This window comes from Diadema setosum, chromosome 10 (genome assembly GCF_964275005.1).
Source record: "Diadema setosum chromosome 10, eeDiaSeto1, whole genome shotgun sequence".
NCBI classification, from domain to species: domain Eukaryota; kingdom Metazoa; phylum Echinodermata; class Echinoidea; order Diadematoida; family Diadematidae; genus Diadema; species Diadema setosum.
The window spans coordinates 9,060,875-9,170,746 of record NC_092694.1 but is presented as its reverse complement, the minus strand read 5'-3'; the positions used below and the strand labels follow the sequence as shown (position 1 = coordinate 9,170,746).

At 39.4% G+C, this 109,872-nt stretch overlaps 5 protein-coding genes across 5 annotated transcripts; 4 read left to right on the top strand and 1 right to left on the bottom strand.

The window, feature by feature from the left end:
* The first annotated feature begins 1,984 nt into the window (after positions 1–1,984).
* Positions 1,985–15,227, top strand: LOC140233723 (sister chromatid cohesion protein DCC1-like). Its single transcript, XM_072313824.1, has 11 exons — positions 1,985–2,127; positions 2,775–2,945; positions 4,113–4,275; positions 5,394–5,619; positions 6,498–6,636; positions 8,154–8,200; positions 10,438–10,520; positions 11,861–11,938; positions 12,324–12,409; positions 13,120–13,182; positions 14,238–15,227. The coding sequence occupies exons 1-11, from the start codon at positions 1,985–1,987 to the stop codon at positions 14,347–14,349; spliced, it is 1,311 nt and encodes a 436-aa protein (XP_072169925.1). The 3' UTR covers positions 14,350–15,227.
* Positions 15,228–26,474: 11,247 nt separating this feature from the next.
* On the bottom strand, positions 26,475–49,171 carry LOC140233701 (peptidyl-prolyl cis-trans isomerase FKBP1A-like). Its single transcript, XM_072313800.1, has 5 exons — positions 48,991–49,171; positions 34,534–34,581; positions 32,877–32,989; positions 30,554–30,627; positions 26,475–27,304 (listed from the first exon to the last, which is right to left on the bottom strand). The coding sequence occupies exons 1-5, from the start codon at positions 49,025–49,027 to the stop codon at positions 27,247–27,249; spliced, it is 330 nt and encodes a 109-aa protein (XP_072169901.1). The 5' UTR covers positions 49,028–49,171; the 3' UTR covers positions 26,475–27,246.
* A 4,424-nt stretch (positions 49,172–53,595) lies between these two features.
* Positions 53,596–61,457, top strand: LOC140233722 (pancreatic lipase-related protein 2-like). Its single transcript, XM_072313823.1, has 7 exons — positions 53,596–53,643; positions 54,221–54,238; positions 57,014–57,322; positions 58,679–58,916; positions 59,759–59,901; positions 61,151–61,197; positions 61,230–61,457. The coding sequence occupies exons 1-7, from the start codon at positions 53,596–53,598 to the stop codon at positions 61,453–61,455; spliced, it is 1,029 nt and encodes a 342-aa protein (XP_072169924.1). The 3' UTR covers positions 61,456–61,457.
* A 15,233-nt stretch (positions 61,458–76,690) lies between these two features.
* On the top strand, positions 76,691–79,995 carry LOC140233721 (inactive pancreatic lipase-related protein 1-like). Its single transcript, XM_072313822.1, has 5 exons — positions 76,691–76,838; positions 77,140–77,444; positions 78,065–78,299; positions 78,936–79,072; positions 79,648–79,995. Exons 1-5 carry the CDS (start codon positions 76,691–76,693, stop codon positions 79,993–79,995), a joined length of 1,173 nt encoding a protein of 390 aa, XP_072169923.1.
* Positions 79,996–85,453: 5,458 nt separating this feature from the next.
* On the top strand, positions 85,454–105,333 carry LOC140234366 (uncharacterized). Its single transcript, XM_072314422.1, has 5 exons — positions 85,454–85,691; positions 93,840–93,860; positions 100,468–100,515; positions 101,848–102,012; positions 104,012–105,333. The coding sequence occupies exons 1-5, from the start codon at positions 85,454–85,456 to the stop codon at positions 105,331–105,333; spliced, it is 1,794 nt and encodes a 597-aa protein (XP_072170523.1).
* The last annotated feature ends 4,539 nt before the right edge of the window (positions 105,334–109,872 follow it).

The following is a 109,872-nucleotide window of genomic DNA, read 5'->3' as shown; positions in this document are numbered from 1 at the left end:
TGGTTTCATGCACTGAACTCAAGTGGTTTCATGTCACTGGTGGTGTGTCTGTAAGTCACTTCCAGTGTCACTCCATCTCCACGGAGGAGTCGTAGTACGCTTTCAGTCCGTCGTTGCAATTGACTCACCAAGACATCATTGAAAATGGGGGATTTGGAGAGTGAAAGGTAAACTCTTTTTGTATTGTATCGTTGTGTATGTGTTTGTTTATTTTTAAGCTGTCTTGCAATCATTGAAACAACAGATGAATAATATTAATATTATCCACAATGTTCAACTAGCTAGGCTAAGTCTAGAATTTCAATTAAGTGAGTAACAATTGTCTAACGTTTTTATAGTGTTTACGTAAAGCAAATTTTGTTGAAAATACAGAACTAGTATAGCACTCACAGTTACTAGATTCTAGTTAGCATGGTTAATACATAAACTTATAAGTTTACGGTTACTGCACTGGTTAGGTTAGTCATAAAAATCTAGAGTTTTATGTTTATGTGCATTAGCCATTAGTATTGTGATGAGGTGCATATTTGGAAGGGAGTTTGGCAATTGTGCTCAATTGCCAGTAATTTATGTCGATGCCCTCACCGTGCAAAAAACAAACAAACAAACAAATGTCTGGACTCATCTGTGTTAATAGATACAAATAGTGAATGGTCACGAGTGCAATGGTACAAGATTTGAAAGGTAGAGGCGCTCTATTCAACGAGGCAAAAAGCCGAGTTGAATAGTGCGCCTCATCTTTCACCGAGTGCGATATCTGGTTCCATCGCACGAGTAAAGACCATACACTATTTGTTTTATACAACACCTCGAACGTTAACAGATCAAGTACTTACAGATTCTTGAATGTAGCACAGAAATGGCAATCATTTTCCGTGAAAGACGAATGAGTAGCCTCACGGTCGCAGTCACTGTATAACACTACATGTGTATGTACATGCGAAACGAAGTTATTTACAGAAATGAGTGACAATACGCTATACGCGCTTGCAAGCGCGCTTGTAATTGTTGAGTGCACGCGGCACATGTTTGTTTATTGTGACATTAGAGCGTGTGCAATAGAACATTTTGGTCGAACCAAAATTGCACGGCTGAGACAGCCAGAGCGTGCAATGGAACGTTTCTCTAAATGTCACGTGAAGGGCAATCGACCAATCGAATAGATATATTCTAAATAGGTGTTGTATAAAATAGAATAGTGTTATGGAAAAAAAAAAACACCTTGGCAATAATACATTAATGACATGTTTGCATTTTCCTGCTCATCTCATTGCAATCAGGCGCAGGTGCAGGCTTTGTTATGGAACGTGTCAACATTGATGAATAGTATGATACTTTCCCGTGGATTGATATTAATACTCATGATTGAAATCATGTAGTAGTACCTTGTATGTATAGGTATGCCAAATATTTTTCAGCTCAAATAATTTTTCACTTGTCATGCAGTTTGAGGTGGAAAATGCTCGAAGAATGGCAAAGCACTTCTTTTGTTGTTTTGGCTTTGCATAATCAGCTTGTTGATTGTTGGCACTAACAGAATGATAATGCAAGACAATTGTCAAAGGACACCTAACTGCACCCAGCAACACCAGCACGTACATTACAGTGCCCGTGGTTCTTAGGACACCAAGAAAATATACATATCCATTTATATTACATCAACGTATATCTTATCATTTGGAATTGTGAGAGAAAATTTTTGCTTCTTATTATTCAGTCATAAACTATGCGTCTGTGGCCAGGCATTGTGGCATGCACCTGCAATCCAGCTATACTTTGGAGGCAGGGGCAGTGATGTGGCTCAGCTCAGTCAGTAGCGGGTCTGCCTTCAGCTTCAAGGATACCGGGTTCAATTCCGAGTCTCACTGAGCAACATTTTATGTTTATCATTCCTACCATTCCCTCATGTAAGAGGCAAAAACACTCTGTCCCTTGGATGGGACATAAAATGGAGGTCCCGTGTGTGAGTTTGCACACTGTGCCCATGACTCACTCAGCTCATGTTAAAGATCCCACTTCATTCATTCATCGCAAAGAGCAGGGTGCCAACCCAGTGAAGTGTTCCCCCAACTCACCCACACAAGACAAGAAAATGAGCAAATGCTCACCCCTTGTTGTTCACCCCAGGTAACTAGCAACTGAAGTCCGCAAATGGTATCAATCAGGCACATTGTGCCATATGCCAGAAGAAAAAGTCATAAACTTTAGCCACTTGAATAATTAACCCGTTGAGGACGAGTCCCGAGTATATTCAGGCAAGTGTCTATGGGAAATGTGTGTTGTAGCAAAATCAGCCCATCCTCCATGGTTTCTCTTCAGAACCATGCATCCAGTAAAAACTGATGGATGATTGTTTTAGCCAGTAAGCGTCTCGTACTGAGTGCACGAACGCTTGCTTAGTGCGTGAACCTTTGTTACAAGTGCGCGTACTCTTGCTACAAGTGCGCAATAACATGTTTACCACCGTGACTCAGCGTGCGGCCAGTACAAATCAACACATAGCTCTCGACCAAAGAGATCGCAGGGTTCTTGCTACCCATTCTATAATTTATAGTGATCAATGGTATAATCATTTTTTTTTTTACTACCAGTTGTAATACCTTTTCCCAGTAGCATCATTGTTAAACAATACCAAGTATTCTTTGTTATATTTGATATGCAATGTATGACAAATCATCTTAATATGCCTGTACCATTAGATTATTTGACTTGGTGTATTGTTTTACCGGTGATGTATTACCACTCACAACTACATTTTTGTGTACTTTTTACAGCACTAGAACTCTTGAGGAAGTCCATAAAATTGCAGAAAATGCCAAACTGAACCTCACTGACCTGGCAGGGCAGCCCCAGTGCCTCTACTTTGGCCATGAATTGAACCCAGCCTCGATGAGGTTACTTGAGGTTGATGACACAATATTGAGTTGTGTGGAAGAAGGTCAAAGGTGAGTGTACCAGGGTATGGTATTACATATACGCCTACTGGTTTTTAGTAGTTTCATTGAATGGGAAATTGTTAAATCAGAAAATATTGCATGACCAAATGGAGAGAGATTTGTGGATGTAAGGAGGGAAATTTTCATGAATCTCACGAAATACATCTATCCACTATCATGGATTTTTATTGATGAAATTCTCCACCATTCAGTGATGTAAATTGTAAGTTTCTGCTTATTTATAAAGTAAAGAAAGTGGTATCCTCTGTAGGCATGGACCAGCATCTTTTAAGTCATACAATTCATCTGCTTATATAGTTTACACATTATTCTGTGGGTATCCACACATTTTTGCAGTATACCTACATCCTGTTATTTACAAGGATATTGCTGGCAATAGAATTATTTCTTGAGAACATTTGCGAAACTTTCCATAACTTTCTTATATGTGGTCCAATGTTGATCCTTTCTGCCATTCTGTGGGTTTGAATTCATGCCATAACATTAAGTCATACTGGTATTGAATTATGGTCAGGAATCGTGCCATTAGAGAATTTTAGAGCCACAATACCTTTAAAGGACAACTTCACCTTCATATACATGTGAATTGAGGGAATGCAGTGCTCAATATTTATAATAGAATACATCAGTGACAGGTTGATGAAAATTGGCTAATCTGTTAATCAAAAGTTATGAATTTTTGAAGTTCCAGTGACACCATCACTGGAAGAGAAGACTACTATAGCTTGTGATGTCACATGTGTAGAACGATTTAAAGTAAATGTAACATATTTTCACTTTTCTCACATGATAAAGAGCACCTGACTTGCCTCTTTCAGAAGACAAGGAGAATGATATTACCCTTAACATACATCAGTGATGAGTTGTGGGAATGTGTAATTTATTCAAAAAATTAAATTTTGGGAATTTCTCGATATAATTTCCTTGTCATTCTATGCATGTGACATCGTATGTTGTAGTAGTCTTCTCATCCAGCAGTGATTGCACAGAGACTTTAAAAATTCATATTTTTTGAACGGATTGTCTGATTTTCCTCAAAGTTTTACTAAATGTGTTCTGCTAATATTGCTGCATTCACTCATTCCACATGTACAAAATTTGTATGAGAATGTGAACTTGTCCTTTAATGAGTACATTCTCTTCCCCACGCTACAGACTGGTGATCAGAGGAAATAAGACTGACCATGCTGTCCTGTGCACAGAAGGCAAGACGTATGATCTCAAGGTTGCAGAGACCTCCAACACTCTTCTCCTCTTGGAGGATTGTTTCACCAAAGATGGTCTCCCTGAAGGAGAGAATAGGCTGCATCAAAAGCTGGTATGCCCCACAAAATGGATGGAAATTCTCTACTTTACCTGTTGAGGATGGGCTGATTTTGCTACAACACGTATTTCCCATAGATCCTTACCTGAGTATACTCGGGACTCGTGCTCAACGGGTTAAAGGAGATGGTTTTAGTCTTGTCTTAGGAAGTCAGGGGCTGCTGAACATTTTCAGAGTGGGGGTGGGGGGACTGTGGGACCAGGGGGTCAGGGTCAATGATACCCCCTGCTTAGATGGGAAGAATGTAAGGATGGAACTTTTGGAAATTCAATCATGTTGCAAATTTCCCCCCCCCCCCCCCATTTTCCCCCCATGTTATATTTGTTATGAGCCAAAATGTGAGGTGGTTGTAGCCCTCTGCCCCCCCTCCCCCCCCCCCCCCCCCCCCCCGCCCTGTTCTGTGATTCCTGCAAATTTCTCCCATGATTCTGTCAAATTTCATGCATTCACTATTGTGTCTACTATGGTATGGTAGATTTCAGGATGGCGAGGTGGCTCAGTTGGTAGTGTATCTGCCTTGCTGTCAAATGACTGGGGTTCGGGTGCCGGTTCGAATCCAAGGAAATCTTACCGAGCAATGCTGTGTGTTTTCATGCCGTCCCTTCTAGTGCAAACAAAACACTGTCCCTCAGATAGGACATAAAATGGGGTCCCATGTATGACAGTCACATTTAATCCATGCACGTAAAAGGTCCCGCTTCATGCATTCATTGCAAAGAGTAAGATGCATATGAAGCCCATTGAAGGGGTCTGCCCCAAGATAGGTGCCTACATACCCATGGTACTCACAACTGGGCCCAATGAAAGACCAGATAGTGCAGCTGACTATGGACTATCCAGTCATCTTGTCAGATAGAAAATGAAGACAAAACAAACATTTGCAGATTTCTCCCTACTGTCTGCACTTTCCTATAAACCTGTGTCATGACATGGGAAAATATATCTGTAAATGCCACGTGTTTTGTTTTGTTTTTATTCTGGTCTCTCTTTTTTTTTCCTGTTACCGGTAATTTTCAGAGATGACAATACAGATGGAAAAGATTTTCTGTATGGATGTTTTGTTCTTTTTATTCATCTGTTTATTTTGTTCTTGATTTTTGTTCCCTTGTCAGGTGACCGGTGTGATGCACTCCTATCTGGAAGTGCGCCCTCTCAGGCCCCGCCTGAAGAAATTACAAACGCTGCTGCAAGAGAATCCATTCGCCGGAAACCTGTACGAGGACACGCCCGAGCACTCAGGCCGGAGGTTTACCATGGCGATGCTCCTGGATATTGTGCAGGCCAGTGAGAGAGAAATACTAGAGGAACTGCAGGCTCTAAAAGCTTGTCTGATTAAAGGTAAGATGCAATCTGCAAGATAGTAATGGTATGTGGATATCAAGCAAATAGCCTTGCAAGTAACAGTGTTGAAAAAAATAAACACAGTGATACTGCCAGTCTTTCCAATTTCTGATTGAATTCTCTCAACCCTTGTTTTTCAATCGAACATTATTTAAGATTCCTTTGTGATTTTTTTTTTTTTTAAAACAATGGACAAGAAGGAGGCAGTGTGCCGTCAATTTAGAGGTTGAGTTGTATTGGTGCAGCAGTCATGTGCAATTAATAGGTTTGTTTATTTATTTTTTTTTTTTTGAGGGGGGGGGGGAGGGGCTTTTGGGGCCATGGTGGTGCTAGTTCACATTAGTTTGGGTTTGAAATATGTGCTACCGTGGAGAAGCAAATAAATCTTTCCTTCCCACCGCCCAGTTTTGTACTTGAAGTCACCTTCAAATAGAGGTGGTCTTGAATTCTAAAATATTATATTTTAAGCATCTTGTGAGCGGAGAAGATATTCTTTAAGTGTATTCTTAAAGTGTGTTTGTCCTCCACTTTCAGGCCCTTTACTAGAATTTTTATGGGGGGGGGGGGTTCAGAATTAGAAAAAGTGGACCTCTTCCGGGTTTAATCAGCTGACAAGCCAAAAAAAAAAAAAAAAAAAAAAAGGCTTCCCCCTTTCGGGTTTCATTGGCTGACAATTTTTTTTCCTTTTTATTTTATTTTATTTATTTATTTTTTTGGCTGCTGGCAAACGGGGATGGGGTTTCCTGAACCCCCCTAGTAACTGACCAGACTTTACCCCCAACCCCCCCCCCCCAAAAAAAAAGGCAGCATCAGATGAGTTTATGTGTTTGAGAGAATTGTGTATGATATCGTGTTTTGTCTGTCACTATTTATAGGCTGTTGGAGAGTCCTGGACTTTGACTACGAGTCCCAGGCAATGACCCACATCCTGTCCCTGGTCCAGGAGAATTCCTGGTCCTATGACGAGGTACCTGTAGAGGAGACCTTGGCCACCCTAGAGAGCCTGGAACCAAGGTGTGGATCAATATCCTGATAGCCATGGTCACACGGGTAACAGATCCCAAAGTTTAAGATCGCAATCTTTAAGATCTCAAAGTTTTGCCAGTATGACCACAAACTTCTTGTGAAACTTCTCACGAAACTTCCCGATAAACTTCCCGTAAAATCCCCCACTCAAACTAGGGAAAATTCCCAGACCCCAGCCAATCTTCTCTCTCTTTTGCCAGTGTGAACGCTAGCAACTGAAACTTTACGAAGTTTGTCATGTGACCAGTCCACCATCTGTTTTGCGGGCAGTGCCTCCGAAGCACATAGTCATTGTGATGTATGTGTGTGCATTGTTATGTCACAAATCACTAGTTGTCAGATGGCCCACACTTTATTCTTTCATATGCATGCAAACTTTACGAAGTTTGTCATATGACCAGTCCACCATCTGTTTTGCGGGCAGTGCCTCCGAAGCACATAGTCATTGTGATGTATGTGTGTGCATTCTTATGTCACAAATCACTAGTTGTCAGATGGCCCACACTTTATTCTTTCATATGCATGCATACCAGTGACTTAAACTTTGAGACTTAAAGCTTGAGAAGTTTGGCTGCCAGCAAACTTTGTGAAGACTTTGCAATCTTAAACTTCGCAGTCTTTTGCTGATGTGACCGCGGCTACAGTTTCCTTTAAGTGCCTTAACCCTTTGTAGTCCGCTGCCAGAAAATGCTTTTGGCAGTGTGCACGATGTTGGTCCTGTTGGCCATATTGAGGTTAAAATAGTAAAATCCCTGTTTGTGCTTTGGTTGAATGAAATAATTGGGAGTAAAATCAAACAAATTTCCAGTCAGACAAGAAATAAGAAAATTTTTAGGTAAAGAATAAAAATATGATAGAAAGTTGAAAAAATATATATATTTTCTAGAAAAAGGGACATTTGTTACAATTTCAGGGCTACCAACAATTGAGATTTTGTGATATTTGAGTGGTTTCTTTTCAACATGATAATACGAAAATATGTTTTTGACCTTCAAAAAGTTATTTTTCTTTCTAAAACATTATTAAGCATGCTTTGAGTAGCATGTTTTGGTCTAAAACAGGATCTTTTTTTGATCTGCAGTTTTGCCGTCCAGGAAATATGATATGCCAAACATTTGAAAGAGGAGTCTATTCTCGTACTAATCTCGTGTAGGCTTGTGCACAAATTTGTCATAAAAGTTTGTTTTCTGTTTTTTTAATCAAATTGATTTTAACATGAAATATTCTTCATGTCAAATTGTTTCTGTAAGACTGAAGCTTTTTTTTTTTTCACCTCACATGTTAACAAGCTCTTTATTCTAAATCTTGGTACGGATATAGCAAAACGCAAAGAGTGAAACTGAAATTTCTCATTCCCAAGTTACATTAATGCACTGTCTTTTTGTGTGTCTTTTCATATTCCTATTTTTTATCAGGGTTTGAACAGTTTAGTCAATGTATTTTATGAGTGGTATCTGACAAAGAAAAAGCTGTAAATCTTTATTTCCTTCATTTCTACTTGTCAGATGTATCATTTCCCATTGCTTGAAGTGTTATGGAGAGGAGAAACAAGGTAAGAAGTGTGAACTGCAATATATACACAGCCAAGTTTCATTCATTTGTTTCATCGTTTTGTAGATGTGTTCATTTGTTTCCATGCATGTCAAAAAAAAAAAATTATTATTTGAACATGTAAACTATGGTCTGTTTATTTGTTTATGTTGTATTTTTTTCCTTTGTGCATATTATTCACCTATGTATTTTGAATCATGTCAATCAGTGTCAATCCACAGTATTATGTCCCATTATTGGTCTCTTTTTATTTCTACTTTATATATGCAATTCCTGACTGCCAATTTAGAGCCTGAACAATATGCAAGTGACGGTAGAGGGATTAATATGTATATAATTACTTTCCTCATACCGTATAAGGGGGTTACACATACATACGTATCTGATATAACCTGTCCTTTGTGTTGTGAAAGGCACCCTATTACCCACACTTTTATACATTGTATGTGTATACACACGCAGACAAATTTAATGTGAAAATATACGTAATTTGATCAAGAGTCCATAATCGAGTGCAACTCTAATATCAGCCATTGTAGGTATGACACTTTCTGCGGATTTATTTTTGTTTTTGATTTTTCAATGTCATCTGAATTGTGCTCTGTAACCAAGAGGATGCGGCTACAGTGTCAATTTAGTTTCTATGATCAATTATAGTTGCAAATTACCATTATGTAAAGTCACATGCCTGTTTTTGAAACAGGGATTGGCTTTGATTGACCGTTTAAGCTCCCCAGCATTTCACATCACTTAAAATTTACTTTTGAAAGTATGTAGTATCATGGCAAGCTGTACAGAGCCAGAAGGTAGATGACAGAAGTTTGCCTAAAATTTTCAAGCTTTTCCTATGCTGCCTACGCCAACTGACCGGGAAAATAGATTGTTTTGGCCGGACCATTTGAGGAGTTAGAAAGTCACCCTGATTTTGCTGGAGGCTTCCTGAAAGCTTAAATACCTCTTCATGTTCTTGATAATAAAGTACCGGTAAATATGTTAAAATATATAACGTCGCTGGGGTGACGAGACCTTGCTTGTATCTGAGATTTTGGTGAAAATGACTTTTTTGCATTAATGGTCAAATAATGGATTAAGTGATGTCCTGTCCAAATCCCAACTGTCTTACTCCAAAAATAAAGCCACCAAGGCATGTCAAAGGAAAGACTATCCCATTCGCTATAGTACTTTGGCCGCCATGTTTTTTGGCTCTCCTGAACATTTGACATTTTGTAGATACGAGGTCCTGTCGCCGCAGCAACGATGAATAATCTCCCCAATTTGGGACTTTATTACTTTTGTAATACCTATTCAATAAGGCTTTTGAAATGCATGAATCATGCAAGTATTTCCCTGATTGTACCTCATTACCTCCCTGATTTGTATGAGTGAATGTTGGCAGCCCTGCAATTTTTAACCTGAAACTCTCCTTTACAAATTGTCAAGATTATCAGAAAAGTACATTTAATGTGTATTCACAGTTCGATACCTATTCTGCTCTCACCATTCACAATTATGTTTCTTTTCTGGCAAAATATAGTACCTGTAGCTTTTACATGTATTTTAATTCATGAGTCATACATCAAGCAGTTTTTATTTTAGGTGACTGAAAAATTGCTCCTATTGATGTAAATGAGCCCCAATCGAGTAAAAGTAATAGCCGTGGTAACTAATTTGAATAAATATGCAGCACCTGAGCCATCATGACTATCGGGGCGGAAGCTTGGTAGTCTCATGGATGTAATGCCTGATTTGATAGCAATAGCAGATCCTGGGTTCGAATCACGGATCTCTAAAGGAGATATCTGGATGTCTTCTAGGGCAATCACTTTGAAGCCACTGCGGTGCCATCTTTCCACCCACATCACCCATACAGCTGTAGGCCTACTGTGTATGGAACTCACAACATAGGCCTACTGTGATCTTGGTGACAGTCTCTGTTGGAAAATAATTTATGTGCAAATCCCCACAGAGTGTGCCTGGTAAGATGGCGGTGTGGGGGCTTCACTTGTATGTACAGTGTGACTGCAGTAGGGCCAATGAGATATCCAGATATACACTGTACCTCCTGTAGCAATCAGTGGTTTCGATCCTACCCGAGTGTGTAGGTCCTATACATATATATATGCCCATGATTTTCATCATGGCCATATTCTAAACACTGAATGATCGGAGCTTACATGTATTTACATTGATATAAGGGTAATTTACCAATCAGTTGCCATGTCATCTTGTTGAATACAGGTCCCAAGGGAGCCCTCTGTAGCTTGGATACAGACAAGATATGTCAGCTTTTTGCAGAAATGCTCTTGAGACCTGCAGATAAGGTAACCTTGGTCCCTTAGCTACGAAATGATGTTTTGTACAACTTGTTGCCAGGTCTGTCCCTAGCTTTGAGAGAATTTGATATAAATTGTAGTAAATGTAGCTCATGCAGTCAATTTCATACCAGAGTTTGATTTAAAGGACAAGTTCACCTTCTCATAAACATAAGGATTGAGAGAATGCAGCAATATTAGTAGAACACATTTTATAGTGAAAGTATGAGGAAAATTGGACAATCAATGCAAAAGTTATGAATTTTAAAAACTTTTGTGTTGGAACTGCTGGATGAGGAGACTACTAAGGCTCGTGATGTCATATAAGTACAACAGTATAAAGAAAATGTAAAGAAAATTCAACATATTTTCACTTTTTCTCGCATAATAAAAGAGTACTTGACTTGCCTTTTCCAAAAGGCAATGGGAATAATATTACCCATAACATATGTCAGTAACAAGTCAAGGGAATGTGTACTTTTTTCAAAAGATGAAATTTTGTGAAATTCTCTTTATATTTTCCTTATATTGTTGTACGCATGTGACATCATACACTGCAGTAGTCTTCTCATCCAGCGGTGACTGCACAAAAACTTCAAAAATTCATAACTTTTGAACGGATTGTGCGATTTTCCTCAAACTTTCAATGATGTGTTCTACAAGTATTGCTACATTCTCTCAATCCTTATGTTAATGAAGGTGAACTTGTCCTTTAAAGTGCAGTTTAATCTCAGTAGTCCTTACATTTAGTAAAAGTGCATTGAGAAGCATCAAAAAAGCCTATGACCTTCACAAAAAGCTACATGTATTTCTTGAATATGAAGAATGAATGAATTGATGAATACGTGAATACGTGAATGAGTGAATGAATGAATGAATGAATGAATGAATGAATGAATGTGAATGAATGAATGAATGAATGAATGAATGAATGAATGAATGAAGGAAGGAAGGAAGGAAGTATGCATTATGACATCAGTGAGTGTGCAGTTATACTTCTCTGGTATTATGTGTCAGAGGACAATGCACCATACTATTATGCTTTTTCATTGTACAATTTGTGCACAGCTGTGCGTGTTAAGCAAATAAAGAGTGCGCATTTAACTTCAGTTCAGCACTTCGGATTGGCTACATTCTTGAACCCGTTGTGATATGGAACCTTAACATTTGGATGATTACCGAGACTGATATTACCAGAAATTAAAGGGGGAGAAAAAAAATGGATGCTATTCTCCAAAGCTTGACTAAAAACTGTTAATTAACAATGCAATGCACGTATCGAAAAAATCACTGTTAACTTCACGTTTAAATATGATCGTTGTACATTCTTCCCTTTTCTTCCAAAATAGTTCAACTTGTCAGAATTCTTGGAAGTGTGGCAGCAAAGTGTGCCAGAGGGCATGGTTACCACAGAACAGCAGTTGAAGGTGAGATAATCTAGCTTGACATAGTTTTACTCTTCTTCTTGGAGTGACTGGCCATTTCCAGCAACTAAAGTGTGAGCTACACGTACAAAGGAAGCTCTCTCCCCCTCCCCCGCCCCTTCTCCCATCACACCCATTTACATGATTTCTTTTATGATTTTTAACCCGTTGAGGACGAGTCCTGAGTATACTCGGGCAAGTGTCTTTGGGAAATGCATGTTGTAGCAAAAATGGAAAAAATTAAGGATAAAAAAGTTTGAATAATGGATATAAGAAAACAAGACATGTCCAGCAAAAGATAGCAGCCCAAAAGTGCACCTGTAGCTCTATTTTTCACTGTATTGAAATGTGTGTTTCATTCCTTGTCATTTTTTTTTTTTTCATGCAGGGGTTGGCTTTGATTGACCGGTCAAGCTCACCAGCAGTGACGTGGTACTATCCCGTGTCTGCTCTCCCTGAGGATGAGAAGGAGAGGTCAGTGCTTGACCCTTTGAATTCCATTGTACTGGCTTGACAGGTTGTGATTTAAAGGGGAATTCCAGACTACTTCGAAGTTATTCTGATAGAAAGAGTAAAATCTTACAAATATATTGTAGAACACTGAAAATTTGATAAAAATCAGATAGAAATTAGGGAAGTTATAAAATTGTGAAGTTGAGCTAATTTCTGCAGAACAGTTCTCACTCAGTTGATATGAATATGCAAATGAGTGAGCTGATGATGTCATCATCTAACAAATTTCCATTGACTGTAAAACAACAACAAAATGCTGAAAATGTTATTTTAAGAGTAAAAAATGTCATCATGGTTGAATAACTTCAAAATAATGATCAGTCAGATATGTGGCCTATCAGGATTTGAGACAGGGCATAATTTCCATATGAATGAAAAACTGGAAATTTTAAATTTTATGTACAAACTATATGGCACATTGTGAGGGGATAATATCAACACTTCGCTATTTGCATATTCATGTTAACTGCTACCAGGTTCCCGTATATATCAGTTGACGCTATGGGAACCTGGTATAACAGGTTCCTGTAAGGAATGGGTTAATAGAGACTTTGTGCTTCTTGTACTATACTGCTCCTCGTACTTAAATAAAAGTACCTTGTTAGATTTCCTGAAATTGAGAAATTTGTCTAGTCTTTTACTTTGTTTTGCTGGTCATACAAATATCGTAGATTCAACATGCTATTCAAGACGAAGGAGAAATGGACTCTGGATGAGATTACTCCATACATTGAGTGAGTCTTTCTCAATTCATTTCATATTTTTGTTTTGTAATGCTTTGTTTGGTTGTTTTTTTGTTTTGTTTTGTTTTGTTTTGTTTTGTTTTGGATGTTCTGTGTTGTTATTAAAATCACAGTGTAAGTGCTAGACAAGCAGGCCTTGTATGGCGAAAATGTGATACGTGTAGTATGAGGTTCTTTGTGTCATCATTGACTTTCTGTACTTTTTTTTTCAAATTCCTGGTTCAAACAAATGATTGAAGTACAATAATAGGTAAAAAGAAACTAATGGTAATGATATATATGTTTCAAGTTACAATGTATGTTGTGTATGAAATGTTTTATTTGGCGACTACTTCTTAGGGTAAAACAATGTAGAAGTTAGTGTAGTGGTTATTTGTACTTGTAATCAAATACTCCTTTCAGCAGCTACTGTACATAAACATTTCAAAATTGTTTGAAAACAGGTTGGTCTTGTGTTACTTTAGATCTGATAGTTATATTGTTTCATTAGTTACGAACAGAAGGAACTTTTCCCAGTGAATGTGATTGATATATTACCATGGCAACTTACTTTCTGTATCATTGTCTTTGAGGTACCTGAAGAAGGATGTTTTGTGATGTTGCCCCGGAAACATACTCACATTTCAATAAGCCTGTTTATGTTTGCCCTATCACATCCTGTACCTGGGAAAAAGCATACAGTATCTAATGCTACAGAACAAGCAGCACATATCATATCTTAAGCAGATACAGGTACTGTAAAGGTGGACATTTTCATGGTGTGGAAATTTTCACGCATTTCACGCAACCAGAAGCTGTTGCCAAAATAAAAGCACGCGAATATTTTTGCATGTCATATGTTCCAGTAGTTAATGTCCTGATTCTGCAGAATTAAAAAACACACTAAATTCAGTAAGTACTCCCAAGCGCGAAAAATTACTCAAGCACATCCACTTTTACAGTAGATTGTTGTTCTTTGCGAGGTCATATTTGACCTTTTACATTTGCTCTCGTCATGGTTTTCTGGGGTTACCCTAGTGTGCGTGTATTTTGCCTGTCACTTGCAGGGGCCTGGCTACGGAGAAACTATCTGTTGGGGTTCTTCTGCAAAGAAACTGTCGGACATCGGTCAACGCAGGCGGTGTGAGGATGTACAACTCAAAGAGGCCTGTCAAATGATCATGAGAGCCTCACGCTCTGGAATCTTGGATGGTTTTTCTTTCTTCTACTTTTATTATTGTGAATACATTTATCAAAGCTAGTCACTGTAAAGAGTGGCTGATTAACACAGCTTTCACCATATGATATACTACAGTACTTACTGTAAAACGAGGAATGTTCGCATGCATTTTCATTTTGCGAATTTCGCGAGAGCCAAGATCCACGAAATTAAAATGCACGTGAAAGTTCTTACCTACACTATATGCATTGAATGCCAGTGGCAATTTGTAAAAATTTCATGCCGTGAAAAAGGCTGTCGGCTCCAATTCACAAAAATTTCATGCCATGAATATATCGTGTTAGTATACGGCGCATACCAGTACCATAGTGTCTCTTTGCGCTTTAAGGGAGAGGGTTGAAAATAGAAAAAGGAAATGTACTGTATGTACCATAGCTGTTGGAGTTTCCAAAACCAAAACTCATTCATAATACTTTTTAAACAGAAATGTGGTGAGAAGAGTTTTGAACTTTAACACTGTGGAAGTGGGGAGGGGGGGGGGGGGTTTGAATCAACCTCCCTTCGACATTTTCCGCGACCATTCTGCCACACTAAATTTTTTGACCGCACAGCTCGCTGACTTTTTACTTTCAAGTCTCGCACATCTTATGACACCATTTTTGCAAAAATCGGACATACCGTTACAAGGCTGCACGACCTTTTATACATGCTTGTCAAAAAGAAAATGGCTCAAAAACGTGATTTTAGAGTACAAAGTCTATACAAATAGAGTTTTCTCACCTTCTTCAAAAAGATATGACTATTTTCACTTTCAATGGCTGAAATCAATTAATTTTAGCATAATTATGCTTAAAATGGGTTCTGTTACAAATTTTGTAGAAAAAAAAAAGAAAAAAAAACCAAGTCAAAAAACAAAGAAATACATAAGAAATTTATGAAACAATAGAATTCATAAGAAATTAACTTTGATACCAGATTTTTTTTTCAAGTACATTGTTAGGAATGCTACAAGGAACAATGTCACCCCAAATTAGGATGCCATTAGCTTTATTTTCTGATTAGAGCAAAATTTCATGCATATTTATAATTAATATAAAATATAAAAAAGGAAAAATTCAATTCTTTCTTTTATAGTTTGGTAGATTATGTGACATGTAATGTATGTGCCAATTTTCAGGGCGATTGCGCGATCGACGGCCGAGATCTTGGAGGGTGGGGGGGAGGGCACAGAACAGGCCAAAAGCCCGGCCTGGTTTAATAGGGTTAAAGAAAAGAAACTACTTGGATGTAAAACCGGATATTTTAGTTGCATTTTAATTTTGCAGAATATGAATAACAAAATTATAAAACAAATACACCGAAGGTAATGGTCTACGACAGGAAGTGGAACAAGATTTTGCATTGTTTGAATGATGAAATTTTGGTCGTTGGACAGCATCTTGCCGTCTACCTCATGCAAGCTCTTGCAATGTCAGTCTTCGCATTGTAACCTTTAAAAATTCGTGTATAGAAAAAATATTGTATTACATGTGTACAGTGTACATTGTATGTACAGTGACACCCCGTTATAGCGAGTTCGCTTATAACGAGGAACCGCTTTTAACGAGGTAATCACGTCGGTCTCATTTTCTTTGAGTGTAAACCTATGGTAAAACGGATCGATTGCAACGAGTTCGGTTATAATGAGATTCCGGTTATAACGAGGACATCTTCGGTGCGTCATGATAAAGAAACACATAAGCAATTTGATCGGATACAACGAGGTTCCATATCTTGACCTGCCGCTTTCAAACACGCGACAGACGAAACATTGAAAACCAAATTCACGCTATCCTTCTGTTCTCTTTCTCGTTCTGCAGAGTCATTCTGACCACATAGCGCGCGCGTGTATCACGATTTTATATGTGCATAAACACGTGAGCTTTATTGTAGCGATCCTCATGCCGTCTCTCTATCACTGAATGATCTGAGGCGGGAAGAGGAAACAAATGTGCTAGGCTCAGTCGTCCCGCCGTTATCCCTCTTTTATCCTCCTTTACCAGTGACAAATGCTGAGTACCGTTCTTTGCATGTTTTCTTATAAACCATGCGATAAGACACACGGATACCGCCCGATGTTCTTCAGTCTTTGAACATAATTATTTGATTTTTTTTTTTGAGATACGCGTAGGCGGCCTACTTGATACTAGCTCAAACCAGTCCGTAATGTGGAAAAAAGAAAAATACTCATTCAAAAATGTTTCATTCAGTGAAACAAACTGGTGACAGAACATGGAGAAATATGTTTTTGGAATGCATGTGCAGCTTATCATAATCCTTTCCATATCAGTTCCGACTTCCAGTTGTTTTGCTGGTTGGGAAAAATTGATGTGTACACTACGTAAGAGATTACAGGAGAAATAATTGATGAAATCTTTGTGATGTTCATTATTATTTCACACTGTATTTTTAACAAATGAATAATTTCATTCTTTCAGAATGGTCCGTCATAATGAGGAAGAGATAGGCGTAAAAAGGATCACGAATTCAACCATGTCATGTACCTTTCAAGAAGGCATGTACAAAATGCAAAGAGATTTGGGGGAGAAAAATACAAAACGCATTTTCAACCCCTGCTGGTGCAAACATCATGGAATACAGCCTAAATAATTAATGTAATCATCGCGATCCCGCTGGGCGCACACAGGGTGAAATAAGCTGAATAATGCAGGTTACTCTGCTTGCACCCATGTTCAGAAAAAAAAGTAACAAACGTTTTTAATACAATGTGATTTTGTTTATTAAAATTTTATACTGTGTTTCACAAACGATATTTTTATTCTTTTAGAATGGTTCAATACTCGAGGAAGATATAGGTCTAGAAAGGATTACAAATTCAACCCTGCCGTGCACTTTTCAAGAACGCATGCACAACACTCGCGAAGAGATTTTTCGGAAGAAAACAAAGAGCGCGTTTTCAACCCCTTCTTTTTTTATTCTTTTGGTATCAACTCACAAATGATTCCTTTTTATTCTTTCTCAATAATAATGATCCATTAACTTGGGTAATAACAACGCAAAGACTGCTCATAAGTTTGATTGATTGCTATGTGCTTCCATGCTTATGTTTTTCTTTGTTTTTAGTGCGTACGATTATAACGAGGAACCGGTTATAACGAGACAATATCGGCGGTCTCACGGACCTCGTTATAACGGGGTTTCACTGTATCATTGTTTGTTGGTTTATTTTCTCAAATGATAGATGGCAGTACACATCTTGGGTGCATCATTGAGCACAATCCTTAAGCATTCTTCGAGCACACCCAGTTGTGGGCAGGTTTGATGGTCCAACAGAATACATTTGCATTATAAATGGGTTAGTCAAATACTGGTTAGTGATTGGCTAAACACAGTCACGTGATGGAGGAACATTCCTTATGGTCCCCCATGGGAATGTTTTCCCATGGGAAAACATTTTCATGTAACAAATGACAGAAGACCTAGGACCGCGAGCGCACAGTGAATTTGGCTCTGTAGCTCTGCAACACGCGAGCAAGCGATCGAGTGCGTTGTGCTGGTGGTTGACGTTGACGTATTTGACTAAATCCATATAATATAACAGATGATGTCTTTTGTTGTCTGGAACATGTACCAAGCGTTCCACCCTCAGGGTTTAAAATGCTATTTCAGGAGGCTACAAGTCCCTCGTCTTCGTCTCGGGAGGCTACAAGTCCCTCAACTTCGTCTCCGGAGGCTACAAGTCCCTCGACTTACTGTCTCGGGTCTTATAACCTCCCTCAATAGCATTTCAAACCCTTCGGGTGGAACATTCGGTATGTTCCCTCCCCCGCCAGTCATCATCTATATAATGTGTTTATGAAGCTCTTTGGGCTCAAATTACAGTGTACATACATTTGAGATTACTTATGTACATACTTATACATTTGTATACTGTACTGGAAAAACCCCCGTCTCATATAAAATCGCATTCCAGATGCCATTATGTCATATCGTCACTGGGGTGATAGACCTTGTATCTGCAATTTTGGTGAAAATGAGTTTTTTTGATTAATGGTCAAATAATGGGTTAAGTGATGTCCTGTCCAAATCCCAACTGTCTTACTCCAAAAAAGAAGCCACCACGGCATGTCAAAGGAAAGGCTATCCCATTCGCCACAGTGCTTTGGCATTTTGTAGATACGAGGTCTTCTCGCCCCAGCGACGATATGTCACACATACAGTAGGCCTATCAATAAAAAGTAAAAAGGCAATTGTGTATATATTTGATGTTTGCCTGGATTCATTTGATTGTGTATGTACAATTGTATTCTGCTTTACATGGTGAGCATACAAAAGTATGTATGTAAAATAAACAAAAGTACAAAATGTACTTCAGCATACCAGGTACCTGTACATGTACTACTTGTATCTGACGTATCTTGTGTTTGAAATGTATGACCATATTTTCATGATGCCTTTCTTGCTAGTGTGGTGTGTGGTGTGTTGTATGTGAAAAACTTGGGTGACTTTAATATAAAGGGGGCTGCAGAACTTTGTTTTTTTTTTTTGTTTTTTGTTTTTTTTTTTTGGGGGGGGGGTGTTTAAGGGTCAATGGTCCCCCCCTCAGGACCTACTCATTGATATTTGAGTAGGAGCCCTCTGTAAAATTTTCATTTTCATGGTATAAATGCTGAATTTCAATTTGCAGAAAATTTTGCGGGCATGAAACTTTCGCAAATTTGCGAGGAGCTAATATTCGCAAAAGCAAAATGCGCGCGATTCTAAACAATGCATTAGATGCCAGTGGCAATTCGCTGAATTTTCATGCTGCGAAAAGACCGTCAGCTCCAATGTGCGAAAATTTCATGTCGTGAATATAACACTGCATTTATGTATCTGAGGAAGTAAACTAACAAAAAAGAGGTTTAAATTTGTTGTATTTTTTTCATTTTTCATGGAACTAGAAAAACATGAACCCAATCTTGAATTCCGTGATCAACAAAGCATTTGAAACATGGAGGTTATTGAATATATTACGATTTATGAATAGAAAGTGCTGTTGAGGTGTAAGTGTGATGTACTATTGGCGGTTCAGACTTGAATATGTACTACACATGTACATAAATATAGACCCGATATTAAAGGGGCTGCAGAACGTTTTCTAATGATGGGGGGGGGGGGGGTGGAGGGGGATGCGAACCGTTGAGGGAGGGGGGGGTGGTGTTCAAGGGTCAGTGATGTCCCACTCCCTTGACATTAGAAAACGTTCCAAGCCCCTTTGATATTGTATACGTAAACTGGGAATATTAGGGACTGTCACACCTTAACAGCATTAAGCGTTTTTCTCTTCATAAATCGGTCATTAATTCAACCACCTCCGTGTTTCAAATGCTTTGTTGATCTAGGAATTCAAGATTGGGTTCCTGTTTTCCAGTTCCATGAAACTTGAAACGTGTACAACAAATGTGAACCTCGTTTTATTGTTACTTTACTCCCTCAGATACATAAATACGGTGTTATTTTCGCGACACGAATGATTCGTGACTTAGAGCCGACGGTCTTTTTCGCAGCATGAAAATTCCGCGAATTGCCACTGGCATCAAATGCATTGTTTAGAATCGCGCGCATTTTGCTTTTGCAAATATTAGCTCCTCGCGAATTTGCGAAAGTTTCATGCCCGCGATATTTTCTGCAAAATGAAATTCAGCATCTATACCATGAAAATAAAAAACTTACAGAGGGCTCCTACTCAAATATCAATGAGTAGGTCATGAAGGGTCATCTCTTCAAATTTGGTGCTTTTATCCGCCGTGTAACGGTAATTTCACTAAGCGACCTGACTATCTTCCACACTAATCCAAACAGACAATCAGTCACTCCAGCTGCCAAAACCCCCTGGTTCAGAACAAGTCAAAAGTACACTTTCAAGTGTGGGGAGAATCAATATTTTATTATTCTTTTTAATGGGTCAGACTGTTGTTTACATCCCTTGTCATTAGACAAAAGAAAACATTGACAAAACACCGAACAGGCACAAAGATGAAAACAAAGGCAAAAGTGAACAGAATATATCAAAACTATCCAGGTGCTTTGATGTACATAGTTTAATACACATTATACTCATCCATTCCTCTGGTGGTACACTTCAGTATAGTAACCATAGATTGTGATTACTTCGCTAGGTGTTCATACTCAATTTGGCTGTCAAATAAAAGAGAGATGGCGGCTTGTGGTACCGGTAAACAAATGTGCAAGTAGCATGAGAAGAGGTGATGTACCGGTCCCCGGGAACCAACATGGAACCAGATGTGAAGATCAAGGATGGAGGCTCTTGAGCTCATATCCATGGACACCATTGAATTCCATTCATAGCACCAACAGGGATAATGCCTTATGATCAAAATATACATGCTTTCCTTTTCTGCAATGAATTCATACGTGAGATCATAACCAAATTTGTACATAAAAGGCACTACCCAAGAAAAAGAAGGAATGCAAGAAAAAAAAAATCATGGTGGGGTCAAGAAGAGGTCAACATAAGTTTGGACAGCTTTGGACTATCTTGCAAAACACTAACAAAAATAGAGACTAGACTTGGAATTTGTCAACACTGACAAATTAGGTGATCCGATCTCTTCGGAAATCAATGATTTTAGTCCCGATCCCAATAGGCATGACGAAACAGGTTTCATCTGTGTTAATAGGGACATTGGCCGTGTGATGTTTGGATTCTCATTTAGAAACGGGAGTCAGACCTGCTATCGATGGTACACAATACTAAGATACAGAATGAAGTATATTTGATCTTTGACCCCACTTTGCACAGACAAGATAGCATCTGATCAAAAAGTGGTTATTTTGTGAAATGATCCCTATAATATGGTCTTTACGCGTGCAAAATATGGAAAAGAAAGCACATGTATTCACCAAGATACAGGATGAACCATTTATGACCTTTGACCCTAATTTACATACCCAAATAGGCGTCTGATCAAGTAGTTGTTATTTTATGAAATAATGTACGTGACATGAACTAAACGTGTGCAAAATATGGGGGTGATTGGGCCTGTTTTTTTTTTTGAGTTATTGCAAAGAAAGTTGCAGAAAGAAAGAACTATATCAATACATCGAAGATAAGCTTTAATTTCAACCAAGTTTTTTGACGTGATCCCGACACCGTATGAAGAAACAAAAGGCACATTTCCGATAGCGCAAAGTCTCAGCTATAACATATTAAAATCTGGGAAAAATTCACCGAAGGGTAAGTGAGCTAGTGCCCGATAGAGATAGTCATATCAATTTTCATTTCCAGAAAAACTGCACTCCCATAGAGATAACCCGTATACTGGCCAAATTTGACAAGGTTACATTCAATTCATTTTTACGAGGTGATGCCGTCTTCTAATCAAAATTGTGTAAATATATTTATGAAAGAGCATTTAATAAGCTACATCATAGTGAAATTTGGGTCAAAATTGGCAAAGGATAAGTGAGATACGCTCGAATGAACTTGAAATTTAATGACGTCATTTTTAAAATTTACTCTTTTTATTTTATCAAGAAATTTAATATCTTTTAATCATTTTTTCAGCATCGCCACCCCATGATATGACATGTACAACTCATCAGCTTTCAGAATATGTAAAGAAAATGGGGGGTCACCGTCCATCCTGGCGAGTAAAATCGGATTTAAAATTGGCGGTTTTTTGGCATAGTTGCACTGTATATCGCCATTGACGCGCGCGCGGAATTGCAACTTTGACGGGCCTGTATGACGTCATATTGAGTTGGATTTACTTGAAATTTCTTAGAAATATTCCTTGACATTTCAGAAATCCGATCTGTGTGAAAAAACGGGAAATTTCTATTGCATATGAGCTGTGCCTGCGTATATGTGCGCGCGCGTACGCGTCCGTCCGATTTTTTCAATTTTTCAAAAAATGCTCTACATGGTCTGAAACGTGTGTAAAAAAAATTTGAGCTCGATTTGAGCATATGAATATTTCAACGCGTGCGTACGTGCACGGCTTAAGGGTACAGATGAATTTTGAGAACATGAGTAGAATCAGCTTGATTTGAACTATACGTGACGTAAATTTCATTGAAAAATTCCATTCCATTAATTAGATATTAGTGAGAATGTGTTTTCATATAATGACGTCATAGTGACGTCATGGTCGACTGATCACTTTGATTTTATTAGATTTGTCGTCTTTGGGACATGATACATATATGGTATAAATTTGGCATTGATAGGATGAGGACTTTCTGAGCTAACCTCTACACAACATTTGAGGAGAAAGAACTTTTTGTGACAACGGGAAGTTTAACACTAGACTTGGAATTTGTCAACACTGACAAATTAGGTGATCCGATTTTTTTTTAGTCGATGATTCGAGTCCTGATCGCAATAGGCATGACCACACAGGTTTCATCTGTGTTTAATGACATTGACCGTGTGATGTTTTAATTCTCATTTAGAAAAGAGAGTCAGGTCTGCCATCTTTGGTACCAAATTCCGTTCACACTATAACGAGGATACAGAATGAAGTATATTTGATCATTGAGCCCACTTTGCACAGCCAAGATGGCATCTGAACAAAAAGTGATTACTTTGTGAAATGATCGATGTGACGTGGTCTTTGCGTGTGCAACATATGGGAGAGATAGGACATGTATTGACTAAAATACAGGATGAAACATTTATGATCTTTGACCCTTATTTACATGTCAAGACGGTGTCTGATCAAGTAGTTGTTATTTTATGAAATAATGTACGTACCATGAACTAAACATGTGCAAAATATGGGGGTGATAGGGGCTATTCTTCTTGAGTTATTGCAAAGAAAATTGGAGAAAGAAAGAAATATGAAAATACATCGAAGATAACCTTTAATTTTAACCACGTTTTCGGACGTGATCCCGACACCGTATGAAAAACAAAGGGGACACGTACGATAGCGCAAAGTCTCAGCTACAACATATTAAAATCTGGGAGAAATTCACCGAAGGGTAAGTGAGCTAGTACTCTTTTCGAAAAATCAATGATTTGAGTCCTGATCCCAATAGGCATGACCGTAAAGGTTTCATCTGTGGTTATGGACATTGGCCATGTGATATTTGGATTCTCATTCAGAAAAGAGAGTCAGGTCTGCCATCTTTGGTACCAAAGTCGGTATACACTATAACGAAGATACATAATGAAGTATATTTGACCATTGACCCCACTTTGCACAGCTAAAATGGCATGTAAGAAAAAACTGGATATTTTGTGAAATGATCTTGGTACCGTGGTCTTTGTGTGTGCGAAATATTGGAAAGATAGGACATGTATTCACCAAGATACAGGATGATAAATTTATGACCTTTGACCCTAATTTACCTACCCAAGATGGTGTTCGATCAAGTAGTTGTGACCTTATAAAATAATGTACGTCACATGAACTAAACATGTTCAAAATATGGGGGTACTAGGGAATGTCTTTCATGTGTTATTGCAAAGAAATGTGCAAAAAGAAAGAAATATGAAAATACATCGAAGCTAAGCTTTAATTTAAGCAAAGTTTTTCGACGTGATTTCGACGTCGTATGAAAAAAAAAAAACGGGGGACACATTACCGATAGCGCAAAGTCTCAGCTAACACATTAACATCTGGGAGAAATTCACCGTAGGATAAGTTAGATAGTGCTCGATAAAGACAGTCATGTTGATTTTCATTTCAAGAAAAACTGCACTCCTATAGAGATAACTCGCAAATGGATCAAATTCGACAAGGTTACTTTCAATTCATTTTTATGAGGTCATGCTGTCATTCAATCAAAATTGTGTTATTACATAACTGATAGAGTATTAAATAAGCTACAGCATACTGAAATCTGGGTGAAAATTGACTAAGGATAAGTGAGATACGCTCGAGTAAACTTGAAATTTGATGACGTCATTTTGAAAATTGACTTGTTTTGATTTATTAAGAAATTTGATATCTTTTCATCATTTTTCCAGCATTGCCAACCCATGAAATGACATGTACAACTCATCAGCTTTCAGAATATGTAAAGAAAATGGGGGGTCACCGTCCATCCTGACGAGTAAAATCGGATTTAAAATTGGCGGTTTTTTGGCATTGTTGTACTGTATATCGCCATTGACGCGCGCGCGGAATTTCAACTTTGACGGGCCCGTATGACGTCATTTTGAGTGGGATTGACTTGAAACTTGGTAGAAATATTCCTTGACATTTCAGACATCCGATCAAAGTGAAAAAACGGGAAATTTTCATTGCATATGAGCTGTGCGTGCGTATATGTGCGCGCGCGTACGCGTCCGTCCGATTTTTTCAATTTTTCAAAAAATGCTCCAAATGGTCTGAAACGTGTGCAGAAAAATTTTGAGCTCGATTTGAGGATACAAATATTTCAACGCGCGCGTACGCGCACGTTTTAAGAGAAAATATGAATTTTGAGAATATGAGTAGAATGCGCATAACTTGAAATATATGTGACGTAAATTTCATTGAAAAACTCTATTCCATTAGTGAGATATGATTGAGAATGTGTTTTCATATAATGACGTCACAGTGACGTCACGGTCGACTGATCACTATTATACATTAGATCTGTCGTCTTTGGGACATGATACATATATGGTATAATTTTGAAATTGATAGGAAGAGGACTTTCTGAGCTAACCTCTACACAAATTTTGTCCAGAAATAAAGAAGAAGAAGAAGAAGAAGAAGAAGAACCAACAAAGAATCCGTACAGATACAGAAGGTGATCCGAGAGGATACTCGGATCACCTAATAAAATGACATGATGCAAGTTAACAAAACAGATCATTTTCTACCTTGTTTACATCAGAGTGTGTTTCATATTTTCCATGTGGTTTAATGTAACCTGGTTGTAATATTAGCCGAGTACACAAGTACCTAGGAGAAAATGTGGTATGACAGACAACATTGTTGTCTTTAATGTTAAGACGAGTCGCTGTAATTACTGCTTTTGACAAATTATTCATACCTTGCACTCCAGATGTACACATAAAAGTGCATATAATGCACAAGAAAAGCAGTTGTATGTTCCTTCAACAGCACTGAAAGTATTCTTTGGACACTGGAATAGGAACATTAGAGATGACAGATTCCAGAACTCTTTGAACACCTTTTATTACAGGTCCTGGGCCCTGCTGCATAAAAGTTGCGATCAAAGTCCAAAAGTTCGGATCAAAGTCCGAAAATCAAATGTAAGTCTCTGAATACTTGATTCTGATTGGCCAATACACGACTTATCTTTGATTCTCTGGCTTATATTTGATTGCATCATTTAATGCAACAGGGCTCGGATATAATGTTTCTCAAGTCCAGCTCACTTTTTTTTTACCTTATTCTATCAATATGTCTCCCCTCTTACAGAAAAGAAGAGAAAGAAAAAGGAATGTACAATCTTTGCTTTGCTCTGCACACTTCATGATCATTGGCATAGTTCTTCCAGAAGAAATTCAAAAATATATCTTTAACGGCCGGGTGAATGTTTAAAACAACACTCAAAATCTTGACCTCGTGGATGTATGGGGCACAACGTACCAGAACACAGTAATGATTTTTTTCTAGCATTGATATTCATTCGTCATATTTCACAATCTTATACAAAAATGAGGTCTGAGGAGGATGATCTACTACATGTACCTTGTATCTACAGCAAAACCCACATCACTACAGCTTTCAGGGTTATGTCTTACCGTTCAGTCTCGTTCTGGTAGGTGGGATTAGGGTGTGTTGTTGTTGCTTTGCATTTCTTTGTTTTACTTGATTCTTTTGGTTTGTTTGCTACTTTGGTGTAACTTGACCAGACAATAGAGAACATTGCATGATATAAATGAAAAAATGCCACCTTCTCAGAGTAATGATCTTGATTACAGGTAACACATGGTACAAATTTTTCACTATTTCCTTAAAATTCATAACGAGAATTTCCGATTATTACATATAACTATTTGTTAAACTGCAATACAGTTTATATTTCCTCTAAGCACAACTAAGCTCGAAAAAGAAGAAAAAAAATCAACACAACTATTCAATACAGAACAGTGACAGTGACTCTTGCCTTGATGACTGCTTTAAAGAGTGATAATCTATGCAAAAGTGAGTTTCGTAAACAGGACTTTATTACAAACTAATGCATTTGCTAGATAAACAAGCACATATTCCTCCACAATACTGCTGCGCAGTTACATCACAGCTTACAGAGTAATGCCGGGAAAAGGGCATACATGTACATGCCTATAATGCTTGACCGAAAGATCGGTCTGTATCTGGTCGTTGGGGATATGTTCCACGTACACTGCGTCTGGCTTCATGGACGGAGGAGAGAGATAACGTCAAAAAAATAATAAAGACTCCTCCGGACAGACGGATCTTTCTGTCTACCATAATGCATGCCTATATACATGCAATAGCATTCCTCTCAAAATCACCTTCATTCTGATGCCTATGTGTCAAAAATATTGAATGTATAATTTCCACAATCACTAACAGTAATTAGGCAATATCATTACTGAGCTAGAGAAAAATGTTTACTTCAATTTTTTTTTTCTTCAAATTTATTAGCCTTATCGAAGCCTACATTTGTAGTACAGATAGTGCTTACATTATTACAGTGCTTGATTAAAAGTTTCACCTCTGAAAAGAGAAATGTTTTTGGTCTTGCTTTGTTTTGTGGGGTTTTGTGGGGTTTTTTGCAACGTCCTGAAGAGATCCGGTCTCTCGGAAATCCAAGTTTCTGGTGCTAGGGCAAATGTACGTCCATCAAGGCAATACACGACAAAAAAATGTAAAGTAACTACAAAAATGATACTCTAGGTAAGACACACAGAACAGAGAGACTGCTTCTCAACAGAGGGGGCATCCAGGAGTGGCGCATTACTTCACTGCCTTGAGGAGCTCGACATCAAAGATGAGGGTGGCATTCTCAGGAATAGTGGATGAATATTGTCAAGGAAAAAGATGACAGACTGTAGAGATGTATAGTGTGGCAGTATTAAAGGGATCATATAGTTTTGGTTGAGACCTAATTTCTGGTTTCTAACATTTTTTGGTGAGATAATGAGAAACCTCTCTTAATAAGTCCAAGAAATATGAAAGAGCATGTAATTCCATGAGGAATTTAACCTTTTATTTGATGAAAATTGGTTTTGAAATGGCTGAGCTATCCAAAACAGAGCGATTCTAATAAAGTGTGTGACCCACACTTTATTACAATCACTTTGTTTTACTCTGTTTTTGGATGTTTCAGTCATTCCAAAACCGATTTTCATCAAATAAACTTTGAATTCCGCTTAAAATGGTATACTCTGTACTATTTCATAAGTGTTTTCTTGGTATCTCGCAAAAACTTAAAAGCCCAATTCTCATCTCCACCAATACTGTACCATCCCTTTAACTCTTGGTATCGCCAATAATCAAAAACACTTCTGCGCATGTTGCAAAGCCCTGTCACAGATGCACTGTGGGATTCCTCGGGAACACTGTCCCTAGCGGTTGTCTTGCGCGTGTCTCAGTACCTACGCGATTCAGTGCAATTTTTGTCTGCTTTTCTTTTGCTGCTGCTTTTTTTCTTCGGTTAGAATTAAGCTTAAAAGAAGAATTAAAACTTCTCAATTTTAGTGATTTGCGGTCACTAGAGTCATGGTTCGCTACAGCGAGGCTTCAATATGCTGGTCACATGATGGAAAGAGAACAAAATCTTTACAAAAAATACCCTAAGATAAAGATGGAGTGTGACCTGAGTGGACATAAAGCCCAAACCGGATGCAAGTTTGTCCCCTGAGCTATCTCATAATGCATCTACAGAGATGCTCAGTGCATGGTACCCAAGTACAGTTGAACCTCTCTTATCCGGCCTCCCTTTATCCGGATCTCTCTATTATACGGACGCAATCTCGCCGTGATTTTTTTTTTTTAATAATTACGGGAGGAAAGGGGGATTCCCAACTCCTTGAGAACTCCTACTCAAACACACATGAATTACATATTACTTCCAACATTAATATACACCTCTATTTTGGGGTCTGTTACTGAGTGTAACAATGAAAAGGTTGCAGTATACACATTACTATATGTGGTACTACAATGGGCTACATCAGTACATGTGTATGTATAATGTACAATTGTACATGCATAAAGCATTGAGTCTCCCGTATCCGGCCAAATCCCTTATCCGGATGAGCCCCGGTCCCGACTTGTGCGGATACGAAAAGGTTCAACTGTATTGGCAACACCGAAAATTAAGTCTCTCCCACACACTCTGCACATTCATCCATGGAGCAAGAGATAGAGGCCCTGGAACATGGGTATACAGGTTTGTGATGGTGCATCACAAAACCAACAAAAAAGTTGCACAACACTATGTCACATGAGGACACAAAAAGCCTTGTGATTTTTTTTTTTTTTTTTTACATTTTCTATAAGAACAATTCTTCTTTTACATCATTACAAAGTTTGGGAATCATAAAACAGATGGGAAATTGCTGAGTGTTTTTCTTCTACGGTAGCTTTAATTCCTACATTTTTTTTTTCTGATTTAGATAACAGACACAATGTTACAGTGTACCTTTATCGGTATTTAATTTCACTAAACACATAAACATCAAAGTGGAAGTTTACGCCATGGTCAAGTTGACCAAAGACTATGAAACTAAAACAAGCAGAATGGAACAGTACACAGATTCCTCCATGTTTACTTTGACTATGAAAGTCATGGAATTTTAAACATAAAACATGCTTCTACTGAAATGATATCGGTCATATGACCACATACATTTCGTGTATGAACATTTTTAGATGATGTCATGTCAATACTACACTATTTTATTTCAATTCCTTTTGCTGTAGTGAGGACTTCGTGGCAGAGGCATAAAAACTGTGAGGTGGTATCATAACTTTTGTTGTTGTTTTCACAGTTTGGATATTGGTTTGCTCCATATGTTTCATGAAATAATAATAATAATAATAATAATAATAATAATAATAATAATAATAATAATAATAATAATAATAATAATAATAATAATAATAATAATAATAATAATAATAATAATAATAATAATAATAATAATAATAATAATAATAATGATAATGATAATAATAACAATAATGATGATAATAATAATAATAATAATAATAATAATAATAATAATAATATTAATAATAACAATAATAATAATAATAGAAATAATAATATTGTCTTCTTTACCCAGGGTAGCCTCTTCAGTGTTGCCACTGCTCTTCCAGAGGGCCCTGCCATTATTATTACCCTAGCGATGCCAGGTACCCATTCATACACCTGAGTCGAGAGAGACGTGGTGGGTAAAAACATCTTGTCCAAGGACATAAGCACTGGGCAGGAATCGAACTTGGGTTCCAATTGGGAGTCGGGAATCTTATTATATCCGCTATGTCACTGCGCCCCAACAGTCAATGCTCACACATGTCAAACTAGAAAATTGTCCTCATCTTTTCTCTTGTGCGGTGCACTCCCATTTATAATGAACACCGTTATTAAAAAAAACTCATGATAAAACAAAGTAAAAATTCAGGTCCAAAAAGTATCACCTATTGATTTTACACTTTACTGTTAGGCTATAACAAAATTTTGGTGACAAAAGAAAACTGCAAGACCCAAGGACTTCGTTACAACAGGAGTTGCCTGTACAAACTAATAGTTACGTCTGCTTTTGATAAACCTGCCACCATTTTCTTCACTGAATGTCACTACGTTTGATCATGGTGTAAACTTGCACTTTATGGCACTTACACTTGCGTCATCCTCACCCTGGCCTTCGATCATCTGGCCTTACTCTCCAGATACCCATTACACATCTCAAGGAATATGTAGGCCACGCATTTTTCTCTATCGCTCGTCGCCTATGGAACTCCCTCCCATCTTTGCTCCGTGAAATTGACAAACTGAATCACTTCAAAGCCACACTCATGACTCACATTTTTCACCAGGCATTCAATTGCTAACTCTCTTAGCAGAGTCTGCACCTTTGAATGTTTCTACAACAGATATATATGGCGCTATACAAATGGTGTGGATCATCATCATCATCATCATCATCATCATCATCATCATCATCATCACTTTACAACTTGAAATCATGATTTATGTACACTTGAACAATTCACATCATTTCAAGAGCACAGGAAGGACTCAGAAAAAGGATATACAGGTGGGTAGCCCCTAGCACCATAAGCGTAATCAGGGCTGCAGGTGAGCTTGGCTCTCTCTCCTTGACTCATCTGCAAAGTTCAAAAAGAAGGGACAAAAACTCAGCTCCTGCATACCGAAACATAATTTATACAACAGTGTAGGGCATACATTCCCACATTTTGATTTAAAGGACAAGTTCACCTTCATTAACATAAGGATTGAGAGAATGTAGCAATATTAGTGTAACACATCATTGAAAGTTTGAGGAAAATAGGACAATCCGTTCAAAAGTTATGAATTTTTGAAGTTTTTGTGCAGTCACCGCTGGATGAGAAGACTACAGCAGTGTATGATGTCACATGTGTACAACAATATTAGGAAAATTCACAAAATTTCACAAAATTTCATCTTTTGAAAAAAGTACACATTCCCTTGACTCGTTACTGACATATGTTATGGGTAATATTATTCCCATTGCCTTTAGAAAGAGGCAAGTCAAGTGCTCTTTTATTATGCAAAAAAAGTGAAAATATGTTGAATTTTCTTTACATTTTCTTTATACTGTTGTACTCATATGACATCACGAGCCTTTAGTAGTCTCCTCATCCAGCGGTTCCAACACAAAAATTTTAAAAATTCATAACTTTTGCATCGATTGTCCAATTTTCCTCAAACTTTCACTGATGTGTTCTACTAATATCGCTGCATTCTCTCAATCCTTATGTTAATGAAGGTGAACTTGTCCTTTAATGGGAATTCTCACACAAAATTTACAGTTCTTCTTCTTCCTGTGCTTTGCAGAAACTTCAGAGAGAATATTTGCATGAGACTCGAGGCATAATAGTGCACACACACACACACAAAAAAAAAAAAAAAAAAACATGTAAAATGTTTCTGGAAATTAAAAAAAAACAGAAGTGAAGTTGAAAATGTTCAGTTCTGCTCAGGTGACAAATCAAAGGAGACATCTTTGATCTTTGATTTAAAGGGATGTACAGTGTATAGTATTGGCAGAGATAAGAATTGAGCTTTTTAAACTTTTTGCAAGATACCAAGAAATGGCTTATGAAATAGTACAGAGCATTTTAAGAGGGATTCAAAGTTTATTACATGAAAATCAGTTTTGGAATTGCTGAGACATCCAAAAACAAAGTAAAACAAAGTGATCCTAATAAAAGGTGGATCCCACCTTTTATTAGGAATATGCTGTTTTGGATATCTCAGCCATTTTTAAACATATTTTCATCAAATAAACATTGAATCCCTCTTGGAATTACATGCTCTTTCATATTTCATGAGAAGTTTCTCATCATCTCACAAAAAAAAAAAATACTCGAAACCTGTAAATCTTCAGGCAGGTGGTTCCACAGGCGGATGGTGTCAGGGAAAAATGTCCCTAGTCTCAGCTATGGCATTAACTCGTTGAGGACGAGTACCGAGTATACTCGGGCAGGTGTCTATGGGAAATGTGTGTTGTAGCAAAATCAAACCGTCCTCAACGGGTTAAAGGAATGATAAATCATGAAGTGGAAAATGCATTTGTTGAAAAATATCAAAAGAAAACAATGAAAGTATGAATGGCTATTACATTTTAACTGCAAAAGAGCAGACATGATCATCTAAGCAAGGGGAAAGCCTGATACCATGAAGGAAATCTGTAACCCTCTGCAACAATAGGATCCGAAAGTCGGGGAGGTCGATTTTCTGAAAATGACATGACCGTCTCCCTTTACATTACTCATAAAAGTACTCGGTTGTGGGAATATCGATGATTTTATTACTACAGCATATCGAGTGGTCTAGGAAATCAGCATTTCGAGAAAACCGCGTTCAATGTTTTCCTTCCGACGCAATCGTGATCAAGGAGAGGCAAGACAGTTTTCACCTCTTCACAATAGAAGGTATGCTCCAAGCAACCTCCACGATGTTCATTCAAGTTTAGCGCCAGTGGTCTATGCCAGACCAATCAGTAACCAGGATGCCACAGCACTGACCAATAAAGTCACCCCTTCATTGTTAGGGGCAGAGTCTATCTGTGGCGCTAAATCCAAATCTTCGGACATGTTTCTGTTCTGCTGAAAAGTCAGAAAATCATGGCCCAGAAAAACGGTAATTTCTTCTCTTTCCTTTGATCACTTAGCTACAAAATTTTGGCAGATGATTAACGCTACATTAGACTACAAAATCGTGGCAAAAACAGAAATCTGACGGTTTTGACCGATTTTGATGATCTGACTCAAAACTTAATTTTCTCCGCCAGCCATAAGCGACTTTCAGATCCTTTTGTTGTGGCGAGTCACATATCGACATTGAAACTGCCTCTCGTTAGTAGATGTACCTGTGCAACACCCTCATCCCAACCTCTGATGACCTGACCTTCTCCGATCTTGAACTCAAAGGGCTTTCCACGGTCCCGTGACGAGTCAAACTTCTTGCCATTTGTTAATGTGCCTGCCATAAAGCAGCGACATGTGGTGAGGGGATAGAGGGATACGATGTATGAAAACTTGGGATGGCAATCAGTGGGAATCAGTGGGAATGCTGGGGGATGATTGTTCCAATCCTTGTGGGATTCATTTAAGAGTACATTAATGTGCGTGAAAATTATTTGCTTCAGAATGGTCTCATATTCAAGTAATGTTTCCAGGTTAGCATGCCTGTACAGTGACAAGGCATTAAACTGCACATTACTTGAATATGAGATCGGTTACAAGCCATCCCCTTTTATAACCTAGGGTCTATAACATATGTGACCGTGCACCTAAAAACAAACAAAAAGTCGCCAGACATGAATTTTTAGTTAAGACCATATTCTGAAAGAGCAGACTTTAAGCTTTAAAATGATGTATAACTCAAATCAAGTGGACTCTCCTAACCTATCTAAATATTGGAAAGAAAACACAAACTCTGGAAAAGTATGAACTGAGAAAAGAGGCTCTGAAGTACAGTGTCTATTCAAGCGCTTAATCTTTACCAAACCGAGCTGGCTGTGCGATGAATGGGACAAAAAACAGGAAGTAAACCACCAACGTAACAACAATGAAGCGATTATCAGATTAAACTGAAATTAAGCATGCCTCATTAACACATTCTGTCCATAATCAATGCCAACTTTCAAAGCAGTAACACTATTCTTTCAAAAGTTATTAGAGTTGAAAGTGAAGAGTGTGGACAAGGTTTTTCAGAAATGAAAGAGGGATTCTAAAGACACACCTAATCACACTATTCTACCAAAAATGTTCGAGATAAACTGCTAAAAAAAACACACTTTCCTGCCCGTTTTATGATACCAAATTTTAGCATAATGTAAAAGAAGACCCGCTCTTTCAGAAAATATGAAAAAGTCAAGTTCGGCTCGGTTGACCCATTTCACTTATTTTCAGTCCTCACGCAAAATCAGTGTGTGCGACTTTATGTTCGTTTTGAGGTGCACGGTCACATATAGTATGTACAACAAATAAGCAAAACATAACTTCATACAATTTGACGTACAATTTCACTGGTAGGACCTACAGCAATTCAATGCACTGTTGTTTGACAAATGTTTGTATTCACATGCACAAATTGATCAGTCCCTTCACATGCTACCATCTATAGATCAATGGCTTACAGGTGTAACTAACCAAACTTGAAAGAATTCTGCGAAACTGCACTGATTTTGGATTTACCAGGCATTTGCTCCTCATGCCTTTTGTTTTAAATATCATCCTTTTTTGTATGGGGTGGTTCAGGTATCAATCTGGTAAGATCCACCAGAAATATTGTGTATTGCAAAAGATATTGTACAGTCATACAATTTAAAAAAAAAAAAAAAAAAATCCTCCAAGGGTAGTGTATGCTATTACACTGAATATATTGAAAAGATTGGCCTCACAATGAGTATTCACAACAGTAGTGCAATGACTGATAAAAGGGAATAACTAGCACACACATGATTTCTTTGACTTTCTCTGGTAGATCTACATATTTATTGTAATAAACTCAAACAGACTTACCTGTATAATGAACCTGCACAGTTCGGCCTTTTACTGGAAAAGTTTTGCCTGTAATAAAAAAAAATAAATAAATAAATACAATTTATAATTGTATTCAATCTGACTTTCCTTCTCCCCTCTTGCATCGTAGCTCACTGCAGCAGTAAGTTTTGGACTACCATTGTGCAGAAGCGCCCGCGTACATTCTTGCCTGACTTGCATGTTCTCAAGACATTGAAGCGGATGTACAATCACATCAAACAATGAGATCATTACCTTTTCATTCTGTTCTATGGGTGACTTTTCAATCATCACCAGAAAGCTACAAATGGTAAAGAAGTCTAACGACTATGCTATTGCCACTAGGACCTAGATCTAACAACTACGGTAACAACCCCAGTATTCGGTCACTTAAGCTTTTTTGCAATATTTTTCAAATTAAAATAATACATACGTATACATCATATCTACAGCAATGTATGTGAAATACATTGTACAGTTGAACCTCTCTTATCCGGCCTCCCTTTATCCGGATCTCTCTATTATACGGACGCAATCTCGCCATGATTTTTTTTTTAATAATTACGGGAGGAAAGGGGGATTCCCAACTCCTTGAGATCTCCTACACAAACACAATGAATTACATACTGTAAAACATGATATATTCGCAGCATGAATTTTTCGCGAATTGGAATCGTGGCATGAAATTTTCGCAAAGTGCCACTGGCGTTCAATGCATATAGCGTAAACAAGGACTTTCGCGTGCATTTTAATTTCGCGAATCTTGGCGTTCGCGAAATTCGCGAAATTAAAAGTGCACGCGAAATTCGCGAAATTAAAGTGCACGCGAAAATTCCTCGTTTTACAGTATACTTGATACATTTCTTAATAATTATTTAGGTAAATCATCCCAAGAATTTATAAAAGAAAATGATTTCATTCTTGCAAACACGAACCTCTATTTTGGGGTCTGTTACTGAGTGTAACAATGAAAAGGTTGCAGTATACACATTACTACATGTGGTACTACAATGGGCTACAACCATGTATTATAAAGCATCGAGTCTCCCGTATCCGGCCAAATCCCTTATCCGGATGAGCCCCGGTCCCGACTTGTCCGGATACGAGAGGTTCAACTGTATATCAAATTTCTTTAATCTCAATTTCCAGTTTGTTAGATATCACTCAAAATTTCACAAAATCCCAAAATAAATTATATCACCTTGAAAATTCCCCAGAATACGGTCACCACAACCAGTATTCGGTCACGCGATATGCGCGTTCAAAGTCAATGCGTGTCCAAGGCAGCTGAAAAATGCGCTGCGCGCTCCCTTGTTGGCGTAAAATTGCATCGGCGATGTTGTGGCGTCCGTTGGTGACCGAATACTGGGGAATCGGCACTTACATTCAACCCTTGTACATTAAGACACTGTATCGCCACATACAGAAATTTTGTTTTTCCTTTTTTTGCGTTTTCACACTGCAAGCTTGCGATAAACAAAAAATCCCGCGAGAGAATGGCGTATTTCTCGATTTTTAGCGCTTTTCCGGCAACCCGCCCTCTTAAAACTGGGCCCAATCCGCGCACACTTTTGGAAAGTAGCACCGATTCTGCACTTTTGATAGTAAAATTTGGGATTTTGGATGGATTTTTGGAGGGGGCTAAGAGAGTTTCCTGATGTGAATGAGTGTGCAAGTATGTGAATTAATGTGATTTGCGTGTGTTGTGACAGTTGAACTTACTGGCTGGTGACAAGTGATAAGTGACCGAATACCGGTGCCCTTACCCCAATAGAAATGTCTTTATGTTGGCACGCCTGCTCTTGTAACGTTACTGTCGTTAGTGATCTTGCCATCTACCTAGTGTATCTAATCAGTTTCAATGGTGCACAAAGCCGAGGCAGCAAATTATCTCTTACTCATAACAATAGAGCCATAGAGTAAACGACCCGTCGTTCGGTCACGCCCATGATTCGGTCACACGCCTGCATCTGAGTCTCGCTAGAAACTCATGAATAAACATGAGAAGTCTCAGTGGGCTATTTGAATGTTGAAGTCCTTGACTACAATTACCGCCACGGTAGAGGGGTATACATACCTTTTTGTTCCCCAGAACTGCCTGCAAAATCATCCTCTCAACGCTTGAGAGGCCATTTCCGGGATTTCTTAAAAGAAAACTGTACTGGCATTTTCTAATTGTCTGATAATTCTAATCTACATTTTTTGATGCCTACTACTGGAAAGAGAGGATTGTAAAACCCAGGATAAGCCTGTAATGATTTTTTGAAAAAAATGAAAACGAGCAAGCCATGGAACGATCCACACAATTTGGCCTACGTCACAGGTGCTCTTGGTGCACAACTCCGACATTAGCAAGACGAACTACATAATGCCAATTTACTGATGAAATCTCACACGAAGTACTACAAAAGCTGTTATTTAGTATAATTGCAATATGGAGCTATAATAAATATGTTAAACAATATCTATTAATCTTTAAAAGCAATCTCTTCAACAGCTTTTTATTTAGATAAAACTTCTGGGGAAATTCCAGGTATGCAAAATGAAATTGGCATCGTTATCCGAACGTGCTGCCCATAGAAGACTGTGTGTAAGTAACGTTACGCATTGATGATCATGATCGAGCGATGGTTCGCCAGTTCAAACTATCTAACGTAGATGAGGGCTGAGTGAATCTAAATCCAAATGTAGATAGACTCTCTTCAACGGCACACACGGTTTACACTTAGTGAGATGAAAACGGTACCCAGTACACATAGACTCTGAAATACTAGAACTAGGACTAGGACTACTGAGCAGTCAAGGAGCAGGTTCTACGTGGCAGTCCAAGTTTTGATGAGTAGGCCCTACACTCACTCACCGTCGACATTGCAGCTGTAGGCCCTATGTGCACAGCGCTAATAAGGCACAGCGTAACGTTACATACCCCTGCTGCCAGAACTTGAAGAAAGTCCAGACGAAAGTCCAGACTCCAGATCTAGATCTGGACCCTTGTCCTGCAGGCACTGTTGTTCCTGTGCTGGATTTTTCAGGTAAGGTATCTGCTTTGTGGATTTCCGATGTTTTGTAGTCGAGATAAATCTCATAGTGGTGTTATTTACACCAAGGACTACTGTTAGATCTAACAGTTTGTTTCAGTAGGCCTACGTACTAGGACCCATATCTCGGAAGAGTGGCGTGACCACGTAGATTCTAACACAGTGTCGCCGCTTTGCGATCCCAGCGCTGGTGTAGGTGCTAGCGTACTTCTGTATCCATGTAGATATCTTAAAATTCACCTTGCCAAATGGCACCAAACTCACAGGAAATACTTTATGATTCATATCCAACAGCTCACGTTAATTGGAAACAAATCACATGTCGGGAAGCGTAAGTGTAGATGTCGACTTTCCTGTCGGCGTCGCTAAAAATAATCTGCTCTACGACTAACACGAGTGATTGCGGCCAGGCCCTACCTACCTGCTGCGCACGCACAGACTGAAGTTAGCCATTTAATATCATGAGACAAATCTTTCAAGTAATCGGGGGCAATAAATAAATGTACAAATTATTTGTGGTAAGTTGAATGAAATATGTAGTTCCTATATCACACAAGTCGCAAAAATCATTACACTTTTGAGTTTAGTTCTCGCGTAAATTCCCCGTTCGCACAGTACTAGTCGGCTAACTTCAGTTCTAGATTGTGCATCTTGCATTCGCCAAGATCTCTCGCGAAGAGTGAGTTTTTTTTGAGTGACGACTTGAAAGTCGACGTCAATATTGACACTTCTCGATTACTGATTTCGTTCAAATATAAGAGAATACTTTGAAATATGCTATGAAGTATATCCTGTAATTTTGGTGCAATTTGGTTTAGTGAAATTTGAGATATCTACATGGATAGAACAGTACACAAGTGCCGCCTGCTAGCTAAATTAGGCCTAAGCGTCGTCTGCTACTCGATACGAATTAACGCACGCGTATGCGAGCACTTGTAATCAGCAATAGTGAGAGCACCTGTGACATCATAACATCCGGGCTCGTCAGCTCATTAGCATAATTCTCCCCTAAAAAGTTCCATTTTTAACATTAAATTACGGACTTAATCGTTATGAAATTTTGATTCTGTTTGCACCGCTGGGTCTTTTAGAATTAAAAGAACAACATATAAAAAAATATAAAAACGGTAAAATGCCCTTTTAACGGTTAGAGCTCTATCTGGTTACTGAATGTCAGGGCTCCACACAAACTTTTATTTTTGGTGGACCAAAACGCAAAGCCTACAAGGCAAACATCCGACCTTTTCTTCATTTCTGAACAAACAGATCTCGAGAGTAGAAGATGCACAAAACCTACAGAGAGACCTAGATACTCTAACTGAGTGGCAAAATAAGTGGCAGATGGACTTCAATGCCCAAAAAAGTCATGTCTTACACATCACACATGCAAAAAACCCAGTCAAATACCAGTACTCACTAAACAACAGCACATTAACAAAGACAAAGTGTCACAGATACCTGGGGGTTGATATATCATCAGATTTGTCATGGAATGCGCACGTCGACAGAACATGTGCTAAAGCCAACAGAGTTGTAGGATTTCTAAGGCGAACCCTTCATGATTGTAGCAATAGAATTAAAGATACGACATATACATTGTAAGACTCTTGTTAGACCATTACTAGATTACTGTTCTACAGTCTGGGACCCCCACACTCAGACTCTGGTAGACAGACTGGAAGCAGTGCAGAACAGAGCAGCACATTTTGTTAGACTTAGAGGTGATTACTCTAGACACAGTAGTGTTACAAAAATGAAGCGTGAGCTGGGCTGGGAGCTGCTGAAACATCGACGCAGAGTAGGCCGCATTACCACATTCCGCGAAGCGCTTGCGGATCGCCTATCCATCCCAGTTCAAAAAGCCCTGCGTCCGGTCCGATAAGGGTTCTCCTGAAATCATCCACTACAAGCTTCATCCCAATCGCCACGAACAAAAACTGTTATAAATACTCGTTTATTCCAAGAACAATTATAGACTGGAACTCACTCCCATCAACAGTTTCTAACATCACAAACAAGCAAAAAAAATTATGAAAATGTTTGCAAGTCTGAGGATCACACCAAATTCATGTCACTCTCTACTAGCATGACTAGTACCGCTACCATGGTACCTGCAATAATATTATATCAAATGCATTCTAACTCTGGCATAGCTTAAAACAGAAAAAATACAAATAAGCAGCTAGAAGTGTGGGTGGATGATGACCATAGCCTGAGGTTGCTACAGTACTCTCGTTAGAACACAGTTGCAACATTACATGTACTGGCTCTTTGTTGTTGTTGTTTTTTTTCTTCCAGTCTTCTTCTGTTATTTTAGTCATTTGTTGGGTTACAAGAAAACAATGTAACCTAAGAAAGACATCCCAAAGACGTCCTTGCAGAACGCAAGTCCACCATAGCGACAAATATGAGGTGACAAGTGCATGGTTGAATATTATGGACAGGGTGTTCTCTTATATGTATGTTACTGAGTATTGTAGTAGATACTTTTCACACTTTTAAGGGTCATGGGCACATTTAATTTATGTGCACCTAAAAAACATAAAGCACTACATTTTCATTGTTTCTTTGTTGTTGTTTTTTTCAATTAGCAATTGATTGCATCAATGTCATATTTTGTCATTTGTATCATCATTGGTAAACAACAATTTTCACCTTGCCCATCATCATTGTGTTGGAATGAGTGGATATAAACATTGCAAAAGCTGAAGGCAAATGTGCAACCATACTGATAATAGCCTAAATAGGCCCAACTCACAAATATCACATACAGTATATAATATAGACGAATCTATATCAAATCTACCTATTATGTACTCCTTTTCCAATTTCTTGAAGGCATTTGTATAGGCCTAAATCCACAAAAGCATGCCTGAACCACCGTTACCATGTCCATGGTATGGAGACTTGAAGGTAAATAGCAAGGTTAGAACATCGACGCCTGGACAGATATTGCAAATTGCCCAAACTGATAAATCTTTTAAAAAAAAAACCGGGCCACCGTTATGCACTTGTCAATGTAATGACTCACCCCACTACCCCCGGACATGGGTGCGTCATTTCCTCGTTTGGTCCGTCAAATTTGTGACCCAGGTGTTCGTCATTTTACCAGCTTTGTCCGTCAAATTTTTGACCGAGGGGTGCGTCAAAATCCCATCATTGTCGGTCAAAATTTTGATCGAGGGGTGCGTCATGGTACGTCACTTGGCTATGGAAAATAACACGCATTATTTTGAACCGAGGGGTGCGTCATGGTACGTCACTTGGCTATGGAAAACTGCACGCATTTTTGCACGGGCTACCAGTACCGGATACACGTACCGCGAGTGAAATTACAGTGAGCGCTTTCCCGTGGCAAGTGAAAATCAAAGTCGGGAAGCGTTTTGGAATAAGAGGGAAAAATGCTTGCCAGAATCTGGCAAGCAAATAATTTAAAAGCCACCCTTTCTCCTTACATTTTCCCTCCAACAAAACCCATGAAATCATGCACACTCAATCTCATGCATACTCAAAATCATGCATACTCAATCTCAAACCAGGGACTGTTCAGCGATGTAACAACTTAGTTCAACATTTACTGTCGAACACTTAGTGCCTATTACATATTGCGATGCAACACCAACACACATTGCTATCGAAGAAAGTTCATTTACATTCAAATACAATGTACGTCTAAATGATGTTCTGTGGTGACAAAGGCGAATTTTTGACAGCAAAAGAAGCGGCAGCAGAAGAAACTGCCTGCCGCATGCCATTTTCTGCTCGTGGGATATAGCCCGACCAGCATGCAGACGCGCAACCAGAGGTTCTATATGTTACACAGGGGTCGCACTTAACTTTTTCTTTAACTAGCCAGGCGGACTACTTAGAATCAATTTTGACACTGAAGCAATATTTTGGCTAGCCAGACGGACTAGTCACTTCAGAATTTTTCGATTTTTAGCTAGTCCGACGTGATTTTGGGTGGCCAATGGCCAGCGGACCATCGCCAATTTCGAACCCTGTTACATAATTAGACCCTCTTTGCGCGCGACACTGTTAGCTGTGCGAATCTCTACGTACAGCGACTGGGCTGTATGTAGTTACTCGCAGGAATGCCGTGGCGTGGTGTGTACCTGCGCTGCAGCAGTATGCATCCACCGGACTAGCAATGGCCGCGCACACACAGCGCATCTGCACACATGTTATTGTAATGTATGGATTGCATGCACAGAATACATACTACTGTACGGAATATCGTAGCAGCAGCGTGATGTACGGTGAATGACGGTACGGTGCTTACAGGGTCATGGTAAGGGAAACTTGCCGAAACTTTTACAAATTATGTTTACGAACCAAAAGAAAATGAAATTGCTTGAATAAAACGTATGCAAAAATCGTTTCAGTATTTACGGGGGTGCGTCAAATGTACCGAGGATGTCCGTCAAAAAAGTGACCGAGGTGTGCGTCACTTTCAACGTGTTGTCCGTCAAAAAAGTGACTGTGGTGTTCGTCACTTGCAGCGTTTTGTCCGTCAAAAAAGTGACTGTGGTGTCCGTCAAAAACCCCGTGTGGTCAGTCAAAAAATGACCATGACGCACCCATGTTCGGGGGCAGTGGGGTGCGTCATTACATTGACAAGTGCATTAGTAGGGTGTCTGGTAGATTTTTGCAACTGGAGAAATACAAGTCATTTCACACTAAAACATACATATCCACAATGTCCATAGTTAACATAATACATGTGCAAAATTTCTCACCATATTCATGAATAATGGTGAAGTTATGAGCAAATAAAAACAGGGTATTTTTCATCCTCACGCGGTCAAAACCTTGGCGAAAAAGTGGGTCGCGAGCGTAATGAAATTCACTGTCAAGCGCACTCCAGTGGGCGGTGCTATTCACTGCGTTTATCACATTCAAAGCGCGCGTGTTTCTAAGGCTAAGCGCGCATCCTTGTCAGCTAGCACACACCTACCCAGCCAGCTGTGCGAGGCCCGCTTCGATCCCGCGGCATGCACTTGTACTTGCACTCGCACGCGATTTGTACACACGGGTTTACGAGACCGATGACCCATCATACATACAAACGTATCACAAACGTAGGTCTAACAGCGCGGCGGAGTAAAAGCGCACACAATAGTGGTGCATATGCGATACTAGTACAGTGTACATGGAGACGCGCACATGTACCGGTACTCACATTACGTACCGGCGGTGCGCTATAGCAGCTGTGCGGAGGCTGAACATCGTACCTATGCATGCAAAACCGACTCGACTGTATGGAGCTTCGTGTAAGTGCGCGCCGTAACCACGAGTCATGGCGTGTAACTACGTGTCTAGACTTGTAGGCCCCGCCTCGCTTAGTTCGCTGATGCTGTTACTATGCTGACAAGGGTATCTTAATCGCTATTTCGCAGGTTTATCCTGGGGAATAAGCGAAAAACCAATGCTATTTTTGGATTCAGCACCATTGAATCCTCCTACTCAGGTATGGCCAGTTTCACAGTAGGACGGAACAGCCGAGTTATAGCGATGTTTAGGCTTAAATCTGAATTTAGGTAGCAATACGTCTTGATACCTAAACTCGGCGTAGGACGAGAAGAATGAGACCACCACAAGCTTTCATATGATACCAAATCTATGGAGATTTGTTCCCGGGATAAACCCGCGAAAATGCCTGAAAGGTGATTTTAAGCCAAAACTGTGGGTCTACTTTTTGACCGAACGCGCGCCCTACGTTTGCCCATTGCCCAACACGCACTGAGCGCATCTGGTAGTCGTAAGTTTATTTGAAAATGCTAGCGCTTTTGCATTCAAAATGTGACTTTCGTGATATCATTTAGTATCGAAGATAATATGATAGATTTCTCTTATTGTAAAAAATGTTTTGAACTAGTTTTATGTTCTGTAGATGCATATAGACCTAGAAAATCTAGGTCAAAGATGACTTGTGAACTCGCGACTTTTGCGTGAATTTCGAAGGGGATGAGAAAGCGCATCGCGCTACCGACGCCCTAGCATTAGTGTCGAGCCCTGATTTATGCCCCATAAACATGATAGAAACGCGATATTGACGATTGTATTTGGGCAGGCCGGTCTTCTGTACTGTCTGTGCACATATAGACTTTGTCTAGTAAGGGTAACTAGGTCTCACGCAGGGACTTAATGGTCGCGCATAGCGTACCTGCGTATAGCAAGCAATATTACGCGTAGGACTGAGCGCAAAATTTGCCGATACGCCCATGGAATAAACATACCTGACAACCGCTAAACATGAGAAGGAAGCAGGTAAGAAATTTTGATTTCGAACAAATTTTTCACTAAATTTCCAATTTTTTCGAACAAATTTTTCACTAAATTTCCAATTTTTTACCTTGTAATTTACCTACCTTTAATAGCTTAAAATCTTTTTAAGGATGTTGTAGCCTAGACGTGTCGTCTCTCTTGTCTCGTTCGTAGCCGATAGAATTCGTAATTTGTTCGATCGATCATTTATAATATTCCACGAAAGCCAAAGCACGTTACAGACACAGAGAGGGGTAGCCTGACCAGACCGCTGTGCAAACAGCGGTCTGACATGTACTAGTGTTTAAACGTTGTAAACGACCGTCGCTTTTGACGGCAAGACCACAAAAATGTCTTTTATTTTGTTTGATTTTAACGGTAATACCACCCACCTATATCGTATTTTGCTGATAGGGTTGATTTGAATTTGGTGTTTTGTTGGTATCCAAACCTTATTGTTGAATTTTTCGGAGTAGATTGTGCGATGATTCACAAAACCAATGAACTACCACGAACGCTCAACCCGAGGTACCGTGGTAGCATTTTATGTACGCCCGTGCGTTTCTTGTGTTACGTAAAGCTTGTCGTCTTCTACGTAATGTATTTCCGCGCGTGCTGCTCTCATGATTTGACGTCACTTCCGCTCCGACTAGAGTAACTGCGTCAGTAAGCGGCCGTGCAGCCGTTCGCGGCAGGTACAACATACACGGTAATATACAGCTAAACACAGCATTGCACTGTTACATGCACACTACACATATACTAACACGCTAGCAATCAACAAAAACCAACTGATAAAATGGGCACGATCTCTGACGAAAGTGAAATTTTCTCACCTAAATGACAACATATCGCATCCAAAATGAAATTTTCGGTACTTCTTAACATAACAGTTAAGAAACAATGGTCCAAGAAACTGGATTTTTTTTTCGTTTTCTCGATGTTCATGGATTTTGAAAACATATCCTCACGTAAAATAGAATTTTCGCGAGCCGATGTGGGCCGCCATTTTTTTCAGAAAGTGGATGTTACCATCGAAAAAAATGAGAAAAACACGAGAAAGACATCAACAACACCGCCAGAAGTGCGATCTTGTTGGCGGCCAATGCATGTGCGCACGCTATTTTCACGTGCTTTCGCAATGGGAGTTGGCGCTTACGCAATGTTCGCGAGACATGTGAAGGCGTTCAGCTAAAGATCGCGGAGCACGCGCGTATTGCATAGGGATTGTACATCGTGCCGCAAGCAGAAATACTACGTCGCATATCGCCCTTATCGGCGAAAATTGTGCCGGGTTTTGCCATGGTAAATCATGAAAACTGCGTTGGTCAATGGTAAATTTCTTTCATGAAAACAATTGCGTTAATGAATAATCTTGTCTATGATATATGAAATGGTTGAAAATAATTTGCCTGATTTGTTTACAAGTTGGAAAAACTCTTAACAATGCTTAAACTGCCGCAAACGGGATATTTTACTCTAGCTCATCCACTTCCGCTCCGACTAGCTACGTTGTAGTATAGGAGAGTGATTGCTATTCAATAACACGCAGAAGATGAGGAGTGAAGCAATACGGACGCTTACAGACCTGATTTTAAGGACGGATTTCGGTGGGTTTTTGACGTAATTTAAAAAAAATACGCATAGGACCCTACCGATTATTGAATGATTATCAAACTCAAAGATTACGGGGATTCCTTATATTTTAGTTTTCCACGATTCAATATTCATGAACTTTGATGAAGGAAACGTACACCCACCGCTGAAAATAACGTCTGCGAAGGAGTAGAGGTGCAGCCGCTGTCCCTTCGCGACAGCGGCTGCGTGTAGTTAAGAGAGGGGCAGACACTTTCACGCATGAAACTACATAGGGCAGCTGCGCGACCTTTACATTCCCCGAGAAATTGAACGCATAAAATTAGGCATGCCATAAAATTAAGTCCGACGTACAAACGGCGACAGCGCACTACTCCGTCATCGTATCACCAGGAGATTCTGAGAGGTGATTTTCCTCCATTTTCGTGATATTTATTGAGAAATTCAGGTACGATTGTGGAATAATTTCTATTATAAGAGCATCACAAATTTTCCTGCGCGATATCTAGACCCCTCAACCATACTAACGTTAGTGTTCTGGGGTGGTATTCTGAGACTGTTTTATCTCTGTTGTAAGCCTGTTGTAACAAATCGGTATTCTGAACACCGTTTTATCTCTGTTGTAACTTCTGTTGTAACTTCTGTTGTAACTTGTGTTTTATCTTGCGCACTCTTTGCCTGCGCATACCATTGTCTTAGGGTATGCGCACGCCCGTAACAGTGGGCGCAAACCTGAACACCCATTAGATTACACGGTATTCTGAAAACTGTTTTATCTTCTGTTGTAAGTCGTGCCTCGTGCAAATTTATGCTTCTGAGATAAAACAGGGTGGAAGGTGTTTTAACTCCGTTGTAGCTTTCACTTTACCTTATGTTAGATAGTGAGATAATTCATTAACTCAATATTGTGGTATGCGAGTTCAAAATAAAAAAGATATACAAAAAAGTAAAAACAATGTATGTACAGAAAGGCAAAAGATATAGCAGTTTGACAAAATGTAAACTCATTCCACAATACAAAATTCGGTAACAGTAACATTGCAAGTACATACGCGTCGCATAATTATGCACATAGATAAAAACACAAACACAAAGTCATGAACAGAAAGGCTACCGGCACCGTCGGCAGTTTGTTCTAAGCACTATTCATTTCAAAAATATCTTTCAAAATATTAAACATCTTTTTATATGATTTCACTATCTTCAGCAATAAGAATTCATTATCAGTACCTTTGGGTGTTTCAAAAATATTTATTGCTGGGGATGGTGCGAATCCTGAGAAAAGTATTAGAAGTCTAAGGTTCCATGATGGAACTTGACGTGATATTGATCTCCAAGAGATTGTGCAGATAGTGACAACAACAACAACAACAACAACAATAATAATAATGATAATAATAACATGGCATTGCAAGGGCTTAACTTAATTTAGAAGCGTCTAGTTCCCCATAAACCATGAAATTCGGGCTCCTCTTATGAACGCCAGATATCTTCTTATTTTTTAAACAAAATTTCAAATAAAAACACTGAATCTGAGATAGCTTTGCAAATCCCTTACCGCACGAACTATACGTCAAAACCGCTAAGAAGGCATAATGATCAAGCTTCTGTTGTAACTTTATTTTATCTCTGGCTCTCTTTACCTGCGCATGCCATTGTCCTATTTGTGCGCACGCCAGAGAATGAGCGCTTGTTAAAACGCGCAGAGTTAAGCAAGGCGCATTTGCCCAAGGGAGCAATCTTATTGGTTGAAATGCCTTAGATGCTACTTCTAACAATATTTCCTATTGGATATGATTATTGCGATGGGCGTGGTTATCATGACTTACAACACCGTTAAAACAGTTTTCAGAATACCGATTTACAACTGTTTTAGCGGTGTTGTAACTCACGGACTTACAACACAAGTTACAACACAAGTTACAACAGAGATAAAACGGTGTTCAGAATACCACCCCTGTACATGTATGCATGAGTGCATACACTATGCATGAGTGCATACATGACACAGAACAGTATGTGCTCAGGGGTGGTATTCTGAACACCGTTTTATCTGTGTTGTAACTTGTGTTGTAACTTGTGTTGTAAAGCTGTGAGTTATAACACCGCTAAAACAGTTGTAAATCGGTATTCTGAAAACTGTTTTAACGGTGTTGTAAGTCATGATAACCACGCCCATCGCAATAATCATATCCAATAGGAAATATTGTTAGAAGTAGCATCTAAGACATTTCAACCAATAAGATTGCTCCCTTGGGCAAATGCGCCTTGCTTAACTCTGCGCGTTTTAACAAGCGCTCATTCTCTGGCGTGCGCACAAATAGGACAATGGTATGCGCAGGTAAAGAGAGCCAGAGATAAAATATAGTTACAACAGAAGCTTGATCATTATGCCTTCTTACCGGTTTTGACGTATAGTTGGTGCAGTAGGGGATTCGCAAAGCTATCTCAGATTGAGTCTTTTTATTTGAAATTTTGTTAAAAAAATAAGATATCTGGCGTTCATAAGAGGAACCCAAATTTCATGGTTTATGGGGAACTAGACGCTTCTAAATTAAGTTAAGCCCTTGCAATGCCATGTTATTATTATGATTATTATTATTATTATTGTTGTTGTTGTTGTTGTTGACACTATCTTCACAAGATATCTCTTGGAGATCATTATCACGTCAAGTTCCATCATGGAACCTTAGACTTTTAATACTTTTCTTAGGATTCGCGCCATCCCCAGCAATAACTATTTTTGAAACACCCAAAGGTACTGATAATGAATTCTTATTGCTGAAGATAGTGAAATCATATTGAAAAAATATCTAATATTTTCAAAGATATTTTTGAAATGAAGAGTGCTTTAAACAAGTTAGTGCCGACGGTGCCGGTGACCTTTCAGTTCATGTGTTTGTGTTTTTATCTATGTGCATTTAATGCTACGCGTATGTACTTGCAATGTTACTGTTACCAAATTTTGTATTGTGGAATGAGTTTACATTTTGTCAAACTGCTATATCATTTGCCTTTCTGTACATACATTGTTTTTATTTTTTATATCTTTTTTATTTTGAACTCGCATACCACAATATTGAGTTGATGAATAATCTCACTATCTAACATAAGTTAAAACGAAAGTTACAACGGAGTTATAACACCCTCCATCCTGTTTTATCTCAGAAGCATAAATTTGCACGGGGCATGACTTACAACAGAAGATAAAACAGTTTTCAGAATACCGTGTAATCTAATGGGTGTTCAGGTTTGCGCTCACTGTTACGCGCGTGCGCATACCCTAAGACAATGGTATGCGCAGGAAAAGAGTGCGCAAGATAAAACACTAGTTACAACAGAAGTTACAACAGAAGTTACAACAGAGATAAAACGGTGTTCAGAATACCAATTTGTTACGACAGACTTACAACAGAGATAAAACAGTCTCAGAATACCACCCCAGGACACGCGAGGCGGCGGCGAGGCGTGCTTCATCGGTTTATTCATCTCGAGGAAGTCTGAGACCATGAAGTTGCAACCTTTGTTTAGCTAACTTACTCGTTATGTTACTTACCATCACCAGGTTTGATTACTTCAACGTCGACTCCCATTATTATGCGATGATAGATTACGTTATAAAGTTGTAAAAACAGAAATGGGCTCAGTAACCAGACCACAATGGCTTCCTCTCTGTCAGCTCTGCAATGTTCGTCGCGCGTTAGTTTGCTGTCGATCGAAAATACAGCCAGTGCAGAACAACCAACCCCCAGCAACTAGCTCAACGTTCGCGATACCCGCGCGCTAGCGCTCGGTATATTTCTATATTTGGTCCAACTGCACTCGCGGATCGCGCGCCACACATGCACACGTGTACGTACGTACACACGGTGCGCGGTAGTTGACTTGAGTTGTGAACGATAGACGGAGAACATTCTGTCAATCTAGACCGGGGGCCCAGGGTAAAGATTTCAGCTGAAAAGGGTCACCACACGGTATGATGGTCTCATCAATCCGTAGACACCCAGAGGGCAATTACCCCCCCCCCCCCCCCGGCTAAATGATGGCATACGTGGTACCCTGGGGTAACAGATAAAAATCTGCCATTTTGTTGAATTATTTATTTACTGGTTAGTGGTAAGGTTAGAGTAAAGATTAGGGTTAGGTTTATGGTTAGGAGTTTGGGTTAGGGTTAGGATTAGGATTAGGGGCAGGGGAAGGGTCCGGGGTAAAAGCCCAGGGGGTAATTTCCGTAGACCCGCGGGGGGGGGGGGGGGGCGTTTCATGAAGGAACTTGCCGGATAATGAATGTCCGACAAGTCAATTATATCCGACAAGTTCAGAGAAATCAGCCAATCAGATTAAAGAATTTCTCAAAACTTGCCGGATATAATTGACTTGTCAGATATTTTATCCGACAAGTTCCTTCATGAAATGCCCCCCCCCCCCCGGTCTCATTGTGGCCAAGGGTCAATAAAATAAATTGCTGACAAGACACACCCTGTACCGTAAGCCTAGGGGCCACAAAAAAAAAAAAAAAAAAAATGAATTTATTCAGCCGAAGGGGGTCACGGACAAAAGTTGATGGCTATTGTTCCTTTGGGTGTACCCATCATGAAAACAGCAAAGCCAGTTATTTTATCTTGTATACGGGGTCCCAGACAGTAGCCCCAAAGGGCACCACCCATATGGTGTTATTTAGCAGAAAAGGGCCACGGCTTATTCCTTTTACAATGGAAGTAGTACACACAGTCCAACAGAGACACCCAAAACACTAAAGCCCGTTATTTTATCCTGTACGGGGCCCCAGACAGTGGCCCAAAGCGTCCCCCCCCCCCACCCACATTTGATTTTATTTAGCTGAAAAGAGTCATGGCTAATTTCTTTTGCACTGGAAGTAGTACCCATCAGAGATACTCAAAACACCAAAGCCAGTTATTTTATCCTGTATGGGGCCCTATGTAACAGTAGCCCCAAAGTGCCTCACCCAAATGTGGTTAATCAGCTGAAAAGGGTCTTGACAAATTTCTTTTGCAATTGAAATAGTAGTAAACAGAGATGTCCCAAACACCAAAGCCAGTCATCCTATCCTGTACAGGGCCATAGGCTACAACACCCCAGAAATGCCAAGTCATATTTATGATTGGTTTGTTGTTGTTGTTGTTGTTGTTGTTGGTGGTGGTGGTGGTGGTGGTGGTGGTTTTTTTTTTTTTTTTTTTTTTTTTTTAAGAGCTGAAGAGAGTCATGACTAATTGCTTTTGCAATGGCTATTAGTACACAACAGCTTAGATGTTACCCAAAACACTAAACCCAGTTATTTCATTCTGTATGGGGCCTCACACTGTGGTCCAGATTTGCCCCCCCCCCCCCTCTATACTGATCCTATTTAGCTGAAAATAGTCACGTGGCTAATTTTCTTTCCAACAGTTTAGTATAGGACAGATATACCCCAAAACACTGAAGCCAATTATTTCATCTTGTACACCCCCCCCCCCCCCAGCCAGGTCTGATTTAAAATGTTCACTCGAAGGAGTGAGCAACAGAAAAGAGTGAATTTAGAGTGAAAATGTTCATTTTCACTAATTTTGGGGTGACCTCAAGGATCACACCAAAATTTTCGAGTGATCCCTGAGGTCACTCTAAAATGAGTGAAAATGATGTATGTGTGTATGTGCGTTTTGTGTGTGTGTGTGTGTGTGTGTGTGTGTGTATGTGTGTGTGTGTGTGTGTGTTTGTCACGGGTGAGGTGTTTCTTAGTCATGAAAATGTAATAAAAAAAAGACAGCAATTAGAGCATCAACAACACCACGTCTGTGCACATTGCACGGTTCCATGACATTTACTCCGGCGACAATAATTATTTCTCCCATGAAATATAATTATGCACGCTGCCAATCCAAATGATAAAACCTATCCACAAACATAACTCTAACCCTAATCCTAATCGTCACATCAAACTGAACTTAAAACCCTATCACAACCCTAACCTAACCCTGGTCCTTGAAGAACGCGCCTTGTGAGCTACTTTAGGGAGCTTATAGATTTGAGACGCGGACGTTAAGACGATTGCATTGGCCGTTCTCTCTCTCTCTCTCTCTCCCTGCGTCGAGTTAAAAGGGAAAATCTAGTCCAAATAATAAGTGAGTCTAATAAGAACGAGTAAAATATTACGAGTTCAACGGTAAAATTTTGATCGAAATCGGATGAAAATAAGGAAGTTGTGACATTTTGAAGTTTTGCTAATTTTTGAGGAAACAGTTCTTGAACGGTCAATATGAATATGCATGAATGCATGGCAGAGTGAGCATGCCATTCCATCACAACTTGCCGTATTATAGTTTGTATTATGAAATTTCCAGTTTTTCATTCAAACGCAATTATTCCCGAGGCTCAAATCCCGATCAACTGATCACTATTGTGAAGTTATTCAACCAGGAATAACATCATGTTTCAGACTGCAATGACAGAAACACTGAATTTTCGTCATTAATTTTTTTGTACACGATCAATAGAAAATAGTCAGGCAATAACATGTCAGCTCACTCATTTCCATGTTCATATCCACTGTACAAGAATTGTTTTACAGAAATTAGCAAAACTTCAAAATTTCATAACTTCCTCATTTTTCATCCGATTTCAGTCAAATTTTTACAACTGAACTCGTAAGATTTTACTCTTTTTTTATCAGACTAACTTATTTTTGGACTGGATTTCCTCTTTGAATCCTGCTGCACACTCTACGACTCACGACTATACGACTGACAAACTTTGGATCTGAAATAAACAAACGTAATTACTTTGAGGCTATTGTGATTTATTTCTGATCCAAAGTCTGTCAGTCGTGTAGTCGTGAGTGTTATTTTAGTGTGCGGCGGGCTTTAATACGCGAAGACAGTGCCGTATATTAAATATACGGCACTGCGCGAAGACACCAAGACGCAACCTCTATAGAAAGTAAAATGGCGCCCCCATGCATAGCATAGCTAGCTCTCTGCGTCGGCGAATTGGGTGGACGCCAAAATACGAGTAGCCCAGAACGATATGGTTTCAGTTCGTTATTATACGCTTCACTTTTGAGCTCTCGGACAATGCCTATTAAGGCACCGACTCAGTTATATACGAATAAAAACTTTAAAAAGCATTTTGAAAAATCATTAGCCGATAATGACATCGCTTTTTACAGAACTCAAATAGGGGGGGGGGGGAACCGCTGTGGTAGAATGATTCATAATCACAAATCGCATGTTTCGATACTTCACATCTCAACATTAGCATGATTAGACGCTTTATACAGGTGGATGGCACTCATTGGAGATAACGAAATAACGACAGCGAATTGAGTGGTGTTAGGTAACACGGTAATGCCGTGTGAATTCTCACAATAAGATAACGAGTAATTGATTTTGCAAATGGAAGGAGAAAAAAAAATATCTGCAACTCTGATTTTGTTATTCACTCATCAAAATTATTTGAAAAACTAACATCCGAAAAAAAAAAAAAAAGAGTCCGACCGGACCGAGGGGTGAAAAAGGATACCGAAGGGCACCCTCGGTTTTGCATTTTTTTTAAATCGAAATTCAGCGATCAGTGCTCACTCATGGCGGAATTTTAAGGAAAATAAAAGGTAAACAAATAACATGAATATTGATGTTCTTTTAGAGTAGCTAAATCGTTGAACATTCATCACATTCTATGATTATAGATTACGTCTTGTTCCGCGAGTGTATCTTCACTGTGTATTTTAAGTGTACATGAACTGATTTTCCCCAGTCATTGTCCCTTCAAAGCTTTCCGCAAAGTTCTTTTACCCCCTGTCGAGACAGTGTAATTGTAATCTACCATCCATGTCAGCTTCCTTTAATACAAAAAAAAAGTTTTTTTTTTCTAATTTTAAAAATTAAAAATATAATTCCCTGTAACCTACTTTCTATCCACTTTACCGATCGAGGCCGATCTGGGCGTGCTCACAAGTCCGCCGCACACTATACGACTCACGACTATACGACTGACAGACTTTGGATCTGAAATAAACAAGCCTGCTTATTCTCAGGCTATTGTGATTTATTTCGGATCCAAAGTCTGTCAGTCGTATAGTCGTGAGCCGTATAGTGTGCGGCGGGCCTATAGCGACTGTGCTTGTCAGTGTGCCCAATAGAAGCCGGAGGTCGCCAAGTTTGTGAAAATGTCCAAAACTTTGCGACCGAAAGCGACACCCTCGTTGCGGACGCTAGTGAGTTAATGCAAGTCACAGTGCAACTGATGAGTATCCATTACGCGACTGTACTTTAACTGGATCACTCCAAGTTGGGCAAGATCTCTCTTCACAGGCGCAGATCATCGTACAGTCGGCAATGGCGGCTTAAGTTTTGTTTTGTGCAATGAAAGGAAACCTCATAAAATATCGATTTTCTGGAGAGGACACAAACACTGCGTACTGATAAGTCTGTCTGTGCCGGACAGGGAGAGTTCTGCGCATTATACAGTCCTGTACCTTCATCAAAGCATGGCCGGCTATACCACTCGTCTTGTTGCTCGATTGATCAGAGCATGTTAATGGTGTTATTATAGTCAAACACCACTCACTGGCTGGTGCGCACGAGAGAGCTGTCAATGTGCCTGTTTGAGCTATAGCTTGAAGTTTAAGGCCCAGACGTTATATAACCTCAGTGACTTCAACTATCACGATATGAACCAAGAAAAGGTTTACATTATGTCTTTAACCACACGCCATTTCTGTAGTAGTAACAAGATGAACGTGTTCACTAAACAGAAACTGCTTACTACCTTGGTATTTCTGACTCTCCCAGCAAGATTCGCTAAACCAGGTAAGTTGATCACAGTCATTTGGAGAATAATAGTTGGGATTTTGGCTATCTTACGTTGCAAAGTGAGACTGGTTTTGAGTCATTTAAGACGCCCCTCTCTTCGAAATATCGGGGTCATCCCACGAGACAGATACCTACGAGTGACTAGCCATACGGCCCATGAGTTCGACATTGAAAAAAGGTCCATGAGTCATACAGCCCATAACAGGCCATGCAGCCCATGCGCTCGACACTATAGGCAAATAAGGCCTATGAGTCCGACAGTAAGCAAACAAGGCCCACGAGTCCGACAAAAAAAAAAAAGAAAAGATTCATGAGTTCGACACTGTAAGCAAACAAGTCCCATGAGTTCGACACAAAGCAAAAACTGCCCACGAGTTCTCGCGACATTCGGGGCTTCATGTGGCGGTCTCAGCATGCCCAGTCTCTTGACGAACACCCGAAATATGTCGCATAATAAATGCATTCAAGATAACCCGGGCCCCATTTCATAAAAGATGTTAGGATAGCAACTTTTGCTGGAATGGCAACTTCCAATAACAACAGCCAATCAGGAACCTGGATTCTTGTCATTATCATGACAATTGCCACTCTAGCAAGAGTTGCTATCATATCAACGTTTTATGAAATGGCGCCCTGAACACATTTCAATGTGGGTCTTATTGATATATATCATAATACTGTATGTCACTTTTCTTAGGCTATAATACTACTTGGGCCGATGCATAGTTGATATATTACTAGTATGCTCACAAAAAAGTGGACAAATTGAGAGAAAAACAACAACAACCAAGATTTGTCTTTACGCAAGAATAATCAAAATTATTCCACATTATTCCACAGTAATCATGGTATCGTATCATAAAATAATCTATGAATAAAGTTCTCATCATTCCGTGTCTGTGACGTCATATCTTTATTTTCTTTTAACTCAACTTGGATAAAGTTTTTAAACGCGTTTGCACACACTTAAAGGTATTAGCCCACATTTGTAAACCTGCAGCAATTGGTCTCATAGTTAGCATGGAGTTTGGGTATGATTGCAGTAACACCTGTGCAAAATTTCGTTCCAATTAGTCCATTACTTTCATAAAAATAAATGAAAATGCACCGTAATCCGTATGCATGCGTATAACGCTCGCTAGCTCCGGTCCACGTACGTGTGTACAATGTACGTAGCTATAGCCCGCGCTCGTCATTCGATTTTGGGTCGGGTTGACCCGGTTTGAAAATTGATTTTAAAACGATGATTTTCTCTCTTTTATCGAATGGTATAGACAAAGATCGAATGGTATAGACAAAGAGCGACAGGTGAGGTATGTTACTGTTATAACTTGTACTTGAAGTCATATTGGACCTGTTTTATGCAGTTTTGATTTTCGTTGGTTTGCAAATGTGGGCTAGTACCTTTAAATGGCCAATATTGATCATGGAATGCTAAGTGGCATACCAACCCACAACACCATAGGCAGATCAGTCTGCACAGGTGACAAGCACAACAACAACAACAAAAAAAAACAACAAACAAACAAAAAAACAGTGCGCTTCCTTGAAAACACTGTAAAGTGTGATTTATCGATACTACAAACAAGCACAAAGTCAAGTAAAACACGTTCAATCTGTCTTAGTGACGTCATGTCTTGGCCTACATGGTGTGTCACCTTGCTTTCTTAAAGTGAATAATCCTTGATATTATCAAATCCTTTCAAGATTTCATTTTCCACGTTATGTCCACATCGCGTTGGTCAGCTTGTACCGACTTTGTGATCATAGGCCCTACCTTTTACGAAAAGGATCTATCGACATAATGTATATAGTATATATAGATATATGTATATGTATAATATATATATATATATATATATATATATATATATATATATATATATATATATATATATATACATATATATATATCATTTACGAGAGTAAAGAGGCGGTAGACGTTGCTTAATCCTCACAAGTGAGTTTACTCAAGCTTTCGGGCTTCCTGCCCTTTGTCAAGACTGGGGACAAGATACAAAACATGGATATCATATACACAAATAGAAAATAATAATGATGATCAAAACAATAGCGGAACTGATAACTACAGTGAAGGAGGCAGAGACGGCAGGGAATAATTACACAGGTGGGGGTGAATATATGCATATATTTGATCATCATTAATATATTCACCCCCACCTGTGTAATTATTCCCTGCCGTCTCTGCCTCCTTCACTGTATAGTTATCAGTTCCGCTATTGTTTTGATTATCATTATTATTTTCTATTTGTGTATATGATACCCATGTTTTGTATCTTGTCCCCAGTCTTGACAAAGGGCAGAAAGCCCGAAAGCTTGAGTAAACTCACTTGTGAGGATTAAGCAACGTCTACCGCCTCTTTACTCTCGTTTACATACACACTCCAAAAAGATGCGACGACCCAGGGGTTCATCATTAGCTGAAGACACACGACTCACACTATATATATATATATATATATATATATATATATATATATATATATATATATATATATATATTATATATCCGTAAATCTATCCATTCATCTGTCCATGTGTCCACCTTGCCATCTATCAATATTTTACATAATATCCATCTATCTATGCATCTATCCATCAATCTTTCCTTTTCCCATGGTACATCTGTTACATCCATCCATACCTATCCATCGATTTTATCCATCTATGTATTACCCATTTGTCAATCCATTTATCTATCCATCAGTCCACCTTCCACCCATTCTTCGATCCATCTAATTTTTACCCCAGCCAGACTCGTCCCACTTGTTCTCCGAGAAGCAGACGTGCTACAAAGAAGTCGGCTGCTTTACCTCCAGGCTCCTCAGCTGCCATCCGCGCGCCCCGCAGTCGCCGCGCAAGATCCAGGCGACGATGATTCTCTTCACTCGCGCCAACCGTGACCGACCCGATGGCGAGAGGCTAAGCTACACGCATCCGACAATGATTTCGAGATCGACCTTCGACCCCACGAAGGAGACCAAAATCGCTATACACGGCTACCTAGACAGTCACGGCAGCGAGCACTGGCTCGCTTTTTCAAAGGCCATGCTAGATGCGGTGAGACTAAAAACCTGATGCCCATATTACGAGGAAAGAGATTTTTTTTTCTTGGTGACATTACCAACGTGTACTAATATTCAAGTACAGTCAAACCTGTATATAGCGACCACCGTCTACAGCAGCCACCTGCCGTATGCAACCACTTAAAGGTCCAGTTTACCTTTGGGAGCAGTGATTTCAAAAATGTTCCAGATATCACATTTGATGCATATGTGTAGGTCTGTTGTATCATAAAACATCCTACCATATGAAATATTTGCAATAAAACCTAAAATATAAGGAGATATCTGGGTTTTTCTCAATAAACCGTAACTGTATACGGTTTAGTCTGGAAACATTTTTATTATAACTATTGTTCACATTTTGTGTATTTAACAACACTTAACATCGATTATACGGATTCAAATTTCGACAGTGGTTGTTTCTATCCCTAACTCACATTTTAGAACTATTTTAAAGCATTAATGCTTTCATCTGCAAATGGTAAATTATGCCTTTAACACAGTTTCCCACACTAAACAGCCATGTTAACTACTCTTTCTATAGCGGCCACCTGTGACAGCGGCTTCTTTTTTCGTCTCCCTTAATTGGGTGGCCGCTACAGACAGGTTTGACGGTACATCGACTACTTTGAGGGGCAGAAATAAAAGTACTTGCCCAGCGGGGATTATTTAAACTAAGATTCGTTTTTCCAAAGGTTCATTAATCCGAAAATGAAATGAGGTTCGTTATTTCGAAGGTTGGCTAATCCAACAATGAAGAATAGAATGGTTCATAATTCCGAAGGTTTATGAATATTCGTCACGTTCTGAATAACGAACCTCATTTCATGTTCGGACCATCTAACAATGTCTAACCTTCGAAATAACGCCAAAAATTGTTCGTATAATGACGAAACATATTACATTTACGGATTTACCGACATATAGGTTGAATGTCTTTATTTTGCAATAACGAACCCTCGAAATATATTCCCTATAGTATGTTCCATATTTCATATATATCAATAATATTTCAGTTTCAGATTGGCAAACCTTGGGAATAACGAATCGTGGAAATAGAACGCCACAAATGCTCGTAATGATGTGCAAATGTTCGTAATTACGTGCCCTATTTCATTTTCAGATAACAATCTTCAGGGTCATATTTATACACTGCATGCGTTGCACACTTTATATCTATATGGAACAGTACTTGAAACTTCGTTATAACAGTGATCATTGCAATGGGGCATCATTGTACTACTAAGAGTTTAACTGTAAAATAACAGTGAGCAATATAATCACAGGCATTGTCTTCATCATCGTAAGACAAGTGAATATTGCCTCACAATAATAATATTTCATTTTGTAGTTCGACGTCAACCTGATCATGGTTGATTGGAGCAAGGCAGCAAAGACCATCGACTACGAGCAGAGCCGAGCCGACATCCGAGTCGTCGGGGTACTCGTTGCCAACCTCATCGAAATGATCCACAGCGAGACTGGAGCGTCGCCGGTTCAAAGTGTGCACCTCATCGGTCACAGCCTCGGGGCGCACGCTGCGGGCTACGCCGGAGAGGCGTGCAGCGAATTGGTCGGACGAATCACCGGTAAGTAACGACTTGTTTACGAAATTCCTTGGTGAATAGTGTCACGGTTTTAGTCTTCAGCTCATTGAGAATGTACGTCTTGGATAAATATTATGTCTGACATGAACAAAACGCATCGAATCAACGGGAAACCTGCGAAATCCGGAGCGAAAATTTTAATTCCTCTTATCATGATGATGTCTTTAGGTCAGTTGATTTTAACAGTTGACTATAAATGGTGTGGCTTGCGATGCGTGATAATGGTACAATATAGTATGATACAGAAATTGTTGCTTTATTAGTAGTGACTTAGCTGCACAGTTTGTGTAGGCCAAAGGCTCATTAACAACTCTTAATATTGTTCACACATTGCAATTTTTATAGTCCTTAGGGATTTTTTCCGAGATCTTTTAATTCATTTGATACCACAAAGTGATGGTGTTTTGGGGTTGGTCCACTTTGATTGTAGATGGGAATTCCAATCCATGTGATATCACAGCAATAGGTGTAGAACTGCCATCTAAAGGGGGGGGGGGGGGCGGGTGGTGGTGAATGGAAATAATTCAAGCCTTGAAAATTCATGTAGTCCAAGTACCGGTATAGGACGCAGCGTTTGCTTTTCCTCGAACCCTTTTACCGAGTGTCGCACTAATCCTTTCATCTTAAATTCTACCCACGTTCTTTTCAAACGCTACCGCCATGGTTGCTCAATCACTGGAATAATAATCATCGATGCTTCGCTGTTGGATACTGTCTGAAAATTTCTTATTCTTTGTCGCATTATTTTCCTGTCAAGTGCCAGATACTCTATGAAATCACTCACGGAAATTACCAACATATATCATAATGATATTTCCGGACAGGCCTCGACCCGGCAGGTCCTGGATTCACTGGACTCTTCGCCCATGACAACTGTCGTCTTAGCAGCGGTGACGCGATGTTTGTGGACGTCATACACACCAATGGACGTCCAATGACCAAAGGGGGCGCTGGACTCATGGAACAGGTGAATCCAAAAACCACAGCACACACGTTCACAATATCGACGGTTGAGATGCAAGAGTACAATTTTCTGGTTAAAATTAACTTATTTAGGACTCCCCTAAGACCAATATTGTCATAACCGCTTCAGTATCGAGTGTAAGGGTGACATGTGGGTAGTCTCTTCTTTTTTTTTTAAGAAAGAAAAACCCAAATATGAATGTGAATTGAGTGACCGCATCAATTATTAGAAGAACAAAGCAGCGAAAGATTTAGGAAATCAGACAATCGATTCAAATGTTATGATTTTTTTTTTCAGTTTCGGTGTTGTCATCGCCGTATAAGAAGACAACCCTGGTTAATGATGTCATTTGACCAGCTTTATTTAGAAAATATGAAGAAAATTCAACAAATTTTCACTTTTCTTGCAAAGTGACAGTCAAGAGAGCACTGGACTTACCTCTGTTGTATAAAAGAAAAACAAAAAAACAAAAAAAAAACAACAACGAGGAAATATAAAATCATGTCAATAACAAGTCGATGGAAATATTTATTACGCTTCAAGAAGCATGAAAGTTTGTGAAATTCATTATACATTTTCTTGATAAATATCATTGTTGTACACCATGACGTTATGAACGTTAGTAGTCTCCTTATCCAGCAATGACGGCATACTCAAACTTTAAAATTCATAGTTTTTCTCATTTTCCCCTCATTTCATTATTTTGATTGTAAGTCATGTAAGTTGTCCTACGTCATTGACAATGATAATTTCACGGTTGTAATATTAGAACACAATTATCATCATCGATCGTATAGATGAAATTCGAAATGAATTTCTAACTGATGCGTACATGATTGAAACCAACCTGTTTCTGTCAAAATTATACCTTGATATACTGCGTGAATGACTATCGTTATGTTATTATGCAACCCATTACCATGGAGTATACAAAAGAACACAAGTTTACATTATTACGATAGATCGGACCACAGAAGTTTCGCAGTTTTAGGTTAGTAGGGAGAATCTGAAGCAAAAAGACTTTCCAAAGATCTTTATCAATATATTGTCATACCATCTTGTTCTAAAAGTAACTGTGGAGGATTTTATGAACATCTCACACAATAATATTGTCATCTCATCAAATTAGCATGTTCCTTCTTCCTTGCATTTCTTCCTTCCTTGATCATATGTTCCTTTATTTTCAACTATATCATGTGATTCTGTAGAAGCCCTTAACTCTCATTTACAATTTCTAAACCCTTGCCAACAGCTCGGAAACCAGGACTTTTATCCGAACGGCGGCCAGGAGCAGCCGGGGTGCGACCACGCTGTTGCTTGTAGCCACTAACGGGCCATGGAACTCTTCACGGAGAGCCTTCACGGACAGGCGATCAGTTTCGCTCAACCCGGAAGGCCAACACTTGGAAAAGCCTCCTGGCGAGCGGTCATTACCTGGAGTGCGGGGATGACGCGGACATCCCTTGCCCAGAGATGGGGTACTGGTCAAACTGGACACTTGGAGTAGGAGCGTTTTATCTGGAAACCAATGCGGAGTCCCGTTTCTCGCAAGACTGAAATCTCACTATATTATCGAGATTTTTGGGAATGATCCACCATCGTGCAATCTGCAGTGATGGACTGTATTGGCATTAGATTCAGATTTAGATTACTTTATTTGTCATAAAAATAATATATATACCTCCTTCCCCCCCCCCCCCCCCCAAAAAAAAAAAAGAAGAATGCTTCCACACTTACGTAATCGTGATTACCTCTCTTTGTTATGGAGATCATTTTTCATTAATAATTGTTTCTATTTCGCTGTATAACGGCCATCTCATTTGTATTTTAACTTACTTTCTCGTGCTCAATGAAATAAACTTTAAATTGAATTGAATATATTGAATTGAATTGAATTGAATTGAATTGAATTGAACTGAACTGAACTGAATTGAATTGAACTGAACTGAACTGAACTGAACTGAATTGAATTGAATTGAACTGAGTTGAATTGAATTGAATTGAGCTGAATTGAAATGAATTGAATTGAATTGAATTGAATTGAATCCTATGCGGGAGATGTGTGGTGACCATGGTATCAACAGTGATTAATCGCCTTATTTGTAAAATGCGTGATCTAGCGTTTGTTCTTTTGAGCAATATTACCGTTTGTGAAAACAAGAGAAACTCTTATCTTAATTAGATTATACATTCGCTGCTCTGATTGTTGAACTTTGGTCCTTTTGTGTCTTCTCATTCTTCTGCTTTTTCTTTGTATTTGAAGATTCCCGCAGGTTGTGCGTGTGTGTGTGCGTGTGTGTGTGTGTGTGTGTGTGTGTGTGTGTGTGTGTGTGTGTGCAGGGGACTGGACATGTGCAAGCGACGTGATGTAGGGTGCTTATAAATGTACACCGTGCGAGGAAAAACACCTCGTGTAAATCAGTTTCCCCTCTCTCTATAAATTCCTTAGATTGGATGTAAATCTATGATGTTGTGGATAGGGACAAATCCAAAATTAGACTTAAAAATTAGATTGACTTCTGAATCTATCAGATTGAGATTTTCAATCTAATTTTGGATTTGCATATGGAAAACTTTCGCAAGATTTCGCGCATTTAGGGTTGACAGACCAGAGTGCACGTAGCCGCCGAGAGCCAACAGCCGAGTGCACTCGAGCATAATATGGGAAGGAGCGGACTCGTCCATTGTACGGGAATCGGGAGAACCGTGCGTGTGCTTACTGGAGGGACAGAATGCATGAACATGGAAGCCATTCTTTTTTATCTGACAGCTAATAATTAAATGATATTAGTATTTTTAGTACCGGGAATCTAGATTTCCTACAACGGCATTTCCATTTCACCACACAAGTTGATCATTCACGAGCACACACACCAACGCGTACAGTATCTACATAATGGGTTCATTCACCCCTGTTGATTTAATGGGACTGAACCATGGTCTGTTCAAGCACGGCTTGTTGCAACCTCAAGTCATCTCTGCAGAGCAAAATACGCATGATGATCCTTGAATTTGGCAATATTTAGCTCTGAAAGAAGTGGTAATACACTCTGCAGGATTGTCAGAATATTAGTAAAGACTAATCTGTTATAATGTGGACGAAAGACGATTCAAAAGGCATGATATCCAGCGAAAATTGTGAATAACTTGAACTCTCCCGCCTTCGTTTCACAGCACAGACACAATTGTTTGTTACGCACACTCGTCCGTTGTCCGTAAGCATTAGGGGAATTGTGTACAATGGACAGCACAAAAGCTCGCACGCTTTAGCAAAGTCACAAGCAGTTTTGTAAAACATTCTTTGATTTGACAAGAAAAGCGCCCTAATTTCTCTCTGACCAATCAAAACAAGTTATACATCACTGAAGAGCCCAAACATTCTACTTCATTTTGAAGTGCGAGGGTAAACAATTCCACTAAGCTTCCGTGGTACATGCCTGTGATTTACATGGGCATGTCCGAAAATTATGGCTTATTTTGGGTACTCCGCCATAGACAAACTCAAGATTTGGTGATTTGAAGCAGAATTTCAGAGGAAAAGTGCCCTAATTTCCCCAAACCTATTTTTGGGGGAAATACACGGAGTAGAAAGAGGGTACATTCTAGTTTCATTTGGAGTGCGAGGGTTTTGAATTCATAGCCATGTTTTTTGTGCAGAGCTATGTTTGTCCCAAAGGAGGGGGATATGAGGCGTCTTTTCACGTGTTATAAGCACCGGTGCTCTCGCTCCGGAGCAAATGCGCGCAAGTTTTCCATATGCCCTCATCTAGATCTATATAAGGAATGAATGTTCATGAAACGGAAGGTCTTCACGGACAGTGCCTCTTTTGGCAGGCTGTTCAATGCCTCACTGTCCGGGGATAGAAGGATTGTAGGTGCTGTTCAGTGACCTGGAGCAAGGAACGGTGTAGCAAAGTGAAGTCGAATATTCCTCGTCAGTCTGGTTGATGGCCCACTCTGAGAAAAATATTACACGGGCTCAACTTTGCACCTTCACGTGTGACACAATCTGAGCGCTTCGCGGGGTGCGACTTTGTACCTGTTTAATGTGCTCACTCCATGGTCTGAAAGGTGAAAAGTGCATCGTAAAGGTGCTATGTTATTGTATCACACGTATAAAGATACAAAGTTGAACCTTCTTTCGGGGTGTGTGATGTAAGTATTAACTTGTGCTGAAATCTACGAGGGAGTTTGGACATCTTGTATCTTTTACAATATATTCTGTTTCAGTCGGTTTGATATTAAAATAAAGTTTTCGTTTAAGGCCTACTGCCACAAAGTCTGGATGCTGTGCACCTTTGCTTCACGTAGGTCGTTTCCTTGTATGAATACAATAAGGCCAAGTAAAAAAAGATAGTAGTTTCTCGTCCGGGTTTTTTTAGCAAGGCGATGAGGGAGGTCCTTACTATTTGATATCTTACTATTTTTTCGAGGATTGTCAAAATGAAAGTAGGCCTACATGGTGTAATATGTGTTCTCGTCCGGTAATTCTGAGAAAGGTAACAAGAGAGGGCTTGGGTACTATTTTCTATATCCAATTTATGAAATGAAATATATCACTCTGGTAGCTGCGTTATGAGAGACCAGGTCCCAAGTGTATGTCTTGCTGCACTCTGTGCATTTTCAAACAAATAGATTATGTACCATACTTGAAATAAAACTTCATGCATGCAGAAATACATTTGCTTTTTCTTTCCACTACAGATGTCAAGGGAAAATGACCATCTTATAATACTGGTATTTAGTGTTGTAATGGCATTTCTGATACCAGTGTACTTGCAATTGTGATGTATTGTGCTATTAAATGAAACAGGTATAAAACGTTTTTCAACAAAGAATGTACGACTGAAATAAATTCCATGATATTCAAAACACTGATTTATTCATCATTGGTGTTTGTGACTTTTTGTGTCCACACAGCTGGTACGTATCTGCATTTCTTCACAGTACAATTGAAGAGTTTGTTTGCAAAAACCGATAAGTCCATATTTGTCAAATGGAGATATTTGCGATTAAAGGTCAAGAAAAATAAAGAGAATAATAAGAAAATTTTTGCTTCTTTTGACCATAACTTCAAAAATATACATTTATATGTAGTGACCAATATATCATTTAAAAGGTATTATTTTGTACTTTATGACAGAGACCGTACTTCAAAATCTTCAAAAATGGACTTATCGGTTTTTGCAAACAAACTCTTCAATTGTAGCGCATTCAACTGGAAACTGGAAACTGCAGATGGATGTCAAAATAATACTGATATGGCATTTATAGCATTAAACATTTAAAGATGTTTCTTCATGTTCTAAAAAGACATTTGATAATCACTCATCATTTGGATGATGAATGATTGATACCACACTACAGATGATACGACTCACGGCCGTGTCCTTGAATTTACATCGTAAAGAAAAGTATCCCGCAGAAATACAGGATAAACCAGAATCCGTGGAAAATTATTTATTTTGTACATACACCCATTTGATAATTCTACATTTGCTGAAAAAGTGCACAAGTTCATTTTCTCTTCAAAATAGAACAATACATCGCCGTCAGGTGCAACGTTACAGAGCAGAGTATTAGTCCGGGAGCCAGCGGGGGTCAGCCTAGCTGAAAAGGTTACCAATTTTTATGTGTATAGCAATTTAGTACATATGCCCCTGAGTATGGAAATGCACGTCTGGCTGGTCATCGGTGGTGGGTGTGGCCAGGAGGGCCACAAAAAGGACCCCCCAAAATTAGGCTAGCCTAGCTGGAAAAGTAACCCCATGAAAACAACTGGAACTTGTTCGTTACACTTACAGGATAAATGAATGACCATTGCCAGACGTTTTAAGTGGTGGGGGGTAGCCGCCAGACGCTCTTAAAGGCCCAACTCCAGCTAGGCTAGCCTAGCTGAAAAAGTAACCTCATGAAAACCACTGGAACTTGTTCGTTACACTTACAGGATAAATGAATGACCATTGCCAGACGTTTTAAGTGGTGGGGGGTAGCCGCCAGACGCCCTTAAAGACCCAAATTTTTCCAGCTAGGCTAGCCTAGCTGAAAAAGTAACCTCATGAAACCCACTGGAACTTGTTCGTTACACTTACAGGATAAATGAATGACCATTGCCAGACGTTTTAAGTGGTGGGGGGTAGCCGCCAGACGCCCTTAAAGGCCCAACTCCAGCTAGGCTAGCCTAGCTGAAAAAGTAACCTCATGAAAACCACTGGAACTTGTTCGTTACACTTACAGGATAAATGAATGACCATTGCCAGACGTTTTAAGTGGTGGGGGGTAGCCGCCAGACGCCCTTAAAGACCCAAATTTTTCCAGCTAGGCTAGCCTAGCTGAAAAAGTAACCTCATGAAACCCACTGGAACTTGTTCGTTACACTTACAGGATAAATGAATGACCATTGCCAGACGTTTTAAGTGGTGGGGGTAGCCGCCAGACGCCCTTAAAGACCCAAATTTTTCCAGCTAGGCTAGCCTAGCTGACAGAGTAACCTAATGTAACCCACTGAAACTTGTTCGTTACACTTACAGGATAAATGAATGACCATTGCCAGGCGTTTTAAGTGGTGGTGGGTAGCCGCCAGACGCCCTTAAAGGCCCAACTTTTTCCAGCTAGGCTTGCCTAGCTGAACAAGTAACCTTGTGAAACCCACTGGAACTTGTTCTTTACACTTACAGGATATATGCATGACCGTTGCCAGACGTTTTAAATGGTGGTGGTGGGGGGGGGGGGGGGTAGCCGCCAGACGCCCTCAAAGACCCAATTTTACCAGCTAGACTAGCCTATATATAGCTGGAAAAATAACCTCCTGAAACCCACTGGAACTTGTTCTTGTGATACACTCAAAGGATAATTGAATGATTGTTGCCAGACAATAGCCGCCAGACGCCCCAAAGACCAAACTCTTACCAGCTAGGCTAGCCTAGCTGAAAATTAGGAAAGTAACCCCATGAAACCCACTGGAACTTGTTCTTACACTTACAGAATAAATGCATGACCGTTGCCAGACGCTTTAAGTGGTGGGGCGTAGCCCCCAGACGCTCTGAAAGACCCAATTTTACCAGCTATAAGGTTAACGTATTTCGGAAATGATAGCAGTGTAATTCCATAACTATACCGCTTGCTTGCGAGTTCACCTGTCTATGCATGCCTTATTCTTTTGTTCTGCTTCCTTGAGCCCCAACTCATGCATTCTTATGGTGACTCTCCCATGTCATCATCCTTGTTCATTGCAATTTGTTCTATTTTTTGAAAACATTCTTATTCTTCATCCCAATTATCACAAAATTAATTCTGAAACTCTGTCCTCAGTATAACTAATTCATAGTTGTATAAATGTAAATATCTGAGAATCACCCGGAGGTCTCCTTTAATGGGGGAGTTTCTTGAGCTCACAGGGAAACATGCTTTGAAATATCAATAGGGCCAGTGTTGAGACGAAATACTGTAGAAATATGAGAATATACAGTGCTGTGGTTTTGGTAGAAGAAATAGGGTATCTGTATTTGTCCTCAGTGATAACTAAAAAACTTATTTGGAAAGAATAATAGACATCAAAAAAGAATTGCCCAATCAAACATGTCGGGATTTTTCTCAAACATCAGTGTTCTCATTTTCTTTGCAGTGTAAGACAAAAATAAAAAACAAAAAACAAAAAAACAGGGCCGGGTACAGTATCCGGATGGAAATTGGTGGGATGGGCGTAAACCCGCGGGTATTATGACATACTGACGTGAAAAAAAAAAAAAAACAAGACCAAAAACTACTTTCTTTCTGTGCCCTGGGGAGAAATATTCATCAATTGCATTTTGGAAATGTTGGAAATCACAACTTTTGATGAAATTGTCTCTTACAGTATCTCTTCTTATACTATGAAGGCTTTTTTTTTTATATAATTAAGTTTCTTTCCTCTATGACCATGATAAAACAAACCCCTGATGATTAAAACAAAAGACAATCAAAACTTCGCAAATGAACTCTTTGGACATTAGCAAAAGGGAATACATTAACAGATTTTGCAAACACTTTATACAATTGTCTAATACTCCATCAAGCTCATAAAAATACAATTCTACTGCAACAAGAAATCCATTCAGTAAGACTCGTCCTCGGTGTACATAGCTTAAAATGCCAACTTTTTAAAAATAATGCCCCAGCTCTTAAATTTACTTTAAAAAGGGGAAGTAAAGCTCAACACCTTTGGCCTATGACTTTTTTAGGTACCGTATCACCTTACGGTTGAGGAGATGGGTACAGAAAAATTATTAACGAAATAAAACTTAAAGGAACATGCTTCACATGACCTCACCGTTTTCTTCTCTTAAGAAAGAAACGAAATCTGAAAATTGTTCAAGAGTGTTTTTGAACATAGTACATTGCAAATGCAGAAAAAATCAGTGTTTTTAAGAAACATAACTCACAACAACAAGGAATTCCTGTCGTGTCTAGTATTGCACGTTTTTTGGTTTGGAGGGTTTTGGATGCTAATATTTCAAGACAAGTTTATGCTCCGGCACTTCAATGAACTTAAATGTAAAGTAATGATCAACCTCTCTTGCCAATAAACTCAACATTTGCTGTTCTTCAGTAAAGCATATGACAGAAACATATGAGAAACATGTCTAAAATTCATATGAATAAGCTCACAGCAATAACAAAAATACTATGTTATCTATAAACTAATACTGCATGTACTTAGTTTCGAGGGATTAAGATGCAAAATGTTATGACAAAAGCCCCTACGTGGCTACCAGCAATTAAACATCCTTCAACTTCTTTAGCAAATTAATGAGCTCATGTGTATCATCTTCTTGTTGAGAAGACGAAGATGAGTAATGATAAAATAACCAAACTATCAACTTTCCTTAACATGTTTTACATGAAATCATTATTGCCTTTTCGTAACGAAATAGAAAAAAAACCAGAACATCTGAAATTGTTCAAAATCGCTTCTTGATAACGATGAAAGCAAAGGAAACCTAGTGTTTGTAACCACTATGACACGTGTCTACAGATCTGTCATGCTCATAAGAAACGTAACTCACAGGAATATAATTTTATACAGTGTAAAAAGTACTTGGTTTGGAGGACATTTAGATGCCAACTTTTCAAGAATAATACGCCAGCACTGACATTAACTGATGAAAAAAAAAAAAGGAATGCTCAGCTTCTTTATCCAATTAGCTCATAGGTAATTCCTTGTAGTTGAAAAAAAAAAACGAGTACACATAAAAATATAGACTTCCCGTAACGTGTATCACAGGTCATGATCTCCACATTTTTGCTCCTCTTAACTTAAAAGAAATAAATATATATTTAAATTTGTTTTAAATGACCTTTAAACAATATGAAGAAAAAAAATTATGTGTCTGCAAAGGCTTGACACGTGTCTAATACTGGGTCATGCTCATATTAAACGTAGCTCACAGAAAGGAATTCACGTGTGTATAAAATAATACTGCAGTGAGGGTGCAAAGTTAAACCCTTTATTGAGGGTGCGAAAATGTTCCCTTGGGTACATCTTTCCACCCACACTAAGTGGTGCTAGATTGCACCTCTTCTTGAGGGTGCATCTTTCCACCCACACTAAGGGGTGCTAAGTTGCACCTTTCTTGAGGGTGCGATCTTGCACCCTTTACCTTTCGGCGCACCTTTGCACCCCGTGTAGCCTTTACATCTTGGTGCAACTTTACATCCTTTCGTGAGGGTGCAAAGAAACACCTAAAGTTCCAAGATTGTGCCTTGTTTTGAGGGTGCAATCTAGGAACTTTGGGTGCTACTTTGTACCCTCAAGAAAAGGTGAAAGTTACACCCTCGGGAGCAACTTTGCCCCCTTGAAAAAGGCACAACCTCGTACCTTTAGGTACAACTTTATGCCCGAAGGATGCAAGAATGTACCCTCTCTTGAGGGTGCAATCTTGTGCCTTATTGATATGATATTGCACCTATGTGATGCTTATTTGCTCCATGACTGCTGCAAAATTGCTCCTTTAGAGCAAGTCAGTGTCACCGCCTGCTCCTTTATAGGGGCAATATTGCCCATCATCTCAAGGTGCAACTTAGCATCACATAATCGGGTACGATTTAGTACTCTAAACCTTGAATAGTGCGAACTGATGTAAGCCTATTTGCTCAGTATATAACTTATGTTGTTGCACTCTGCAAAGTAAATAGGATTAGTGTAACTTGGATCTTCTGAATCATGAAATGTGTGTGCGTGTGGAATTTGTAAGTTGTGAAAATATTAATGTAAAAGTTAACTTAGTTGTGTTTGAATAATATACTGAAACCAAAAATTTACCCAATTACCTTTTCAATAATGTGAGCACTATATCTATCAAACAGTTAACCTTCTCGGCAAGAGTATACATCTGCATGAAGGAAGAGGTGAAAATATGATATGCAGTTGTCTGGATACGTTTTATTCAAAACGTTCTTGAATGCGTACTTATTCACATAATCTATAAGAATAACATATTATGCTTCTTACCAGTACTCAAAGCCTCTAAAACAAGAGCATGCTTCTTACACTTCTAAAGTATACACCATATCTTAAAAACAAAATGTAAGAGGATTTAAGAAGCTGTTTGTATGCATTCAAACGAATCCATATTTCTATCTAAAATCTAAAACGTGTCTTGTAAAAGGGGAATTCGTTTTATAATGACGATGCCAATTGTCAAGTCCTTATCACGACATGTCTTGGAGTTCACGCTTATTGAAAACATGAGATTCTTGGCACGTAGATTACAATTATGGTTTAAAGAGTTAACTGAGATACGCACCGTATACGGGCATTTCGATGAAAACATTTAAATACAAGGCACTGTAAATAATATGAAAATCAAACTTGATACCAGCCCTTATCGGCAACCAATAGAGACTATGGAGGACTGCAGTTATAATTGTGTTCAGATATTGTTTTGGGTGATACACGCATGCCGACTGATTTGGGATCAATTCGAGTCCCTCGAGCTGAGATTCCGGAACTGCAATGAGCAAACCATCATTATGCATAACAAAGTGACTGAGAATAATGCATGCACCAGTTTCTGTTTCGTTGTTCTATACACAGAAAGTTGTTTCGTTTTCCAATCCTGTGCAGGCACACAGAGATTTACAGAATTCAATCATCTTTGGCTACAACGCCATGGTCGCGTGGAAAATGAATGCAGCTTATCTAACTTAACCTGTAGTTACTGAATAGGGGACCACTGTATATTCAATTTATACATTATAAATCGGATGATAGAACCTGTCAAAGAGTAAATTGCGGGTATCATATACCATTGTCAAATTCACTTTAATTCTATACATAGTATCAATGGAATGTTATGAACCACTTCAGCATTAACAATCATTATCATAATTATTTCCCTGAAACGGCTGCATTTGTATGAGAGGGAAGAGTTTGGCATCATACATAGCAAGAGTCGTGACTACAAAACTAAATACATGTATTATACAAGGTTTTAGGACACTTTGAATCATGCCCCCCCCCCCCAAACAAACCAACAACTTAGTGAAATGTTGTACAATGTATGCCCTACTTCCATTAACCTATGATCTTTGACCTTTGAATACATGGCCCGCATTTTTTCAACGAATAGGCATTTGGATGCAACGTAGGTATTATATAAAAGAATAAATGTTTTAGAAAAATACATTTAACCACTTCAGAAATAATAACAAATAGCAAAATATTGACACGTTCACTTCTTCCGTAATGACATGACAGAAAACTTTCCTCACCGAATCGTTCTGCCGTAATTCATGAGCAAGTCATGGATATATACTTAGTTCGATTAAAAGTATACATTGAGTCATTGCAAAAGCATCTAATGAAAAGTATGCTTCAGAACTACATCATTGTCATTTATGCTATAACACTAATAATATAGAGCTATTGGTCCGCCATATTGCCTAACAGGTCGTTGTCCTCCTATCACTATAACACGTTTGTTTAGCAAGTAAGGCACAGAATTTAATTTTGCACTTGTTGCCAAAGACTCTAATCTTCTTTACCGCTATTCCCAGACATGTATGCTGGTGCTGTATGAATTAGAAACGGAAGCTTACAAATATTCACAATCTAACCAGGCAAAAGCGAAGTGATGTCTCGTCCACGTATCGACTTTGTGATTACAGAGATTTTCAAATGGCATAGGCCTAGTTCATTGACTTTTTGACTGTTGACGTAGTCGGACTTCACCAATATTAACACTTGACAGCAATCATTAGATGATCTGAGGAGTGAATTTGGTGGTCATATAGCTCAAAAGTGTGGAAAGTTATTGAAAGAACACCGGAATACTATGTCGACAGTGTTTATCAGGTGAGATACAAACATAGAACAAGTTCCAGTGGGTTTCAGGAGGTTACTTTTCCAGCCATCAGGGCTATAGTCTAGCTGGTAAAATTGGGTCTTTGAGGGCATCTGGCGGCTACCCCCCCCCCCCCCCCCACTTCTTAAAACGTCTGGCAACGGCCATGCATATATCCTGTAAGTGTAAATAACAAGTTCCAGTGGGTTTCATTAGGTCATATTTTCAGCTAGGCTAGCCTAGCTAGAAAAATTTGGGTCTTTAAGGGCGTCTGGCGGCTACCCCCACCACTTAAAACGTCTGGCAATGGTCATTCATTTATCCTGTAAGTGTAACGAACAAGTTCCAGTGGGTTTCATCGTGTGTTCATTAGGTTACTTTTTCAGCTAGGCTAGCCTAGCTGGAAAAATTTTGGTCTTTAAGGGCGTCTGGCGGCTACCCCCCACCACTTAAAACGTCTGGCAATGGTCATTCATTTATCCTGTAAGTGTAACGAACAAGTTCCAGTGGGTTTCATCGTGTGTTCATTAGGTTACTTTTTCAGCTAGGCTAGCCTAGCTGGAAAAATTTGGGTCTTTAAGGGCGTCTGGCGGCTACCCCCACCACTTAAAACGTCTGGCAATGGTCATTCATTTATCCTGTAAGTGTAACGAACAAGTTCCAGTGGGTTTCATCGTGTGTTCATTAGGTTACTTTTTCAGCTAGGCTAGCCTAGCTAGAAAAATTTGGGTCTTTAAGGGCGTCTGGCGGCTACCCCCCACCACTTAAAACGTCTGGCAATGGTCATTCATTTATCCTGTAAGTGTAACGAACAAGTTCCAGTTGTTTTCATGGGGTTACTTTTCCAGCTAGGCTAGCCTAGCTGGAAAAATTTGGGTCATTAAGGGCGTCTGGCGGCTACCCCCCACCACTTAAAACGTCTGGCAATGGTCATTCATTTATCCTGTAAGTGTAACGAACAAGTTCCAGTGGTTTTCATGAGGTTACTTTTTCAGCTAGGCTAGCCTAGCTGGAGTTGGGCCTTTAAGAGCGTCTGGCGGCTACCCCCCACCACTTAAAACGTCTGGCAATGGTCATTCATTTATCCTGTAAGTGTAACGAACATGTTCCAGTTGTTTTCATGGGGTTACTTTTCCAGCTAGGCTAGCCTAATTTTGAGGGGTCCTTTTTTTGGCCCTCCTGGCCACACCCACCACCGATGACCAGCCAGACGTGCATTTCCATACTTAGGGGCATATGTACTAAATTGCTATATACATAAAAATTGGTAACCTTTTCAGCTAGGCTGACCCCCGCTGGCTCCCGGACTATATACGGGCTACTACACATTCGAATGTGTTCATGCGTGCGTGCAGACAGCTGACAGACCAGCTGGGGGTGTTTCATAAAGCTGTTCGTAAAGTTACGAATGACTTACGAGCGACTGGTGATCAGTTCTTGTGCTGAATTATGGAAATTCTGATAAGTATAGCATATCAGAACTGATCACCAGTCGCTCGTAAGTTGTTCGTAACTTTACAAACAGCTTTATGAAACCGGGCTCAGGGGATGGTACTGTACCGGTGACCGACCCTGGACAGCTACCCGACAGACACGCACACTTTGCCAATACGGTGCGGCACACGGCCACTGCACCGGCACCGTACCTTCCGACACTGCACACACATGCACATAGTCACAATGACATGAAAATGTATAGGGCCTACAAACTCGATACAATCCTCACAAGCATTTGTACAGTACAATTTATCCGCTTGAAATATGAGAAACGGGGAAAGATACGAACAATGCGCGAAATATGCGTGGAAAATCAGCGATTGATCGCAAAAATATTACCGCCATCGCGTTCACGACGTACCGAGCGATGCGCTGTACATCACAGCTAGCCCGCCCAGGCCCGCCCGCCCGCGCCCTGCCATCCAACTACAGTTCGACTGCGCTGCTTTTGTGGGTCATTCCTTCTTGCCGAGCTCGCAGTGTAAAATGCATGCGTAATATTACATACGCACTACAGAAGCTACAGCTACAGCTACTACGGCTAAGTAGAGGACGCAATGCGTAATAACCAAAGAGGTTCTATATGTAAGAAATGAGACATCATGATCGTTAGGTGAATTTTCGATTTTTTTTCGGCGGCCGAAAAAATAGTAAATATCAAAAAAAGTCGATGCGGTAACTGTAAATCGACGCGGGCGGGGAGCGGGCTGGGACGAGAATTATGAATTTCTTGGTATTTTCAGCGCCATTTTGAAAATAGTAAATAGTAAAAAAATCGATGCGGCGGCCAAAATCGATGCGCGCGAGGACGAGAAACTGGTTTCTTTTTTTACTTGGCCTAAGACGTTACACTCAACCATTGTTCGCCGTGAGTTTGCAGTTTGTATAAAGTTCATCCAGTGAATGGATTATGCCAATTTCGACTGTGTTAAGTGTAGGCCCTATACATGACTTGACAATGAAAAATAAGAAATTATGGAACGTTATCAGACCATTCATTTTATTGTTTATTATGCGTTTGCTTTCATTTCATCCTGAGCTGCCCCCTCCCCTAATTCAACTCCCTTCCCCGCTCCGTAATTTTTTTTTTTTTTTTCTGGAGAACTTGTATGTTGATAGGACTATTTATTTCCTTGTCACCATCGTGTGGCTGTCATTACACAAACAGATTATATTGAAAGTGAATGATAATAGCTAAGCCTGTATTCAGATAGAAACAAACGTTTGTCAATTTGGTGAAATTCTTTCGTCGAGATGTTTTTATTGCAATATTGAGTGACAACTTGCCCTACATCGACGTTATTATAAGCACTGAATTGAATTGATGGGCTTACATAGCTATGTCATGACCATGACAATAGTATGGGTATAATGTATGCCCATGATTTCTTTTGTCGTGGCTGCTATATACTAAAACACTGATCAATTCAGTGCTTATTTACGTCGATGCAGGGCAATTTGTCAATCAATTGCAATGAACGCACGTTTATCTGCAAACTACGCCGTCTAAAGTTCCGCTATAATGGCGACAGCAATAGTTCACCTCCTGAGTCATCCGCAGCGAGCTTTCTTTTGTTGTGAGTAAAATGTGGGGAGAGAGGGAGAAGAAAAAAAAGAAGACAAACATTTCGGCTAGTGAGCATCACGCGCGCACCCCGAAGTACATGAACCCATTCCGCCGCACATGACTGGGTTTGGACAGAAGAAGGAACGGAGTCTTGCTTCGCTGGATGGTAGGGCTTAGGACCCTATACTGCTTTACAAGCACACTGCTCTACAGTTCCAGTATAATGACTAAATTACAATGCTACAATGCAGACAACACTGTGGAGTGGTCCAGACCAGGTAAAAACTTTCCTCGTTCAGGACCCTGTTGCGCAAAAAGATGCAAGCAAACATAAGTCAAGGAAATCAAACATAGGTCAGGTATTAGCCAATCAGAATTGAGTATTCAGAGGTTTATGTTTGATTTTCTGTCTTAATATGTTTGATCACAACTTTTATGCAACAGGGCCCCGGAAACACAGTCCCACTTACGATATCATGTGGGGAGACTTTATAAAGTGTAACTCAAGAACACAACTGCGCACCAGAACGAATGGCACCTCCATTACTATTATATGTTGTACAGAGAAAACTAAGCTGCGCATGGTAGGCCTCTATAATACTGTGGCAAGACAATGACAGTTTGTCTCTCTCGCAGTGGTTCGGATTGAACGGAAGGGGAAACCTGAGGAGTTGCGGAGGTTTCCATGTCTTGCAAGAAGCTGTCATTCTAAAGGTGAGTATATTATTTGTAGTCTGTCACATAGTAACGCACATTGGTGGTAGAGATGAAAGGGTAGAACGTCTTATGTTTGACTTGCAAGGGCGGGCCAACAAAGAAAGAAAAAGAAATAGTTAATGTTCACATGAGAGATAAAATCCATAACTTACAAGATACTGCAATGGCTCGTCTGCTCAATATCTATAAATATTCCCTCGTTTTCTTATAAACCCACATTGACTTACTTGGTTTGTGTCCATATCATTTCTCCTTTCATAAAAGGTCTACGTGCAGGGGGGGGGGGGGGAGGAGGGAGCGTGCTAAACCCCAGGGTCTCCGAGCTCCCTGGTCTGGGTTCCAGACCCTTTGCCAACTGTACTCCTTTACAAAATGCGCCTTCCGCGGCGACGAAGACGCCGCCCGCGAACGAAGTGGCTGCATTTGCCTAAGGACCATCCAGTTGAACCTGCTAATTCTTTTGTCGTTAAAGGGCGTTAATATTCTGGGAAGGAAATTATTACGAGCAGACGGTCTGGAAGCCAGACTAGGGTCTCCCCTGCGTAGTGATAGGCAACATTTCTGTGTAGTAAATTACACCACAGGGTGACTGCGCCATTCTAACGAAAATGACGAATATCACTGGTGACGATATGATAAATGCTAATTACGTCATCACCATCCCACATCAAAGTCGAGGACGCGGACGATGACCAGAAGAAGCCTTCTGACGCTCTTGAGACAACATACACCACACAACTTGGAGAGTGCATTGACAGTAGTCTTGTCTGTCGCCCTCTACGTTTCCATCGGCTCTACGATTGTCTCCGAGATGCATCTAGTCAGTGACATCCTGGGTAAGTTAGGCCCTACATTAGGTCCATCATACATCCTTCATACATCATAGCTGTCACCACCTCTTCGTCTTTTAGCCTCTTTCTGATCCCATAACTACATTGAGAAATATCGGGAAATATCCTAAAGTATTGCGAATGTTTCTGGTTAGATATGTTTATTGATGACGGTTAATTCCTGCACAGAATCCGCAGCCAACTGGAGACTATCAAGAACGCAACAAAAAGTCACAGAACCTGAAGAAAAGGATTGCTAATGTGTTCTTCCAGAAGGACCAAAACTATTTTGTTGTACTTTGCTCAGATTTATTACAGATATCGTCGCATCAGAATGTGTGCTACGAAGATGGTCTTTGCCTCCAGGCAACTTCACCTGGTTGCCATCATCGCTTGCCCCAGTCCCCGGAGGCTATAAATACAAGATTCAAACTCTTCACGAGAGACACCAGAGAAACGGCGGCTGGCGAGAGTTTATGCCCTTTTGATCCATTGAGTATACATTCATCATGCTTCGATCCAAGCAAGGAAACAAAAATTGCCATCCATGGATTTCGGGACACGGCGGTGTACCCGTTGTGGGTGCGGCTACGGACGGCACTTCTGAACGCGGTAATAAGAATCCTGGTCATGACGTCATATTTATCAAAAATGAAGATTGTTTATGTATTTGTTTTATTTGTTGTTGGTTTTAGTTATCGAGATGAGCTTGATGAAGGGGTGGGGCAGTTTAAAGCAACTTTTATCCCATGTATACGTATTCAGTGTATGTGGATTCAGTAAGACATTACAGCGTTGATCAGTGGAGCACCCTCGCGACATACTGGGAGAAAATCGCAGGGCAAATCGATTCTACATAAATAGATTCTAGTCTAAAGTACAACACTTGTACAGGAATAAATAAGATGAACGGAGTGCTGATTTATTATCAACAGACTTGTCGTAAACAAGGAACCAGCAGAATTCGAACCTGTCATCTACTGCTCTGCATCAGCGACACTACCACCGGGCTATCCCTGTTGCCAGCAGCGACACGATGAACATAAATCAGTAGTTGCGATCTTACAAATATTTTGTTTGTATAGAGGATGACAATTAGTGATGAAAAAATTCCATACCAAATACCTCACCCCTCTGCGTTACTCTCTTGTTTTCATTTAACATCATCATTACTATTAGAATGATTTCAACGTTATAATATAAGTTTTTTATTGTATTGTTATTATTTGAAGGACGACGTCAATGTCATTCTCGTCGACTGGAGCGACAGTGCCTTCACGTTTGACTACGGCCAGAGCAGGGCAGACATACGCGTGGTGGGTCTCCTGGTCGCTCGCCTTGTCGAAATGGTTTGCATCGAGACAGGGGCTCCGTTTGAGAGCATTCACCTCATCGGGCACAGCCTCGGGGCGCACGCAGCCGGCTACGCTGGAGAAGCTAGCAATCAGCCCCTCGGACGAATTACGGGTACACTATTAACATTTTTAAAAAATATATATATTATGCTCAATGCGGTGGTGTTACAAAAAGTATAAGAACGCAAAGAGCATGTTATCATAGTTTTCAAAGTCTGTTGTCTTGGTATTATATTGTAATCAGTGTTGATATAGAAAAGCAAGAACCCATTGACCATGTTGACTCTACTTGTCCTCATTTTCAGTATAATTATGAAATTTTATCATTGCAATTCAAACAAATTCAAGGGAAGACCTAAAAGTTAGAAAACAAAATGCTGTGAAAAATTATTGCATGTACCTTTTATCTGCGCTGTTCGCATTGGTGCATTGTCATTAACAAAATAGTGCTGTTGTTCCTATTGTTACTCATTGACTTTTATTACAATCATCATCATCGTCATTTCTTATCGTTATCAGCATTATTGTTGCTACGTTTGTGGGAAGTAGCCTATATCACTATCATTTTATCTGAATTGTCAGTACATGTATCAATAATGACATTAACAATGGTCTCATCACTACTGTATTGCTTCTATGTATCACTGCTCTGATCATTATCATTAATGTATTCACATTTCATTACAATCGTCATTATTTGAACTAGTGTGATTCGCGTCAAATTGTTTTTAATCTTTGTCGTTACAAGGACTAGATCCGGCTAGCCTCGGGTTCAGTGGTTCGTACGGCTCGCCGGAGTGCAGACTAGATAAGCAGGACGCCCTCTTTGTCGACGTCATTCACACCAGCTCTGGGTCTTTGTTAGGCGTCGGGACTCGAGAGCAGGTGAGGCGGTTATTAGTGAAAGAAAGTAAGAAACAAACAAACAAAAACAGTTGGATGACAATTAAAGATTAAAAGAAAATATTGTCATAATACTATATACATTTAACATAATGATGCTGTGAGCAAATCTTTAGTGTTCAGAATGAGAAATATGGGCGGTACAGATGACCACCTTAAGGGGGGGGGGGGGCAAGGAAAGCAGGGAAAAAGATAAACGGACAAATTTGTGGAATAGCGGAGAATGTCATTTCGTCCAAAACTCCTCGTGAGCTGGGGGTAGAAGCTTTGGTGTGACACTGTACCAATAAATAGTACCCCGATGGCCACGGAGGGCTGTAAAAGAGACCATTGCTCCGTTAGTAGTACAGGATTTAGTCGTGATCTCTATTGCTGAGACGCAAGAATGTACCTTATTCGTCATTCTGTATCACGTTTATATGTAGTTGCGAGTAACGTACGTAGAGATAGCCAAACAAGTTTTTAAAAAGAAGAGGGCATACTGGTCAAATAAGGGTCATTTTATCGTCAAGTATTAATTTTTCATTTTGTAAAATTCCATGTCCGTTCCTCCTCAGCTCGGCCACCAAGACTTCTACCCGAATGGCGGCGGAAATCAGCCGGGCTGCCGCGGCAATCCCCTAAACTTATATTGCGACCACCTGCGCGCTGTCGAACTCTTCACGGATAGCGTGGCGCCCTCAAACACGTCTACCGGCCATTTTCAGTCCAAGCGTCAGGCAGCCACGCTCCAAGAGCTGGAAAGCGGCAAATTTCGGGAGTGTAACCATGACAACCCTTGTCCCCAGATGGGGTACAGAGCGGACCGACGAGTGGGGGAAGGGGTGTTTTACTTGGAGACCAACGGGGCACCGCCCTTCTCTCAAAAGACTTGTATTCAAGAGGAAATGAATGGTACGCCATGACGACAGTCTTATGATACTGTGTCTCATGCAGGAAAAAAATTTCTCAGGTGCCGCTGGAAGTAACGCTCATTGACAAGCGAGTATTCATCGATTACCTCTAGAGATGATTTGGATTACGTCATGATAGCTCGTCAGGTTCGATTTAACCTGAGGACAGAAAAGAGAAATGATCATATTCCATTCTAGTTTTCAAGTAAGAGTTTAATAATCTAAGCCTTTAAATGGCTCTGACGTATACATGTGTACCCCGTCTTCACAGACCACAAAACTCGGGGTAGCCTTCCTACGACATACGGAGAACATTGTTACCCCTTTTCGATAAACACACAACCCAGTGGACCACCTCCGGGTAGCCTCCGGAGGATACCCGGGTAAGCAGTCTGTTATCTCAGTCTAGAGTTATGGCGCCATATCCATCAGACTATACCCCGGGCTTTCGACATCAGATCGCCAGTGATGGATCTGATCCCTGCAGTAGCAGGTATACTGGTACTTCATATTTTCCATTCAAATTAATATCATTTGTCTTCCGTCAAGTTGGTTTTAGCGCAACTGATTGACAAATAAAATGCTTTTTCATCGACATTTATACTGATTGAATCGTTATTATTAGATCGATTTGTGCTAGATGAAGACTCGTAGGGTACTCGCTGCAGAATTTTCAGGGATTCAGAAGTGTAAGCAGTAACTCTTGTTCAGAAGTGTAAACTGGCGTGAAACTCGCCATAACTGCAACTATTCGACATTGAATAGTATGCCGAGATAAGTTTACCTTATACGAGTTATGAATCAAAGCTGCAAACGACTGCGAATACAGGTCCTACTTGCCTAATAATAATCGTCTTGTCTTCTTGCCATAATATTATAAGAAGTGATGAAGCCAGAGTTGTTGAGTTCCAAAAATCATGTACATTGGGTTTGCACAGTGTGAATACCATAAGTAATGAATAGCAGTATACTCTAGGCTTATATACTCATGAGTTATTTCTTGAAGCTGCGGAGCTTGCCAGTATGTAGCCATATTAAACTTATGTACCACCGAAGTTCTTTATCACAGTGACCGCGCGGTTAAAGGGATGGCATAGTATTAGTCTTGAAGATTGGGCTTTTGACTTTTTGTGAGATACCAAGAAAACACTTATAGTACATAGCATACCATTCTGAGAGGAATTAAACGTTTATTTAATAGAAATCGGCTTTGGAATGTCTGAAACTAAAAAAAAAAGAAAGAAATAAAACAAAGTAAAACAAAGTAAAACAAAGTATTAAAAACAAAGTGATCGATCCTATTAAAAGGTGGGACCTTTCATTAGGATCGCTCTGTTTTGGATATCTCAGCCATTTCAAAACAAATTTTCCTAAAATAAACGTTGAATTCTTTGTGGAATTACATGCTCTTTAATATTTCATCAAAAGTTTCTCATTATCTCACCAAAAAAAAAAAAAAAGGGGGGGGGACCCAACAATGTTAGAATCCTGAAGTTAGGTCTAAACCAAAGCTATACAATCCCTTTTAAAGCGACTGACAACAAAGAAGACAATTTTGAAAACGAAGTGGAAATCACAAACCCTGCTCAGTCAATCAGTAACACAGAAATGACACGATTTCATTGATTTCTTCCTTGCACATTGATGCACACCTGTAATATTATGGATTTAATTGATTCCCTCTATTTGAATTGATTTTTTTTAAAAAAGTTTGAACTGAAAGTACATTGTACTTCTCATTTGTTTTTGTTTGTTTGCTTGCTTGTTTGGTGCTTGTTTTTTTTTTTTTTTTTTTTTTTGCTATTTTGCAGGCAGATTTAACTGAGCGGATATTTTCGTTGGAAAATTCGAGCTATTGGCATGGTCACGCGCCGTTGAGGAAGAGAGAGATAGAGAGATAAATAGATAGATAGAAATATACTATCAGATAGATATAGTGGCAGCAGGGAGCTCTGTAGTGACAACCGAATAGCCAGATATATGTGACAATACAAGCCCATACTGCTCAAGAGCCAGTCTCGAGGTCCGAAGCTTATTAAACTTGTTAATGCAATTGCACCGAAGACCTCCACTGGTGTCATATGTATTCGGTTATCACTATCATGCATTACATATTTATTATGATTATGTATTAGGGAAGGGAGGGGAATACTTGGTGGCCCAACAACATGTGACACATTCTGACAACAAAACAAATCACTACCATCATGATATCAGACTTAAAGTAACAAAAAGAAACAGATTCTTCCCTCGCCTCAAGCGCAATATCGTTCCCCACTTTCGATCCATCTTCTCTACAACGTGGGCCGAACAGGCCACACCCACTTTGTTGTACAAATGCATATTCCTGACATTATGCTTACGTATGTGTGTAATATAATTTATGTGCATATAATGAAAGCCTTGTATATAGGAAAAGCTTCAGAGGGAGGTCAACGTTTTATCCTGTATGACTTCGTTGTCTTCTTTTTATTCTTGTCCATCTCACTTGTGTCTAATTGTGTATATATATATATATATATATATATATATATATATATATATATATATATATATATATCTTTATATACATTTTTTTTTTTGGGGGGGGGGGTTATTCTTCTTCCATCCTCCTTCTCTCTCTTCTTCTCCTTCGTCTTCATTTCAAATTCAAATCAACAATGTAATACTAGTACCATGATCACAGTAATCATTAGCACTAAGTCTACACTGTTACTTTGCCCTAGTGTTGTACTGACACTTGATAATTATGCACATCATGCATCAGAATTCGACATTGGGTGGCCAGGTGGCCCATGGGCCACTAAAAGTTTTTAGTAGCCCGAATGAAAAAAAAAAAGCCAAACAAACCCAACAACAGCAACAACAACTTTGAAACACAATATATATATATATATATATATATATATATATATATATATATATATATATATATATATATATGTGTGTGTGTGTGTGTGTGTATACATGTATATATATATATATATATATATATATATATATATATATATATATGCGTGTGTGTGTATAATATGTAGAAAACGACCCTTTGTCAGAACGAGTCCGAGTTAATATCTGTGTCAAGAAAATTATGCCACACAACTGAATTCAAACAAAAGAAATAAAAAAGTGAAGAAAAACAGAATGAAGCCCAAAACCAACGATGAAAATAAGGTCGAAGGTTCCTTGGTATACGTTTCGATCAGGCCCGGGGAGGAATACGGGTCGCTTCGGATTACCACCGGTGCGTAGTTTGATTCGATGATCTTTCAAACTTAAAGGGAGATTCGATGATCTTTCAAACTTAAAGGGAAAATCTATACTGTGTTTAATTTAGTCGATGCATGTCAGAGTAAATTCAAAGCATCGGAACAATTTAAGACACACATTGTAACAAGACTGACCAAACGCACCACCAACTATACGAAAATAAAAAGAATATATATGAAGAACTTGCTTCCAAAAGGCGCTAAATCCGTCATTTTCAATGGATTTAGCGCCTATTTGAAGCAAGCTCTTCATATAATATTATACATATACATACATATCGGTCAAGATTACGCTCTCCGACTGATCTGAACAGATACATAAACCAACACTCACACACATGACAGACTCGTTTTATTGATGAATGTTTGAGCAACTCTAGTAATTGAAACATGAAGATGTTATTTCTTCTACATGACTGCCAGTCTGAAAAGGAACATTGATGAGTTATAGAGGAAGAAAGTTTTGAGTACAAGCAAATTGGCCGACTGCCTGCGGTCGGGGCTTGCGGTTTACACCGTGTCATCATAGTCTAATCTACTTGGATACCAAAACTATTGTGGAAAAGCATGTGAAAACAGCACTGTTCAATTTCCTAAAGGGAAATGAAACCCTAATATACTACAATGTATGTAGGCCAATTGAGTGAATGCAGCAATATAAGTAGGTCCTACTAGTAGAGCACATTAGCAATTTTGAATCTGAGGAAAATCGGACAATCTGTTCAAAAAATTATTCTTTTTTGAAGTTTTTGTCGGCCGATATCAGCATTGTCATATCTCCAGATGAGAAGAGTACTTCAGTTCGTGACGTCACGTATGCACAACGATATAATGTAGAGAATTCCACAAAATCTCAGTTTACTGACATCAAACATGCTCTTCAATAAGCTACCCCATTCCCGTCCAGATTAAGGGTGTCATAATTTCTGTCAGGATTTCTTTCTCCTTCAACTTTCGAGTTTTCCTTTTGTTTTTATCTGACGGTTTCATGTGCAGATGGTCACCTCTTCCAGAGGGGTTACGTTTGTATGTGTGTGTAGAAAGGGATGGTTCGCCTATTGTTTGTTTGTGTGTGTGTGTGTGTGTGTGTGTGTGTGTGTGTGTGTGTGTGTTTGTGTGTGTGTGTGTATGCGTGTGTGTGTGTGTGTGTGTGTGTGTGTGTGTGTTTGTGAGTCTGTTTGTAAGCAACTTTATTCCATCTTGAACGTTGTGAAGAGATCCCAATGATGGGCCAGCGTTACTTTCAGGGAAGGCCAGAAATTGACGGAGGAATACACAATGAGTTTTGTTGGTTATCGTGATCAGTGCAGAAGGATATCTTATAATTCATGATATTCAAGAGATACGTGGCAGCGATGTTTTTGTTGTTTTTGTGTGCATGTTTTAGTTCAATTCTGCTCTATTTTCTTTTTGTGTTTTTTTTTTTCTTTAGCAGAAATACAAAACATGGAGTGTTTTAGTAGAATTTTGTCTCTGCGCCTGCAGGCATACCTTATTGATATTCAAGGGCGAAATGGCAAATCTTCAAACAAAGCGAGTGGAAGCGACGAAAAGAGTTCTTCTAACGAAAGTGTTATTCAGTGGGGTTTTTTTTCTGTCCTACGAAACCAGTCGGTCGTATACATCTACCGCGAGGTCTCTATTTCGTCAAATCCGAAAGCGATATAATATTATCCGTATGGCTGACCAGGATGAAAGGACAATAAATGTGACTCTTTTGTTTTGTTTTATCTGCCACTGAGAGACGCTCGGGAAAAAAATATAGAGGGGCGAAGGCGAGGGTAATGGTAAATATTAGTATACTGTCGCACCATCTGGCAATCATACCATGATGTCACCCAAGCGCCGTATCGAAGCGAGGACTCGACCAAGCCACACATTTCCCCCAAATACACGCCGAGAGGAAACACGTCCGAGCACGGAAGTATGATACCGTTATTTTCACTTGCCCTCTGAAGTGTGGTAACAGCGCAGGTGTAGAAGCCAAGCTACAACAGGGGCACTGCGTTGACCGAGGAAAACAATCGTATTGTCGTGCGCTATAAAGAACAGATCAATGTATATCGATTTCCGGCGAGTTAAAACTTTGAAAGACGTGTATAGGGGCTCTTTCGGAATGGTGTAATCCCCCCGTTTCGTCGTGTAATCGAAGATTTCTGCGTGGATTACCTTTTTTTCCCTCCTCCATGCACCCCTTCGCAATGCCTTCTATCCCTTTACATAAGATGCCCGTGTACGCTCCTGCCAGCGGCCGATCCCGACACCATAGATTCCGGTTTCTCCCGCGAAGGATGTGGCGGCTGCGACGTCTGGTACATTCACACTGGAGGGCCCTGGTGGTCACGGCTCTCACGATCTCGACCGTGTACTTCGTCTTCGCCATCAGAAAGAAAGCGCTGACGTCGTCGAGGGCGAAGTATGCCAACCTGCAGGCATTCCGTGAGTACCTCCCGAAAACTGTCCCCTTCTCCCGGTCAAGAGACCGGACAATAACAACGCGGGTGGTGCATGTACATTTCATGGCAGTTCATCGAAAGCTGTCACTTTGAGGTACTGGCAGAATGTGTCCAAATAATCTTTCTTGTGCAGAGCATAGCACGCAGTTATTTCTACGGATATCTGCCATAACGACACTTGACACTTACGTGGTAAAGTGTTTCATGAGTTTTCTATATCCATACATGTATCAATAGTTATGACAGCAGGGAGGTGGAACTCGTCCATCTCCCTGATGAGAGTCGACCGCGGATCTGGTAGATGGGAAAGCTCTCGCTCGTACCATGCAGGGAGGTACTGCTCGTACGTATCTCCATGGTCGTGCCTTGGAGTTGCTCCATGCTCGCTCGTACCCCCTCCCCCTTTTGAGTTGATCATGCCACGGAGATGTATAAGATTCTTGACCGTAATCGATACCATGGAGCTACATGATCAAAATTGTTATTTCCACGAATACCAGGGAGGTGGAAAGAGCCTCTTTCCACTTCCCTGAATTTATTATACCAATGAAGGTGCGCTGTTATTACACCAGGCGTTGGAACGCAGCAGGGCTGTGTGAGGATTGGGATGTAGCGTTGCCGAGGCAACGCCTAGAATGATACCTGACCGCGTGACCTTTGCATCTTTGGCAGAGCGAGGTTCAGAATATACAGTACAGTGTAATATTAATAATTACAGCAATTGCGCCGAAAAGAACTGGGGAGCTACAACTACTAGTATAGTCTGTGCTATGCTGGAGGGTTACCAAGTCCGGATTGTGTGCGTGTGCGTGTACGTGTCTGTGTATGTGCGCAGGGACGTGGAAGGAAAGTTTTCTTTCCACCTTCTTGGTGTGTGTTAATAATATTTATGTGTCTATAATCTGACATATAGCAACGGGCCTACACTACTAAATTATATTTCAGCTGCTAACGAATCTATAAGGAAAAGATGGTTGCATATATAATTAAACAAGGATAGGAAAATGATAATGATTAAATAATGTTATGAAAAGTTTATATAGCGCCTATTACCTTTTTTTTTTGAGCGCTCTACAGACATAGTAACACAGAAATAATACTGGCAATCAACAAAAGATACATACAAATGAATCACAAGTTCAAAATATTGTGGGCCTACATAATCGTCAGTATTTTTCTTCAAAGAGATGCGTCTTCAGCAACCGTTTCATTGAATCGTATCCGCACCGTGAGAGTTCCTCAGGAGACTGAGGTAATTTATCAATCCTGATCTTGTTTAGTTTCTATTGTTGTTTGAATTGTTGCTAAATTAAGCCAAGCTTTAACTCGATCAAACACACCTTGTACATTGCAATTTGCACGCACCATCCGCTTCTCGTTAAAGGGATGGGTTAGTATTGGCTGAGGTGAGGATGTAGCTTTTAACTTTTTGCGAGATACTTGAGAACCACTTTATGAAATGTTAAAGAGCACTATACAATTCTTAGAGGATTTCATAGTTTATTTGATGAAAATCAATTTGAAATGGCTGAGAAATCCAAAGCAAAGTAAAACAAAGCCATCCTATAAAGTGGGTCCCACCTTTTATTGTGATTGCTTTGTTTTTGGATATCTCAGCCATTTCAAAACCGTTTTTCATCAAATCAACTTTGAATTCCTCGTAGGATTGTATGTCCTTTCATATTTCATAAGAGGTTTCTAATTATCTCATAAAGTCATTGTCAAAAAACGTTGAAAACTTGAAGCCCCATCTCAACCGAAACTGTACCATCCCTTTAACTAAAACTTATTTCACTTCGTGGTTAGAGGTCATTAGCTGAGATTTATATGACACATTGAAATAACACGAAAGAGGCATGAATACACCCATTTGGCGTTGCGTGCCACAATGACTGGTTCGAATCGTTTCTTTCAGTGGTACTGTACAAACATTGAACTGTAACACAACCATAGATCTGCACAGCTCCATGGTATTCACATGGAGCTATACACGCTGTAAGGTCTACTGGTATTTAATAATAATAGTGTAATCTGTAATTGCTAATGAGGACGGCAATGATTTGTAAGTAAACAGAAAACAAGTTCTTTAGTGCGGGACGAACGTTCTGCAATAGCTAGAGCATGTCACGCTACTTGCATCGGAGTTGTTAAGAGATCGAGCCATTTGAATGTATTTGTTAAAAGTACTGGACTGTTCTGGTGTTACACTCAAGCATTGTGTCGGTGCAAAACCGGCACATTTTTTGCTAAGGGTATGTAAATGTTGTATTATTAGATAGGACTACCCTGTAACCACCCTCTCCCACAGTGGTAAAGAGTCGCAACAAGAGCTTGCTCTATGTGTACATATACATCACTGCCTCGAGCTTCAAAGATTGATTTGTTCAGGTTGTCTTTGGTAAATAGGTTCAAATCAAACAGAACGAAAGACGTGTCATCAATATTATTTATAAGACTTCATTGGACTTGATATAAAAGTTCGGCATATTTACTCGAAACGTTAACAAGGCAGTTAGGCTACTATCCACATACTAAGCATGAAATGATATCTGGCAAGGATGTCATCACGTCAGTTTCCCACTTGCCGGCGCGCAAATCCCCACTCTGTTTCCTTTGTAGAGATGTTTAAAGAATGAATACAAAAATATAAAAACAAACAAACAAACAACAATACAAAACAAAAAACAACAACAACCATATCAGATTTCTTGCATTAATCATTGTCGATTGCTGATTACATTATAAGGAATGAAACGGGCCTTATGTGTTGAATTATCGACCTGGGTCAGAGCTCGATTTTGTGGTCAAAGCAATTGCGGAGGCGCTAACATCATCACAATATTCAACCGGGGAAGCTGTACCTTTTGTAAAGTCGTTATCTATGTATTTCAAGTCTCATTTTAATTATTCCGTTGTCATCATCTTCATTAGAGTTCACTCTTTGTAGCCGAGACCCTCGACACTGTTACACCTCTATCTCCGGGGAATGGGGTAAAAAAAAATCAGACATTGATACAGTGCGGTGATGGTAATTTCGAGGGCTTTTTATGGCAAGATGGGCGTGACAAATTTTGTTTGGATTTGTGTTCGACGTCCTCATCCTATTCAGACATAATGAATATATCTTAATGAGCGTATCTACCGCCGCTCAGTATAGTTAAATGGAATCGGGAATAGACGGCATTCGAGGACGCTGCTGAGCCACTGTTTGTAGAACTCGGTTTGACGTGAGCACAATGTAATAGAGACGACGCTCTAGGATGTAATATTCAACTGTACTTTGTTCGCGCAATGAGATACAGATATTAATATCAATGAGGTATATACCTCCTTGTTAATATCCTCCTCTCCCCTTCCCTCTCCCCCTTTTCACCTGATGTTCTCCTTTTCTCTTTCTCTCTCTCCTCCTCCTCCCCCTCCTCTCCCGCTTTGTCCCTCTAACAGTTGAATATGGTCTATCTATCAATCCATATCTATCTGCCTATCTCGCGATCTATCTATACCTGTAAAAGACGGTATGTTATAGCGTAATAGAGCCGCCAGCGCTATGATGATAGTCATTTTGGTATGGGAAGCAGTATCTGTTATGAAAATGATATCGATAACGATTATTTGGTCTTATCTTGTAGGTCTGCCCATCGTCCTTCCGTCTCTCTGCCTATCTATCCATCTGTCTGTCTATTTATCTATTTATCTATCTATTCATCTATCTATCTGTCTATCCATCTATCTGCCTGTATCTATCTATCTATCTATCTATCTATCTATCTATCTATCTATCTATCTATCTATCTATCTATCTATCTATCTATCTATCTATTTAGGTCATATCTATCTATGATTAGATCTATCAATCAACCTAGCTAGATATCTAACTTTCTGTATCTATCCATCTGTCTGTAATGTCTATCTGTTTAGCTGTAATGTATGTCTAGTGTTTGACATGTACTCATTCTATCTGTTGATTTTTTTAAAATCTGATTCAGGGAAGCACAATGATGAGAGAATCATATCGTGGAAAGGTGACGATGTGAGAACTAATCTCTTACAGTGACGCACTGTACTAGAGAATGACACGTAGTGCAACAGGTGTTTGAGGATGAACCGTGCGCCACGTCAAACCTGTCTTCAGAGGCAATTGAGTCATTATGGTTAGAAAGGAAATGTTGGTTTAAACAGTGAGCGACGGTGGTGACAGCGAAAATATAGGCGAGTTGTTGTGACAAGCATCACCAATATTACTTTGATGATGGTGATGATGATGATGATGATGATGATGATGATGATGATGATGATGATGATAACCATGACTAAGATAGTATCACTACTAATAATTATGTTGTCGTCACAACAATGACGAACAATGGTGACGAATGAATTATAGGCCTTACTACACCTACTACAAGAGCAATAGGCCCTACATGCCGAAGTTGAGAGAGATTATCATTTAATACTTCAAGCAAATTCATGTTATATTGTCTTGTTTCCGATATTTTGTACATTATTGGATGTGTTTTGCAAAAAAATTGCATTAGCTGCTATTTTCATAAATGACTCGTAGGCCTATGATTCCCATGAAGGCACAAGACACAAGTGCTACAAACACACAACAAACACACAACAAACGTTCACACACACACACACACACACACACACACACACACACACACACATAAACGACAAACACATCATCACGCACTCAACCATATACCCCTCCCCCCCCCCCCCCCACACACACAGTCACAATGGATTTTACACTGAAAACACATTTGAGAGGGCCGTGTCTGAATACATCCTAGTTTCAAGACATTGACTTTTGACCTCCAACGCTGATTCAATGAGGAGTAGGTCAGCCTCGGGTTCTCCGATCTGCTGAGAGTCACACGAGAGTAGCAGGAGGCAATGCAGCCGAGAGGTCAACCAGGTTTTGTTGTCGTTCTTCCTACGTGTATTTTCATTTCTCTCTTCTTTTTTTTTTTTTTTTTTTTTTTTTTTTGAGGGGGGAGGGAGGGATGGGATGGGGGTGGGATGGTGAAGAGTCTTGAGTCAAGCGAGCCTAATCGTTTACAGAGAAGAGTGCAAATGCAATTCAATTCGTACATAGAATGAGAAAATTTTGAAATTCCAATTCCTTGTATCTATTACGGAGGTATATAACATCGGATACAAAATATGCTTACCTATGCTGTATCTTTGATTACCTCATACTCGCAGGTACTAATGATGTCACGGTCTCCTGATTTATATTAACTTACATTAATAGATAATGTTTTGTATGCTATACATATACAATCTCTCTATCTCTCTCTGATGTCTCTATCTATGTCATGAGTCATACCCAATTGTGCGTGTCTGTGTGCGTGTGTAATTGCATTCAGGAAGATGACTGAATGGGGGAATGGTCGGTTATATGGGGGGGGGGGTGGACTGTTGGAACCCTTACCTTATCAAACGCAAATCCTAACCAAATGATTGGTTGAGAGCGTACACGTGACCAACCATTTACAACACGTAATATTGCTAATGACCCGTCATTAGTAAAGTATATCTAGTGTAGATAGGCCTACTGACCGGTTATTATCACTTTCACGGCCAGGATGACCGGGCGTGATTTTATCGTTTTATTTACTCATGAAAATGGCTGCCACGGAGTATAAAACCCCTACAGGGCTCACACGGGTAAATAATTCCCCATAGAGACGTGTGTTAAAATTCAAATTTCAAAAAATTCTGTAAAATAGCTGGGAGAAATGAGGTGTTTCATCTTCACTAACCTGAATAAGTGAGATATTACCTTTCATCCATCAGATTGCCAGTTTTGGGTTGTTCTGCTCTAATTCTGTCCAGGGGTCCGCAAAGCCAGACTACGAGTTCTTGTCACTCAAAATATCACCTATTTTCCGTACACGTACCCAATGAAATATAGTCCCCTCAAATTCCATCAGAAAAGCTTTCATCTTCCAACCAAAATGCAGTTTGTAGAGGAATTCATACTCAATATCTACAGCTATTCAGTTTTTTGCCAAACTACATCATTGATTTTTAATTAATTTTTTTCTTCATTTATTTTGGTATCTTTGGTACGAATTTGTGAAGGGGTCTGGAACAGTCCATTTTATTTACAGGTGTGAGCCCTATAGTGGAGGTCATACTTCTTATTTGACTTTTAAACATCATAAATGTGTTTTTTATGATATTTGCCCCTACATCATATGAGAAATTACACTTTCAAGGATTATAAAGCTTCTCAAAGGGACACTTTTAGAAAATCATGCCCTTTAGGGTTTTTTTAAAATAAATCTTGCAGTTTTGATCAGTTCTTCACAAGATGAATACATAGATCCAGGCAGTTATCCTTGATTGTGGGTGTGTCATCATCACCTTATAGCCTACAAAGTACTTGATAAGACTTTGCTTTGTCAAACAGACTAACTTTATGTATTTTGAGCTGTTTCAGTGGTAGCCAAAACAAAGAAATACATTAAAATAACACAGTCATTCAAAGTTGTGTGATACTGATGACTGACTGCTATGTACTAAGATCTAGTGACAAGAACATAATATTAAGAAAAGAAATAGTAGCAAGGCAGAGTTGAGGAGGGGGGGGGGAGTAGAGGAGAGAGGTAGAGAGGGGGGGGGGGGGTAGGGAGGGGAAGGGGAGGGAGGAAGAGATCTGACACAATACAAGATACACAATACAAGATTAACACAGTCATTCAAAGTTGTGTGATACTGATGACTGCTATTTACTAAGATCTAGTACCACAAGAACATAATATTAAGAAAAGAAATTGTAGCAAGGAAGAGTGTGTGTGGGGGGGGGGTAGTTAGAGGAGAGAGGTAGAGGGAGGGGGTAGGGAGCAGAAGGGGGAGGGAGGAAGAGATCTGACACAATACAAGATACACAATACAAGAAGTCATTCAAAGTTGTGTGATACTGATGACTGCTATTTACTAAGATCTAGTACCACAAGAACATAATATTAAGAAAAGAAATTGTAGCAAGATAGAGTGGGGGGGGGGGGTAGAGGAGAGAGGTAGAGGGAGGGGGGGGGGGAGTAGGGAGGAGAAGGGGCAGGGAGGAAGAGAGATCTGACACAATACAAGATCAACATAAACCAGCAGAGCTTGTATGGGATGAATACTTCCCATAGACTTGCATGTATTGCGTGCATTCTCTATAGGGCTCACACGGGTAAATAATTCCCCATAGAGACGTGTGTTAAAATTCAAATTTCAAAAAATTCTGTAAAATAGCTGGGAGAAATGAGGTGTTTCATCTTCACTAACCTGAATAAGTGAGATATTACCTTTCATCCATCAGATTGCCAGTTTGGGTTGTTCTGCTCTAATTCTGTCCAGGGGTCCGCAAAGCCAGACTACGAGTTCTTGTCACTGAAAATATCACCTATTTTCCGTACACGTACCCAATGAAATATAGTCCCCTCAAATTCCATCAGAAAAGCTTTCATCTTCCAACCAAAATGCAGTTTGTAGAGGAATTCATACTCAATATCTACAGCTATTCAGTTTTTTGCCAAACTACATCATTGATTTTTAATTAATTTTTTTCTTCATTTATTTTGGTATCTTTGGTACGAATTTGTGAAGGGGTCTGGAACAGTCCATTTTATTTACAGGTGTGAGCCCTACATTTGGAATTCTTTCGACAAGGATCTGCCTCATCATTTTATAAAACGAACCATACACAACGTTTTCTTCCGGCATTAGTAAAATTACCATATTCGGTAGGCCTACCTTCGAAACAGTCCAAATGCCCTTAGCTACAGCCTCGGACGTGTCAGTAAAATGTCACTGCTCCAAAGGTGGGTAAATTACTAATGCCGTCCATGTGTTTTGTGAATTTTAAATTCAGCTTGCATCTCCCGTGTATCTCGTTTAAACTTAATGAAGGTGTGATCAAACACGATACATTAGAAATAGTAGATATATCTATCACATACATAACAAGAACAACAAGAACAACAACAATAACAACAATTACGTGACTGACTACAAGCATCCTGGCATCCTGAACTTGATGTTTCATTTATTTCCTTTTTCAATTATATAAAGAAATATATCTCTCTTCTTTTTTTTTAATTTCAACGATTGCGATCATGGTGAGCAGAACGAGAGGTCGGACTGGGAGGTAAACCTTGCTTTTGTTACGTCATTGTGTTATAACTTTCATGTTTCCGTGGTTGTAGTCGAGCACATAACTCACAAGATTAGTTTTGGTGTGTGTTTTATGCACTTTTAGATTCATGTTACCCTCAGCATCACTTATGTGCACAAGACATATTCCGTGAATAATTATTTTGTTTATACTAATATGACTAACGAAAGACATGGCAGGGAAGTATGCAAGATATGCTCTGTCTAGGGGAGGGTGTATCCCAAAGAACTCTGTTGATCATTAGTAGCATTTTACAAATGATTGACAGATGATGTCACTGGCGGAATCTGGGTGTGGAAGGGGATATATATGAAGAGCTTGTTTGCAAAAACCGATAAGTCCATTTTTGAAGATTTTGAAATACGGTCTCTGTCATAAAGTACAAAATAATACCTTTTAAATGATACATTAGTCACTATATGTAAAGGTATATTTTTGAAGTTATGGTCAAAAGAAGCAAAAAATTTCTTATTATTCTCTTTATTTTTCTTGACCTTAAATTGCAAATATCTCCATTTGACAAAAGTATGGACTTATCGGGTTTTGCAAACAAACTATATATATATATATATTTTTTTTTTTTAATGTGGGCGTTTCCAAGTTATATGACGTAAAATAGTACATTAATATTCTTATAAAGTAAATTGCACATAGATATTCTTTTGGCCACAAACGTGTAGATCAGGATAGTAGGAATCAATACAAGTCAACATAGTATAATTCACTCCGTAGTCCCTTTAACTCATTGCTGTTGTTGTTGTTTTTCCTTCAAGCATTTTCAATTATTTCATCCCAGATTGATGAGTTTGTCTCAAGTGCCGTGTACTAACACTCAGAGTCTATTATGAGTATATTTTATTATAAAGTACAGACAATGCCCCGCCAACTACAAGAAGACAGAAAAGTCACATGAGCTCTTTCTCCCGAGACATCCCTGGCATGACAGCAACTGCAGAGCTGCCAAATAATCGCTCCGACTCCGAAGGATGCTACCTCCAAAACGTTAGCATCTCCTAATACCTCTCAATGTTTCATAGCACTAGAATATAACACCCCCTTGACTTGGAATTATTATCTTTTTCATTATTTTTTTTTTCAGGCCTGTGAGATGTTTGTAACACCGCCCTAATTGAAATTGCATTTTAGAACCTTCTGAATATGTTATGTGTGAATTTTGGCAGCCCTACATAAAACGAATCTACGCAAATTGCGATACAGGTAGAAGGAAAGTAATTAGCGGTAATGGGTGAACTGAATATCACGTGACCAACTCCGAAGGACTCAGGGGGAGGGGTTACATTCGCAAACCGACCTATCAGCTGATCATAGGACTAATGGTGAATGTCCATTGCGAGATGAAAAGGAGACCTCCCTGATGCACGATGTATCTTATAATAGCAAACACACTGTTCCCTTGAACTTAGCTCATTCATGAGTTTACGAAAGACACATTATCTTCTTACTTCACACGATATAATCGTACTGATCTTGAATGCATAATGATTGAACTACTCCCATATTATTTGATTTCAAGCCTTCGCACAGCTGGTAGTGGGCAAACTCTGTTGGACCGCACCTTGTCTGCATCTGCATTCAGCACGTCACATTTCTAATCTTCACCTTGAAGTGAAAAAAACCCTAACTTATTGTTTTAGGATTCTATTTCTCTCATTTTACTCTTTCGAGTGAAATGTTAGAACTAGTCTTACACTCTATATCAATCAATGTTATAAAGACCGGATACTGGTTCTCTACGAAAAAAAAAAAACAAACAAAAACATTGCCATTTACCTTCAAATGAAGCATGTATAGGGTGGAAAGAACTAATCAAAGAAGGAAAATCAGTTTCTCCCTCTTTACAAAGAATGTTTTTGGTTTAGATCGTACTAAGCTTTGGTTCAGATTCGCATAAGTATAACTCATTAATCTCTGTATACTTAAACATCTGCACATTTATTTTATAGTCTAATGAGGTCGAAGTTTTAGAGTAAGTTTAGATTTTGTTTAATATTTCATTATATACCACTGTGAAGGAAGCTGTGGAATGGTATCAAACACTCCCAGAACATACAGCTTTTAGTCCTTTGTGGAGGATGTATGAAAATGGTGTTTCTTGTCCACGGAATAGATCCGCTGACCTCGAGATTAAAAAATAAAAAATAAAAATCCGTCATAATGGCCCACAACAGGTCATTGATTATTCACAACTCGTATAACGGTGCTTTGTTGCCCATATTGTACATCCGAGTGAAGCCGAAAGAACATTATTTTGTATTAGAGATACATGCATAGCGAATACAACATAGCAAACATGCACAAGGCTGCGTATACGATATGGCAATGTACACACAAAAGTGATCTAACGATTCCTAGCAAATCCATGGTCCATACACCTGCCATCTTCTCACGAGCCCAGAACAATTAAATGTCCAACTGCTATCGTCAATCGAAATCGAAATGCGATAAGATGTGCAGACGGTCTCTCTTGCGAAGTCCTGGGTCCTGTTTCATAAAACTTGTTATCAGTGACAACTGCCACATTTCTGTGACAAATTTGTTCTTAGCCAATCATATGAAGGGATTTCAGTAGCTTATAACAACTATGACGGGGCCCTGGTTTCCGAGTCTACAGTGGTTTCGAGCTCATGCAGACAAGGCATTCCATCCTCATTCGACAGACATACGATGCACTCTAAGAAAATGGGTTTATCTTTGCGCCTTTTCCAGTGTCACGCTGGAAGCCCCTTTACGGGTGCAACTTTGCATCTTTCAGACCACTTAGCACCTTTAAAGGTTCATTCAGTATGACACTGGTAAAGGTGCTCTCAGTGTGACAAGAGGTGCAAAGTTGAACCTACTTCTCTGAGTAGAGTGGTAGAAGGGGAATTAAAACCGTTGGTGGCGTGTAGCTTGTTCATTTTAACGCTTTCTGTGCCGATGAGTGGGTTAATGTGTCAAATTTCATACACAAACCTATTGACGAGAAATTAATGTGGCACGCTGCAAGAGGGTTAAGCGTCCGCGTGCTGACCTGGCCACCACTGGTATCAACGTTAAATAAGCACTAGCATAAAGTATGGCAACCAAGATGGCTTCACTTACTTTGCAATTTTACTGCAGCGTTCCTAAGGACGATTTGCTCATACTATTAGAAGTGTAAGGAAAATCTTTCGTTCTATGGGTCTACGGGTCAAAGGTCAAATTGAAATGCTGATATTACACTATATTTCATGCTGGCTTTCTCCATACCCAGTCCCTTGAAATAATTTATTGTTTACACTTAGCAGTGAAATCGATCTTGTTTTATACCATTGTATTAGCACACAGTGATTACATGGATTATGTCGAGAAAGTATGGGGACATTGGGTCAAAGGTCAAGTGAAAATGGTAAAATTTTTCCCGTTTTCCGTGTTTTGAAAGTGACTGAAAGCACTGTCATGAAAATTGTTGTATAATTTTCAGATAATGATTATTTGCCACTCACATTGGTATAATGTACTGCAGAATTATTTGGAAGAACAATGCGATGTGGCGGAGGCATACCAGTCGCCATAGCTGCATTTCAATAGTTTTGGGATTTCATTCTCCTTTTGGACTTTGATAACAATGTCTCTCGAATCACACGTGGATCACATTCTATGATTGATAGTGTTCTACTGTATATGCTTTTGTGACAAAGATTGATTCAAATGTGTATGCACGTGAGTATTTGTTTTTCATACTGATGTCTACATTTGCACATAATGGAAAAGTGAATATTGCTATTCTGTTCTGGTCCTTTGTCTGAATCTCACTTCCCTTCGGTAAACTTCACTACCCATGTAATTGTTGACTTTAATAAGTTGTACGTGTTGATATTTCACATTTCAGAATGCTTCCGTCTTAAAGGGACTGTACAGTACTGGTTGAGGTGGGGATTCATGTTTTGAACATTCCTAAGTGAGATAGTAAGAAACCTCCTATGAAATATGAAAGAGCATGTAATTTTAAAAAGGATTCAATGTTTATTTGATGAAAATCGGTTTTCAAATGGCTGAGATATCCAAAAAAGTGATAATAATAAAAGGCGACAGGCCACGCCTTTTATTAGGATCTCTTTGTTTCACCTTGTTTTTTAATATCTCAGCCATTTGAAAACCGATTTTCATCACATAAACTTTTGATACCAATTAGAATTGCATGCTCTTTGACATCTCATAGAGTGGTTTCTGAATAAATCTCGCAAAACGTTAAAAGCTAAATCCTCACCTCAACCAGAACTGTACACACCCTTTAATGTACTATCCATAATATTAAAGGGACTATATGCGATGCAAATACATGTTGACTTGTGTTGAATTATGATACTCTATGGATAAAGAAACACCACTTAGCTTAGACCGAACATAACTTGCATGTTTCCATGTAATAATGATTAACAAAAGGCATTGTCTGCAGGGGAAATTTGCAAGGTAGGGTGCTCGGTTTCTACACGGGAAGGCGTATACATTATGTACCAATGTTTTTGGTCAATCTTACTAGTACTTAGGAATGATTTATGATGTCACTGGCAGAATCTTGGTTTGGAAGATTTTTTTTTTTTAATGGACAAAATTATTCAAGTGATCTGAAGAGGTAATAGTAGTCAAACTATGATAACGTAGGCCTATATTGCATATATTTAGATATTTGTTTGGCCACATTACGATCAGGGTATTCTGAATCAACATAAGTAAACATGCATTTGCTTTGCATAGTCCCATTAAATACTTTTCGCTTTGTAGCGGCTGCGCCAAGATGAGAATTGTAGTCTTTGCTCAATGATGTGATAATATTTTATACCAAGTGGACAGTTTGTAACGGCCCTCTGACGTTCTCTTATATGTATCCTCTAAGAACCTAAATAACCAAGAAATTAGGAAATGAAAACCAATGTTGATTTCGTTTATATTATCTATCTATTAGATATTGTTACAAGACGCATTCTGTTGTAAAAACCTATAAGGCAAGGTGCATATGATTATGTATTTCTAATAATTCTACTGCTGTCGAAATCGTGAAAGGAAAGAAGTGATTTTGTTTTTTTTTTCTTTCGGGGGGGGGGGGGCAGTATAAGGGTTACTGGATAGAGGGTGCAGAAAAGAAAATTTTATAGAAAGACATTTGATACAATATTTTCATCAAACAAATCCTGAACTTGATTTGAAGACCTGTTAAAATAAAGTCATTATGATCACTGGAATGAGATTTCACAGAACTGGAATTGGATGGGGGGGGGGGGGGGCTTTTGAAAATCTCTGATATCTAAAGGATATTAAATTTTTTCCATTCTTATTGAAAAAAAAAAATCGTCTTACTCTCTATGAATTGCGCCCAGAACAAGACTAGTTGTTTACACACCAATCATCAGAGGAGGTGGGGAGCGATTATAATTGTTTGCACACAATGGGTGACGGCGTGTTACCTCTGAACTATCAAGTATATATACAACGGGCATAAGTGTAATACTACACTGCGGACGGGGTGTTGGCATTTTGCGAATATCATAGCTTGATATTGGTATTGATGTAGTACAGCTGTTATTTTGAGAAGCAGCTTTAGTCAGAGAGATACAGTATCTGTTTTCACATAGGTTTCATGTTTATGATTAGTAATTCCACTCCATAGAATGCGTAAGTGGACTTTGGTGAGTAGCTACCACGCTGGCTACAGTAAAGTTAAAGGGCTGGTATAAATTTGGTTGAGATGGGGATTCAGGTTTTAACCTTTTGCAAGATGATTTGAAACCACTTAAATGAAATATTACAGAGCATATTTCTATAAATCAAAGAGGAATTCAATGCTTATTTGATGGAAATTGGTTGTGAAGTGACTGAAATATCCAAAAACAAAGCATAACAAAGTGATCCTAATATAAGGTGGATTCCACCTGTTATTAGCTTCACTTTGTTTTTGGACATCTTTTGGATAAAAAGCAACCCTAGAGAAATAAAAATAGAAGTAGTCATTTTACTCTTATCATGATAATTATAATCATCATTATTGTTATTATTATTACTATTGTTATTGTTTTGTATTATTATTATTATTATTATTATTATTGTTATTGTTATTATTATTATTATTATTATTATTATTATTATTATTATTATTATTATTATTATTATTATTATTATTATTATTATTATTATTATTATTGTTATAGCACTTGCACTTCATGTCTAAAACTCCTATCCGACCAAGACTCGCTAGGCAAGGCTGCTCTGACTCAAAAACAAGGGCGAACAGGCGGGCAAAATCTGACATATCGTCAGTAAGTCACGTCCTTTTGACGCTGTTAGAGGTCACGCTAAACCATAAATGCCTGCTGAATTAGATTATGCTACATGACATGTAAAATAATAAAGTCAGGTTTTTGCGCGATCTTGACATTGTAAGAAGTATAGGGCCTTGTAATCTATGGAGTTTTTTTTTTTTTCTCTCTCTCTCTCTTAAGTTTAATCCGTTTTCGAGGACAAGACGGATTTCACACACAGCCAGGATTAACCCACATTGTTCCTTTTTCTTTTCTTTTTCTCTCATTTTTGTTTCCGCTCACAGAAATGCTTTTTGGTGCTCCAGAAGATGAATTTGAAAAGGAGTTTCGAGGTGAGTTGAACATGTCGATGTATTGTAGTCATTTTGGAGGAGCATTCTGTTCTCTCTCTGCCTATCTCTCTCTCTCTCTATCTATCTCTATCTCCCTCTCTATCTCAATCTCCATGTCTATCTTTATTTCTATCTCTCTGTCTTTATCTCCCACGCTCTCTCTCTCTCTCTTTGTACATTTATTCCTCTCTCTTTCTCTCTATCTATCTGTCTATCTATCTACCTCATGTCGTTATCTATTCATTTATCTATCTATCTATCTATATATCTATCTATCTATCTATCTATCTATCTATCTATCTATCTATCTATCTATCTATCTCATGTCGTTATCTATTCATCTATCTATCTATCTATCTATCTATCTATATATCTATCTATCTATCTATCTATCTATCTATCTATCTATCTTTCTATCTATCTATCTATCTTTCTATCTATCTATATGTATGTCTGTTCGTCTACCTTTTCTATCTATCTTTCTAGCTAGCTAGCATGTGTTTTCCTGTTTTGTTTCTTTGCGCCTTGGAGTTAATTTCTTTTCTTTTACTGGTTCAATCGTTTTTGTTTTTGTTTTTGGTTGCTACAAATGAAATTTGTTTTGCTGTCAAGCAGTGTTGCCATGGTAATTCCACCCCAGGAACACCAAAAACAAAACCTGAAATGAATGACAGGACTCTCCTCTGTATCGAGTTACAAGTAGCCTGTATTCTAATTATATCAAAGGTTATCAAAATATGAATGTACAACCGGGAATTCCCTGTGCAGTATAGGGCCTACATAATTATTTTGCATACGGTTTCATTGTTTAAGAACCGGTAAGCCGAATAGTAGTCTATTTTGGCATCTTTTGTTCCATTTTTTTTTACTATATAATATTAACTATATATTGTTTTAAGGGTGATGTTTGTTATTCCGAAGGTTCATCATTCCGAAATACACAAATTCTTTATACCTCGATGTCCTTCAATCCAAAAATGAAATAGGATTCTTCAATCCTAACATAATTTTGTGACGTTATCCCAAAGCTTCGTTTATAGTCCAAAAATGAAATAAGGTTCGTTTTTCAGATGGTTTGTTAATCCGAAAATGAAAGAAAAAGTGGAAGAAAGTTTGGTATTCATTAATACCAAATCCCAATCCTAATTACTGTACTCTTAAATTTGAATGGAAAGAGGTCGATTGTGTTGCGTATAGGTGTGCGTATGCGCCACGTGTATATATGCCAACGTTGCATAAAGACTGTCTAAGTTTTGACTTTAATATTTATCATGAACTATTGGTGCGTTGCCCCCCCCCCTCCCCCCTTTTCGCTCTTTTACCCAATTGCAGACAAGTCTAGACTACCACCCTGTGTTGAGACAATGGAGGAGACGCCCCGGCTCCACACGGGAGATCCCCTGCTCAGTTACTTCCTCTCTATGTACGTGGACGGGATGGAAGTCACGTGGTCCAGTGACGTCAACAGCAGGTCATCGCTATTCCAGGCTCTGCAAGGTGCACACACACTACATACTTAATCCTCTCGGTACCAGCTATCCGGAAATGTCATTTCTAATGCACATGATATTCATGTCTTTGGCTATGATGGGGTTAAGGTATTAAACAGTATTGTCGACTGAAGTAATCTGATAGAGATCAAGAAATATTTCAGACCTTGCCCAATGCGATCTTTGCCTCGTCCATTCAAGTTGTTATTATTATTATTATATTTTTTATTATTATTATCATTATTATTATTATTATTATTATTATTATTAATCTTTTCTTTTCTTTTCTTTTTTGACGGGGAGGGGGTATGATTTTGTTATCATTATCGTCACCGTCATTGTCAAACTAATGCATATCACTGCCCCACTGCTGTCAACAAAAGCAGAAACGTACTTCTGTCCTTTCTGATGAGCAATTTTGATCGACAAAGCAGACGTTAAACCCAGTCTAAATATGAGAGAGACTTGGGACAGCATAATATACATGGAATATTCTGTTCCAATCGGTACTCAAAGCATACAAAGGGTTAAACACTGAGTGTACATAATTAGCGAATTTAGTCGCTAATGTTCAGTTATGTCAAAAGATTAAAAACAACAAAAATTGTTTTCCTCTACTAAAGCCTGTCTTTACTGGATGAAGCTGCTAATATTACATGAAATTATGGGCCTCACTCGGCAGCTATTGTAAGATTAGGACCTATCAGTGGTAATACAAGGGCAAGTCTAATTTGGTTTAACATAACGCCCTACTTTGCCCACTATATGTCAGACTCGTGAGTAACATGCGCGGCCTTCGAAAAGAGCGCACTATAACATGTCATTATCGTTCGTTTCATTACTAGCACCGGTTCAATTAAACGTTGCCGACAGGCCCGTGTGCTCTGCACTCGTCGTATGACACGTCGCATTAAGGAACCATACCGTGTTACCATGGTGACATTTCGCAGTACTAGTAGTTCATCAATGGTGTCAGTTGCTACAATCCTTCATGCGTTCTACTCGAATGATAATCCATCCTGCAGGGGAAGTAACTTTATCATTTGCGAAAAAAGTCCCCCCACCCCCCCCCCCCCCCGTGCTAATGACAACCTGAGTAGTGACATATTTTATCCCTTGTTTTCACTAAGTTTGCTAATACAGTCAAACCTGTCTATAGCGGCCGTTGTAGACAGGTGACCGCTATGGGCAGGGCCGTTAAAATGTTTTTTTTTTTCTTTTGGGAGGCATTGCGTTTAGTGGTCGCATACGGCAGGTGGTTGCTGCAGACGGTGGTCGCTGTAGACAGGTTTGACTGTACTTCTGTGCAATTTCATGGGCCTACTGTGATCTCGATCTGCGTTAGATTTTCTACAAATTTTATTCATTTTGTTTTCTATGATTTTGCTGTATTTGCAAGAATGATAAGTTTTACATGCACAAAATACTACTACTCTAGTGTGATTTTTGTTTTTAGCGAACTGTTTTTACCCATCGGTGTCTATTTTTCTACTCTCTTCCTCTCTCTCTTTCTTCTTTTTCTTCTGCTTCTACCTTTTGTTGAGGGGGTTTATACGTATGACTCATGGCATTAACATGAACGCATTCTTGACGGTCTTCTTAGCCTCATTTAGGTCAAATTTTGAGAGCTCAAGTTTTAGATGCACACTGGAATAAAGAAACACACGCCGAGATCGTACCCAGGCTATAGTTTGGTCGTAGGAGGTGTTCGTGGTACAGGAAATGAAGGGAAGAGTATACAGTGTACTCTCGTTATAACGAAGTCCTCGGGACAGACCGTTTCCTTTCGTTATAACCAAATTTCGTGTAACCGAACAGTATTAAAGTTATCATGTAGACGTAGGTTTTGGTTTTGGACCTGAATTTTGATTTTGTTGTACCGAGAATTTCGTTTTTACCGTGCCCGTTACAACGGGAGTACACTGTACATCCATATCAGCCAGTATGTTGCGTCTAAACTTCAAGAAAGAGTTTACAAATGAATGTTTCTGTTTGGTGTTTTCCAGACTACATGCTGATGATGGTGGAGGCAGACGTGCGTGTCATCTGGTCAGACCCAAAGACCAGGAAAAATGGAACCGCAATGATAACGCCATCAGCGTCCAAATCGGACGAAGATAGTCTTCCCTTGCAACGATACCTTTACTACGTCGCGAGATACTCGAACAAAGGTATCCAATTAAACTTTCCAGATGTGGAAAGCGCAAATGTTGCTCTGCCGGTCTTAAAAGATATGAGGACGCAATTGCATGCGCCGGTTTGGCTGCATGCAGATATTCTCCCGGGTCCGAATAGGGCTGACTTCCCTATCGATCCGGTCCAGTTTGTAACCGCGGTTCAGAACAATTTCGTCAGCTCGACCCTCTCGCTGGGCTGGGCCACGGACTGGAGTCCCGACGCGCCTCAGATCCGATATTCGTGGTTCAACGTCATAGAGATGGCCAAAATATGTGCTGGTGTCCGACAACCGGTAACATTCGCTATCCGAGCCGTGTACGCGCTGAGATCGATGCGACAACTTCGGTTTCTTCTCAGTCTTGCCAGCCGGTTTACCGTAACCGTCTGGATGGATAAATATGATATCATGCCACTGCCAGATCTGGGTAATTTTCGGAGGAATATGGACCCAAAGAGGATTTTTTACAATTTGCCGAATAATTTTATGGAAAGTATCAAGAATGTGAACGGTCAGCAACCGCCACCTTTGGATTCGGATAGTGTGCAATGGAATCGAAACCTCTGGCAACCTGTTTTAATGGACGACGTCTCGTTAGTGTTTCTCGGAGCAGAACAGGTTGTTTTGGAAGGAACCGGTAGTTGGATTGTGTCAAAAGTTCCCTATCAAGCCGAGATGCAGTCTAAGGGAAGAATGGTTGTGGTCGAGGGAAAACTGCAATTTTTAAACCGCGATCCGACGGCGGTCGCAAAGAAAGAGGCAGCCCGGATCATCATCCGGTCGTCCGGGGTAAATCCGCCGGAGCCGAGTATGGTGCAGGGTGTGCAGCTTCTCGTGCGACCAGACGGCTTCATAGAGCTCTCCGAAATCAATATGAAGCACGCGCACATGTTTGACGTGCGGACGAGCGCGCATTTGCCGCAGAGCGACTGCTACAACTTTAAGCTCGTGGACAAGGGCGAGGACTACCCGATCTACTGCGAGGTTAAAATGGTGAAATGTGAATCAGATGAGGCTGATGTTGAGCCGCTACTAGTATCGTTACATTTTAAGGCTCCCTATGAGCCTCAGACTCAGATGTTTTACGTCGTCGCCAACGCGGCTGGTGGCAAGCAGGCTCTCGTTATAGAGAATCTAGTGGTCTACTCTTGAAGCGAGCAACAAAGAGAAACTTTGTGACATGCAATAACTCACCGGCCTTACGACAGAGAAAGAGTCAATTGTATCGTCTGTGTATTTTGATGAGGAGCCAGTACTATTTTGAACCGAAATGCTCGCATCCGTAACAGTACTAGCGTAATGCCTTGGGAGTCAGTGTCCGCTGCCAATTATTTTACCTTGAGATACGAGAAACAACGCCTTATAACTGTGCTACTTTTAACATTTTGTTCATATTATTGTAGATTGTTTAGTGATAAATGTATGGCGTCATGGTATGCAAAAGCAATGCTTGCTGGTATGTGTGACTTTATTCTTTATAGTCCTACCGAATGCCATTCCAGAGACCCAACATGATCTTCCATATTAAAGGTAGTGCTGTTGGCTTGTGAATTTAACCTTGTTCAGACATTCAAGTCGGCGAGTGATTGTTTTTAACTGCTGAAATCTAACTCGTTCGTGGATTACTGAAGAACAGTTTAACTGAAGTGCCTCAGTGGCCTAATTCCTGTATAGGCCTATACCCGTTTTGGTACCACTTATACACATGCGCAGCCATAAACACACTCATGTGCATGTGCAAATAACACAAACGAGAAAAGCGAAAAAACAAACAAACAAACGAAACAAAAACTCGTTTTTGAGCGCGATGCTAGGATTCCACAGAGTCGTAGACCAGTCTAACGTCACATTTGAGGGACGTACCTTTTTTTAGTATCTCTTCCTTTGTTTTCTTTACTTTTTTTAACTTTGTTATTTACATTTCATAGATAGTGTAATAATTTGCTTCAACCATCAAAATATGTTTGTCATAGATAATGCTTAGTTTGTTTTTATATTTTCTTTTCTCTTGAAGAAGGTAAACTCCGCTTTCAAACACTTCAGCTCTCGAAGAAAACGAATTCTCGTTGTTATACAACAGTAGCTCAAAGATAATCATAACCGCACATAAGAAATAAGAGTCTCTTTGTTCTTATTTTCATTTTCTCGGCATTTTTAGGCGTCCACTGGCCTTTTTGCCAACTAATAGCTCAGCGATTCTGGTACATGTTTGAATTACATGTATTGATTCGTATCAGCAGCGATTTTTAATTCAGTTATACAGTATTTGTCTTGCCTCTAGCTTTCTGTTTTACTCTTTTGTTTGTTTTTTATTCTATGACAACAAAAAAACATAAAAAATTATGAAAAACCGAATCTCGAAATGTCCTATCAATCAAAACTATATGATTACTTTAATACCGTTAATTACTAGTGTTTCGATAATGTATGCCTATCATGGCGAGTGGTCGTTTACCATCATGAATCTACGTGTTGTTTTCCCATATCCAAGTCTTTAGCGAGCTCTAGATCTCCGACGCAAACGCTAAAACAACGCTAATTAGGCTAAACATGGTGTTGTGCACATGCGCAAGGCAGCTGTTTCCATCGTTCAACCCGGGAGGCTGCGTCGTCTTAGCGTTCCCGTCGCAGATCTAAAGCTCGCTATTGTGAGGGGGTGCACGTCACGAACTCGACATCCACGAGTCATACAGCTCAAGAGTTATTACAGTCCACGAATTATAAATTCCACGAGCTATTACAGCCCACGAGTTACACAGTTCACGAGTCATACAGCTCACGAGCTAGACACTATAGTGAACAAGGCCCATGAGCTCGACATCAAGTGAAATAGGCCCACGAGCTATACGGTCCACCAGCTCGACACTAGACAATTTTAATAATTCTTATGAGCTTGACACTAGGTATAAAAAGGCCTGCGATACCAACATTGCATCACGGGGCTTAATGTCGGCAATGTCGTTCTCGTTGGCCTTTTTTGCCTAGTGTCGTAACTCGTGGGCTGAATGACTGATGGGTGTCGAGCTCGTTGTATGACCCCATCGTGAAGCGCCGAAGGTTGTCGTTGATTGTGTGAATATCATCGCCGGGCTGAGAGGCGCACCAATACCTCAAAATTTTACACAGCGTATCTGTAGCTTACTTGAATAGTTCAGGCTAGCGATTTTGTACAAATTGTATTGCTAAAGTACTTCCGAAACTACTGTAGTTTTATTCACACTGATATCGTCTTTATCTCACTTTATAAAATTAATTTATTGATTTGATTTTGTTTTGTGAGTTGTTAATAATTCTTTGTGTTTTGTCTTTATGTGTCAATCCTTTCGCTTTGGTGTGTTCTAGCGGTGGTCGCAGGAGTAGGGGGAACGAGAAACAATTGTGAATGGTTATAACATAGAGCCATGTTTCTAAATGAAAGAAAATGCCTGCTCAATTGATCTCTCTATGCATGCATGCATGTAGCAAAGTAATGAGTTGTGTCAGACAAACAGCCACGTATTATATAGCAACAGACACAAACACACTGATAAGCAGCAGAGAGCTAGAAAGAGAATAAGTAACGGAGGAGTATTCGGATCATTTCTGGACTTTGCATAGTAGACTAGAACTTGCATGACTTTGCATATTACGACAGGGATAGATCCAGGGAGATTTTGGCGTCCGTCAGTAAGTGAGAGCGAGATAGTGAGAGAGGGAGAGTCGGAGGGGGGGGGGGGGGGTCGGGGGGGGGGGATGGAGAGGGAGAAATGACAAGAGAGAGGGAGAGAGAAGGAGAGAGGAAGAAAGACAGGGAGAAAGAATTATATCTGTCTCTGTTGTGATACAGAGCGTTAAAGCGTATAAGGGATGATATAGTTTTGGTTGAGATGGGTCTTTATGTTCCCAATTCTTATATGAGATAATAACAGTCTATGAAATATGAAAGAACGTACGATTCTAAGATGAATTCAAAGTTTAATTGATGAAAATTGGTTTTGAAATGGCTGAGACATTTAAAAACGAAGTGGTCCTTATAAAAGGTGGAACCAACCTTTTATTAGGACCACTTTGTTTTCTTCTTTTTTTTGTTATATCTTAGCCATTTCAAAACCAGTTTTCATAAATACACTTTGAATTCCTCTTAGAATTATAATATTATGCTCTTTAATTTTCATAAGTTGTTTCTAATTATCTCGCAAAAATAAAACAAAAATGAAATGTGAATTCCCATCTCAACCAAAACCGTACCAGCTCTTTAAGTGTGTATTTGTCAGGTGCCTGACTCGCTTTCATTATCATACAAAAAGAGGAAATTACGGTTGATAGCTAACTGAGCTGCGGTGAGGTGTAGAAATTTTGAAGTGAGATCCATTCAAGGGATATGACTAACAGACTGAAGATTATTTTCTGCCGGAGGGAGAGTATCACGGTACCTGTATATGGGTCGCCAATTGTCGCATGGTCCATTTTGTTACGAAATCAGTCATTTCGTCGACTAAATGTTCATTTCTATACGAAATAACTGAATGTTGATACGAAATGATCATTTCGTTACGTAATAGTGCCATTTCGTTACGAAATGGCCATTTAGTCGACGAAAATAAAAATGACTGATTTCGTAACGAAATACTAGTAGACCATGCAACACTTGGCGCCCCATACTTGTACACTGTGCGTTCCTCACTCTCGTACGTGTCTTCCGGGAACGAGATGTTAACCAGCTTTCGGACATGGAAAATTAACTTTCACTGACAAGGCAGGATAACGGCTGAAAGAAGATGACGATTAGACGAAAATCTGGTTAGCATTCTTTTTTTTTTTTTTTTCATTACAGCATATCGCGACGGCAATGTATGGGACCTTCAAAGCAAGTATAGCCTTGCAATAACCAACAATTTCCCCGCTTTTCCTCTAATAATGTATTTAATGTGGACGACAGTTTTTGTGTGGTCTGATGCTTGAGTTTTCCAAGAGCCTGGGTCAGCTAGTTCTTAATCTTAACTTCGTCATTACAGTGCATGTACAATGACCATGATTCTTCACAGGGGCTTTCGTTGTTCTTTTAAAATGTAGGTCTAATAAGTTTTGTCGATACATAGTCATTGCATATCTGTAGCTCGGTCTTATTAACAGATTGAAAAAGCTTTTACTACCATTCACATTTCAAGCCTAGGGTTGGTTATAAACACTTATTCTGAAGTTTCTTGTTTGCTATCGCTAAAATTCTGCTAAGGAATGCACTCCACCATGGTCACGCACAAAATGCACACACAACATGATTAGGCCTATCATTACATCCCATTGTATGTCACTATTGATTTTCAAAACTAAAATCTAAATTTACTTTAAGCAAGCCGTTAGCTAAGACATGTCATTAATTTTTGTTATCAATTCCAAGGAAGTGCAGCGCATTCGAGGTTATGTAACCATTTCCCCGGTATTCATTAAAGTAAAACATCTCAATCTGCAAAACGCACGAATTTGGTTTTACCGTTAATGACCAACGAAATAGACCGGAGATGTAATGTACTCAGATTTGATGCATGCTTCGTTCGCAGAAGTTGCCCTTGACAACCACATAGCTTGCCCTACCTAGCAGCACCCGAGTGCATTCTGCCTTCGGAACTCAATCACCCGAATCCACGAAGATGGTACCATCTTTGTCCACGGTTTAAACCATGGACAAAAAAAAAAACACATACTTTTGTATGG

What these genes read in the sequence shown, in the direction of transcription:
- LOC140233722 (XM_072313823.1), top strand. Translation starts at nt 53,596, where the DNA reads ATGTCCAAAACTTTGCGACCGAAAGCGACACCCTCGTTGCGGACGCTA. An exon ending in ATTGGTCGGACGAATCACCG is followed by an intron (nt 58,917 to 59,758) that starts GTAAGTAACGAC and finishes ATTTCCGGACAG; the next exon opens with GCCTCGACCCGGCAGGTCCT. An exon ending in GCGCTGGACTCATGGAACAG is followed by an intron (nt 59,902 to 61,150) that starts GTGAATCCAAAA and finishes CCTTGCCAACAG; the next exon opens with CTCGGAAACCAGGACTTTTA.
- LOC140233721 (XM_072313822.1), top strand. Translation starts at nt 76,691, where the DNA reads ATGACCAGAAGAAGCCTTCTGACGCTCTTGAGACAACATACACCACAC. An exon ending in GGACGGCACTTCTGAACGCG is followed by an intron (nt 77,445 to 78,064) that starts GTAATAAGAATC and finishes TATTATTTGAAG; the next exon opens with GACGACGTCAATGTCATTCT. An exon ending in GCCCCTCGGACGAATTACGG is followed by an intron (nt 78,300 to 78,935) that starts GTACACTATTAA and finishes TGTCGTTACAAG; the next exon opens with GACTAGATCCGGCTAGCCTC.
- LOC140233701 (XM_072313800.1), bottom strand. Translation starts at nt 49,027, where the DNA reads ATGGGAGTCGACGTTGAAGTAATCAAACCTGGTGATG. An exon ending in AGTAATCAAACCTGGTGATG is followed by an intron (nt 34,582 to 48,990) that starts GTAAGTAACATA and finishes TTTTTATTACAG; the next exon opens with GCAAAACTTTTCCAGTAAAA. An exon ending in GGGATGAGGGTGTTGCACAG is followed by an intron (nt 30,628 to 32,876) that starts GTACATCTACTA and finishes TGAACTTTGCAG; the next exon opens with ATGAGTCAAGGAGAGAGAGC.
- LOC140233723 (XM_072313824.1), top strand. Translation starts at nt 1,985, where the DNA reads ATGACTCACTCAGCTCATGTTAAAGATCCCACTTCATTCATTCATCGC. An exon ending in TGTGTGGAAGAAGGTCAAAG is followed by an intron (nt 2,946 to 4,112) that starts GTGAGTGTACCA and finishes CCCACGCTACAG; the next exon opens with ACTGGTGATCAGAGGAAATA. An exon ending in TCTTGAGACCTGCAGATAAG is followed by an intron (nt 10,521 to 11,860) that starts GTAACCTTGGTC and finishes CTTCCAAAATAG; the next exon opens with TTCAACTTGTCAGAATTCTT.
- LOC140234366 (XM_072314422.1), top strand. Translation starts at nt 85,454, where the DNA reads ATGCCTTCTATCCCTTTACATAAGATGCCCGTGTACGCTCCTGCCAGC. An exon ending in ATTTGAAAAGGAGTTTCGAG is followed by an intron (nt 100,516 to 101,847) that starts GTGAGTTGAACA and finishes ACCCAATTGCAG; the next exon opens with ACAAGTCTAGACTACCACCC. An exon ending in GCTATTCCAGGCTCTGCAAG is followed by an intron (nt 102,013 to 104,011) that starts GTGCACACACAC and finishes GGTGTTTTCCAG; the next exon opens with ACTACATGCTGATGATGGTG.